Source organism: Mytilus californianus, unplaced genomic scaffold (genome assembly GCF_021869535.1).
Source record: "Mytilus californianus isolate M0D057914Y unplaced genomic scaffold, xbMytCali1.0.p SCAF_8, whole genome shotgun sequence".
NCBI classification, from domain to species: domain Eukaryota; kingdom Metazoa; phylum Mollusca; class Bivalvia; order Mytilida; family Mytilidae; genus Mytilus; species Mytilus californianus.
This window is the reverse complement of record NW_026262734.1, coordinates 10,340,896-10,452,827: the sequence shown is the minus strand read 5'-3', so window position 1 is coordinate 10,452,827 and position 111,932 is coordinate 10,340,896. Positions and strand designations below refer to the sequence as shown.

General features: G+C 31.9%; 2 protein-coding genes and 2 long non-coding RNA genes across 8 annotated transcripts; 3 read left to right on the top strand and 1 right to left on the bottom strand.

Annotated features, from left to right (window-relative positions):
* Positions 1-20,657: 20,657 nt before the first annotated feature.
* On the top strand, positions 20,658-23,121 carry LOC127710778 (toll-like receptor 4). The gene has a single exon (XM_052216739.1). The coding sequence runs from the start codon at positions 21,053-21,055 to the stop codon at positions 22,757-22,759; it is 1,707 nt and encodes a 568-aa protein (XP_052072699.1). The 5' UTR covers positions 20,658-21,052; the 3' UTR covers positions 22,760-23,121.
* Positions 23,122-28,485: 5,364 nt separating this feature from the next.
* On the bottom strand, positions 28,486-109,864 carry LOC127710775 (phosphatidylinositol 4-kinase alpha-like). Of its 4 annotated transcripts, none has more exons than XM_052216731.1 (49): positions 109,749-109,864; positions 107,540-107,656; positions 106,574-106,667; positions 105,754-105,839; positions 105,168-105,243; positions 103,751-103,780; positions 100,640-101,121; positions 98,051-98,125; positions 97,748-97,847; positions 97,164-97,355; positions 96,204-96,304; positions 93,460-93,713; positions 92,747-92,842; positions 90,717-90,821; positions 88,367-88,550; positions 87,044-87,147; positions 86,400-86,610; positions 84,953-85,061; positions 83,746-83,876; positions 83,187-83,320; positions 82,522-82,604; positions 82,033-82,103; positions 75,955-76,079; positions 74,735-74,816; positions 70,891-70,974; positions 70,051-70,260; positions 68,690-68,782; positions 67,456-67,540; positions 66,949-67,008; positions 66,275-66,402; positions 65,580-65,738; positions 64,769-64,920; positions 64,051-64,158; positions 63,629-63,756; positions 62,531-62,665; positions 58,096-58,161; positions 51,029-51,293; positions 43,938-44,070; positions 43,168-43,293; positions 40,920-40,973; positions 39,469-39,589; positions 37,685-37,814; positions 36,016-36,086; positions 35,025-35,097; positions 33,957-34,110; positions 32,386-32,490; positions 31,562-31,687; positions 30,543-30,823; positions 28,486-29,308 (listed from the first exon to the last, which is right to left on the bottom strand). In XM_052216731.1, exons 1-49 carry the CDS (start codon positions 109,839-109,841, stop codon positions 29,083-29,085), a joined length of 6,408 nt encoding a protein of 2,135 aa, XP_052072691.1. In that variant the 5' UTR covers positions 109,842-109,864; the 3' UTR covers positions 28,486-29,082. The 4 variants fall into 4 exon arrangements, with proteins under 4 accessions (XP_052072691.1, XP_052072692.1, XP_052072694.1 ...); XM_052216732.1 differs by lacking the exon at positions 58,096-58,161 and adding an exon at positions 53,246-53,284 and having other exon boundaries at positions 109,749-109,857; XM_052216734.1 differs by lacking the exon at positions 58,096-58,161 and having other exon boundaries at positions 109,749-109,857.
* On the top strand, positions 42,188-43,295 carry LOC127710785 (uncharacterized). Of its 2 annotated transcripts, XR_007986327.1 has the most exons (5): positions 42,188-42,319; positions 42,650-42,714; positions 42,780-42,844; positions 42,910-42,960; positions 43,221-43,295. It is a non-coding gene; the product is annotated as an uncharacterized LOC127710785 (long non-coding RNA). The 2 variants fall into 2 exon arrangements; XR_007986328.1 differs by lacking the exon at positions 42,910-42,960 and having other exon boundaries at positions 42,780-42,830.
* LOC127710787 (uncharacterized) lies at positions 56,848-57,179 on the top strand. The gene is made up of 4 exons (XR_007986330.1): positions 56,848-56,890; positions 56,935-56,978; positions 57,023-57,066; positions 57,111-57,179. It is a non-coding gene; the product is annotated as an uncharacterized LOC127710787 (long non-coding RNA).
* Positions 109,865-111,932: the final 2,068 nt, after the last annotated feature.

Below are 111,932 nucleotides of genomic sequence, written 5' to 3'. Positions count from 1 at the left end.
TCATCTAAGGCTTCTGAATTTTGATATTTACCCTAAGGATAGAATAATAGTGGAAAACCAATTTCGTGATGACCAGTAAATCAGTGGAATTCTACCAAACTATATAGAAATTTGAAGCTTAAATCAGGAGTTCCATTATGCAATGTATATGCAAACTTGACCAATGATAACAAATAATTTTTATACGCCCTTTTATGGGACGTAATGGTATACTGTTGTCCATACGTCCGTCGTCAACATGTCGGACAATAACTCGAAAACATTTCAACCAATTTGCATGAAACTTTGGTGAATTGTTTATTTATTTATATCTATTGACGTAAGCTCCCTTTCGATTTTTATAAATTTTAAATTTTACATTTCCGAGTTATGGGGTTTTATTCATTAAAAAGGGGGATTTTCCAGTTTTTGGACAATAACTCAAAAATGCTTTGAGCAGTTTTCATTGAAACTTTGGTGAATTGTTAATATCTATTGACTTAAGCTCCCTTTTGATTTTTATAAATTTTAAATTTTACGTTTCTGAGTTATGGGATTTTATTCATTAAAAAGGGGGGATTTTCCAGTTTTCGGACAATAACTCAATTTTTTTGTAGCAGTTTTTGTAAAACTTTGGTGACTGGCTTATATCTATTAAAGTAACCTCCCTTTCGTTTTTTTTTTTTATAAATTTCTGATATGACATTGAGGAGTTATGGAACTTTATTCGTTGAAAAAAACGACGCGTGTATCATGCGCTCATAGCGCAGCTCTTTATTAAGTAACCCATAGGGGGCCAAAAAAACAAAAATTAGTTGACTCCAAACTCATCATACTCCATGTATGTCTATAACTTGGATAGTGATGTTGTCTGTGCCACAGGTGTCTGAATTTGGTAGATATAGATTCAATAATATTTTTATAGTCTCACCACAAACAAATTATAATAAGAATCACAAAAACACATAAAACAATTCAAAACTTTTGTATGCATGCACCAATTTAAAAAGATTTATAAGAGATTTTATAAGAAATACACGTAGTATGTACACATCTACATACATTGTATATTTTTTTTTTTTTTTTTTTCATTTTCAAATAAAATGGTTCTGTTTCTTTAAAAGATAATGATATAAAATACTTTCCCAATTAAATAAAATCGAGGCGAAAACGACGGTTCTCGTCCGATTACGGAAGTTTAACAATTTCGAGCTCCGTTAGTGCTTGAATGGGAATGCTGGGTGTTACTAGTATTCTTTTTTAACTGGAAGTATAGAAACTTAGTCGTGTCTTGGTCTTCTTCCGACTGGCAGTAAAACCCTTGCGAAAGTGGGGCGTCCACTTGGATGTATGAATTCGCAGCAATGTCCAATCAGAATGGGGACGTTTAATATGATGCCTCATCTAGAGAGGTTTTGGACTTTCAAATATTTTAACCTCAATCATTACTGAAGATACATATCGTGTTTAAATGCGCATCTGGTACAGTAAAATTTGTATAGTTAGTGTTATTCCATAAGTTAACTCTTCACAATTAACAGTCCTACCTAATGTCCTACTTGCTGTTTTGGTTACTACTTTATATGCCATTTACTGATGCTCGAAAATTTTAATCAATAGTAAACCTTATTATTGATAATTTTTGACACGAAAATATTTTCCCCCGAGGTCAGAATTTATTGAAAAGGTATTTTGGGTTCCTATTACTTAGTAATTAGTAAATATTTTGGAACTGTTAAGCATTGCAAATAAACAATGATGTGCCTTCTTCAGGTATGTTTAACTGCTCTGAGATGATTTGACATATATTTAAGGGAAACATAATCTGTCATGACAAATTTACCACAGATAAAATGGCCTAACCTATATTTCTGTGGGAATTGCGATAGGTTACAGTATCTTCAGTATATTTTAAGAGTAACTGTTTTATGACAGATGTAACAAAGAGAGAACAACTTCCTGTTAGAAAGATTAGTATCTTTAGTATAGTTTAAATGTATATTTAAAAGTTCTCTTCAAAAAACAATTATTGTTCAAAAGTATTCTCCTTCCTTCTGTCTATTCGTAATAAATAAAAACAAATCATTTTTAAAAAGTTTAGAACAATACATTAGGCATAAAAAAAAAATCCAATGAAAACCTCAATAGTAATTGGGATTTACCCTGAGTTTAACTTTCTTAACTTTCGGAAACTCTCATGAAGTTTCATACTTTAGAATTTTACTTCTAGGTATTCTTTATAATGTAATGGTGAATTGCGTGCATAGGACATACGGATCGAATGCCGTAGATTAAAAAAATATTTTACTTTTTATGCTGTTAAGACTTTGTTTGCAGTTCTCTAGTGAATCGGTTAATCATACTTTTTATTCTTCCGCACAAAAAAGTGATGTAATGATATTTCTAATACTATTCTTACAATCTCCGTTGATACATTTAGAAATTATTAAGGCCCAACTCCGACAGGCAAAGCTGAACTAAGGTGAATTTGGCTATTCTTTTTGAACATATAGCTCCTGAAATATCCAAGCATTTATACGGCAATCAGTGGCGTAGCAACTTGAAAATAGATTGTAAGCAAGGGGTTTGAGGGCAGCAGCCACCCAGAAGGGGAAATTTTCCAGTAAAATTTTTATTGGGAAAAATGTTTTATAAAATTATTTAATTCTACACTGGTGCTACGCCACTGGCTTTTTATCGTTGTAGGTAAATCAAGAAAAGCTGTTCGTATGCACCAAATTGAAAGTTTTTTTTTTTATTCATTACAATGTTTTTTGGCATATTTATACATACCAGGTACTCGATTCATTTATGTCAATCTAATCAGATACATATTGCAGTAGTAAGAGTTCTTTAAACCATCAGTATATTAACAAACCTAAGGATGTAAAGTAGTACATAATTCATTTTCATATGTACAGACACACAAGCAGACACATGCATAGATATATCATACGTGCCAAATTTAAAAACTGTCGTCAAGATTGTACATACATGTATAAATTAATTTCGTTCAATGTTTCCTCAAAGGTAATTAATCTTCTTGCTTTTTTTTAAATTGATTTTTTAAGTTTAATTGAATTTTTAAGTTTAAATGCTTTCAAATAATAGGATAACAGTTTTATTTATCGGATGGATGTACGTGATTGATATGTACTGCAGGACTATTATCTTAAAACTGAGTTACTTACAGCTTGAATTATTTATTGAAATTATGGCATTTCATTGTTTTCAGCAGTCGCATCATTGGCATTGATTTTTTATCATACGTGTCGTCATGATTACTTCTGAAATCAGTACATTCCGCTTGCTAGTGTCCTGGTGCAGTGGACTGCAATCGAGTTACTAGTCTTGCTAGTATTAGTAAACTGCATACATTTCGTAGACCCTTGTTGGCTATTTTGTGACACTCGATTGTATGTTTCCCTATGTTACATAAGTCTGTCTACTGTTTGTGAGTACGAATGTTTTCTCTGTGAGTAAATGTAAATAATGCTTATAAATTTCTTACTTGCTTTCATCAGGAATATTCAAACCTATAAATGTGAAAGCCGGGAATGGATAAGTACCTGAACAAATGAAGAGTTATTTGACCAAAATTGACATAAAAAGAAAAGCCAAATCAACATAATGTCAAATTTGCCTCAAGTAGTTTCTTATTAATTTTTAAATTCCTTAACGGAGAATTTTAGAGAGGTATGCTGTAAATCATGTCAGTACTGACGAACTGTCTCCAGCACCTTAGACTTCTCGATACCAGGCTATTTAAAGATATAGCCTGCGGAAGTCAAGTGATGCATGTCCTCGCTGGGTTATATAAAATATTTAATGATGTATTATGACATGAAGATTGTATAACTTGAAAATCAGCGATGTTTTTGTCGGTCGTAAAGGATGATGATACTTAGTATGCAGCTACATATATATTATTGTATAACATACGTCTTAATATATGAAACCTTTACTAGAAACATTCCTCATCGGATTACATATGTTTATACAGAGATAATACCACAATAAAGGCCCCATAAACATGCAGCTTTATTTAAAATAAAATTGAGAATGGAAATGGGGAATGTGTCAAAGAGACAACAACCCGACCATAGAGCAGACAACAGCCGAAGGCCACCAATGGGTCTTCAATGCAGCGAGAAACTCCCGCACCCGGAGGCGTCCTTCAGCTGGCCCCTAAACAAATATGTATACTAGTTCAGTGATAATGGACGTCATACTAAACTCCAAATTATACACAAGAAACTAAAATTAAAAATGATACAAGACTAACAAAGGCCAGAGGATCCTGACTTGGGACAGGCACAAAAATGCGGCGGGGTTAGTTTGATTAATACCTTTCCTTGCAGGCTTATGTCCTGGAATGGAAGTTCAAATCCAAATGGGAAAAAAATTATTCTGGAATAATAGTTCCACTTGAAGAAATCTTATAGTATATGTTTCTTATGGAATAAAAGGTGTATGATATTCGTTAGATCAGGAAAAGACATTATAGGTTTGTTTATAAAACAGCTTCTAGAGAAATATTTGTTAAGATTTACAAATATGCATTGGCAATGTAACACAGTGCAAGATTTATAGTGGCATGTGGATAGTATAACTTACAGATCATTATTATTATATGTGTAGTAGAAGATGAACATACTAACCATTCAGTCACATCCATACTATTTGACCTAGTATAGACAAAGGATGTAGATATACATCTTTTTTTCTCATATTTAGTTCTGTAATGTAAAATCTGAGATGAGTTTTGTCCTTCCCTTTACGAGATTTGAAATCTTGCTTCTGTTCGTTATTCGTCAGTAACGGTTGCCTCACAGTTCATAATGTATTGTGCATGTAGATGTAATGCCTTGCAGATTTGAACCTCTTTTAGAAAAAGGCCTCGATTAAACTGATTTTAAGTTGCACTGAAATGGTCATGAGATATGATTCTTTTTGTTTCCTGTTAGATTCTATCTGACAAGTTTTACCCTGTCGACGCACCATGTCTCGCTACTTTTAGAGTTCATACGATTCCCTCAGTTTTTGTTTTCGAATCCTTTGATGTGTATGTGCTAAATGGATTTATGACCGACATTATCCATTCGGATGCCTAGGGTTAAGCCTCCCAAATTGCATATACTTCTGAAAATGTGATACTGTAAATTTTGAAATGAATTATAAGACTTATGATGCATTATCCTAGACTTGGTGTGTCTTTTTTGCTACTTGTATTTTCATTTAGCCAGTACATTTCTATCTTGAATATCTACTCTTAACCTATGTACTATCATCTTGTAAATTGTATTTGTTTATTTGGTATATATAAAAACAAATTAGATGTGGTAAGATTGCCTATGCGACAACCATCCACAACGTAACTCTAAGCAACTATTGGTCACCTTAAAAAAATATCAAAACCCGTACTATATAGAAAGCTAGAATAGGTTCCGGCATGACAAAAATGTAAAAAAAATTCAAACGAGAAAAACCAAAGGCTTAATTTATGTTAAAACAATTAACGAAAAAAATATATGACAGACAGCATATATATATATATTGAATATGTGAAATGATATATGCACATCACGATTTAAACAAAAATGTATTTGCTATTTAAAACAAAAATATTAAGCCAGTAAAAAGACAGAACGTACTGCAAATCATTCAGGAAGTTAGTACATTCTTTAAAGAAAAAGTTTTTCTTTGTCTTAGTTTTCCCTTGTTTTGTTTAAAAGCATGTACATAGAATTGCTCAAGACAGTACACTATCATATAGATGATGGCAAAGTATACATTTTGTCAGGCAATCTGTCATTTTATACTACTACTAGGCAAGTATCTTTACCAGAACATTTAATCAATCAATTATAATTGTATTATAATCAATATTTGATAAGATTATAGTTACTAAAAATTACTGATATACTTATTACCCTTGATGGTAACTTTCTTCGCGTCTGCTAACATAGACGGCACCAATTTTAATGTAACAGATGAGAATTTCGAAAAATTCTCTACTATGATGGGAATGGCCAAAATGTTTTAATTCAAAACATAATAATTACGTAAAAAAAAATGAATCCACCAATGAACAAAATTAAGGCCAAACCTGAACAAGGAAAAAGAGCTATGCATGAGGGAGATAATTCCTCGTTTTGATGATTCGAAATTTATAACAGCAAAATTGATTAAAACAGCATAAGCATTTTTTTGTGCAATTATCGAATTACTTGCTCCTGGGCTGATATCACCAAGAGAGGTATCGACTTAGTTAGTGATAATACGTTTAAACATGGTCGCTGTATAATCATTCATGATCCAAATATATGGTACTAACAGAAGGGCAAATTAGTTTGGTCAATTTCCCGTGTATTCAGGAGAGGTAGTGATGTAAGTTTTTATTGGTTTGTAAATATATATCCAAAAAGTATTTAAATAATATCAGAATGTAATTAAATGTAAAGCGTAGTTGTTGGACTCAATTTTTTTACTTACAATATTGCAAATGTTGCATGGTTTTTTTAAAGAATTAAACATCCAAGGGCACCAGCAACAATACACATGATACAATGATCCCATGATGTGTTGTTTTTTGTGTACTGTTGTTTGTCTGTTTGTCTGTTTGTCTGTTGGTATTTTTCTTGTTTTATCATGGTGTTGTCAGTTTATTCTCGACTTATGAGTTTGAATGTTCCTTTAGTATCTTTCGCCTCTCGAAAATAAGGCAAGCTAAGAGTATATTGAAGAATCTGTGGAACTGTAAATAAACTCATCATAGCTACCAGGATTAAAATTTTGTACGGCAGACTACGAAAGACTCACCAGTGACGATCGAACCAAAAAAGTTAAAAATGCCAAATAAAATACGAAGTTAAGAGCACTGATGGCCAAAAACTCCGAAAGGTTTCGCCAAATACAGCTAGGGTAATCTGTTCCTTGGGTAAAACATCATTAGTAGTTTGAAAAATATTGTCGCAGCTTTCGAAATAAATGTTTATGGTTCAAAATGATACCGCGGCATTATAGAAACAAATGAAAACCAGCTTTTATTTCGTTCTAAGCGAAATTCAAATGATAACAATCAAGAAAAATAAAACAATGTTAGTGTAAATTGAAGGCAGATTTACGGTGCGTCTTGGTTTTGAGTGATGATTTTTAACAACGAGATGCACTGCACAAAACATCAAAAAATAAATAGATGTCTAAAAGATTTTCAATACCCCCACCCAAGACAAAAAAAGATACAATCATCATTAATTTTGGATAATAAATGTAAGTATTTGATTAAATCATTAACTATTAATTTTCGTTCTGATTTTTTTGTGTTTTAAGGATTTGCTGACACTTTTGGGCAATCTAAGAACACCCAAGTTTTTTAGGGATTCGTTTTTCTCAGTCTTGAGATTTCTTTGGAGTGTTTTGTAAACTATTGTTGTTTTTTCATTTTTTGGTTCTTTTTTTTTTTACATTGTATTATTGGCTATCGACATTTTGACTTTTGGTCGCCCCTTTGATATCTTCTTCCTCTTTATTATCGCAAAGTTAAAAAAAGATTATAAAAGACCAGACCGTTCGAGTAACATGTAGTAAAGTTGGAGAAACTTTAAAGTTAAGTGTTGAAGTTATTGAAACGCCAATACATTTCCTCCACGAATCAAAATATTAATCACACTATACTCAATACATTCGTAAATATTTTATTTTTATGATGTTAGAATTGAGCAAAGGTAAACAAATTATTTGACGCAATGTTATTCTTGACCACCACACCGCACTTTAAGGATGTTCGCTTCTCTTGTTTTTGACTTTCTGTCAGCTATTCGGTATCCTCTAGTTTCATGCATGTAGTGCGCAAAAAAATTTTGCCCGCTAATCCCTACTTTTCTTTTCATAATTTTATTACATATATAGTTTAAAAAGCCATTTTTGAAATTCTTACAAAATACTAGTGATCTTTTCATAGTTTATGAAAGAAAAAGGTGCCAATGTTAAATGACATGGACCTTTCGTTATTTTTTGCTTTTAAGCTCCTTTGTTTATATGCTAACAATTTATTGCAGTCTTTTAAATAGCTTATTATCTTGAAACAGAGGAGCGAACATACTTATTCACGTATATTGTTTTAAATATATTCAAACTACTCGATCATGACACAGATTGGTCTTAATTGAATTATGTCTCGTAATATATTGTTAATGTGTAAGATACTTTTGTTTTATCATACAGGATCAATGGAGGCGATTAACATTAAAAAAACTGAAAAGAATATTAATTTGATAGATTTTTCTTGGAGAAATTTAAAGGCTATGCCCGTTTTTCTGCACAATTTGACAACAGATTTAAACCTTCAAGGAAATTTCATACAAGCAGTTCCAGTGTGGTCTTTCAAGAAATCCAGAAAATTAAAACGCATCGATTTGTCTCAGAATTCTCTGACGATGATAGAACGGGATGCATTCGGTGGACTGGTCGAGCTCACCCATCTTGACCTAAGCACCAATAGGCTCACAACAGATTCACTTCCAGTAGACATTTTCAAAGGTTTGATTTCTCTTCAGGAACTAGCAATTAATTATAATTATGACTACAATGAAAATTCCAATTTTCAGTCCGAAATATCTATAATAAAATCATTGGTCAGCTTAAGAATTGATCTGAGTACACGTCAGCATATTGGTACATGTCTTTGCAAGTTGTCAAACTTGCAGGAGATTCAAATTTCGGCACACCATGGACAAATATACTCAGAACATTCATTTCAAAACTTGAAATGTCAATTGATAGAAGTATTAATTATTGACTCAGTGGCTTCACTAACACCCAATACGTTCATTTCTTTTCCGAACTTAAAGACGTTGAGGGTAAATATTAAGATACTGAGTGCTGCAGAGGACGTTATAGGCAACATATTTAAATCTTTGAAGGTTTTCAATAGAAGAAATATGACAGAATTAACCATCACAGGCAATCCAATGAGAAATGGGTTTGTGATGGATCATCCCCATTTTGAAGTACTTCAAAATATATGTCTTCAAAAGTTAGTTTTGGTAGGCGACAGTATACTTGGGATAAAGTTTAGACCTTTTGAAAAATATGCTTTAAAGGAGAACTGTTTACAAGAATTGATAATGTCTAATAATGTAATGACCGACAGGAAAGATGATTATTTATTTGTATTTTGTTTATTTAAACATTTGAAAATCATCAGAATTCCACATATGATAGTAAGAAAACGGAGAAATAAACGATCTAGATCTGCTGTAGATGATTTATCGTACACTGTTTGCCTTCCAAAAACATTAGAACAATTGGACCTGCACTCGCCAATCAAGTCATGGAATAAGAGAAGAATTACAAATGTAACTGTTATCAACGGGTCACATTTAAAAATTCTAAATCTGGCTAACATTACATTACATGATTGTAATGGTACAGTAACTGGCATTAAAAATTTAGAGTTTTTAGATATGTCAGGATTCAATTGCACAGTTTTGAGTGAAGAGCTTTTGAAGCATTCACCGAAACTTGTAACTCTAGGTGCACAGAATGCTAATCTTGGGATCGGTTTAAATTCCTTACAAAATGCATCAAAATTCTTTGAGATGAACTTAGATCTACAACACGTTGACCTGATAAGAAATAACATAAATTCACTTCCAGATGGATTATTTGATCACCCTTTCAGACATCCGATTTCTATCAGTTTGGACAAAAACAATTTACAATCGCTTTCAAGCTTTCCGTCTAATCCAAATATATTCAAACATATCAGCCTGACGCAAAATAGATTTTCATGTCTAAGCAATGACGATATCACTAAACTCAACATAATGCACCCATCGAGTATATCTCTTCGTGGAAATCCGATAGAATGTTCTTGTAAAACATTATATTTCATGAAATGGGTGCATCATTCGGGTATCATAAGTGATCTTACAGAAACTGAATGTGTCCTCCAGAATGGAACTCTTGCATATTTGTCTCATTTCTTACAAAATCTTAAGATATATGAAATCAGTTGTCAAACGAAATTTTGGGTAGCATTGGCAAGTAGCGTTACCTCTGTTACCATTCTGGTTTTTACCTTAGGACTACTATACTATCGCTATCGATTTGCATTTGAATATTTTTTTCTGAGAATTAAAATGAAACTTCGACATTACCAACCTCTTTCGGATGAGTTCGAGTATGATGCGTTTATATCTTACAGTCATAAAGACGTCACATGGGTTACAGACCTTTATGACAAGTTGAAGCCGAAAGGTTTCGAACTTTGTTTACATCATAAGGATTTCTTGGCTGGAGTGGATATTGCTGAGTGCATTGTTAAAGCTATCAATTCAAGTAGAAGGGTTGTATTTATCATTACGGAGGACTTTCTTGAGAGTAGCTGGGGATCGTATGAAATAGAAATGACAAGAATGCACGCTTTCAGAGAGGGTCGTGAATCTATGGTTATTGTTATACTTATGGATGACATAAGAAAAGATAAACTTCCAAAGGCCTTGAAGGAAATTTGGTATAAGGTCGTCTGCATAGTCTGGCCATCTAACGTCGAGGCTCCGTATAATACTGAAGAAATGTTCTACGATAAATTATGTATTACATTGTCAGACGGTCGTATGAGAATAAGTGATGACAACACTTCTACATGTTCTATGTAATAACGTGAAAAGAGCATCCCAGGATGTATAAGACCAAAACACATGAAGACTTAAAGAGAAGACCTAAGAAAATGGCCAAATTCATATAATATAAAAATAAGTAGATTGGAGATGATTGCAAATGAACTCTCCACCAGAGACCAAAACACATAGAAGTAAACAACTATAGGTCACAGAGTTGGGTTAAATTTGTTTCAGGGATTTGGAAATTTAGTTTCTCAATAATTTATTTATTTATCAACGGAGAATTTAAGTTTGTTGTATGTTAAACTTCTCTGAGAATGTTTGCTTTAATTAAGAGAATCATAAATTGTTATTTGAAAAAAAGTTTTAACACAATACTGAACACCATAGTAAATTAAAAAAGGGGAAGTCCATATAACATGACAAAATCAAACGTTCGACTACATTAACCATACTATTTGTTATTTGTAGATTTGAAAGATTGAAAGTAATTTTGTGCTGACAAATTTTACCGCAAATAATATGGCTTTACTTATATTTCATCGGGAATTGCTTTACAACACTGTAAAATAATTGTATATGACAAATTAAACAAAGAGAAAAAAACTTCCCGTTTAAAAAATTTATTATTAGTATATGTTTTATTATATAAATGTAAACGTTCAAAGAGCAAACCGTGTTTTAAAAGACAATTAAAATTTGTTCAAAAGAAATCTCCTTCCTTCTTCTTGTTTATTATATAAAATAGCATTTAAAACAAATTCAGAACGCCTGTTTACAATACATTCGACATAACAATAGTAATTGGGATTGACTCTAGGTTTAAAGTAAGTTTTAGAAACCTGATAAAGGTTCATGCATTATAATTTTTCTTCTTAATATTCTTCATGTTGCCATTGTGCATTGCGTAATTAGGAAAAGAGAGGCGAAGGATCCCAAAGTCTAAAATAAACTGATTAGAAAACCTAAGACTGAGCAACACGAAAACCAAAAATTGGGGGTGATCACAGATGCATCTGGACCGAATACTGTAGATTTCTAAATAGTTTGTACATTATGCTATTGAAACTTTGTTTGAAATTCTCTAGTAATCGGGTAATCATTATAATTTTTATTCCTGAGCCCAACGAAATGATGACCTGATTTCTAAAATACTATTTTTAAATTCTCCGGTTTTTTAATCTAAAAATGGTCAAAGTTGAACTACATGAACTATTGACTATGTAATTTTGGCTATTCTTTTGGGTTCTTTTTTTGGAGATATAGCTCCACAAGTATTCAAACATTTGTACATCCTCCTTGGCTTTCAATGGGTGGTGATGAGTGTTGTTGTTTTATTTAGTTCTATTTCCATTCATTAATATATTGTGAATGTATAAAACATTTTTAATATGTACCAGTTACCGTTACTTGATTCGTGTATGCTAATTTAAATATCAGATACCTGCTTATATATATATATATAACTCTTCAAACCATCAGTACATTAACAAAGCTCGTGATGTAAAGCAGTACACAATTCATTTTCATATGTACATACACTCTCACACACAACATGAATATATTGTACGTGCTAAATTTGACAACTGTCATCAAGATTGTACAATGTGTTCAATGTTTCCTCAAAGTTAATAAATCTTCTTCCTTTTCTTTTTAAATTGAACTCTTGAATTTAAAAAAGTTCACCAATAGATACAATTTTTACTTATCGGATTGATGTACGTGCTTGTTATTTGCTGCAGATCTATTATCTTGAAACTGAGTGTTACTTAAGAATAAAAAGCAATTTGCAGGTTGATATATTGAACTCAATTACGGTGCTTTATTGTATTCAGTGTCTGCATCATTGGCATATGATTGTTTATCATTCGTGTCGTCATGATAAATTCTGAAATTATCAGCACATTCTGTTTGCAAGTGTTTTGGTCTTTTGGAATGAAAATAAAATAGAGCTAGTAATATTAGGGCACTGTATAAATTTCATTGACCCTTTTATTGACTGTTTTGTGACTTCCTACATTTATTGTATTTTCCCTATGCGTAGCAATTAGTATTATATTTACCTATAGAGATAGTTCTGGGCATGAGAGTTTTAACCTGATAGGGCATAACACAATTCTGCATCCTTTTTGACAATTTGTGAGCACGCATGATTTTGTCCGTGAAGTAAATGAACATAAAACTTTATGCATGTCTTGCTCACCTTCAGCAGGAACACTTAAACCCAAAAGTATGAAAGCCAAGGATACGTATGTTCCATATCAGACGGAGAACTAGTTGACAAACATTGACAAAAACAAAAGGAATGACAGCCAAATCACCCTCAAATCAAATTTGCCCGAAGAATTTTCCACTACATTTTCTTACTCCTTTGAAAATTCATCAAAAACGAATGTTAAAAAGGTATGCCGTAAATCTAATCAATATGGCGGAACTGCATGTCTCCCGCGCTCTAGAATATTTGGTCAACTAAACATAATTTTTGTTATCCAAGTAATTTCTTTCTTCGTTGAATTGATATAAGGTAATGCAAAAACTCATAAAAAAATTCAGGTTTATGTATACCATTTACATGACACAGTACATCATTAATTAAGTTGATATGCCTTGACATGTATAATTTAGTTACATAATATAGTTAATGATGTATTGTGACATGTAGATGATATGCAGATGTTTTGTCTGTCATAGAGTTTGATTATACTTAACATACAATTGCATCTATATTATCTTATTACATGCGTCTTAATATTGACATATTCGCTAACCAAGGGTTACGATCTGGCAACCTCCTTTTCACCCTTGGCGAATTAATTCAGAATTTAGGATCCACCAGATAATGCTTTCCATTGGTCTCAGTTGTAGCTGGCTGCATTCAATCAAAATGCGCCTATAAGAGGAATACGTCTAATTGAAATCAACAATTAGGACGTGCAGATTGAGCCTAGAGTCTTTACCCCATTCTTAACTTGAATCAACTTATTGAAGTTCATGGATATGTTCGTCATGTAAATGATGGAATGTCAACGTGTATATGCGGTTTCTGCTTCACCAAAGTTGTAAACACTGGACTCAACGATATTTTACACCTCCGAAATAAAAATTGTACAAGTGTCCCATCGGTAAAGAATGATGTAGTTGGAGTGGGCGTAACTTCTTTCTGTCGCTAGATGTCGCTGTGCTGTATTTACAAATTCTTTCTTAATCTGTCAAGGGTGATGGGGAGGGGTCGGATTGTAACCCTTGGCTAGCGCACATGAATATTTGAAAACTTTACCAGAAACGTTTTTGGATTACTAGTGCCTAGAGTTATGAGAACTGACACCACAATAAAGGTCCCATAAATATACAGCTTTCATTTGTCGCATAATACCTTGTTTACAGGTTTTTTTTTCGTGGAATAGAAGTTCCTTAATGATATAAGTTCCAAATGAAAAAAAAGTATTCTGGAACAATATTTCCAATAGAGGAAATATTACAGTATGTGTTCTTTATGAAATAAACAGTATATCATATGCGTTTCAACAGAAATACAATTTAGTTAATAACAGTTAACGACCAAGGGAAAGTTTCTAAGGATCAAAAATTATATATACGTTGACAGTGAATCAAAATATATGATTTATTGTTGCATGTAGATGCTTCATATGCGTCGTAAAGGATTCAGTCACATCCATATTATTTAAACATAATATCTATATGTGTGATGATTGTACGACAAACGTTTACATCTGATTACCTATGGTAATACCGGTTAACACCACAATTTATATATACTTCGTCTGACATTAAGTCCAATAATGTACGATATGCGATCAGTTTTATTCTTCCCTTTGCGATATTTGAACTTCTATTTCCGTGCGGCATTCCTCTTTTTCTTCATCTAGATTTGCCACACAGTAGATAATGTAAGGTGAATGTAGATAAAATGCCTTTAGAAAAAACGTTAGATGTTTTCTGATAAGTTTCACTTACGCGATCCCACTACCTTTGTAGTTTATACGATTTCCTTGAATAAGGGTTTGTTTTTGTTTGTATGTTCTAAATAGATTTATAACTAACTGTATTCATTGTAAGGCCTCAGGGTTAAACACTCCAAACTATATTTATAAATGTACTCTGTTTGGAGTTAAGTTAAATAATAGAAACACGTTTTCAATAGCAATTATTTTCCGTCAGAAGTATTTAAACAAATGCGTCATATTTATACCAGGTAAAAATTGTTATGTGGAAAACTATATCATATAGTCAAAGTTAAAAACAGAAAGCACTCAAAAAGTCGGACTAAAGGGGCAATCAACAGTTTACAAAACACCACATAAAAACTTTATACTAATAAGCATGTATTAAGAAGTACAACATATTACCAATATCAAGCAGGATGTAAAGCAGTGTAAACCTCTGGTATACTGAAATTGTTCAGAGACAAAGTAAATGTGTTCCCTGTTGACTACATGTGCAGCTATTAATTAACACAAATGAATACAAAAAAAAGTCTCACGATCTCATTAACATCTTCTTATCACACCATCAAACAGGTATAGACGTTTCCCCTGTTATGGTTTCACTTATGGATTCAAAATGTAAATAATGATTTAAACTTTTTGATTTGAATATAAAAAAAATCTGAATATGAAAACTTTAAAAAAAGATAATCAACTTTACGTATATCAACAAAATATAATTCAGCGTTATGAATATCTCTTTATGATACTATAGTTTAAATTTTACAATTTTACATGGTTTTATTTACATATATCCACAAAACATAATTCAGCGTTACCAAACATGTAGATATGATTTTGGATTCTACTGTTGGCTAATACGGTTCTTGTTTTCCCCTTTTGGAACCATTTTATTGCTTATATATACAGTTATATATAGTTTGATCATGTGTTAAGAAATCATGATTAATGTTGTTTGGACCTTCAAGTACACATAAAGTTATGATACTGTTAACTTTTATATGAATTGTAAGACTTGTGATACAGTTTTATAGTGCGTCTTCATTATAACTAAGCTGATATCAATTTATCTTGCTTATCATTTAAAACATTTATACTATGATCTTGTCAATTTTATTGGTGTATTGATTATGAATATACAATAATGAAATGTTGTAAGATTGCAAGAAAGTCAACTATCTACCAGAGACCAAAGGATTTGAATCTAAGCACTTACTGAACACCGCACGGCTTTTAAAAAATCGACAAAAAAGTGTCGTAAATCATAATAGGCCCCGTCGTTACAAAATGTGGTACAATCAAAACGAGGAAACCAATAGACTAATTTAAGGTAAAACCAATAAACAAAAGGCAGATATGAAATACAGCACATATATTGTATGAGGGAACCGATATATGTGAATGTAGATCAAGAACAAAACAAAAATTCACAATTTTGGAATTCGATTTAGGAAGTTAGTATATTCCTTACAGAAAGGTTTTTCCTTATCTTAAATTATTTAACTGTTCATGTGTCTCATCGAAATGTAAATAGAAGAACGCAAGACAGTCAAATAGTATTTAGATGATGGAAAAGTATAAAGTTTTTCTGGTAATATGTCATTATATACTGCTGTTAGGTAAGTAGTTTTAACAATGTAATCAAATAAAATTGTGCTTTTATCATAACTGTGCTAAGATAAGATTTCGATAAATACTGTTATTCTTATTTCCATCCTTATAACATAAAATGCATGAATTATATTGCAAGCGATCAGTATTTCGCCAATAAATGTATCTTTCCTTCTGCTGGAAGCCAAGATATTTGTTATTTTACTTAGAAAACGTCTAAGAGCTGACAACTTCAGAAATGACCAAAGCAAAAAAATTATAGCGTATGCTACCAGTTTTATAATGAAAATCATTGTGGATTATTTCTTGCAGACGATTTTTCAATTTTAAAACGTTAGTGGTGGTATAAAAGGTGGAAAAAATCAAAGGTTGATACTGTCTATGTGGTGTGAAAATTTGAACAGAAAATTTACGAAAGCTTGATAAACTTTAGAATTATGCGTAATCCGCAGTATCTTTGATTGCTCACCTTATTATCTCGATCTGAGTTTTCAATCATAAGCTTGAATTTCAAATTGTCAGGTGCTGTTCCAAGGTGTCTTCTCTTTCTGTTTCATGAGAAGTATTTGTTAAACCTGTTCAGCTACAAATTAAAACACAACACATAAATAGTAACGTGAGGTACCGTCATCGCATACGAAATGCTGAAACAAATATATAAAATATACACACATTCGATAATATTTTGTTAAATTACCTTATTAGAATAAGGAGATGTGAAATAAATCCTGATGAGATGAATATCCATAGACCAAAAAACAGAGAATAGAATAATGACAGCGTGGGACTTAGGCCTTCAACATTTCCATATTCCTGGTCAGGGTTGAAAAAATGAATATCGTGGTCTTGCAAAAACATGATAGGCCACAAAGTCGAGTTACATGCATTAAACTATTTGAAATAATGACATGATTTCCGAATGACTCATTGCGCAAACCTAAATTAATCATAGTGTCTTTTTACTCATTGCTTTCCTTAAATGAATGTCATTATCTCTAGCATGATTACGGAACTTATACTAAAAAGATAAATTTGATTTGAAACAGATTATCCATCCAACTACAAACAAGTTGGTAAAACTTTTTACAATACTTCTCAAACAATGTCAAATCTACAAAGTGGTGTTTAAAATATAAAGCATGCTGATTCAGACTGTATCATACTATGCTATGTGAAAAAAAATGATAAAGAAATTTGAATTACCGGTATGATAACAATTATTTTGCATTTTGCTTAAGCATGTTCAACGTAGGAATAACAAAACGCATTCAATAATTATTACCAATTTTCATTCTTTGTAAGGGAACGTCAAATTTACTGCACTTTTTTAATGATGTCATGCAGCCTTTAATGTCAGGTGTGATTCGCCGTGATTCGTAGTAATAAAGAAGTTCGTTCATTATTTTCCCTATTTTATGGTAATTTTCTATTTTTTCAAATCACCGATGGATAATGATATTCATAATACCGTAATGTGTTTTTTAAAACAGTTCAAATGCACATACTGGTTTTTTTTTCGGGGCGATTTGTTTTTCTATATATTTTTCAATGTTGATGATGACGGAGATTTCAATAATTTTTTTGTATATGTTCATGTTGTCCCAAACTGTTTTTTATGTCTAAAATCTTTACAGCAGAGGTTAGAACGAAACATCAACTATTTAAACATCGCCATATGTTTATGTGCTAGTCCCAAGTCGGGAACCTTGTCATTTATTGTCTGTTGTCATATTCTGATAGTGGAATGTTGATAAATATATGCAAAAAGTAAAATAACAAAAATATCGAACCCCAAGGGAAATCCAAAACGGAAAGGTTTGTATAAAGTGGAAAAATTAAAAGCTCAAACACATCAAACGAATGGAAAGCAACCGTCATATTCCTGACTTGGTACAGGCATTTCCTTATGTAGAAAATGGTGGATCAAACCTGGTTTTACAGCTAGCTATACCTCTCACTTGTATGACAGTCGTTTTCTATGTCTTTTTATTTTTGTGCTTCTTTTACTGTGACTTGGCTGTTTAGTTCTGACTTGTTAATAAGTTTCCATGGGAGATAACCTAAAACATTATTCTTTTGAATATAGAAGACTTTTCGAAAGAAAAATTGGTTATCTCCCATGGAAACTTACTAAACAGGTATTGTAATTTCACACATATTTTACTGAATATAAAATGTTTTAGTTCAAATGATGTCTGATTCTAATGAATATAGAAGACTTTTCGAAAGAAAAATTGTATGAAAGTTTAGTTTGGACATTTTTATAGCAATTCAAAATTATTACCCATTACCTTTAGAATGACAATAACAATAAAATTTCTATACAAACTGTTAGACTGATTTTTCATTATAACATTGAAATTGAATATAAAGTCTTATAGGATTGTAAGTATGCTTTATTTTATCACCTTGCACTTTCACGACTTGACTGTGGTTTTCTACAGCAGTTTGTTCAAATTTCTGACCAGTTGAACAGTTTGGTTTTATAAAACAAATTGCAATTTGGTCAGAATTTTGAATAAGTTGCAATAGGTTGAGAGCAACACTTACAGTCAAGTCACAGTAAGTTGAAAACATTTCTCTCTATACTCAATTATATATTTAGTCTTAGATGCATGATTTTTTTTATTAGTTGTTAGTGGCTTTGAACTAGCTGTCAGTATCTGCGAGTACTCTCAGATCTGTACTTAGTGTCTTTTTGTTGTTTGGATGTACAAGTACCCGGCCACGTCCACTTGTATTTGTAGTATTTGTATTTTTATCCATCTGATGAGTTAAGCCTCTTTCAACTGATTTTTATAGTTTGTTCTTATGTTGTACTGTTACACCACTGTCCCAGGTTAGGGGGAGGGTTGGGATCCAGCTAACATGTTTAACCCCGCCACATTATTTATGTATGTGCCTGTCCCAAGTCAGGAGCCTGTAATTCAGTGGTTGTCGTTTGTTTATGTGTTACATATTTGTTTTTCGTTAATTTTTTGTACATAAATTAGGCCGTTAGTTTTCTCGTTTGGATTGTTTTACATTGTCATTTCAGGGCCTTTTATAGCTGACTGTGCGGTAAGGGCTTTGCTCATTGTTGAAGGCCGTACGGTGACCTATAGTTGTTAATTTCTGTGTCATTTGGTCTCTTGTGGAGAGTTGTCTCATTAGCAATCATACCGCATATTCTTTTTTATATTAGCTTGGTGTAAAAATGAATGTATTAATTTGTTTAATTTCTCAATAAATTGTTCAAATTGTACGGTAAGAAACGTTAAAAACGTGAAAAATTATTTTTTTATGCCCTATTCTTAAAAGACGGTGACAGACATTTTTAATGCTTAGCCCAAAAAATATGGACTCATAAAAAACTTTTATTTCAGTAAAATGTGCTTGATAAATAAGTGGATTACTGCCATTCTTTTAATGTTTACATGTATGGCATAAGTCCCTTGGGGGACATTTTGAAATTTAACAGGAATAGGTGAACGTAAGTCGATATTTAGAACGGGGTTAATACGAATGGCAATCGAGGGGGAATTATTTTAAGTTTTGTGATGTTCATAAAAAAATATATTATTTACGTTTACATACGTTTCATCATCATCTAGTCTTCGATGGTTTATTGGTTTGAAGCTGACTCAAATGGCGAGTCAGTTCTGTTAACCAATCATTGTCTCGACTGTTACGATGAAACACTGACCCAGGATATTACCGAACGAAAACATCTTTTAAAAGTAATAAAACAAATATGTGAACTAGGAGTATGAAAAAACCTTAAACTTTTCTACAGTAAGTAAAAAGAAAAGCATTATTTATCCTCTCAATAAATGTATGATGTATTTTATTATTTGTTTGCTTATTTTAAAGTAAGTTTTGATTATTGTTCAACCTCGGATACAATAAATGTATTCCCCCAATCAAGATGTTAATCACGCTATACTGAAATATACACTTGTAGATAGTTTTAGTTATTTGTTACGCTATCTTTAGAACTATTATATGATAAGAAGGAATGGAAAACAAATTATTTGAAGATGTCTTATTCTCTAACACCACACCGTTCTTTCCTCCTGTATATTGTTTAAAATCTAATTGAAATACACCTGTATGTCTTCATGGAATTATGTCTCGTAATATAAGTGTGTACTTTTGTTTTTTTTTCATACAGGATCAATGGAGGTGACAAGCAGTAAAAGTACTGAAACGATTGTCAATTTGATAGATTTATCCTGGGGAAATTTAAAAGCTATGCCCGTTTTCTTGCACAATTCAACAACAGATTTAAATCTTCAGCGAAATTTCATACAAATAGTTCCAGTGTGGTCTTTCAAGAAATCCAGAAAACTAAAACGCATTGATCTGTCCCATAATTATCTGACGATGATAGAACGGGATGCATTCGGTGGACTGGTCGAGCTCACTCATCTTGACCTTAACACCAATAGGTTAACTACAGATTCTCTTCCAGTAGATATTTTTAAAGGTTTGATTTCTCTTCAGGAACTAGCAATTAATCATAATTATGACTACAATGAAAATTCTAATTTTCAGTCCAAAATATCTATCATAAACTCATTGGTCAGGTTAAGAATTGATCTGAGTACAAGACAACAAATAGATAAATGTCTTTGTAAATTGTCAAACTTACAGGAGATTCAAATTTCGGCACACCATGGACAAATATACTCGGAACATTCATTTCATAACTTGAAGTGTCAAGTAATAGAAGTATTATTTCTTGATTCGGTGTCTTCACTTGCATTTAATACGTTTAATTCTTTTCCGAACTTAAAGACGTTGAGGATAAATATTCAGATATTAAGCGCTGTAGATGACGTTATAAGCAACATATTTAATTCTTTGAAGGTTTTCAAAGGAAGAAATATGACAGAATTAACCATCACAGGCAATCCAATTAGGAACGGGTTTGTGATGGATCATCCTCATTTTGAAGTACTTCAAAATATATGTCTTCAAAAGTTAATTTTGGTGGGCGACAGTATACTTGGGATAAGGTTTAGACCTTTTGAAAGATACGCTTTAAAGGAGAACTGTTTAGAAGAATTGATAATGTCTGATAACATAATGGTCGACAGGAAAGCTGGATATTTATTTGTATTTTGTTTCTTTAAGCATCTGAAAATCATAAGAATTCCGCATATGATAGTAAGAAAACGGAGAAATAAACGATTTTCCACAGATGATGTATCGTACACTGTTTGCCTTCCAAAAACATTGAAAGAATTGGACCTGCACTCGCCAGTCAGGTCATGGAATAAGAGAAAAATAGCAAATATAACTGTTATCAACGATTCACATTTGAAAATTCTGAACCTGGCAAACATCACATTACATAAGTGCAATGGGACAATCCATGGCCTTGGACATTTGGAATTTTTCGATATGTCAGGATTCAATTGCACAATTTTGAGTGAACATCTTCTGACGCATTTTCCGAAACTGATAACTCTCGGTGCACAGAATGCTAATCTTGGGATCGGTTTGAATTCCTTACAAAATGCTTCAAAATTTTTTGAGAAGAACTTAGATCTACAACACATTAACCTGATAAGAAATAACATAAATTCACTTCCGCATGGCTTATTTGATCACCCTTTTAGACATCCGATTTCTATCAGTTTTGACAAAAACAATTTACAATCGCTTTCAAACTTTCCGTCCAAACCAAATATATTCAAACATATCAGCCTGACGCAAAATAAATTTTCATGTCTTAGCAATGACGATATCGGTAAACTGAACATAATCCGACCGTCAAGTATATCTCTTCGTGGAAATCCGATCGAATGTTCTTGTAAAACATTACATTTCATGAAATGGGTGCATCATTCGGGTATTATAAGTGATCTTACAGAAACTGAATGTGTACTCCAAAATGGGACTCTTGCCAATTTGTCTCATTTCTTGCAAATCCTAAAAACATATGAAATCAGTTGTCAAACGGAATTTTGGGTAGCATTGGCAAGTAGTGTTACTTCTGTCACCATTCTTGCTATCATCTTAGGAATAGTATACTATCGATATCGATTTGCATTTGAGTATTTCTTTTTGAGAATTAAAATGAAACTTCGACATTACCAACCTCTTTCAGATGAGTTCGAGTTTGATGGGTTTATATCATACAGTCATAAAGACGTCACATGGGTTACAGACCTTTATGACAAGTTGAAGCCGAAAGGTTTCGAGCTCTGTTTACATCATAAGGATTTCTTGGCTGGAGTACCTATTGCTGAGTGCATCGTTAAAGCTATTAATTCGAGCAGAAAAGTTGTATTCATCATTACGAAAGACTTCCTTGAGAGTAGCTGGGGATCGTATGAAATAGAAATGACAAGAATGCACGCTTTCAGAGAGGGTCGTGAATCTATGGTTATTGTAATACTGATGGATGATATAAAAAAAGATAAACTTCCAAAGGCCTTGAAGGAAATTTGGTATAAGGTCGTCTGCATAGTCTGGCCATCTAACACCGAGGCTCCGTATAATACCGAAGAAAAGTTCTACGATAAATTATGCATTACATTATCAGACGGTCGTATGAGGATAAGTGGTGACAATACTTCTATGTGATAACGTAACAAGAAGGATCATTAAACATGGACGTAGATATACACATAAAGAAACATTCTCAAATATGCAATTCAATTGATGAGTTAACTGTAATTTTTTTATGAGTTTAACAAACACATAATATCATCAATTATCGACTGAAGTCAGTAGAGCTGATGGGAAAGTTTTTGGCGAATATATGATGCATGCATGTTACCAATGGAATTTGTGAAAAGAACAGAGAGACAATTAAAAACATCATATGTCAAATGACTTTTTAAGTTTTCTATCTTTTGGGTCTATTGCCATATAATCAGTAGTTTAAATCAGATTGTTTGTTTTAACATCAATGATTTTTTACAATGAAATTTGAAATTTGGAGTAGCGACCAATAAATAAATTCCTTATTTAATTTTAAATATATACTCGGAAGTTTATTGTCAAATTTAAAATTTTTAATTTGATTAAAAGAATTAATAAGGAAGTTCCACAATACGAATACTCTTTACATCAAATATTATAATAGAAATTAAATTGGCTATTCAGTATGGTTTAGGATGATATTATGTTTCAGTGTGTTGCAATCGGATATGAAGTTTTGTTTGTTTATGATGGACGATAAGGAAGTTAAATAGAGATATGACCAAATATCGTGAGAATGGTTCTAATTGTTTTCAATAATTTGAATGAAGTACGATCAACTGTTATATGGTCATCGTGGGAAAATTTAATTAGCAGTATGTTAATCCTTCCTCAAAAATACAGAATAATATCTTATATGATATAGCCAAAAAAAACATAGACTCTAGAGATTCTAGTATCATCTCCTTTTAGAAAGTAAGGTTTTGTCATATAATCATTTGAGCAAAGGAATTTTGAATAATGAAATATTATCATATTATCATACGGCAGCAAAATATAACAAAGTTCCTGTGCAACTCAAGTCTGATTTTAAAAAAATCAGCATTATTCCTGTGTGACTTTTTAACTTTTGATTCTCTAATTGAACAACTTTAGGCTCGATTAACACTTTGATATTTTATTTTGAATAATCCAATAGGCATTTCGTAAAATTATTCAAATTCGATGATTGTAACTATCATATATTAATGATGTTGAGTTTTGACCGACAGAAAAAAGTCATAGTGTTCAGAAAAACGATTTATGTTTGCCATGAGTTACCATTTTCTATTGTTCGTCATAAGTTACTATTTTCTAATATTTGCCATGAATTACTATTTAATTAATGTCGGTATGAACTCAGTTACTCCGAAAGCGTCAGTTGTTCTGCTCAACAAATATCACGTCGTGTTACGCTCTAAAATTACGTTAATCGTCGAAGCCTAATGGAGCATCTGAAATACCCCCGTTTTTGATTTGGTTCGTGTTGCTCAGTCTTCAGTTTTTTGTGTAGTGTTTTGTGTCCTTTCTTTGTTTTTAGTTTTTTTGTCAAGGTGTTGTCAATTTCTTTTCGACATATTATGAGTTTAGAATTTTCCTATTGGCATCCTCCGCCTCTTTTTCTATTGAAAAATATCTGGCCATAAGGATTATGGGCTTTGAATTTTCCCCTTAGAATCATCAGCCTCTTTTTCTAATGAAAAATATCTGCTCATAAGGAAACATACTAAATAGGTTTGAAAAAACTCTGGTCTAACCGTAAGACTACTAGAAATTATTAAACCAGCGGCACTTATATATTTCTAACTCAAATGTATGAACTAATACAGAAATGTAAGTTATATTTAGTACGTTGTTTGACAAAGGATAGACAAGATTGTGGCAGATAGAAATAACCAAGACTTTGAAGGAAACAAAAAGAATACAAATGCAGCATAGATACCTATGACAAAAACATGACGAGTCTCCTAAAAATATGAGGACGATCTCAGATTCTGGGAAAGGGTAAACATGTCCCGTTCTACTGTATTGGCACCTGTATTGTGTTGCTCATGACCATCAAGGTCTGTTGATAATTCGCATTCGCAGATGTCACGATGATAGTAGCTGTACTCCATGTGCTCTCGTTGGGCTGTTATTTCCAGTATATTGCATGCCTTTGTTAAAGCATTAAATTAATTATAAATTATATTTAGGAATTATACCGGTATATGTTTTGTGCGGTAAGAACCAGTCATTTTTTGTATATTCTGAATATATCCGAAATACTAAAATACATTGTATGGCATGCTTACATTATATGAATATTTGAAGAGTTCATCATACATTTCTTCTATCAAACAATAATATACAATCTATTTCAAATATAGAAATAAGAAGATGTGGTATGATTGCCAATGAGACAACTCTCCACAAGAGACCAAATGACATAGAAATTAACAGCAATAGGTCACCGTACGGCCTTCAAAAATGAGTAAAACCCATACCGCATAGTCAGCTATAAAAGGACCCGAAATGACAAATGTAAAACAAAGTCAATTTTCAGACTTCAGAACGAAGAAGTTTAATTGAACTATTAACTCAATTGATCATCAATATTGAGAAAGGATTATCATATATACATGTTTTAACATTTAATGCTTTATGTACAATAGTGTATTTTATTTGACTCATTATATAAATCACACATGTGTTACAAAGACTTAAATTGCAACTGATATGTAAACAATTTCTGCTCCATTAATCGCAGCTGTTCTAGTGAAAATCTTATCATAAGTTGTAATCGTCGATAAAATTCACAGATGACGATGATGAGGAAGAGGAGGCTTTATCTTCTAAAAGTAATACGGATTAGAATAAAATGCTCCGCTGGGCGCAGCTTGATACGACCGCAGAGGTCGAACCCTGAACAGTTGGGGCAGGTATGGACACAACATTCAAGCTTGATACAGCACTGAATTTGGATTGTGATTAAATATTTGACACAGCATAGGTTTCTGACACAGAATGAATGTGGTCTAAGAACTTTAAAAAATTTAATTTACCTATTCAAACCATATCATTATTATTTACTTTTATATATAAATCAGAAATAACCAATTTAAAATGGAAAATTTTAAAGAAAAAAAAAATCCTTCCACAAAATTTTTTGAACCCCCTAATGATTCATCACCCTCAAACTCAATCCAAGCCTTCCCTTTGTGGTATGGTACCTTGCAGTACAATTTCAGAGAGATCCATACACTTGAACACAAGTTATTGTCTGGAAAGTAGAAAAATGCTTGTTTTTAGGCACCTTTTTGGCCCCAAATTCCTAAACGTTTCGGGCAATTACCCCCAAACTCAGCTTTCCCTTTGTGATATGGAACCTTGTAGTACAATTTCAGAAAGATCCATACACTTACACACAAGTTATTATCATGAAACTAGAAAAATGCTTGTTTTTTGCCCCTTATTCCTAAAATTTTGAGTCAATTACCCCCATAATCAATCCCAGCATTCCCTTTGTGATATGGGACCTTGTGGTACAATGTCAGAGACGACGACGACGACGACGACAACGACGACGACGACGACGCCAACATCATACCAATATACGACTGCAAAATTTTTTTGCGGTCGTATAAAAATTTAGTACAATGCTTATATGAGCATGCATATTGTTTTAAATATACAGTACCTTATAAAACTACCATGACAAGTGAAGAAAGGGAAAAAGGGGAACAAGTAAATACTGGCTTTTAAATTTCTAACGTTTCGATGATGATGTGTATTGTGAATGGACTATTCCATAGTATATGACAGGTAATGTCACATACATATAAAATGTTACTATCTGATCAACAGATGAATTGCTCCTCTTGAGATTTTGTATTTTACTCTCTTCAGATATGTTTGCATTGGCTTACTGGAATCTGTATATACAAGGCTGTATCAGATATGTTTTGTCTGATGAGATCTATTCAAATTTTCTCACAATTTAAAAATATACCACTACCCCATGAAAAATGCTAAAAAAAGTTCATTCCATTCTTAACAAATACCAAAACGATGATAAACAATTGATCATTTGATGTATGCTAATAAGAATTAAGGTAGTGGAAATATTTGGTGGTATTTTTGTAGGTTGGAAGCACAATTTGGAGTCAGAATATGATGACATTGGAAATGAATTTTCAGATTTCTAGATTTGTAAAGATTTCACTTTCTTTTGCTTCTGGTGACCTTTTAGCTCATTTATTTATCAAAACACTTTGGATATTATTTCTTTAAATATTGTCAAATGATGTCCATGCTCCTGATTTGATATGGTATTACCAAGATTTATTTAAAGCAATTTTTATAACTGTTTATGTGTACATAAAACTGGTTTAACCCAACCGAAGAGCGTGCTTGTACCAATACCGTACATCTGGATCATTGTTGTTTGATGACACACTTTGACTGTGATGTATCAAGCAAGATTTTGCTTTTACACAAATAAGGCTTATAGATACATTTAATTCTTAATTAAATAGATTGGTATAGAAAAATATAGGCCAAATCATTCTTTATCCCAAAATATAAATTTTCTAGTACATCATGTATATTGAGTGCAAAACGTTTCATTTGCTGTCTTATTGGCAACAAATAACAAGCTTCTTCTACCAAATTTCTAGAAGATTGTTATGATAAAAGTTTCTTTCTAGTGAAAAACATAACCTGTGTCATAGCATGTCAACATCACACCTACTACAGCTATTTCCTTGAGAGAGGTCGGTTAATGTAACGTTTTTTTGTCCAAAATTAGACGTCATTACTCCAGAATGCCTTTAAAATGTGCTATTTTTTTACAAAATGTTATACAATATACATAAGGGTCTTTGAAAATTAATGGGTCAAAGATGGACAGAAAACAAAAAAAACAAAAAGAACAAACACATTCAATCCACAGATAATTATTCAGAAAACCTAAAGATTAAATAACCATAACAAAATCTGGGGTGAACACAGTTGTTTTGGAAGGGCTAGCTGTTCCTTTGACACCCATCATGTGATTCATGTAAATATCCTGTAAGTTATTTAAAAACAGCATAAAAATCAGTGGTTTTATATACATCAGCAAAATGATTGTTTAAAAAAAGATTTTGATTGATCGTTTGTTGGTGTTATGTGCCACTTGGAGCTATATAATTGTGGCAGTTTTATTAGTGAAAAAGCCCACGTTGATCCAGTACCTTTTGACAGGAAAACTGGTGATTCTTGTTAATCAAAAATGAAGTTGAGCACCTTGCCACTAGTGAGGTTCAAACTCACAACCTCAGAGTTGATTACAGGCCAGTGATCACTGTAGATAAAGTATTTAGGAGACTTGGCAACCAATTCCCCTTAATACTATGACATGTCATCCTTCGTAAATTTTACGGACGCCATCACGAGTTGGTTGACCGTTATGGAATAACCGTTTCACAGATGATATCGGATATGTTCCTTATGTCGTAACTACAATACCCTTCCTTTTCACGAATGTGACTTACCGAATTAGACTATTTACCGGATTTGTAATAACATAAGCAACAGGACAGGTGCCACATGTGGAGCAGGATCTGCTTACCCTTCCGGAGCACCTGAGATCACCCCCAGTTTTTGGTGGGGTTCGTGTTGCTTAGTCTTTGGTTTTCTATGTTGTGTCATCTGTACTATTATTTGTCTGTTTGTCTTTTTATTTTTGGCCATGGCGTTGTCAGTTTGTTTTCGATCTATGAGTTTGACTGTCCCTCTGGTATCTTTCGTCCATCTTTTATTGGAGATATTAATTATTTACATGCTTAAATAAACAAGTTTCCGCTAGAAAACGGATTAAAGAATGGATTTCTTATAATTTTAATAAATAAGTTAATACATTACAAATTACATGAAACACATAGATCATAACAACAAAAGAATCAATATAAAATAATTTATGATTTATCCATTAAAAACAAAAATAAAATACAAACTTAAGTCACATGAAATAACAATTTTCCTACACATGTGACAACAAAGAATCATGTAAATTATTAAGTAAGTAAAGCAACAATTCATTATTGAGCTGTTTCAAAAGATTAAGAAAAAAATCATCAGCAATAAATTTATTGGAGATGTAAACAAAAGTAACATAACTTTATCTGGAGAATAAAATTGAAGAAAGAAATAATCTGACCATGCCAAAATCTGTCATATTTCTAACATCAGCTAAAATTGGTCAGTATTCTAGGTAAACAATACTTCTAACATTGGTTAAAATTTCTGTCAATAATCTAGGTAAACAATACATTTCTAAAGGTTTTTAAAATTTCTGTAAAAGTAAACAATATATTTCTAATGTTAGTTAAAATTTCTGTCAAAGTAAACAATATATTCATAACATAAGTTAATATATCTGTCAATATTCTAGGTAAAGAATTTAACATTATCACAGTACATTAATAAGGAATTTGATTCTGTACCCATTGAATCATGTCATATGACTTTGATCTAAAACTTAAATAACATTTCTTTATTATCCCCGTAAGAAAAGCTGCTGCTTCTCGATCACTTTTGTCTATTTGTAGTCTATATTTTAGTTGTTTGATTGTCTGTCCTCTGAAACATGGTAATCCTGTATCTAACATCAGTGAAACAAGGGAGACAATTTCTTCATGGTAGGGCCTGCAATAAATTAATTAAATAACATATGTTTATTTTGAATTTTTTATTGTGCATTTATGAATAATTTTCTATAATCTAAATTAAAATATACACAACTGAACTGAATTTTCAATCTGATTTGGGTAAGCATGCTACACAGTAGGGTATTATCCCATGCTGCTTTGTAACTATGGAATTCGTTAATCTTACAAGTAGACTGCAGAACACAGTTATTCGTTATAAGAATACGAATTAATATTGTTAAAGACAGTGTGTTAACCTCTGAATGTCTTTCAGCTATTGTTGTAGTTCTATTATTGTCTCATTGACTAATACCCCATATCTCCTTTTATTTAGAAAAAAAAAGAAAATTGTCAAATCAAAGTCATTCACAAAGTATTTTATGCAATAATAGTTAAATTATGCAAAAATTTAGCAAAAAATCCTCAATTCAAAATGGTGGTATACTGGTCCAATGGTTAACTTCATATGATGAATTACAACATTTTGTTTTTCTTATTAATGCCACTGGACAAAAAGGGTTGTTATGCTATTATAGGCAAAAAAAGAAGGTGGAAGTCCAATCACACCTGAAAAAAATATCATTCAAAATGCCTCCATAGTTTGAATTACCTGTTATATCTTAAGCCTAAAAAATGTCCAGCAAAAATATAATTTTTCTGACATTGATATTAGAAAACAAAACTCTTGGTCCTTGATAATTGGTGATATAAACAGTTTTTAGGATATTTAACAATTAATGATATGAAGGAGTGGGGCATGACCCCCAGGGCCAATACCTAAACAGGTCTTATCATATCATTTAGGAATATATTTTGTTAAGGCAATAATGTCTCCCTTTAATTATTACAACATGAACAATAACAAACAATGCTGAACATTGTTTAAAAACATGTTTGATTTTTATGTTATATTGTGTAAAATTGAGAATGGAATGGTAAAATTGAGAATGGAAATTGGAAATGTGTCAAAGAGACAACAACCTGACCATAGAGCAGAAAACAGCCAAAGGCCTCCATTGGGTCTTCAACACAGACTTTGTACCTTTCAGACTTGTTACAAAAGTAAATAAATTCTGCATAATCAAGAACATCAATTAAATATTGTGATTCTCTATAAATGCATAAATAATTTATAAAAATAAAGAAATAGATTTTCCAAAAACCATTGAATACGAAAACCTAATTGAAAACCAATTTTAGTGAAACATATAAAGTATAAATAATATACACACCTAACAGCTAAATATCCCTGCACACATAATTCTAAGAAATACTGGAAAGGTGGCGCCTCCATGTTACCTCCCATTATCATAACCATTTCATCTGTTAACTTTAAATCTGGTTCCCAGCCCAGATTTCCTCCAGGAGAACTCTCAAACATAAATCCAAAGTCTATATGTATCATGTGACCCTGCTTGTTCAACATTAGATTTCCATTGTGTCGATCTTTGAATTGAAGTAGGTAAGAGACAATACTATATCCAGCCATACTTACAATAAAATTATGCCTTGCCTGTTCAAAGAAATAATTTTTGTTACATGTTTAATTTATTACATGACATACTCAATTATAAAATTAACAAGAAGTTACACAAAATGCCATGCATACCATACCTCCACTCATAATAAGTCATTCTCAGTAGGTGTACATCCTTATACTTTGATCTTTCATTGATATTTGTTAAATGCAATCATACTGCATCTTCTAATTTTTATATAATAAATATTAAAGGTATAGTCAAACTAGAAATGACTGCCAATGTGATCATGTACACAGATCAACTGAATTTTTTAAAAGTCCAGACATAATATCAAATGAAGCTAAGTAACATAATGAACAAATGGAAGACACTCCATGACCTTTAAGTCTGAAGTAACATTATAAGCTTCAGTCTCTTGTTATGCTAGCAACCATAGTTGACTTTGTAGAATGTACTTTCAGCTCATTCGTTTGTGTTGTTTTGTTGAAGGGATATTATACTCACATTCACTAATATATGTTATTTCACATGTTCTTGTGCTGAAAGGTCTAAATTCAGTGTATGTTGTGTAAAAGACAGATTTACCATCAAATCTAGAAATTACCTTCAATTTGGTGTTCTCTCCATATATTATTTCACATTCATTCCTGAATCTATGTACTCTTGATGACCCTCTTTGAATTTATACATGTTCAAATATTTTGTATTTGCACTAACCTGAGATGTTACACGTTAATTTCTTTGGTACTCACTGGACTACTGTGACTTACATTTTGGAATTCTAATGAGTATTCTTCGCCATACGTCTGTATAAAATACTGGTGTAAAGTGATATCTGTTTCTTTACCAATCTGATCACGTGACTTACTATCTGGTACCACCTCTATAACACCACACTACAATAAAGTATTATCAACATACAGTCAAATCTGCCTAAACATGCACCTGTATTGAGCGACCCACTGCTGTGTACAATCACTTTTCACTTCCCCGAATTGATTTTGCTACATATTTTAACTGTATTATGATTTTCAGAATCTCAACAATGGATTTCTTATCATGCATGGAATTCAGGAAAAGTACTTTGAAATGCCCCTGTACACACAATATTTTATCATGAAAACAAGTAGTTTTCTGGTGTAGTGACCCTAATAAACAATAACTGTTTTATGTTATACACGATTCAACTCTCCAGATTTTATATTTCTCAAATCTAAATTTTAAATCTTCAGAACAAAGATTTTTTTTTTACACACTATGAACAATGCCAAAGCTGTATAATTCAGGTTTATGCTAATATTGCAAACCATTTTGAAGTATACAAGCTAAAACTTATGTTGCAATTCACTCAACAAAGTTGAGTTTGGATACATTTATTATGTATTTAATCATACTCTTATAGATCAGATTTTTGCAATGAAACATCAATTTGTATAGGTTTCTCAGACAATCTAAATGTTGTCTTAAAATTGTAATAAGGCAATCTAAAAGGATCATACTAGTCATAGGTATTGCCAATCTGGTTAAGAGCAAGTAGAATATACATTTTAGTCAAACTTGTGGTAGGGCATACACTATTAACACATATACTTACCCCAGGAGCTGTAGGCACCACTCTGTATGGTTTCAGGAATATTTCCAGACCAGATTGTTGAAAAACATTCTTAAACATATCTATAAACTGAATAGCTAGAGTGTCCTGAAATACAATATATACATATATTTAGCGACCCAAGCATAACTCTTCCAACACACACACACACACACACACTTAACTTTTATCACCAAATTAAATAATACTAATTATTATCTTCTCATTTTGAAATTAATTTTAAAGATCAAGCCAGATCACCAAAGTCTCTTTCTGATAATACCGGGGCCCTTCCTTACACACACACAGTTTCAGGAATATATACCATGACCAACCATATAATTGCTTAAAGGATCATACATAACTATAAACAAGAATTGAGTAAACCAGTCATTTTCATGGCAAACTTTAGAATCAGCATGTAATTTGGCTGTATAAGAGACATCTTTATACTGTATATCAGGTTTTTTTCATGTCCATACCTGCCAACCTCTGAAACCTTCAAAAAGAGACATCTCCCACCTCAGATATGACAGCTGAGGGGGAGATTTTGAGCGACGACATCTTCAAGTTAAATATATGACCTGTTTACATATTCATCTACAAAACACCAACAAGAGTTAATATATATACTTTATTTCTTCAATTCATGGCTATAATCTATACAAGGTGGGTTTTTTTAAGCCTTTTTCAATACCTCCGAGTCTCGTAACTCATAACATTCCATATTTTGATTTTGTTGTGATTCTCACACTAAGCATGCTTTCAAACATTGTACAGACCACCAGAAGAAATCGAAAAGTTGATTGAACATGATGTGCAAAAAGATTCATTGCCAAGTGAACTTGGTCGTAAAAATTGAAAATCTTTCATTCAAATCTGCTTGACATTTGGATTTGCAGTTATATTTTTTTTCTTTTTTACACTGCCGCTGGGTCCAGACAAAGACCTCTATCTTGTTCGAGTTGACATAGCAGAACTGAATATCGATTACTTATATATCGAACATAAAAACTACTGACCAAAGTTTTCAAATGATCGCCGGTTGTTTATTTATTTCTATTAAAAATAATGAAAAAGCCAGAGAATTACGAACGCGGGTTATTCCAGGTCAAAATATCCGAAAGGCGGGAGCTAACCGGCAAGCGAGAGATTTTCGGAATTTCGTCGTTTGCGCGAGAGACTCACGCTTAAAACGTGAGTGTTGGCAGGTATGCATGTCTGGTGTTGCTAGCAGTTTGGACATAATATGAGGCAGTTTGGGCATTAGATGAGGCAGAAATATTCATCTTCTATGTGTTCAATTTTAGAACTCATGGCCTTGTAAAATGAATTTAGATAAAATGTTGGCATAGATTAAATTTGAAGGTAAATTGTTGACTGTGAAACATATTACACACAGGAAAATTTCCTGAAATAAGGTACGATGTGACTTGTTATATTTTAATGCTGTCCAGTATTTTTGATGTTCAATAAAATTACCATCATTTACATATAGCATGTATACTTTAAATATGCAAGCCTACCAATGCTGATATATCTGTCATGACATAACCTTAACTATCCAAACTCACCTGTCTTATATCATCTCCCACTTTGAATATACAAGCCTGCCAATATTCACTTCCCATACTAACATTGATGTTGTGACCTAACCCAAGTTCCTCTAATTTATTTACACCACATCTTTGAACTTTGAAATTTGCCAGGAAAGGTGCTTTAGCAGCACTGAAAAAGAATTTCATGCAAAACATTTAGAAATAATAACATGTTATTTTTGTCTTATGGTATGTAATCATGGTATTAGCATAAAAACCAAATCAGAGTTAAATGAAAAACACAAAAGTGTCTCTTTCAATTAAAATTACTGTAACTTCAGAAATATTTGCGATCTTTTTATTGTTGTGTAAATTGCGACTGGATAGAATTCACACAAAAAAAACTCTGATTTTAATTTTGATAGTATTGTTTGCATGCACCATTTCCTGAAATTGCAAAAATGAATCTTGCATTTTTGTCCATGGTTCAAAAATAGAAATATTTAAAGCGCACAAAAATTTCTGAATTTACAGCAAATAAAATTCTTTCAAATAAATGAAAGCAAAACTTTATACAAGATACAAAATCTATATAAAATATATAAGACTATACATCTAACATATACAAACAAGACTTTAAACTAAGCATGATATCAAAGTATAATAGTTTCTGTTAAGTTTCCAAAAATCCTGTTCTTTATTTCCCTATATTGCTTGTTTGATAGTTTTGCCATGACTTGGTTGGTACTTATACCACCTCTTTTGGCCATGGAGAACACATCAAGGAAACCTTTCTGTAAACATGAAATTTCTCACATTTTATTTGTGTTATCTGATCATTTGTTCTCAGTGTTCTCTACTATTTATGTGTGTATGTTATTCACATGTCAGTATGTTGTTATGGTTATTGTAATTGGGTGTTGGTGTTGGTCTTTTATTCCCTTTGAAAAGGAGAAGGAGTGTGGTGTTGCCATCATATATTGTTCTTCAGGCTGTCGTTAGACTGTTAGACACAGTCACCTTGTTATCTTCTGGTAGATGTAGACTGAAAAAAATGGAATTAAAAAATATGTCCACAAACTTTGTGATGTTAAGTGTAATCACCTTTGCATGGGTGTTCCAGAATTATAGTCAATTTCTGTTACAATAGCTTCAGGATTAGATGGTAAATAACACCCTGAAACAAAACAAAATGTATACAATATCAAAAAGATGTAGTATGATTGCAGTTAAATTCTCCAACTTTTGTCTACAATTTTGGTATTAGCTGAAACTGTTCAAAATGGTGACATTCAATCTGATCCTTTGTGTAGGAAGAGTCCCAGGCTCGCTATACATTAAAAGACATACAAAACAACTCTTTGATGGTTTTGCAGTGTTCATGTTGAAAGGCAAAATCAATGCCACTATTGAATGAAACTCTTTTTCCAGTGGCTGTCCATTTCTCAACCTTCTTTCTTGTTAGCTCATTTGCAGAACCAACCAATTGGTTTTATTGTCAATTTGTTCTCGTCTTTATATATTCATGAAGTATAAGTAACTGGATAATGAACAAACAACAATCAATCAATCTTAAAGTATGTAGTAACTTACAACTGTTGAGAGATCATATAGAAACTAATATTGCTTTTTACAAAAATGTTGCTTCTACAATTATAATTAATATTTGTTGCAAAACTTTTTTAATCAGTATAGTATATGGGACATTTTGCATGGGTCAAAAACCATCATTTCATAAAGCTGTGATGTCTGACTATTGCAACATCTTGTTACCTTAGGAATAAATTAACAAACGTTTGTTTTGCAGTATCAGTTATATAATTAAATGCTGGCATTAAATTCAGAATTATCAATTCATTAAGGATACTTAATTCAGCCTTTGTATAAAAGTTTATATTGAATAATCTTAAAAGGACAATGTTAATAATAGATGTATCCTGTCACTTCCTGAGAACCAGAGAATACCAATTTTAAAGTGTTTGCTTAGACACAATTGGGCATTGAACCCATGACCTCTTGGATTCACGCGAGCATGCTACAACAAGATTACCAAAAAGCAGTTGCCAGTTAAAGGAATTTATAGTAATCTTTGTACCATGTCTCAGTTTTACTTTCTTCAATTCATCTAAACAAGCCTTCTTCCTCTCTGGGCCTTTTGGAAAGGGTCTAAAATAAACAAAACATTGTTTATGTGTATAAGTTACAATGCCTATTATCTTAACCTCGAGTTATGCACATTTCTAATTGACAAGTAATCTATTTTAACTACAAACTCCAAATCTGTATTTCCCTTATGCTATGATATAATCATTTTTTTTTGTAGTATTAAAAAGTAAATAGATATTTTCAAGAGTTATTTAAATGAGTTTAATAGTTCAAGGCATTGTCATTAGGAAACTAAATAGATGAAAAATTTTGACATGAAAATCAAAAAATCAAACAGCTAGTAGTTATATTTAGTATATTCTAATGTAAAAGAGCTTTTATTTTCAAATCCATTAGCAATATTGTCATCTATTAAATCCAAGCTTATCAGAAGCTATACAATGAACAACTCAAACGTTTTGAAGTCGCTCAGGCTGTTGGTTTTCATATTTGATTTATTTCATATTTTTCATGTCAGGGACTTCAAAAGCTGACCATATGGTATGGATTTTACTCATTGTTGAATATAAAAAAAGGAGATGTGATGTGATTGCTAATAAGACAACTATCCACCAAAGTTTAAATGAATTGGATTTAAGCAATTATAGGCAACCCTACAGCCTTCAACAATGGGATAAACCCATACCGTATAATCGGCTAAAGAAGGCCCTGACATGAAAAAATGTGAACTCAATTCAACTGAGAAAACTAATGGCCAAATTTTTACCAAAATTTACAAAAAACAAATAAGACAAACATGAACCAACAGCAACCACTGAACTACAGGCTCCTGATTTGGGACAGGCACATAAAGAATGTGGCGGGGGTTAGATATGATTGAAGGCACCAATCCTCTAGGCTGTATGGTGACTTATAGTTGCTTAAATCCATGTCACCTGGAATCAGGTGGATATTTGACCCATTTGCAATCATACCAAGTCTCCTTATATTTATATTGAAAAAAGAATGTGGCTTATTTTCAATTGCAGAAGAGAATCCTACATTCTAATCAAAGAAAAAGTCAAATTTCAAAACAAAAAGAACTACAGTCAAACCTGCTTAAGAGACCACCTGTATTAAGCAAACACCTGTGTTATACGACCATTAATTTTAAGTCCCTATGTAGTGTATTTCATAATGATTGACCTACCTACTTACCTACAGTATCCTCTTTGTCACAGGTGTGACATAAGACCATTATATAGATTGAACCTGTATTAAAAGATCACCTGTCTTATGAGATCACTGTTTTGCTCTCCCTTAAGTCTCTTTAAACAGGTTTCACTGTGTATATCAAAACATTCCTAATTACTTATCCATAAAATTACTTAAATAATAATTAGAAGTCAATGGTAAGGTCAGAAACATAACCCAATATATATCTTTCCACTAAATCACAGGTGTGAATCAAGGATACAAATGTAGAGGAGCACCACACTAATAGATATGTGTGTAGGAGAGAGATGAATAAAATTTTGACATGTTTTAAGGCAAAAAATTTTTTTTTTCCATTTAAGGGGAGGAGGCACATACCCCTTAATCAGATACAGGAAAACAACAATTAATCTGCAAAAATTACTTAAATTTAAATGGTGTCAAACAAGCTTATTCATTCTTACCTGATTCTACCCGATATGGAGGTAATTTCATCAAAGAATTCAAACTCTCTCTCATAAAACTCTAATGCTGGTCCTGACAGAGATTTCTTTATATCATTCATCAGTGTGTCTAACAAATCACCAATATCCTCTGTAAAAAGTGTCACACATTAAACATGTGAAATTTACACATGATTTATCAACATACTCATACTCAAATAAGCATATGCAATTTAAACTTTTGACTTCTGAAATCTTAACTGTATTTTTACACAGAGTAAGAAAAGGTTTTGATCGTACAGTGGATGTAAATTGAAAAATTAACAATTCGCCAAACAATGACAAATGCACAAGAGGTACTGTCAATCTGTTTATTTTCAGCTTTACCAATTTTCGTGGACTGAGGAAAACTTTTATTTTCCTGGATATTTGATTTCGTGGATTTGTCTGTATATACACTCTTTAGAAAATATGCACTTTATTGAACATTTAAATTCTTCGTTTATTTGTACACACCAAATCCACAAAAATTGGTATCCCACGAATTATAATGAATCCAAAGTAAGTAATATTAAGGATGTACTTAGGTGAAATTAACAAAATCTAGAATTTAAAATTGATACTATAAGTCAGAAGAGCATTAGTTAAGGAACAAAATAAGCTAAACATATTGATAGGTTATGGAGCTACTTTTCGAGATATATAATCTTTAAACTAGATATGGACAATGACCCCCCCCCCCCCCTTTTCTGCTCTGCCATATGCATGAGTATAGTTCCACATATTTTAGATTTGACAAATATTGATGTTGGCATACAACTTGAAATTGTTACGCTGTCTGTAAGACACAAATGATGCCCCCCCCTGACCATAGGAAATTATAAATTAAACACTATGTATGATGATGTAACTGTAGGAGGAGATAGCTGGACAAACCATGATCTCTTTATGCAGCTTGTACCAAAAAAATGACCAAGTCCAACTACCGGTCATTTTCAGATTATTTGAAAAAAATCAAAATCCTGAGGCCATGCACACCTCCATTATGTGTTTGAACATCCTACAAAATATTTAAAAATGTATCTCCAAAAACTGTAGGAGGAGATAGCCGGACAAACCATGATCTCTTTATGCAGCTTGTACCAAAAAAATGACCAAGTCCAACTACCGGTCATTTTCAGATTATTTGAAAAAAAATCAAAATCCTGAGGCCATGCACACCTCCATTATGTGTTTTAACATCCTACAAAATAATAAAGCTGTACCTCCAAAACTGTAGGAGGAGATAGCTGGACCGACGAACGGACAGACGGACGAACGGGGGTAAATTAATATGCCCCTCAACATTTTGTCGAGGGAGCATAAAAATGGCAGGAAAAGGCCGACTCGGACTTTTATCTCACATTTGCATTGGTATTATTTGGGTCTCAAATCAAATGAAATCTAGAATTTGCTTAAATTTTGGTAAATGACCTTTATGAGCTACTGAAGTCTTATATGAAAAGAAAAATGGGTGTTATGGGGCAAAATATGGTGGAAAAAAACCAAGGAGTCTGAACATCTGACAAAAATTCCTAAACCTGACCTAAGTACATCCTTAAGGAAATCTGTTGCAATTTTTCTATCTAAAAGTCTTAAATTAGACAAAAAAGAATGCAAAAACAAAACTTGAGGTGAATGAAATCAACAAAAAATCATTGGATTTGTACAAATGCTGCTATGGACCAACTGTGAGAAATAAGAATAAGGATCAATACAGTCAAAGAGATTACCATAGATCAAGTTACCTAATACTAAGGACTTACCATCTTTTATTGTAGCTTCTTCATCAGTAAATTTGTTAGTTTGCATGTTCCATAACAACTGATGAGCCAGTAACTGAGACTTCTTTGATACCCATAAAATAAAATCTGTCACATAGCCCATCTGTTAAACAGTAAACAAACATAAACTTAATTATTCTCAACATTTGTATTAATAAGTTCCTGTCATCAACAAGGTTGATTAAGACAATGTAAAGAAAGAATTACACATTGAGTCAAAAAAGTGAGGGAACTACAACTACCTTCAATGAGCTTACGGTACAGTGTACACAGTATTAGCAACAAGTTATTTTCATACAAATGCTCTTAAAACATAGTAGTTTGGTTGAACTTTTTTTATGACTACATTTTTTCAAATTGTATACCCACATGTGTTTATTTCATAATATTCCTTTTTTTACTGAAAATATTTCTTTATACAGAGAAAACAAAAACTACATTTGTTGAGAAAACACAATGCCATAGCCTATTGAAAATAAAATATGAACAATAGCATTTTTCTTTCAACAGGAACAAAGTACACACCTTGATTTTTCAACCAATCATAAAAAAAATTATTCAAATGTTAAAGGCACAGCAATAATAATAAATTTCAATATTCTTAAATCAGTTTTTAAAAACAGCCTTGGAGGTTTGTGTGCGTATAAAACTAGTTTAACCCCACCAAATTTTGTTCCTGTACCAAAAGTCATGCTATCTGCATAATGTGCTGTTTTTTTTTATTTTCTTTGAGTGTCTATTTTTTTCTGAAGAATAGGATGTTGGAGGTCGGTGTGGTCTGTTGTACAGTCCAATATTTTTGGTATTTCCTGTTATCATTTTTATATACTACAGACATCAAATTTTAATGGGAGTGACTTCATCGCTCCCTTTTTATTAAAACTATCTGAACCATGTGTTGATTATTGTTATTCAATAGATAATAGAAAAGTAAGGATATGGGGTATCCATCCATCACACAAAATCAGTACATGTACAGCAAAAAACATATATAGCAAAGGAATAGCGCTTTTATTGCTGTTCTTCATCTCAAAGTCACAGTGAGGCCTTCAACAGGGATTTGTCTTCGTTTGTACATATCTATTTTTACTGTGGAATTGATGTTAGTGGATGGTGTGGCCAAATGCCTGAAAATGCCTGTACTAAGTGAGGAATATGACATGTTGTTTTACATTCGTTCCATATTGGTTGATAAAGTGTAACATTTGATTTTGTCAGTTTTTATTTACTTTCCTTTTTTGAATTTACCTTGGAGTTCCTTATTTTTGTCATACTTTATTTCTGTTGTACAGTCCAATATTTTTAGTGATTCCTGTCATCGTATTTATGTACAACAACCATGATATTTTATTAAGAGTGACTTTCAACTCTCCCTCTTTTATGAAGTATTTATTGTTTCAGTCACAATTTTAAGTAATATCTGCTATACTTACAGTATCAAACCTTAATGCCTGAACAAGTTGTGGAATGTAAAACAATAAAGCTTCCTGAAAAATATAGAAATAATCACACAGCATTATTAAACAGACAGAAACAACATAATAAAATTATTTAGAGACAAATTGTTTTTGTTGTTCTAGATAGTATACTAATAACATCAACAAGCAACTTTTCACAACCTCAAATTGGAGGGAGATTTGTCAATATAAATCTTTATCTTTATTCTCAACAATAATGCACACGTGTAGCTCTAGGCATAATCCCACTTGTAAAATGAAAGTATCGTGAAACAGGAAGTAGGTGTCTGACAGATCCAAAAGCACTCCACATTACAACTCATCAACCTGCTCACAAAATATAAAGTTAGCTTATATATATAAATTCTGTTCAGTAGTATGTGAGTAAAGTGTGACAATTTTTTTCATTTCATTTAGCATATTGAAAAATAGGTACACAGGAATCCCGTGTCTGACAGATCTGAAAGTGGTCACATTTTATAACTCAATGCTGACAAGCTACCAATTAAAGTTAATCTGTTCAGTAGTATCTGAGAAATATGTGACAAACATATTGGCTGGACAAAAAATTGACGGACGAACGGACAAACAGATGGACAAGGTGTATTCAATATAGCACCCACTCGAAGACTTGGGGTATAATAAACCATCATTTGACAAAGACCAAATTTCACATTGTTTTAAATTATATTATCTGACCTTTTAAAGTTATAAGTAATTTTTACAACTAACATTGAAATGAATCATTGATGAATTAACAAATGAACTGTGAGCTACTGCTCACTAATGATATGCGCTCTATAGAATTCTGAAAACAGGTAGTTGACAGGCATTGGATGTGAAAATTTATAGTCTTGTATGTTTTGTGTAAGAATATATAAGTATTTGGTAAATAGGAAGATGATGAATGTGAAAATGCATTTCACAGTATAGCATGCCCACATGAACCCTGAGACCAAAATAAATTCCCGAAGCTGGGATTTGTAGAACCTAAAAAAAATGGGACAAAAAATCTATGGAAACTGACACACAAACGGAAGGATGGAAGGACAGACAAGACAAGGGTGAACCAGTATACCCCTCCTTTGGTAGAGGAGGTATAATTAGTAAAACAATAATATGTCAGATAACACGGGTACACTAAGTTGTGTTCACAAACAATGTTGTGACAACTTTTTATCAATCTTTACCTGACCAGCAATTACATGCAAGTAATTAACTCCATTTATTGAAAGGTCACTTACAGGTTCATGTGTTCTTAGTACTCTAACAGCATACTGAGCAGTCAGTGGATGTGGAGGATACTTACAGGTTTATGTGTTCTTAGTACTCTAACAGCATACTGAGCAGTCAGTGGATGTGGAGGATACTTACAGGTTCATGTGTTCTCAGTACTCTAACACCATACTGGGCAGTCAGTGGATGTGGAGGATACTTACAGGTTCATGTGTTCTCAGTACATGTACTCTAACAGCATACTGGGCAGTCAGTGGATGTGGAGGATACTTACAGGTTCATGTGTTCTCAGTACTCTAACAGCATACTGGGCAGTCAGTGGATGTGGAGGATACTTACAGGTTCATGTGTTCTCAGTACTCTAACAGCATACTGGGCAGTCAGTGAATGTGGAGGATACTTACAGGTTCATGTGTTCTCAGTACTCTAACAGCATACTGAGCAGTCGTGGATGTGGGGGATACTTACAGGTTCATGTGTTCTCAGTACTCTAACAGCATACTGAGCAGTCAGTGGATGTGGTGGATACTTACAGGTTCATGTGTTCTCAGTACTCTAACAGCATACAGGGCAGTCAGTGAATGTGGAGGATACTTACAGGTTCATGTGTTCTCAGTACTCTAACAGCATACTGAGCAGTCAGTGGATGTGGTGGATACTTACAGGTTCATGTGTTCTCAGTACTCTAACAGCATACAGGGCAGTCAGTGAATGTGGAGGATACTTACAGGTTCATGTGTTCTCAGTACTCTAACAGCATACTGAGCAGTCAGTGGATGTGGTGGATACTTACAGGTTCATGTGTTCTCAGTACTCTAACAGCATACTGAGCAGTCAGTGGATGTGGAGGATACTTACAGGTTCGTGTGTTCTAAGTACTCTAACAGCATACTGAGCAGTCAGTGGATGTGGAGGATACTTACAGGTTCGTGTGTTCTAAGTACTCTAACAGCATACTGGGCAGTCAGTGGATGTGGAGGATACTTACAGGTTCGTGTGTTCTAAGTACTCTAACAGCATACTGAGCAGTCAGTGGATGAGGTGGATACTGTCTGGAGAAGTAAGACAAGGCATTAACTGGAGAAATTTTACACCAGGTCAATATGTGGGTTATCTAAAATAAAAAAAAGAACAAATAAGCTTTGATTGTTGACACAATAGAAAACAGCACAAAGTAGATGCTTTTTAAGATGTTCCTCAATATGCAATACAAGCCTTTGAAATTGCCCACTATTAAGAGGTGTATTTCTGGTGAAGGTATGATTTTGATTTGTTGTACCTTTTAATAATTTCCTTCTTTTCATGTCTATCTTAATGACAATCAGGACACTATGGCATAAGGTTTTGGATTTTTCAAATATTTTGGCTTCAAGCATAACTGAAGAAACATATATTGTATGCATATCTGATGCAGTAAAATTGGTACTGTTAATGTTGATGTTTTCATCATATCAATATATCCATTATTTAGAGGAAAAAACTACATGTATATCTATATAAAACTTTAGGGAAACTCTGTTGAAATTCAAGTTAATGATTGTGTATTATACCCAGCTGATACCATAAACATTGTCAACAATTGTTACAATTTTTGTAAACATCCTGGAAATATATTTTTCATGTACTGCCCGCACAAAATAAGAAGGGGAACTGGTAGAAATGTAGAAGAAATATACATATAATTAAAGATTCCATGTTTTAAGAGATGTGGAATAACATTGAAGACACCTAAGAGTCAAAAGAGTTTGATATACTGACCTCCTTTGCCTCTGCCTCTAAACTCTGAGGTGTAACTAGGAAATGTACAGCTTCTGGAATGTGACTAACAGCACCAGGATTTAAACGAACTAACCTCCGTACTTCTCGTCTCACCATATCAGAATTGGTAAATCTTCAATTTAAAACAATATAAATTTTTATTATACTTTATGCAAAATTCTTATACTATCCATTCATTTCATTGGACACGCCGCATTTGTTAATTTTCACTAACCTTTCATAAGCCCCGCCCACCCATAGCAACATGTGATAAAAAATAACAATGGGTGCTATAGCCTAAAATTAACACCCGCTGAGCCCGAAGTTTGCCAATCCAAAACAATTAACACCTCTTCGGCCGAGGTTTACCAATTCTTATTTCTACATCATTTCGGTCGTTTTGTTGTTGTTATTAGTAAAGTTCAGTAAACTATCTTAATTTATGACTTTATTTTTTTACAATCGTCCTTCTAATAACATAGTACACACTTGAATCATAAGGTTCAGTATAATATAAAACATACTGCCCCTGGATGAAGGTGTTAGAGTGATTAACACACTTCGTCTTGGATGATGATTTTTTCCCTCGTGTGTTAATCTACTCTAACACCTTCATCCAAGGGCAGTATGTTTATAATAATGATGTGGTATGATTGCCAATGAGACTCTTCACCAGAGAACAACTCAGGTAGAAGTCAACAACTATATATCACAGTACGGCCAGGGGCGGATCCAGGATTTTGGAAAGGGGGGTGTAGTATTAAAGGTGGCTGAGCGGAGCGAGGCGAAAATTTTTTTGGGACCTTTTTTTGGCTAAAAAACATAAAATAAGTGTAAAATGCATTTTATAGTTAAAGTGTAGGGGTTGGACATTTCTGGTGCCGTATTCTTTCCATCAATTGTCTATTATGAAATGATTGGATGGATCCAAAGCTATGTACTAATTAATATATTTGATGTGGGATTTGTCAGTAAAAAATGGACCGATGGAAAATTCTCGTTTATTGTATGGTTAGTTAGCATAACCTCACAGATTTCTTGTTGTAAACAAGATATACAGCTATTCAATGAAATTTACAATACGACCGACCGACACGAAGAAAGACAAACAAGCAATTTTCATCCAAATGTTTGGTTGAAATGTTTTACCCAACAAAGGAAGTGAGGGGTTCCAAATCAACAAAAGGCTACGAATTAGTCGGAAATGACAATGAAGTTGTGAATGGCGGTCGACACATGGAGACATATAGGCCACACCCAGCAGGCAGGTTGCAGTCCGGTCAGATATGGGATTCACATGCAACCCCCCCCCCCCCCCCCCCCAAAAAAAAAAAAATTACGCCCGTTTTTTATTCATCATTTTCATTTAATGCTAAATAATTCTGTTGAAAATATTTTTTTCTAATAGCAAAAAAGTGGACAAGATTATTGTTTTCAATCCAGATACGGCCAGAATTTTTGTTTAAGGCAAAAATCAAGGTCAGAATTGTTTCTCTAAAATATCTCAGACTGCCCCCTCAGATCAAATGATCCGTACCTTAGACTTTAAATCTATATCTAGGGCTTACTGACTGGGGATCACTATTCAGCAATGTTATTAATGGGCTGGGGCGTGTGGGGTTAAACATGTTTTCGTAGGTAAATAATATTGCTGTGGAACTTTTTTTTTCATGAGAGTGTAATAGACTATTACTTTCTGTTGGGTGGAATTGTGAAATAGAAGTCAATACGTTCTTGCTCAATACTTTGTCGCTTTGAAGGCGTCATGCTTTTCATCCTCAGCCTAAGCAATGTGTTACTGTAATTTGAATTTCAAAATGACTGAGTGACGTTTTTTTCGACGAACTGGTCAACTCCACCGTAGAGAATAACATGACTTGGACATAATCAATAATATATTACAGTAAATACGAGCGAAAAAATATCTTTATCAGTAAAGAATTGTTGCATAAAAATTAAATACACGGGAAATGGAAAAGTTTATGAAGTCTAGTCTGATTAATCATTTTACAAAAAAAAAAAAAAAAAAAAAAAAAAAAGCAACGTACGCCCTCTACGCCCCCCTCTGGATCCGCCACTGAGGGCCTTCAACAATCAGAAAAACCCATACTGCATAGTAAGCTATAAAAGGCCTTGAAATGACAAATGTAAAACAATTCTAATGAGAAAACTAACAGCCTGCTTTATGTACAAAGTTTCATGTATGTTTTTTTCCATTTTGTACTTGTAACAACTTACAAAACATATATATCCAACATCTATAATACTGAATGTGGAGACCTGTTTGTGGGTGTAACTTCTACATCTGCCAGAGCAAATAAATCAACATGGCTCTCTACCCTATAGGTAGTATGCCAATTACAATTTGCTACCCCCCCTGATGACTTTTCATTTTATGTTAGTTGGGGAATAATAATAATTAAAAATATATTCTGAATGTCCTGAATGTTAAAAAATTACTACCTTTCACCTTTCCAATGACAATCACAATAAAATTATGTATAGAAATTCTGCAATTCATTTTCATAATATCAATATAGTGGGGTTAATTAAAGGTTAATATGATTGTAAGTATGCTTTTTTATATCACCTTGCAATTTAACCACTTGACTGGTGTTTTCTACAGCAGTTCGTTTAAATTTCTGACCAGTCAAACAGTTTGGTTTGATAAAACAAATTGCAATTTGGTCAGAATTTTAATAAAGTGCAATAGGTAGAGAGCAACACTTGCAGTCAAGTCACAGTAAGCGTCCTTGAGATTTACTTCTAGTACAGGTTGATATAATCAAAGCACTGTAAGCGCTGTAGGCAGTTAACCAAAAACCAAGGCAAACGTAATTATGAAAACTGTGGCAGTGTTGCTTCAATTTTTTTTTAAGATTTGAAAGAACAAACATTAAACATTCGTATATTGTACATTTATGTTCATTAAATAAATTGATTATTAAGGCAAATTAATTAATATTTCATCAAGGTTTTCAAAAGCAACTCATATATCAATGTAAATGACCCCCATCTTCACCCCCAAGTGCATGATGTTACTCCATACCAAGTTTGGAATAAAATGACAGGTGATTATAAAACAGTTGGTCAAACATTCTCGGGCTTTACACTGCTTGAAAGATTTATATGTTTTCTTTAAAATGAGCCATAAATGAAAATTATTATAGGCCCAGAAATAATTTAATAAATAATTAAAGTAAATTCAATTAACCTAGACTCATTTTTTGCATCAATAAAATTTTATAATAAACAATGTATGTCATTCAAACTTTTTGAAATGATGAACAGGAATAAATATGGTTTAGGTGTGGGTATCTCGACCGTTTACAAGTTCTCAAACAGGAAGGGGTGGTGTAACCCAAGGGGACTCCCCCTATATTTCATTTGATTTGTTATATTGTCCCATACATGAATACGTATGGTTTAGGGGTGGGGATCTCGACCATTTCCAAATTCTCAAACAGGAGGGGATGGGTGACCTCAGGGACTCCCCAAATATTTCATTTGATTTGTTATATTGTCCCATACATGAATATATATGGTTTAGGGGTGGGGATCTTGACCGTTTATAAGTTCTCAAACAAGAGGGGGTGGGGTGTCCCCATGGACTCCCTATATTTCATTTGATTTGTTTTATTGTCCCATACATGAATATGTATGGTTTAGGGGTGGGGATCGCGCCCATTTCCAAGTTCTCAAACAGGAGGTGGCTGGGGTGACCCGAGGAACTCCCCATATATTTCATTTGATTTGTTATATTGTCCCATACATGAATATATATGGTTTAGGAGTGGGGATCTTGACTGTTTACAAGTTCTCAAACAGGAGGGGGTGGGGTGTCCCCAGGGACTCCCCCTATATTTCATTTGATTTGTTTTATTGTCCCATACATGAATGTATATGGTTTAGGGGTGGGGATCTCAACCATTTCCAAGTTCTCAAACATGAGGGGTTGGGGTGACCCTAGGGACTCCCCATACATTTCATTTGATTTGTTATATTGTCCCATACATGAATATATATGGTTAAGGGGTGGGGATCTCGACCATTTACAAGTTAACAAACAGGAGGGGGTGGGGTGACCCCAGGGACTCCCCTATATTTCATTTGATTTGTTTTATTGTCCCATACATGAATATATATGGTTTAGGGGTGGGGATCTCGACCATTTCCAAGTTCTCAAACAGGAGGGGGTGGGACGACACCGGGGACTCCCCCAAATTATTTTCATTTTATTTCTTTTATTGTCCCATACAAGTATATATATTGTTTAGGGGTGGGGATCGTGACGGTTTACAAGATAAAAGTACATTTTCAAATTGAAGGGGGTTGGGATGACCCCCAGGAACTCACCCTATATTTTGGTTGATTTTTTTTTATCCTGTTCTCATTACTGAAGACTGCATGTGTCTATCACTTACTGTTTTCAAGAAATAGTCATTTGAAAATTTAAAAAAATAAAATCCCATAGGGTTCTATAGTAAACCCCTCCCTTCTTCAGGCCCCTCCAAATACCCCTAAATAGACCCCAATGCACAAACAAAAGATTAATGGCTCAGCTAGACATGTTAGTCTAATATTTTATGAAACCCTAAGTAAATCTGATAAACGGTCAAAGTTGTCTTCTTGGACGGTTTGAGTGGATTCGGTCTGACTTGTCTCGGGGACGAGTTGTTCACATTACTTAAAACATCCCATCAACGTCGATTTCCGCATCTGTTTCATGACCTCGTTTCATTCATAAAATAACAACAACCTTATTTGGCAAGATAAGTTAATAAATTGCTTCGCTGAGCGCAGCTGGATACGACCGCAGATGTCCAACCGTGAAAAGTTGGGGCCAAAATGGACACAATATTCATGCTTGATACAGGTCTGAATTTGGATTGTAACTAAATTTTTGACACATAATAGGTTTCTGACACAGAATAACTTCAAATTGGTAATATGATTTGAATTTATATTCAATTTTTTTCCTTTTGTGCAATACACTATGCTGTTGAATATTAACCCCAAAAAAAAAATATTTTAAGAAATTTTCTTTTAATTTCTGAAATCTGAAATGAGAAAAATTGTCCCCCCTCCAATTTTTTCCCCCCTTTCCCTTATACCCCAAAAAAAAAATTTCCCTCACGAGATATGGTCAGTATCTCAATTCAAATTTCTAATGGAGTTTGCAACCATAATTACCCATTTAAATACATCATAAAAATTTTAAAATATAAAATGACATACATAGTCATGGCTAAAGTTAATACTAATTACTAATTACTAATAACTGCTAAAAATAAATTGACAGCTAATCACCTCAAGACAATCATCATTGCTTAATACATAATTTACAAGCAGTGTTAGGGAGGTAATCAAACAGTGTTCTTTTAATTGATTTGGATTACCTCCCTTACACTGCTTTTAAATTGTCTCAATTGTCCTTAAACCAGAAAAACCCTTGTTTTTCCACTTTTCAGCCATAACCCCCCCCCCCCCCACCCCAAGTCAATCCTTACCATCCCTTTGTAGTATGGAAACTTGTGGTATAATTTCAGAGATATTCATACACTTTAACACAAGTTATTGTCTGGAAACTACAAAAATGCTTATTTGGGCCCCTTTTTGGCCCCTAATTCCTAAAAAGTTGGGATCATAACCCCCAAAATTAATCCCAACCTTCCTTTAGTGGTTATAAACCTTGTGTTAAAATTTTATTGATTTCTATTCACTTATACTAAAGTTATTATCCGGAAACCATCTGTCTTGGGACGACGCTGACTACAACTACAACGTGATACCAATATACGACCAAAAATTTTTTAATTTTTGCGGTCGTAAAAAAAATTACCGCCCACATGTTATCTACGTTCATATCCGTAGATATGGATATTTTAACACCCTGAAGTATCCAAGTACAGGGTACTGAAGGGTGTTAAATATCAATATCTACGGATATGAACGTAGATAACGAATTTATCCCCGGTCTTAGTCCAAATCTGTCGATTTTTAGAGAAATTCGACCACAAAGTGTAACGTGAAAGCAACGTTTATTTCATTTTCTAAAAATCTTTTATTGAAATTTGGGAATTTGACATATCTTTTACCGGGTGTAGGGTACTACTACCTTTGGTAGAACCCTACAGGTAATCAAATACAAGACGTTTTTAATACGGACACAGAGAAACTGGAGTGGGTCGAATTTGGTGCTCAATGTTGTGAGAGTTACATCATAGACGGTGTGACGTCAACGTGGGTCATTTGCATAGCTAGATCAGTAGTCGCATTCATAGACAATGTGGCAGCCAAGTGATGCATTTACTAAAATGAGTGCAAATGATCGACAAAATAAGATAACATCGTTAGTGGATTACATATTTAATTACAGACATCATGAATAATCTACAGAATTCTATATTTCACAAGGAACAACCGTGGAACTAAGGAAAACGCGTGTGACGTCCCCCGGAGTAATGGATAGCAACGTCCGGGTATATGGGTTAGCAACACCCAGGGGCTATGGGTTTTGTAACGACGTGCGTTATCCAATCAAAATCCTAGAAATATACTAAGCCGGGGACAAATAACTATATTTCCTCTATCATAAAGATTTGTTGTACATGAACAATATTCCTGCGCATTTTGCCATTTGGGAAATATAAACGACTTGTAATTACCGATTTTCGGCGATGAAATATTTTATACAATTGTTCTTTGAAATCGTAGCCAAAAGCACAGGGGATAATAAACTAAGTACGGATTTCTATTGAGCACTACTTCCTATGTGCAACTTCAAAAGTTTTGGGTAGGTCGACGATCATTTAAGGTTTTTCTGGTCATATTTTTTGTATTCCAGAAATAAAAGTATTAAAAAAATGTCCAAATAGTTATAAATAACATAATAGCCAGCTAGATAATAACAATGGCACGTATTTCAGCATTTATTGGGTAGAACACAAATCTAGGGTGCTCGCATAAGGCAGCTTAACTGCCTAAAAATTGAAAACAAGTGTGTTACACTTACAGATGATAAAATTTTATAGTTGCACTATCATTAATGTCTTTCTGGTAAAAAAATTATAACAAAGTAAAATTCTTACCTCAGAGGTAGATAAACAGCTAAGAGAGGAGAAATATCCCATGATAGCCTAACATGCTCTCTCCATGTCTTCTCAGTGATTGGCTGATTTAACCACAATGTCACTTTGTCATCATCAGGGAATTTCCTTTCTGGATTGTCTAATGGATTATGCCATGTGATCATAGACTCTATCAATGAGGCAACACATGTCAGAATGAGGTTTCTTTTTTTAATGTATTCCTTCACATAGCCTGAACTGGTATTCTGTGACTTCCTGGTTCCACCTAAAAATATACAACAGCCAATTTTTTTTATTTAGAAATTTCATTTTTCAATAAATATGCAATGAATATCAGAATATGATTTCTATTCAATAATATCTTAAACAAGAATGCTTAGTACAACTCAATGTGAAAAAGAGAAATTCTGCTATTATACAAAGTATTCATTGTTAACATATATAAATGTGACTATCATTAAATTATATGTTTTTTACATCACTGTTAACTTGAAGAAATAAGTAAAAAAATGATAACATCAGAATTGTTTCAATCTCTATTTTTTTGGAGAGTAAGCAGGATGAATTACAGTTACTTACTACAACTTAATTCTTTTGAAATAAACTATAAGAAAATTGCTTATTTTTCCTTTTTTTTAAAAGAAAGGTTCATGTTCATTTCACATGAAAAACTCCCAAAGCAATGGCATCCTTCAAAACAAATAATAATCCAAAACAAAACTCATGCGACTCCATTTCCCATGCACTTTCACCACTGTCATCTTGATCAAGAAAATTTATAAAAGTAATATGCTTATAAAAAATCTCCATTCTTAGAAAGAAATATTAAAATATTTTTTTTTAAGAAATAAAATTCAAAATAGAATTACAATAACTTTATAAAAAATAATTAATGTAAGAATATGTTAAGTTTAAAGTTGATGTAGAAAACTACCGTACCAAAGAACTTTAACCTGAGAATGTTCTTGTGTCACACTATCATTATTTCTATGACCAGCAAACCTTAATGGGGGTCATAATAGTAAACTAGCATATAATTTAAAATGTTTATATCATAATGAACCTGTGTACTAAGTTTCTAGTTGATGAGTACTCAGCTTCCAGGTCACATATCTTAACCAAAAACTTTAACATAATTCTGCACAGACAAACAGAATATTAAAGACCAGAAAACTTATGCCTTCTTCTATTTATTGGAGGCTGGGCATAACAATGTGTTGTAGGGCGCCAGCCAATGAAAAAGCAAACCAACAAACAAAAATCAAAAGACATCTAGATCTCAACATACAGTTTTCAATAGAGGAGAGATAAATGTCAATACTGCATATCAAGCTAACAATAGCACAAACAAGAGAGAACTTTGATAACTAACACACACCAGCAAAACAACATGCAATATTTCACTCTCTACTTAAAGAATTTCTAGGTCATCCATCATATACTATTCACAACCCAATATCTTGTTATGTACCATAAACTGATAAGTGATAAGCAAAATTCCAGGCCTTATCTACATTCCTTCTTAAGGTTTCATGTCTCTTTCTGTATTTGTGAATGGGAAAGCTGCAAGATGAGCTCTCATGGTGCAAATAGGACTTATGTGATAAATTCATAGAATTTGACATGTGTAGAGAATCCATCTCAGGTTTAAATAGAATACATGTATCTAAAAAACTGAAAAATGATTTAACTTTGAACTCTGCATAAATATAGTCATATAATTTAATTTTGGATGTAACACATCTTCTTATTGGCTGAAAGATTTTAGTCTATCAGCTCATAGACATAATTTTGTCATGTGACCTTTACGTCATCAATGTTTTTTTCATGATTTACTCCTTAAAAATAGAATTAAATTATAAGGAATGACTGTAACATTTTTTCTGTCTATTCGAAATAACCTAATAAATATGGTGCACACCTTTAAATAACCTGCTACACAGGTTATTCAGTGTGCACCATATTTTCGATGTTATTTCTTCATAGACAGAAAAAAATATTACAAATATTTTTTTCAGGTAAATAACTTAAGAAAAATAACAAATACAAAGGGAACCTATGTTCCTAACATGTTTTACAATAATAAGTATATGAATTCAATAAACTTTGAAATAATAATTTACAGGGTAAAATTATTTGGCCTGGAATTTTTAAAATAAAATATATAAGAGTAAAATCAATCCTTGGTGCCGATATACTGATGCATCTGTTACTCACTAGCATCTGACCTTGTGTCAGGTACATGTAATAGGTTAGCTGTAAACATAGGTATACTGATGTACATGTAATAGGATAGTTATAATGATGTACTTGTAATAGGATAGTTATACTGATGTACTTGTAATAGGATAGTTATACTATTGTACTTGTAAGCATAAAAGTTGTACTCATGTACTATAGCTAGATGTAATAGGTTGGTTGTAATCATAAGTATACTGATGTACTTGTAATAGGATAGTTATAATGATGTACTTGTGATAGGATAGTTATAATGATGTACTTGTAATAGGATAGTTATAATGATGTACTTGTAATAGGATAGTTATAATGATGTACATGTAATAGGATAGTTATACTGATGTACATGTAATAGGATAGTTATACTGATGTACTTGTGATAGGATAGTTATAATGATGTACTTGTAATAGGATAGTTATAATGATGTACTTGTAATAGGATAGTTATAATGATGTACTTGTAATAGGATAGTTATAATGATGTACTTGTAATAGGATAGTTATAATGATGTACTTGTAATAGGATAGTTATAATGATGTACTTGTAATAGGATAGTTATAATGATGTACTTGTAATAGGATAGTTATAATGATGTACTTGTAATAGGATAGTTATAATGATGTACTTGTAATAGGATAGTTGTACTAATGTACTTGTAAGCATAAAAGTTGTACTCATGTACTATAGCTAGATGTAATAGGTTGGTTGTAATCATAAGTATACTGATGTACTTGTAATAGGATAGTTATAATGATGTACTTGTGATAGGATAGTTATACTGATGTACTTGTAATAGGATAGTTATACTGATGTACTTGTAATAGGATAGTTATAATGATGTACTTGTAATAGGATAGTTATAATGATGTGCATGTAGTAGGATAGTTATAAGGATGTACTTGTGATAGGATAGTTATAAGGATGTACTTGTAATAGGATAGTTATACTGATGTACTTGTAATAGGATAGTTATACTGATGTACTTGTAATAGGATAGTTATAATGATGTACTTGTAATAGGATAGTTATAATGATGTACTTGTAATATGATAGTTATAATGATGTACTTGTAATATGATAGTTATAATGATGTACTTGTAATAGGATAGTTATAATGATGTACTTGTAATAGGATAGTTATACTGATGTACTTGTAATAGGATAGTTATACTGATGTACTTGTAATAGGATAGTTATAAGGATGTACTTGTAGTAGGATAGTAATAAGGATGTATTTGTTATAGGATAGTTATAAGGATGTATTTGTTATAGGATAGTTATAATGATGTACTTGTAATAGGATAGTTATACTGATGTACTTGTAATAGGATAGTTATAATGATGTACTTGTAATAGGATAGTTATACTGATGTACTTGTAATAGGATAGTTATAATGATGTACTTGTAATAGGATAGTTATAATGATGTACTTGTAAGCATAAAAGTTGTACTCATGTACTATAGCTAGATGTTATAGGTTGGTTGTAATCATAATTATACTGATGTACAAGCTATCACATCAATAACTAATAAATATATCTTATACTCCTTAATAAATCCCTCTCTGTAAAAAATACCTTAAAGTCATTCTGAAATTGAAGGTTCATGAAAATGTTCTGACAATGGTCACAGTAGTACAATTATCTTTAATGAACCGAATGTTGTCTCGAAAATAATTTTAGTTTCTTATAATCATTTTGATGAATATGAACAAAGCATCATAATGTAACGTTCAAAGAAATTTTCAACAAACTTTCTAATGCTCAATTCCCTGATGCACCCATGCAATGAAAGACAATGAATTCAAATTCAACTTCAACAGACACCTCAATGAACTACCCATCTCAATTCATATGCAATTAGAAAAGTATTATACATTTACAAGACAAAGCAGTCAGAAAATATGATCACATGCATACAATTTCATAAAATTGGATGAATATCACTATGGTTACCCTCCTTGGTAGTCTCATTATAAGCATATGTAAAAGATAACATACTTTTCATTTTAGGCCATTTGAACTAATTCTTAAATTTTCATCATCTCCTAACCAAATTCTGCCATTCTCCCATTTTTTAATTTATCTCAAACTACTAACTATTTGATAACTTACTTTTCAAGATGCTAGTTCCTTACTTGAGAATAATTCTACTATTCAAGTTATCTTTCATAATGGTAGTTGATCTCCCCTCAAAAAAATTTGATAATCAGTGTAGTAATTCAAAAGCTTTCAAATGTCTATGGGAGTTCTGTTTTTTTACAATTTTGAGTAACTTTGACATGTTTTATTATAAATTCATTCTAATGAACCTATAAAATTATATCAATTTTGATGGAAAATTGTGACAAAATAATGGATTAGCATCACAACAATAGCATTTATTTTCAAATACATGTCGTACATGTAGTAACTAAATTGTAATGACCAGTTATAAAATATACACTTGATTGACATGTATTCATTGTAATGCAAGGAAATATCTAAGTACAGATATATATATATATATATATATCTACAATGTATATAATATATACATTACATGCATTTTAGTAGTAATTAGCAGATATAGTCTGATTTTATAATATTTCACTGAATTTATAATGAAATTAATGGACTATTCAGTTCAAAATGAGGATTTCATAAAATAAAGTAAAAAAATTCAATTATTTCCATATCAACAACTTCCAATTTATTATTTCTATATCAACAACTTCAATTTTACACAAAACCAAAATCTAAACATATCTAAGAGACCACAGAACTGTTTTAGAGGACTAAAATACTTGTCTCACATTCATCTATAGAAGCCAAGGAAAGGCTAAAATCTATGGTGCGCTAGAAAGGTCTTATATATAAAAATAAGGAGATGTAGTATGATTGCCAATGAGACAACTATCTACCAAAGTTCAAATAAAGTGGATGTAAGCAATTATAGGCAACAGTACAGCCTTCAACAATGAGAAAAACCCATACAGTATAGTGGGCTATAAAAGACCCTGACATGAAAAATATGAAACAATTCAATTGAGAAAAGAAACAGCCTAATTTATAACACAACAATTCACGAAAAACAAATATGACAGACATGAACCAACTACAACCACTGAACTACAATGACCACAGGCTCCTGACTTAGGATAGACACATAAAGAATGTGGCTGGGTTAAACATGTTTGTAAGCGCTCAACCCTCCCCTAACCTGGGACAGTGGTGTTACAGCACAATATAAGTGGAAAATTTACTCTCATGCAGAACCCCATAAAATACAGGCCAGTGGAACATTTACTCTCATCTAGAACCAAAAAAATACAGGCGAGTGGAACATTTACTCTCATCCAGAACCCAATAAAATACAGGCGAGTGGAACATTTACTCTCATCCAGAACCCAATAAATTACAGGCAAGTGGAACATTTACTCTCATCCAGAACCCAATGAAATACAGGCGAGTGGAACATTTACTCTCATCCAGAACCCAATAAAATACAGGCGAGTGGAACATTTACTCTCATCTAGAACCTAATAAAATACAGGTGATTGGAACATTTACTCTCATCCAGAACCTAATAAATTACAGGCAAGTGGAACATTTACTCTCATCCAGAACCCAATAAATTACAGGTGATTGGAACATTTACTCTCATCCAGAACCTAATAAATTACAGGCAAGTGGAACATTTACTCTCATCTAGAACCCAATAAAATACAGGTGAGTGGAACATTTACTCTCATCTAGAACCCAATGAAATACAGGCAAGTGGAACATTTACTCTCATCTAGAACCCAATAAAATACAGGTAAGTGGAACATTTACTCTCATCCAGAACCCCATAAAATACAGGCGAGTGGAACATTTACTCTCATCTAGAACCCAATAAAATACAGGCAAGTGGAACATTTACTCTCATCTAGAACCCAATAAATTACAGGCAAGTGGAACATTTACTCTCATCTAGAACCCAATAAAATACAGGCGAGTGGAACATTTACTCTCATCCAGAACCCAATAAAATACAGGCGAGTGGAACATTTACTCTCATCCAGAACCCAATAAAATACAGGTGAGTGGAACATTTACTCTCATCCAGAACCCTATAAAATACAGGCAAGTGGAACATTCATTATCCACTAGGGAAATTTTATTTGAAAGACAAATAAGGGACAGACGATCATGCAGTAAATGTCAAAACTGAATTTTGACCTATATCTTATGGTCCATGGTGTTGTGTTCAAATTTCAAAAGATTTGATCAACCAATAGTTAAATTATCATCCAATAACCAGATGGAAAGATGGACTGAAAGAGGGATGGACTGTGAATCATTTCAAACCCCCTGTATTCATACATTACTGAGGATTTAATATTATTTGAGAATACTTGTTTTTTTTTTTTTATAGATTTCAGGGAACAAGGTAAACCAAAAATTTCCTATAGGTATAATGTATATGTAGAATTTGCCAAAACCATGAAAACAAGAACTCACTAAAATACAACTTCTCTGCATAAATAGATGAATGCACACAAATTAAACTTATAATTAACAGTGAAATTTCAGTGAAATACAATAAATCTAGAGTGTCATAAAATGATAGTAAATATGAGTAAACCATTGTTGTTTTACATACATAGAGCTGTACCATGAATATGTATGTAATGTTTGCCACTGGATGTAAAGCAACCAACAGATATTTAGAAATGAATTAAAAATTTAATATTGACCAAATTGAGACACAGATTGCAGAATATGGAAATGCATTCAAAAAATTTAATGGACCTATTCTATTGTTAGAGGGGTATACATTCCCAAATAATTTGAATTAACATACGATTATATGGTTTGTTTACTGAGCAATCAGCGATCCTATTTAAGGTATGGTAAAGATCAGGTCGACCTACAAGTGAAACAATTGTACATGATTTATGTAATGAAAACTATGAATGTAAATGATGACCTCAATTGTTCAATATTTTTTTATTGAAATATTTCTATCATGAACCACAAAAAGTTCATCAACATCTTGAACAACTCCGCCCTTCTATAAATTGAAGATGCATGAAAATTAAACAATAACGTGGAAAGTTCCAACAACAAAAATCTGCAATAAACAAATTCAAAGTAGGAAAATCGGAGCATTTTTTTTCAGTCAAAACACAAAATATTTGTGAACAAAATCATGCATATAAGCAAATATTTATAAATCACAAAAAAAAAACACAATGTAGATTAAAACAAAAAATTAACAAATATATGATAACAAATACCTGCTAATCTATGATGATATTTGTGATCAAATGACATATAGACTGTAGGACAGAAAGAAACACATTAAAATGAATCACTTTTGACAATAAAATTTGTTTCTTCCAAGTTCATTAAATGTCTGCATAATCAGAACTTTCTCTTCTTAAATATTCAGGTGTAAGGTTATACTGAATAAGCCCTAATCCTAAAACCAACCCTTACCCATACTTAATCATAAAACCAACCCTTAAACCTACCCTTAACCCTAAACTGAACCCTAACTCTAAAGTAAATGAAGGCAAACAAATTATATATCATTTATTAATTTAAAGCAATGTCTGACAGGATGAAGATCCACATCCTTTAAAATGTTTGCAAAAATGTCTACATACTAGTTAAAAATTTCTTATCTTTGAGTGATGTAAAAATGTTTGTGGACTTTGCCAATAGCTTGAGCAAGGTATCTACTAAATGTTATTACTGTAACTCCATTTTTAGCTTTCATTTATTCAGTCCATTACATAGTCATATCTAATCCTTCAACAATATTTCAGGACATATACTTCCTCTTTTAGACCCTCATTCAGTATCCCAAAGTAAGAGTTTAATTTATTCAAGCTTTCACTTTCTTTTATATTTCATCTCTTTTGAAAAAGTTTTAATGAGCCGGTTTTTTAATTACCTAACATTAAAATTTGTTATGCATACTCAATTAAGCCATGCTTTACCTTTGTAATGGAACCATTTTTAAATAGCCTGGGTACCATACTTTTTTGGGGTCATGTGTAATTGCAAATTTGCTCATTTTTCATACTCTTGCTATATTTAATAATTTCATGTTTCAAAAGTGCTTTTGTAATCAAATGCACTAATACATGGCTACAAAAATATTATCATAAAGCATGATCATTTATTACATAAATACACAAACTATTCAAGGCATATGCAATTATATTTTTATTATTTATAAAATGAAATGCAAAGTTATAAATATTTCCCTTTATATATTTAATTGTAATGATATCAATCAACTTATATATTTACTGCATAAAATTTTATTAAAAAAAATGCCTTTTCATGCATTCTAACAAAAAGCCACATGCAGAACAGCTACCGATAATCTTTCTGTTATCCCCTCATCCTCATTCAATTTTTTAAAGTGAATTTTCATGGATTTTATGAAAATATCTTTTTTTATTTATTTGGTTATTTTTTTCCCAATATGATAAGAATTTTCATGGATTTTATTATCAATAAAAACCAAAGATTTTAATACAAAAGAAAAAGCTTATTTCTTCATTGATATATAAACTGCAAAGTCTAAAATCATAAAATAAAAACCTACAAACCACAAATTCAAAGCCCACAACCCAATGATTTTGTGTGTTTTCTTTTTTATAAAACTTAACTAGTTTTACTGGCTATTTAAATAGCACAATACTTGATATTAAACTAGGGGTTTTACTCCTTTGAACACATAGATATAAGAAGATGTGGTATGAGTGCCAATGATATATATTTCAAATTTATTAGTATTTTAGAATAGTTTGATTTTTTTTTAGTTCAAACGTGTACTTTGAATACTTCTATAATGTAAGTCTTTGATCATAAATGTAGAATTGTATCACAATTATGACTCACAATTCCTTGGCCATGAGGTCATAAAGAGCTATGTATGAGAATGCATATTGACCTCTAAACTTGTATTTATAAACAGGACCCTGTGGTTGAGTGGTCTAAGTAGTCGAACTACTGTATCACTAGCCTGTCAACACTGAGGTTGTGAGTTTGAATCCCGCACATGGCAGGTGTACTCGACTCCAATCTTAATTGACTAGGATTGTCAGTTTTCCTACCGAAGGTCGGTGGTTCTCTCAAGGGCACACCGGCTTCCTCCACCAATAAAAACTGACCACCAGGAAATAGCACAATAGTGCTGAAAGTGGCGTTAAACACCAACTAATCAATCAATCAATGTATTTATAAACACTGTTAATGGTAAAGTTGTCGCATTGATGTTTACTGAATGTTTTACAAATGGTCAGTAAAAGATACATCAACTAAGATCATAAGCCCTATGGGGTTTATCTAGTTTACACCGAGACATAAAAGTTAATGCAAAAGGATAGTTTTCAATTATTCAGGAGGTGTCTTTCAGAAGTTTGATCTTAATTTTATGGTGAAGCATGATAAATGCAGGATATCCAATAACATTTAACGTCTTTTGGTGTAAGTATGTATATTATAACAAATTTATGTTCATGTGTTCTATGTTCCCTACGACTAAATAGATACATGTTACATACAAACATACACTGTCTAATCATTCAAACTATCTTAACAACATGTAAAAAAAAATGCAGCCAATATAGGATACACAACTAACTGAATCTCGTACAGTGATATTACAAACAAATAAAATACTCTGGTTTAATTATATTTAATTAAGCAAAACAAGGAACAAAAGATACTTCAAAAAGAAAATGAAAATTTCAGTTCATAAAAGAAATTACAGTTTTTCCCATAAGGTTACAAGTAAAACAGTGTTTGACTGTGGGAGCCAAAATTGAAACTAGGTGAATTTTAAGTGTTCTCCACAGGAATTTTGGATGGCATCATAGAAAATGTATATGTAATAAGTTCTTGCTGTTGTTTGAATGTGTTTGCTTTACACCGCCTTAGCACAAAAGGTCATATCAAAGGCATGCTCACTGTTGAACTATTAAATTTATCTCTATCTTTTATTTCTATAAAATGACCAGGAACACGGTTAACTAAATTACAAAAGAAGTGTATAGGTACATTTTAAACTTTTTTTCAAGGATTTTAAAAATGGAACCTCTATACAAATTAAATCAATCTAAATACAACTTTTCATTTGTTTTATGGACATAAATAAGATAAATTAGTCCAATTTATTTCTTTTGGGAGTAAACATGAAACTTTATAAGTGATTTTTATGAGTATGTTTACAAAAAAAATCTTGAAGTAGCATTAATTTAAGCTCTATGTTTAAGTATGACAACATGGTTATATTGTCTGTAGGAGCATCAGATATTACTTTAGAAACTAAACACAATAAAAATGAATATTGCCACATTTGGTTTTAATTTGCTAAATGGTTTTTGAAAAAAAACTTTGTTCAAAAATAGGTTAATAGGTTAGCACATGTGTGCCAGATGACATGGATGAGCTAAAAATCAAAATAAGCAAACTAAAGAAACAAACAAAACCAGAGCTTTTACTTGTTTTCTATTTTATGAAGATTTTCATTGTAATTGTTACATATTTTCATACAAGAAGTTAAAACAAACATCAAGGGATGCAGCCTATACTTGCCATGATAAACATCTGATGGGGCAAGCCCAAAACTATGACGAGGACTGCTACCAAAGCTTAGCCTTGGACCACTGCTTATGCTTTGACGATGAAGGCTATTTATGCCTGAGAAAATCACAGGAATATCATGTTCACATAATCTATTACCTTTTGTAATTGCAAAGCATGCATAGTTTGCAGATTATTTTAGACCTATCACAAGGTTAAACTTACTGTGTTAGGTCTTGTTGGTTTAGAAAATTGAATTCTTATCAACTGATGCATGTAGTTTTTCAAATGGACTTTATACACTCTTTTTCATAAAAAATAAACACTAGTCAATAAGAAAATAATGTGCCTTTTATGAAACAACAAAAGTGGTGAAGTCTACTAAAACTGAGAAATATGTGATTCAAACAAAATTGCTGAATTCAAAACAACACTGGCTAAAAAAAGTTATAGCCATCCAAAACATTTTCATTATTCATGATAGCTATAAATTTCAAAGACTTACTGACAATTATACTTTTCTTAAGCTAAGGTTCTTTTAAAAAAAATGTATCTTTTCAACACATGGTTGTAGAATTCAACAACTTGTCAAATTTTTAAGTGCAAAACACACAGCAGGGACATGAAAATGTGGTGTTATATTTAAGTGAGACAAAGTCACTACAATAAATGTTTGTAAGAAATATACATACTTGCTGATCGCTTTGAATATCCACTGATACTTGCATTAAGTGGAACCATCCATTTAGACTTAGCAATGTTCTCTGGAGTTATCCCTGCAGACCATGATAAACCTAAAGAATGCTGGGCATCAGGCTCTGCGGTAGCTGTTAATCAGAATGTACTCATGCATTAAAATCAAAGTACAAATTATGACAAAAACATTTAATTATGAAAATTGACCATGTAATGGAAAATTAACAAAAAATTAAATTTCAAGTTTTTTAGTGAAATTAAGGACATATCTAATCACTTTAAAATTAAATGGTCGACTTGATTTCTTATTATTATTATCCACAAAAACATTTAACTTTCTTTTCTTTTATGGACATTTCCTTTTCTTTTTCAAATAAAATAAGATAAATGTTGCTGTTTTCTTGTCTTTATATTGCACCTTCTCCTTATTTTATAGCCAATGGGTTACGATATACGCCCCCCTTTCTTCATCCTTGGCAGATAAAAACATCATTTGTGTAAACAGCATTGTGCCATCTCTATGGCACTATGAGTAAGGTATTTCTGAGAAAGTTACAACACTATGAGTAAGGTATTTCTGTAACATTTACCTGAGAAAGGAACAACAGTTTGCTGTGACATTTACCTGAGAAAGGAACAAATCTTTGAGTAAGGTATTTCTGTAACATTTACCTGAGAAAGGTACAACACTATGTGTAAGGTATTTCTGTAACATTTACCTGAGAAAGGAACAACAGTTTGCTGTAACATTTACCTGAGAAAGGTACAACACTATGAGCAAGGTATTTCTGTAACATTTACCTGAGAAAGGAACAACAGTTTGCTGTGACATTTACCTGAGAAAGGTACAACACTATGAGCAAGGTATTTCTGTAACATTTACCTGAGAAAGGAACAACAGTTTGCTGTAACATTTACCTGAGAAAGGTACAACACTATGAGCAAGATATTTCTGTAACATTTACCTGAGAAAGGAACAACAGTTTGCTGTAACATTTACCTGAGAAAGGTACAACACTTTGAGTAAAGTATTTCTGTGACATTTACCTGAGAAAGGAACAAAACTTTGAGTTAGGTATTTCTGTGACATTTACCTGAGAAAGGTACTACGCTGTGAGCAAGGTACTTCTTGTCCTGATGCATCAAGTTGAAGAATTTAATTAACGTGTTGATGTCTTCTCTCAAATCTGATCCTTTATGAGTGGGAAATAATGGTCTTCTTCTGTAAATCAATAAATTAGATATACAGCATTGCTATAAGATGTTATAGAATCACTTCCTGTTACTTGAGATGTTACATTCTAGTCTAAATAAAATTTGCTGAAGTTTTAATCTTCTATGTAAAAATACAGTCAAACCTGCCCTAACATTCACCTGAAATCATCTGTCACCTTTGTTTAACAGTCATTTTGAAACATGTCCAAACATTTCCCCGTATTCTTTAACTTGTTTTAGCAGTCATCTCTCTAACGAAGTCAAATACTTCACTGATTAGAAAAACAATTGTACAACTTACGCAAAGTAATCCAGTGCTGATGCATAAACCCTTTCTCTAAGTACAGTTTTACTGGTTGTGTTTGGCAGTGTATCTCCTTGTAGAATGGATAAACCCATACATAACATCCTGCAAATATATCCACAATTTAGCAAGTGTTAACAATGTGCATCCGATTTGAAAATTGCAACTTTATCATTTTTACAATGTATCTATAATTAGAAATTTTAAAAACAAATTTAAAAACAATTGGAGAGTAATCCCTTCCTGAGCACCTGAGATCACCCCCGTTTTTTTGGTTGAGTCTGTTTTGCTCAGTCTTAAGTTTTTTATGTAATGTTTTGTACATTCTTGTTAGTTTTTCGTTGTTCTCCCTTTTGGCATCTTCCGCTTCTTTTTTTTATTGCTAGACAAACAAGATTTATTGACATCAATAAATCAACTTTGACCTTATTTTGCTTTAAACGTAATATTTTGATATGAAATTACAAGAAACAAAATATTTGTGGAAAAATCCATCCATACCAATAAATAATCAATCTTAGACTAGTTTGTATAAAGTCTGCCGTTGTAACAGAATTTATATTTTGCCTCTAAATATTGAATAATATTGTTTTGTAAAATGTGGACAAACAAATGCTAATTTATTTATGTTTTTAACTTTGAGCTTTCAATAAAGATTTTGGTTATAACTGTACTCCAATTTCAGTGTTAAAGTCAAAGATTTGTATATACTTACCTCATCCTAGGACCAACAGCTGACAGATGTCTAGAGATCGATGGTGGATTTCTGCCAACAGTTATAGACAATGATTTATTGAGAAGACCTGTCAGGATGCTTACTTGGTCATTACTACAATACTTAGCTATCTCAATCCTCTCAAACAGAAACTGAAATGTCAATAAAAACAATATACAAATTTTGTCTGCATAATAAGTCAATTACTATAATTGGTAATCCAAGAAGAATTTGCTTTCAATTTTAACTCTTACCATGCTGAATTGTTTGTGGAAAATGTTTGAATTTCCTTTATTTGTAAAGATATTCAAATTATCAGCAAATGAGCTATACCTTGCTGCTGATGTTCACTGAATACAATGAAGCTAGCAATAGCAGCAAGGTATAGCTCATTTGCTGATAATTTGAATATAGGTGATGACAGGGCATGGTAGGTGGGCTAGTGATAAGGGGTAGGTGGATAGGTGGCTGCCCCAAAGTTGGCTATCACTTGCAAAATGTCAATTTTGATGATTTTCCCTCCTAGTCTTTGTTCTCTTCCAATCACCCCCAGTTTTAGTGGGGTTTATGTTGCTCAGTCTTTAGTTTTCTATGTTGTGTTTTGTATACTGTTGTTTGTCTTTTGGTCTTTTTTCGTTTTTTGCCATGGGGTTTTCAGTTTGTTTTGGACTTGTGAGTTTGAATGTCCCTTTGGTAGCCTCTCTTTTTCTAGCTCCCACATAGAGATGATTCCTTTCCTTCCTCTTGGTTGTATCTATTTCTGGTTTGTCTGTTCTGTATGAATATGTCCTTCAATGTGCAATTAACAAACCTGAGTCCATAACTGATGAGGTCCAACAACAGGTGGATGAGGACCAACAATATCATTCTCTGTCTTAGCTAATGGGTCCACCTCTGGTCGGTCTTCTCTGAATATACCCAACTTCTTATCAATGGTCACCTGCCAGGCGGCTGCCATCTCACAGAAAAACTATAATGAACATAAAAAGGGTAATTTTGTTAAATAAATGGAATCTCACTTGTGCAACATTTCCATCAGGATATTTAATATTTCCAAGTATGTCTCATTTAATTATACCTAATAACCTTTTGACCAAAGACAATCATTATCATATTCTAAATTAGCTTTTCCATGTAGGAAAACAGGAATTGTTTTGAACATTAATTCTTTCAATGTTTAAAATTTTGCACAAATTTTATTTGATTTTGAAATCTATCTCCCAAACAATGTTTAAGACCAAAAAAAACAATGAACAACATATGGTCCAGAAAGCCAGACTTGGTACAGGCACAAAATGTTGTGGGGTTAATTGTTTTACATGTGCACAAACCTCCTCCTTACCCCATCTAGAACAGATGTTTAAACTACAAACATACAAAAAAATCCTGCACAGTGCAGCTTGTAAAATTATTATATTTTTTTCCCAGTCTTAGTTGTTTGGTTCGTGAATTTCATGGATTGTATCTAGTTGTTAAGTATTCACTCTGGTTATACATTGTTTATACCTCTATATTAAGGTCCCTCCTAGCAGCTAGTAACCACTCCCAGCATGAGACAGCAGCTTCCATGGCCTTAGTTGTAAATTGTCTTACTGGGGTCCAACAAAGGGAATGTAGTAAATGTCTGTGACAATCTATTCAAATACATAAATATTTAAATTTTCAACAATACATGTATATAATATAAATATAACTCTGACAATATCTATTTATCTTTATTTTGCTAAAAATATTTTTAAACGGAAAAGTAATTCAGAAATGGTAAGTTATAAACTAACAGCCATGTCAGAGACATTTTATCCTCACATTTCAAAACACTGAAAATCATATTTCCTGAGTTTAAAATGTCTGGAAAAAGGTTTATCCTATTATGACTAAGTTTTCCATTAATGTTGCTATCACGGCTGTGTATTAGTCAAAACATGTACTATTTAATTATATAGAAAAAAATGTAGAGGACACTAAAGTATTTCTTTCATTAATTTTGAAAAGTTTAGAAATCAGAAATTCTAGTTTTACATGACTTTTGAACATTTCCTTTCCAATATTGACACAAGGACATGAAATAGGATGAATTCTGATTATTATAAAACAGTATAATTTTATTTGTGGGTCAAACATCAAATTATTTGTCAATCTTATAATGCAAATGTAAAAAATATCAATAAAATATGAAATACCTTTAATATTGACTAAGAAAGCACATATCCTAAACAATCCTTGTATAATTGCTTCATCCTCTGAAATTAAATAAATACTACATTTTAATGGGATGTCAACATTTAATGATATACATGCACTGGTACTTACAACACATTACTTGCTGTAATCATTGTCTATCATATAATCATACCTTCCTTCAACTATTAAGATTGAGAACAATAATAAAAGCTTTTTCTTTGGTATGTATTATTATTACCTAGTGTGACTTGGGGATGTTGTCTCACCTATATCCACCTCATAATTATATCCTACTAAAATGTAGAAATTTTCATCAAAAATTATTCCTCTGTACATAAAGTAGTTTTTTAAAAGAATGTATACATATGTCTTTTGGATATTGGTGTCAATGGGTTGCTGTCTCCTTGATGTATAACCAATATCTCCACTCATTCATATTACTAAACCCTTCAAATAAAATATTTTATAAATGAAACTGTTTTGTTTGACATGTCTAAGTTACTTACCCTGTTTCTTTATAGCCTTCTCTAACTCTCCATACAATAACTGAGCAAGCTGATCATCCTTACATATGGCTTTCATTCCAGCAACCTAAAGGTTAAAATATTAGTCAGTCATTATATTTTATAACTTTTACATGAGAAAATTCCAATGACAGAATGAAACTAGAGGCTCTAAAGAGCATGTGTTGCTCACCTAGGTCTATTGGCATATTCAACAAAGGACACTCTCCAACATTGTAAACGAAAATAGAATTCATAACAAAATTCTCTTTTTTGCAGATCTTGTATTGCTGATCATTTTATCTGTTAATTCTCTCTATCTACTTTAGTTTTTGCTCCAAACACAAAAGAGGGAAAAAAAATACTCATTTAAGGTTAATCACTCCTATAAAGAGTGACAGTCTAATAACTATATCGGCAAAATTTGACTTGTATGTAGATCTTGCCTTGCTGATCATTTTTGTTATTTAAAGTTTCTATTTATCTATTATAATTTTTTTCATAGAAGGCAAAAGGCAAAATAATTGGTAAAAATCGTCAATGAAGGGCAATAACTTCATTTTTAATTGTAGATCTTGTCTTAATGATCATTTTCCCTTATTTAAGTTTCTATCTGTCTATCATAATTTTTAAGATATAAGACAAAAACACCAAAAAATAGTAAAAATCGTCAACAAAGGGCAATAACTCTAATAAGGAGTCAACTGACGATTTCAATCATGGAGACTTACTTGTAGATCTCGTCTTGCTGATTATTTTTGAATTTAAAGTTTCTCTGTATCTATTATAGTTTTCAAGATAATAGACAAAAATGTAAAAAAAAATGGTAAAAGTTGTCATTTGAGGGCAATAACTCCTATAAGTTAACAGTTTTGACTTAAACTGCCAATTAGTAGAGCTCAACATTCTGAACATTTTTGACTATCAGATTTTTCTCTATTTATAACGGTTTTCAAAATAATAGACAAAACTTGCATTTTACCCCAATGTTCTATTTTTAGCCATCTTGGTTGGCAGGTGGGGTCATCAGACACATGTTTTAAACTACATACCCCAATGATGAATGTGGCCATGTTTGGTTAAATTTTGGTCCAGTGGTTTCAGAGGAGAAGAGCTAACATTACTTCAGAACTTGCATCCCACAGATAATATAACTTTTCAATATGAAAAAATGCATTTAACACCAAAGCAACTATATATGAAGCATTTCTGTTTTTTTTTTTGGCAATAACCATACCTCTCCAGTGTATCTACTTCTCAGATTAAGATTGGCCATAAAACTAGAACTGTCCTTCGTCACACTATTTGGCCTTCTTTCTAGAGTTGAAGACTGCAAAAAACAAAAAAAAACATGAATATATGGCATAATGTGGATTCATTTATTTTCGTGGGTATCAATTTTCGTGGATTGAGGAAAACTTGCATTTTTTGTGGATATTTGATTTTGTGGTTTTTCCAATCTCTGCAAACAAAGCCTATAGAACATTTGTAATTCCTTGAAATTTTGAATTCGTGGTTCACTTATACCCACGAAACCAACGAAAATTGGTATCGTACAAATAATAATAAATCAACAGTATTTGGTAAAGAAAATAAAATAAGTTAACTGATATAGTTATTACATATTTCCGTATTATACCCTTTAAATCAGACTTCATAAACTATTTGTAATTGGATTTGTTCAAAACTCATACTCATATTTGAGAATACATTTAAATAAATTTACTCAAGCTAAGACTGTTCTAATCTTTAAAATAAAAGGTAATGTTCACCTATTTATTTTACAACACAATCTTTTGATTTTCTTGGAAGTTGTCAACACTATCATGACTATACATGCATTCAATATTACAAGATACATGTGATAGTGGAAATGAAATGATTGGAAAACAGTTCAAGTGTGGACAAAAGAAATTTTTCCAGTTATAAAGTGGCATAACTAAAAAAAAGTAAAACTGATAGAGCGCGCAAAACAGCAAATTTGGCAATTTTCCATTTCGAAAGGGGCATTACACAAAAACAGTGAAATTCGAACTTGATCTGTGTTTGGTGGTAATAAACATTGTATATAAGTTTCATGACAATTGGCTGAGGCAAAGTAAAGTTTACCAAGTTTTCCATTTACAAAGGGACATAACTCGAGAACAGTGAAAGTGATGCCACCCAAATTCAAACTTGATCTGTGCTGTGTTTATATGGTAATGAGCATTGTGTATAAGTTTCATAACATTTGCTTGAGACAAACTGAAGTTAAAGAACAGAAACCAATTTCGAGACTTATTGATGGACGGAGGGACTATGTACAGATGGACAAGAATAAAACTTAATGCCCCTCCGCCTAGCAGTTGGGGGTGAAAAAGCTGTTCAACTTCAACAATCTAAATATCAAGTATTAACAAATTTTTAAAAAAAATTTGGAATAAAGTTTCTAGAAATGGCAAATAAATTGGTTTACACACGTCTTTTATGTTGTGACTTGATAACTTTCGGCTAAAGGTGAAGCAGTCCTGTTGTATCCAGCATAAGTATGTACACTTTCCATGGCTAGTGCCACACCTGTGTGTTGTTTTAGATCTATACTATGACTTGATTACTTACGGCTAAAGGTGAAGCAGTCCTGTTGTATCCAGCATAAGTATGTACACTTTCCATGGCTAGTGCCACACCTGTGTGTTGTTTTAGACCCTCTGTGGACTTTTCTACTTCATGTAAGTATTGTGCCAGGTGAGACTTTGTAGTGTTTGGAGCCCACTTCATTGACTCCTTCAATAACTCCTTACTGTAAGCAGCAAAGTCCTTTACCGTGCTCTGTAAAATAACAAGTACAGTATTCAGGTATAAAAGGCATTATTTTACAGAAAATATACATGAATGCTTCAGGGGAGGTCTGATGATTTTAAGTTTGGCTGTATTAAAGAAAATAAATTTGGTCTTCTGGAATAATAAAGGTCACAACCATTCTATACAATATTTTCAAGTATTACAATCAACTAAAAGTATATATTTAGTTTTATTTCCCAACTCTTCTAAACCTAGTTTAATACTGAAAACAGGATACAGGCAAGACTGCTAGTAGTTTAAAAAAGTACCAAATATAAAAATAAAAAGATGTGGTATGATTGCCAATGAGACAGCTATAACAATTTTTTCATAATTTCCAAGCCTGGAAACAATTTTACATATTTTTTTAGCAATAGCCATTGTTATAAATTTTAATGCTATATATACTGAATCTATTCAATTATAATTGAGAATGGAAACAAGGAATGTGTCAAAGAGACAACAACCCGACCAAAGAGCAGAAAACAGCCCAAGGCCACCAATTGGTCAAAATCATGCGAGATTGTTTCTTCGTGTATTGGTTCCTACAAAAGAATTTTTATAATTCTTTTCTAATTACTCAAATCACTTCCTAGAATTCTTTATAAAAAATATTACCTCTCTATCTGCAAGGTTATCTCGGACTCGAAAGTTGAAAGGAGTTCCAGGGACATCAAACTCTGGTGCTTCTTCATTTGGATCCTAGAAAAATAGGAAATCACTGCTAATATCTGACATTATATATCCCATACCTTTTCATTGACAAGAAAATAGGTAAGCTTTACAAAATATGTAAGCTGGTATCATTAACATGAGAATCAAGTAACAATAGCTTGTTCAAGGGAGTTTACCCTGTGACATCTTTATAACTCTACAGTCACATGCATCATTTTTTTTTTTCAGATAAAGATTTCTCATTTGCTTGGTTTTCACTTGAAAATTTCTATTTATTAGTTTAAGTAATGAAATTTAATGAGCTTGCAATAGAAACCATACTGATAATGTCCATCATCTTAATTTTCTAAATTATTGAAGTCTTCAATTTACTTGGGAACTAAAACTCATTTAAAACTTGAACAATAAGCTTTCATTTCTCTTTGTAAAAGCAATGTATAGAAAATTTCAACAGTGGCAATCATATCATTATTACTACAGTGTTACTTCATGAAAAGTTCAAACCAGTTAAACAAACGTTAAATACTAATAATAAATCACCCTTCAACAAACTATAATGTATATAATGAACAGGATTTTAGGATATCCAGGACTTGATCTTGGAATTTAGGTCACTGACTTCTGATGAACGAAAACAATTTCATCATTCAGTTTTGCATTCATTGAAGTACATTTTTAAGATCAATCCTGAATTTAAAACAAACCAAAACAGAAAATAAAAAAAAAAAACTTAAAATAAAATTGCAAACTAAGTAAAGTTTTATATACCACATGATAATCCTGAAAACAAAATAAAAAATGCAGATTCATTTTGGTCAGAGTGTTTTGACACAGAATTTCTCAAAATACAAAGATATCATGTAAAGATATTTAGTATTTTCCTTGTTGAATGGGCTCAGTTATTTCAAAGATATATTTATAGATTAGAGGCTATATATATTTTGAGAATAAAAGATAGAATATAAACTATCACAATGAGATGAATTATCCTAATATCATATATGTATGTCATTGTTCTATTTATATTCACTACACTGCTACTTAGAATCTAACAAAGTTGTTATCACACTGAAAAAATTGTCTTTGCAAATTAATGGCTGTCATTGACATGGAAAGTTGCTGAACATTTATAACTGTGCTGTGTAGGAAAATGTGCATAAAATAACTGGGGTTAAACAAAATAATAATCATAATTGCTATAGTTACTCTTATCTTTTGTTTTTGCTATTTTCACATTAATTGTAATAATCCCTAAGACAACATACTTTCCATTTACAAGTGTTTCATACAATGTTACAACATCAAACTCAAATTTCATCAAATTTATTTTTTTTGTCAAATATGAATAAAAAGTTATACTGTCACTGTGTTATTTGGGCAATCACAATGATTTGAACCTATACATTTTGGTAATAATAATACAGTCATTGACCATATAACACCTTGCTTTTGACGTATAATATGTGTTTTCATAAAGTTTTATCTATGGCACCATGAAAGAATGCAAGGTCACAGAATTCTTATGTTGTCCATTTCAAATATATAATTGTTCATATTTTTAATAAAGCCAGAAAATGTTTCTTACTTCATAGTGTTTTTAATTATTGGAATCTTGTTGATGAAAGATGCTGAAATAGTCATTGCTAAAACTAACTTAATGAAAATGTAATGAAAAAATGTGACTGAATAATTTACTATGACATGATCCTAAAAAATCAAGATAAATTCAGGGCTTTTTGGGACTGAAAATATGTTTTATATTTTTAAAATCAAAAATGGAAAATCAAACAGCTTTTATCATAAAGTTGAAACAAAGAGAAAATTAGGGCAATAACTCAAGTCATCATGAAAGCAAAGGATCATAAAAAAATTATTATTTGAAGAAGTTCCATAAACTTTAGTATTTTTTTTCCCTTATACAAATATATTTTGATGTTTCCCCAATGATAATTCAATTTTTTATCCCCAAAATTGGTAAAAAAAAAACACAACAAAAAGTTTAACATTTTGGTAATTTCCCCAAAAAACTCAATTTTAATGAGGTTTTTGCTATCATGGAAATGCAAGTATTGTGACTATATTGTGACTATATTTGATTATTTTCTGAAAAGAAGATGTTCAAAAAACAGTGTATTATTTTCAAAGGAGTAAGTTCGCGGGATCAGTAAGTGCCCTTTTTCGCCCTGAATATTAGGTCCATTGTTTCCTGATAAAAAAAATATTTCAAGTTGATGAATAGACATGTAAGAAAGTGGAACAGAAATATTTTTGTCAATCTTTTCTTATTGACATTTATACCACAAATAGGCCAACAAAATAGATTTTGGTTAAGGTTGACAAAATTTTCCAGATTTCAACCACATTTAGGCGTAGGAAACATAGGGTGCAGGGTTTGACAAACTGAATATTTAAGTATGAAGATTAGTAATTAAATTGTTATAACACACATAATGTTAAAAGATCTCATTTTTCAACATCTGCGCTGTACGTTTCCCACAGAAATTGAAATAACCGAAATTATTGAATTTGAGGAAAACCCTAATTTGTGCTACTTATTACATCATCAAAAGAACACTCATGTGTAATTCTTTAACAAAGGGAACTATTTCCTAGCTAGTCATTATTTAAGCTTTGATTTATTTTGATAACGGTCAATGAATCCTTATTTGAAATTTTAGCTAAAAATAGGGCCCATATTGGGGGCCTTATCAAACCTACTCCTTTGATATATAAAATCTAGCTTTACAAGAGCTAAATAAATCCCTTAATACCTCTTACCCTTTTCACACAATTATCATGATTATTAATAGCAAAAACAACAGAAGAAAACAACTATTGGTGATAAATTAGATTTGTCAGAGGAAAAACAAAATAACTAAACAATAGAATTCTTACATTGTACCATTCCTGAAAAGATTGACACAATACACATGCATATCATAATAAAACTGATCTAAAACAAAATGTAAGTGATTATCTATAATAGTACTAACTGAATACATGTACATTTATTTGTGATACCAAGTTAATGTAGGCATTACAGTTAAGTTTGTTACAATAAGTAGTGCATAGCAAAAATATGTTCAATTCTTGTCATGTATGAACATTGTCTTAACAAACGTTTATGCAGAAATAATTAAAAATGTCATGCAATGTAATAAGTTTTAATAATATATTGTATTGCAATCTGGCAAAACAAATGTAATTGTATACCACAGTAAGAAAATAACATCAGATAAACTTCCTAACTGAGAGCAAGTAGCAGATCATATTAGATAAGATGTACAATTAAATCATTAAATTTCATAATGGTCTCCCATTTCAGATTTTCCTGATAATATGATTATTCATCCAAATTTGAAGAGGATCCGACAAAGGTGAAGGTGCTTACCTACTACAAGAAATTTATGACATACAGACGGAAAAAAAAATTCAAGATCCATAACTTTGTTGCTTGCAGTACAAAAATGTCATTGATTTCATCCAAAAATATTATATGAAATTTAAGGGGGTGAGCTAAGAAGTTGCTATTGAGATTTGTCATTTCACTGAGGTTGAACAGCATTTAAAGATTTCCATTCCTGTGCATTATATTAAAAGAAAATCATATTGATTCTGTTTTTAATATATTGACAATTTTTGTTTCTCAAAACTAAAAGTTACTCTCCATTCATTTTGAAAAAAAAGGTAAACTATTCTCAACAGTAATTTATATAAAAAGCTTCAAGACACTGTCCAGTTTTAGAAGTTACTTAATATATAGGTACGAATCATGTACATATCTTACCACTTCTAATGAGTTTGACAGTAACTGTAGTATATCAAACATGGTCTTCAATACAGTGCCACTCCATAACAAATGTGGAAACCTGAAATTATTATGTATTAATGATGTATTACTCTTTTGGACAAAGCATTATTAAATTATGTGTGAGATACATCTTACTAATACTTATCAGTACAATAATTTCATTGAATAAGTCTAAACAATAAGTTGCACATGCATACCCCAACTTGCAACCTATACTTGCTAACATCAACGTTATTTGGACCTGGTGAATATTTATCTCATTGGCAATCATATCACATCTCCGTATTTTATACTGGCAGACCAGACACGAAGTCATTCTATTCAGTAGTATTGGAGAAATGTGTAATGAGAATATTTAGTTCATTCAACATATTCAAAATTCAGTCTTGGCAAATAAGAATGTCTGACTGATCTTAAAAGTGCTCTAACAAGTTACAACTCATCACTGGCAAGCTTCTAATCAAATATTTAGTCATTCAGTTCAGTAGTATTGAACAAAAAAATGACAAAAATATTTGTTGGATGAGTGAACAGAAGAACAACCAAACTAATGGAGGAACAAACACACAAGGTGATTACACTAAAACCCAAACTCCTATAGTGGGGGTTTAAAAAATCAAAATACATCAAAGATACTAGTCTATTATTGAGGACTATATGTTTAAATCTAAATCTCGTTTTTCTTTTCTTATATCATAAGGTTGTTGTCTCGTTGAAATATACCCCATTATGACATATGTTGATTTACTCGTCTTAAAATATTACAAAAGAATAGATCCAGTACACAGGTTATAAAAAAGTCACTGATGATATCACTACAATAGTTAAATAATTTTTTCTCTATTTTAACAGTTCATCCAGATATTCTGTGTGAAGTCTGATAACTCAAAATTTAAAACTCCATTAAAGACTAATTTTCCACAAACTACAGTCAAACCTGCTATAACGGTCACCCCTAATAAGCGAAAACCTGTCTTGCCAGGTTATCCTCTACTTGTCCTACAGTAGTAGTACTTATGCATTTTAAACCTCAATTTAAATGTCACCTCTTTAATGAGGTCAGTTTTATTTTTTGTCCCAAGGATGACCTTTATATATACAGGTTTGACTGTACATCCCTGACTACAATGTAAGTACAGTATACTACATCTGCATTCATTGTATATAATTCTAAATAACTCAATATATATACTTACTTTTCTACCAGTCTAGAGAGGTGAATGTCAGCTACCGTCCTTATCCTTTTGTAGATGTGATTAAACTTTACCAGTAAGAACTGTGCTAGTAGATCTAATTCATGTTCCTTAGCCTCTGTCTTTGGCTAAACAAAAAGATACAATCATGATACTATACTCTTGTACAGTTGACTGCTTTGTAGACTGCATTCTACCACCAAAATGTAGCACATATCTATCCATTTAACAGACATTGTAAGTATTTGTACCTTTGAATTTTCTTTGGTTTTTTGGCACTATACAGATCTGACTGAAATTAATCTTTGTTCAAATAAAAGAAATTATGTTTATCAAATGACAACAATGGGAATACAATGAACTAGTAAATTTTTGAAAAGAAAGCTGACTTTATTTGAAGTTTTATAGATTATCTATGGTTCTGTAAATAAGAAATGTATTTATAAAGGTTACTCGGGAACACGTGTATTTGTTTACTTTTTAACACGTGTGTTTAAATCAAAACATGTTTATGTTTAATTTGATTGGACCATCAGTAAGTTATTACCGGTTTAAGTTATATCAATCATGATAACTTCATGCTAGAATTTTAGCGCTAAAATTATAATAAGATATCTAGAATTGTCATTCGAGGTTCGCCTATCCGACAGAAAGGTTCGTTTTTTCTTAAATCGCCACTTGGTAAAATGTCCGAATCTTCTCCACGTCTGGAATTGAATGAAGACATACTACTCGAAGGAGATAATAGTTTACCGCCACCTAATATTCATAAAGCAGCTGATAAGTCGTCTGATTTGGTAGATACTGTAGAGCTTTTTAAGACAATTTTAGACAGCAAGTTAGGTGAGTTGAAATCTGAACTCATACAAGAACAAGATTGCCTTAAGAGAAAAATTAAGGAGGACGTCACTCTAAAATTTAAGGGGGAAGGAAACAGAATTCAGTACACCTTTAACGAGGAATTATTAGACACTGTTAATAAACTTTCAAAATTCATCCCTAACTCCAATACTCAAGCCTATAGATTAGTTCTTGACATAACTGATAAGATCAAAAGCCGTAATAAGAAAATACGCATAGCTGATGCTTCCCCTGCTGGTTGGGGAACCGTTAGGGAATACGAATCCAATGCCGTGGCTTCAGATTCTGAAGATGAGAGAAAGATACGACAAGCTGAGACCAGAGCTATCCGTACCTCCAAGGAGAAGTCAAAATCTCGCCAGCAACCTTACCCAAAAAATCCGCCTCGTCAACAACCTGCGGAATCTTATGGTAACCCTGCTTACGCTCAGCATTATCAACGTAATCAGCAACAGCCCTTTCGTGGGAGCTTCGCAAGGCGTAAGCCTTGCTCAATCGACACGTGCCACTACTGCAAGCAACAAGGCCACTGGAGAAAAAACTGTCCTCTTCTCGCCAGTCTCAGGTCATCCAACAGCAACTCCACAACCTACCAGAAGTAGTAAAGTAGGGCCTGAACGTCACTCTCCAGTCATTGTGAATGATAAGTATTTAGACACTATTAATGACCAATTTTCTACATGTTTTGTTGATAACGATTATATAGAATCTTTTTTAGATCAAGTTCAATATTTTGAAAATTGTCAGTCATATGATAAATTTAAAGGGGTGAAAGGTAGATTAGCTTGTCATGTAAAGTATTGGGAAAATATAGGTGCTTGTCCTTTTGTGCTTGATACAATAAAAAATGGTTATGTTATTCCATTTATAGATACACCTTTTAAAATGTACCACAGAAATAATAGATCAGCACGGCAGAATACTGAATTTGTCACAAAGTCAATTGAAGATTTAGTTCAAATAGGTTGCGTAATTAAAGTGCCTTTTCAACCATATGTGGTAAATCCATTGAGTGTTGCTACTCAAAAGTCCGGTAAGAAACGACTTATTTTAGATATGAGTCAATTGAATAAACACATAAAGCGCGAAAAAATAAAATTTGAGGATTGGAAGTTAGCTATACAATATTTTGACAAAGATATGTATCTGTTTAAGTTTGATTTAAAATCTGGTTATTTTCACTTAGACATATGCTCACAGCAACAGACTTTCTTAGGTTTTCAGTGGGAAGGTCAATTTTATTGCTATACTGTTTTAGCTTTCGGAATTACTACCGGTCCGTACATTTTTACTAAATGTTTGAGGCCACTAGTAAAATTTTGGCGTGGAAACGGTATAAAAGTTGTTTTGTATTTAGATGATGGATTTGGCATGAGTCCAGATGAAAATACATGTAATGAGCAATCGTCCTTCGTAAAAAGGTCTTTGATTGATGCTGGTTTCCTTATTAACGAGGAGAAGTCTGTTTTTAAACCTGTTACCGAGTTAGAATGGTTGGGAATAGTTTGGAACTCGAAAGAATACAAATTATCTATTACTCAACGTCGAGTTGACGATTTGATTTTCTCATTGAATGTAATTTTGGCTAAATTTCCCTATGTTACAGCTAGATCTTTAGCTCAGGTTGTAGGTAGAATTATTTCTATGACTCCCGTAATCGGAAATGTGGCTAGAATTATGTCAAAGTTCTGTTACATGGAAATTGAAAGTAGAATTGGGTGGGATATTCCCATTACAGGGTACAAACCCGTCGAGGTTTTATCAGAGTTAAAGTTCTGGTTAGAAAATGTCACCATGATTAACTATCGTAATTTATGTCATTACAGTAAATCTTCTGTTGTCATATACTCAGATGCTAGTAATATTGCCGCTGGTGCATACACCGTTGAATTAGAAAATAAGATTTTCCATAAGATGTGGACATGTAGTGAAACGGTACAAAGCTCCACATGGAGAGAGCTGAAAGCTATAGAGTTGGCCCTTTTTTCTTTTAAGAATAGTTTCACAGGAAAAACTATAAAGTGGTTTACTGACAATCAAAATTGTGTCAAAATTGTTAATTCGGGAAGTATGAAAGAAAATCTTCATGTTATAGCAAAATCTATTTTTTCATTTTGCATTCAAAAAGGAATATCAATTGACATTCAATGGATTCCCAGAAAAGAAAATGAAAAGGCTGATTATATCAGCAAAATGGTTGATTTCGAGGACTGGGGAGTCACACATATATTTTTCAATTTTTTAAATGATATGTGGGGTCCTTATTCGATTGACAGGTTTGCAAGTGTCGAAAATAGAAAAGTTATGAGATTTAACTCCTTATTTTGGCAACCTGATTCTGAAGCAGTTGATGCATTTTCTCAAGTTTGGACCAATGAAAATAATTGGCTAGTTCCACCAATTAATCTTGTGATACGATCGATTAAACACATTATAGCTTGTAAAGCTCGAGGCACGTTAGTTGTGCCTAAGTGGATTTCTGCTGCATTCTGGCCTTTGATATTCGATAAACATCTGATTTATCAAGATTACGTAAAAGATGTTATTGTGTTTAAAAATACTGATGGTATTTATAAGCAAGGTTCGAATAAGAATACGATATTCGGAATTGAACCGTTTGGTTCGCCAGTTTTGGCTGTTTTGCTAGATGCATCTTAGACATGGCCCTAATATATATAGATATATTTTAGCAGGCATGGTCTGTTTGTGACATGGCCCTAATATATATATAGATATATTGTAGCAGTCATGGTCTGTTTGTGACATGGCCCTAGTATATGTATATTGTAGCAGGCATGGGTGTTTATGTTGACATGGCCCTAGTATCGGTAATGATATTGTAGCAGGCTTGGTTTTTTATTTGACATGGCCCTAGTATCTATAATGATATTTTAGCAGGCATGGTAATTTGTTTTACAGTTTATGGCCCTAGTATCTATAAAGATATTGTAGCTGGCGTTGAAATATTTGAATATATATTATATTTTACTGTGTATAGAAATCTGAAATATGCTAATAATTCGTCCTCTGTATATGTATATAAAATGTTATTGCAATTTTACGTTTTTCAGATATTTTTTCAGTAGGACATTGGTCAGACTTTAATTCACAAGTTGCCTCTAATAATGATCTCAGCAGTTTGTTCAAACAGTTACCAGAATTCCTTCTTTCGTCCAAGGCTGCGAGTACTCAGAAGAAATATAGATATGCCTTCAATTCATGGTGTAAGTGGACTAGTCAATATTCTTTTTCACCATTGCCAGCATCTCATTTACATATTTCTTTATATTTAATTCATTTGTCTGAAACTGCAAAATCGGTTTCAAAATTGAATGATGCTTTTTACGCCATAAAATGGGCACATAAATTAGCTGGCGTTGCTGATCCCAGTGAAAATAATCTAGTTGCATCTGTTCTTGAAGGGGCTCATAGAAAAATAGGTCATTCAGTTGTCAAAAAAGAACCTATCACACCGCATATTTTGAAAAATATTGTATGTAAATATGCTAATAATACTTGTAATTTAAAAGATGTAAGAATAGCATGTATGTGTTTATTAGCCTATGCTGGCTTTTTAAGATTCTCCGAGTTAGCTAACTTGAGAAGGTCTGATATACAGTTTTCCCCTACTTACCTTACACTTCATTTAGTCAAGAGTAAAACTGATGTATATAGGGAAGGGAAAGATGTTGTCATTTCAAAAACAGGGAATATTACATGCCCGGTAGATGTACTTCAGCGTTATCTAAAGTTAGCTAACATTCCTGAAGAATCGAATGATTTTATTTTTAGATCTATTTGTTATTGTAAATCTTTGAATATATACAAACTTAGAAAGAGTAGTCATATTTCTTACACCAGAGCCAGAGAGTTATTGTTATCTGCACTTGACAGTTTAGGTCTTGATAAAAAACAGTTTGGCTTACATAGTTTGAGGTCAGGAGGAGCTACTGCCGCGGCAGAAGCTGGAATAGATGACCGGTTGTTTAAGAAACACGGGAGATGGAAAAGTGATAAAGCCAAAGATGGTTATGTTAAAGAGAGTATACTCAACAGATTGTCAGTATCTAAGAATTTAGGATTGTAATTTATATTGTTTGTCCCCCCTTTTTCTTTATGTCCCTTTCTTTATCAATCGAAGCTTTCTGTGCTGTCGGGGCGAGCTGATAACCAAAAACTGTGTTGAGTTTTTTACTTTGTAAATGCTTTATGTTCGTTTGAAGTATTGAATAAGAACATAAATGTATTTATAAAGGTTACTCGGGAACACGTGTATTTGTTTACTTTTTAACACGTGTGTTTAAATCAAAACATGTTTATGTTTAATTTGATTGGACCATCAGTAAGTTATTACCGGTTTAAGTTATATCAATCATGATAACTTCATGCTAGAATTTTAGCGCTAAAATTATAATAAGATATCTAGAATTGTCATTCGAGGTTCGCCTATCCGACAGAAAGGTTCGTTTTCCCACCCACCCACCCCTTTTATTAAGACTTCATAGGAATGTGAATCAGTATGTTATGTAGAAAATAGTTGATAAAATACATGTATGTAAATCGAAATGATTTTTTCTTCAACTTATAGAACATTTTTCTATTGTAGATTGTGTTTATATGTGATGGCAGCGGTCGATGACAGCAAATTGGACATTTGTTTATTGTTTATAATAAAAATAAGCTTTCTGTGCTGTCGGGGCGAGCTGATAACCAAAAACTGTGTTGAGTTTTTTACTTTGTAAATGCTTTATGTTCGTTTGAAGTATTGAATAAGAACATAAGGTGTTTCTCAGCTACAATCTAATCCAAGGGCAATAACTCTGACATGAGATGTAGCTGAGAAACTTCCTAAGAGTTGAAAGACCATAGTTAATCTGTTTATCCCTATTTTACTAGGCAGCGCCAAAGACGTTGGCTTCTGATGTCATTGCAATCTCACTCTAAAAACTGAGTAGGGTGATCTCATTTGAAAAGTGATAGAAGGAAAATTCCTGCTTAGTCTAGTTCATCTATGAATATAAACTTTGGTATATGTTTGCAATGCATGTACTGCAATCACTATATGACCTCAAGAAACAAAGAAAAGGTAGTCTGACATGGGAACTTTATCTTGGAGATTCTAATATAGTAGAGGAGTGATTAACACCTAATTTTTAGATTTGATGACATATGAACAATCGTTCTAATCTTTCTAAAACTCTAATACTGCTATGTTCTTACCTTTTCACTCATAGCTTCTAGAAATTTATCAAATGCTTTGTCTACAACTGCTCTAATGCAATTCCACATACCTGCATAATTATATATTTTACTGTACAGGTTTGGATAAAAGCATATCACAAATAACTGTTAACTATTGAGCATGTAATATATATTAGTAGTAACATCAATTAAAATTAACACATTTTTCTAAAAATATATAGCTATGTACAAATCAAACCACACTACAAAACAATGAATTTTCTTCAATCAATTGTTTATTTTCCATACAAAAGTGATATAATCTTAAAAAGAATTTGTTTTTGTTGTCATTAAGAATCTGAAAATAATCAGATCTTAATAAAGTATTTTGATGACCTGCTTCTTCTCTATTTCAATAATTCTGTGGCTATGTAATTTCAAATATAATAACAAAGATATCTGTTTTCATTGGCATAAAAAGGCCATATGAAAAATCATATATCAATAACTGTTAACTATTATAATTACCAGCTTTATCTTTGAATATCGTGCTTTCTTCTAGATACATGTAAAGTCCTTGGACTGATTCAACATCATTAGAAAACTCTACTCTGCAACAGTAATATATCAATATTGTTAAATTCAAAACAATCCTTGTTTTTCTACCCAATACTTCATCAGTCTATGTACAAAATATCATGTATCAATGTATATTGTCACCATTAAAAAATAACAAATCAAGCTTCTTTGTAGTCACAGATAGTTTAAAAACTATATTGTACTTCATCTACTTGTACTTTTTTAAACTCAATGCTCTATGTAAATTCCCGTTCAATAACACATTGCAAATGTGGAAGCTTTGGCAAGGTGTTATTTTTACAGAAAATGCATGACTTGAAAAGTGGTATATATTTTGGCATGAGTTGCTGGATTTTCCATTACTTGTTTGCTACTAGTTGGTGTCAGATGTTAAGTTGGTTTTGTTTAATATAGTAAAACTTGTCAAGATTTGAGATTTCTAGAGCTTGTTAGATGGTGTGGCCAATTGTACATTGTGAAAGAGAGTATATCTATTTTGATTATGCATTGTTGCTTGATTGCTGTCTTTATGATGCCTATCCCATGTCTGTTTATTTTTAAAAGTGAACAAGAAATTCTAGGAGATCTGACAGAGTTTCTACATAATTCAATACCTGAGTGTTTCCAGTCGATAAACTGACAACAAATAAATACACTGGGTAAACTGCAGCTTCTGTACTAAGTAATAAATCTCAGCATTGTTATCCAGTAACTGACAAATATTGTTCCTTAAATCTACCAGCTCTGCCTGTGAAGAAAAACAAACTGTTATACAAAGATATGTCTTGTATGTGTGATTTAATCAAAAATGTTCCTTAAATCTACCAGCTGTGCCTGTTGAGAAAAATAAACTGTTAATACAGACGCATTTCTCATTTTTCGTGTCATTTTTAAAGGCTACAAGTTCAGACCTCTCAGGCAATTTCAACAACATATCTACATAATTGGTAACTGTGTCATTACAGCCACAAGTTCAATCTAAAATGAGAGTTATACAATATATTTAGTCATATATGTGTTGCCATATCATTTTTTTCATGAAGACATAATACAGGAGTCCAAATCTCAGTTTTGCATATTTTTACATTATTATGCAACCTTATTTTTCATGTCCAAATTCAAATACAGGAGTATAGATCTGTGATGAGATTTATACACTATACTTGTGCATACCTGTGTAACTGTATCATTCTTCATGGCCACATTATACAGTAGTTCAGATCTCAGGTGAGATTTAGAGATCAGGAAAGGAGAAGTAACAGCAATCTCACAGACACCTTCAAACCATTCAGGTGGCCATAGTGCTGAAAATATCATTTTAAATACTTGCAATCTCAGGCTAAATAATGTAATTAAAATGCAATCTCATTTTCAAAATACATAAACACTGTTCAGTAATTTAAAACGAGTATTTATTATGACTTTATCACACTCCCTAAAATCAATTAAATTCATTGATTCCTTATAAAATACCAATTCAAACTCACAGATTTTGCTTAATTTCTGCAAAGAACCTTTCATGACAAGATTATTTTGTTTGAAACAGACAATTGTAAAACCTAAAATCTGAACAAATATTGGCATGCTACCTTAACTTATAAAAGTATGCTAAATTTAAAATATGCTAGCAGTGGTCTAAGCATAGGTCACAAAGATATACCTACAATTCCCATAAAAGGTCTGAAAAGAAGCATCACAGTAAAAAGTTTCACTTAAGGATGTTTGCTACTCTGTTTCAAAATATATTAAGCTTTTAAAAGACTGATATTGATTGATAGTATATAAATAACAGAACTAAAAAAGCAGAAAAAAAATGAAAGGTCCGTGAATTTGTTTTCGAAATATAAGCCATAGAAAAATTGGCGGGAAGTGATTCTCTCTAGATTTTTCATACATTTAACATTGGCACCTTTTTTCTTTCTGAAAAAATAACAAGGATTTTATAAGATTTTCAAATATGGCTTTTTAAACTATATGTAATAGAATAATGAAAAGAAAAGTAGTGGTTAGCGGGCAAAATATTTATTAGCACTACATGGATAAAACCAGAGGATTCCGAATATCTGACAAAAATTTAAAAACAAGAGGAGTGAACATCCTTAAATCAATTAAACCATCCAAGAGGAGTAGCATTTACAAGGTATATCCTTGTCTCATCGTAAAATAGATATACTTTCAAAAAAAAAAAAATATTTTAATACATTGAAACTTGTTAGTTCAGAATCATATTTATGAATGTTCATTTAAATATGGTACATTTCCATGAATTTTCCAAGTTATGTAGGAGGAGTTGTGGTTAAAATATTTTTGGACACAACAAACAAAAGGTAATCTCTACATGCACTAAAAAAATTATTCTGAAGGTTTAATAAATACATACGTGAATCATCAGAAGCAAAGGCAAATACCACACAATACTGCCAGAAATCTATAAATAGTTTATGTAGACGAGGCTTGGGGTCTGTTATTCTAGGCATTCTTCTGATTAACTGTAAAAATACAAATAGTTATATGCTACAATAAATGAAAGCTCTCTTCATATATGAAGTGACAAATAAAAAAATATCATTTGGGTCCTTATCATTTTAATAGGTGTTTAAGTTATAATAAACTATATATAATTTGCAGGACATAATGCAATGAGTAATCTGATTAAAATTCAGATCCTGTGCCCACTATTTTCTTATAAGGATCTGACAACACTCTGTTCTACTTTTTGTTCTGGTAATTATTATATCAGCCAATGAAATTTCTGCCTCAAATTTGTTAAGGTGTGTATCATTACGACAAAACCAGAGGATCCTGAAAGGTCTTTAAAACAGAAAATAGAAAGAAGCATTGTCAGATCCTTGTAAGCAAGGGGTGGAGACAAAAATGTGTATTTCAATCAGATTGTGGAATAAGTAACATAACAATGTATGATCAATTTGCTTGAAGTTGATATAAATGCCCTTTAAACAAGTTCTTGCACATCTACAGATCTATATTTCTCCAACGCTTATTATTTTAATAAATTTGACCTGATTTTATGTATCTAAGTAATGTTCTATTTAATGAAAGTCAATTCTCATATATTTTCTAATACATGAACATACCTTGGTAGTAAGATACCAATTTGATGATCAGAAAAATCTTTTTCATTATTGACTACAACTACTGATATTCTATCAAACAGAATACCATATTTTATCATATGACTATAAATTTTCTGTTTTCTAATTGCCTCAAAGCAATTACATTAATAAACATTAAATTCACCACGTCTAAAATCACGAGAGGTTAATATAAGATTTGGAACAGCGTCTGTGTACCTAAATATAGATATTCCAAGTGAACGTCAACGACGTAGGTTTATGACGTCAAGTAAATTCCTGTTGTTTTCTTTTTCTTTTTGTTTTCGGTGTATTTTTTCTTTTGTTCATTTTTTTGGTGTATTTTTTTTAGCAAACTTTATTTCAAATTATGAAAATTAGCAACTGCAAAAGCAGATAATATATTTATTTAAAAAAAAGGAGCAGTTTTAAAAGAATCTTGAGCTAATACTAGAAAATTGGAGAAGGATCAAAAGTCATATGATAAAACAATTGTTGACTTTTGATGTCAGTTGATAGAATGATTTATCAACGCCAGAGATATGACATTCAACCACAGCTGTTGGCCTCGATGAATATCATATCTCAGGGGTTGATAAATCATTGTATCAACCTCATCAAAAGTCAATAATTGTATAATGTAATACTAATGTAGCGATAGAATTCTATAGCTGTTATCAAAACATACAGGCTCCCTGCACTACTTGATGATTTTATCACAGCTTACATACTCACCACTGCTATGACTGGAATCAATACACCCAGGTTCCCTGCACTACTGGAAGCCTTCATCACACCAGAAACTTTCTCGCTGGTTCTCTTAGCCTCTAACCCCATCTGTACAAACAGCTCTAAGAGCCTAACAAGTAGTTCTAACTGATCATTCTCACCCTGAATGTTAGCTGCTATGTTAGCAAATGCATTGATTACATGTGGTGATACTTGTCTGAAAGAGAAAAATGTTTACATTCAACTAACATACTGGCAATATCAGTGACCATTTTGATGGCTTTATTTGCTAAAGCTTAATTTAGGACATTTAAATGAAAATGTAATGCTGTCCTAATTAGGATATTTGCATATTAAGCTATTGGATGCTAAATCTGGCATATTAACTAAATAACAGTCAATAAAAGAAAATTTAAATTGTGTAAATACCCGTTTTGATGGTACAAAAACAACAAGGTCTGAATCATGAAATTATAAAACACATAAAAAGAACTTGCAGCAGAGTTTACTCATCATTTCCAATGAACTATTTCTTTTATTTCTGGACATACATACCTATAGCATTTATTTTACATCTAAGTTTTCTGACCTACACAGAAGACATGTACATAAAGAATCTAATTTTACAGACCAACACATAAGATACTGACCTATAGCCTTTAATTTTCTCATCAGTAACATGTTCATTGTATGGTGCACTACTTTCCAGACTAACAGTGGTAAACATCTGCATAATCTCATGGTACAATGTTGTCTGAAATAAAGGGTTGGATTTAAAAATAACAGAAACATTCAAAAGTTGTTACACAGCAAAATACTTATTTAGTGCCAGTCTTTATAAGAATCAGGCAATTTAGAAAAAAATCAAAACATGGCCAAAAAAAAACCCACTGACCTAATCACCCTATTTTGAAGGTGCCCTCATCCTGAGTTAGAAATGGTAGGTCTTTTGTTTCTACGTGTCTTGTATTTCGAGATATATCTAGATAAATTTTGGTTAGAATGATAGCAAATTACGGAGTTATCTCCCCTTAATTGTTGATTTCTAGAGCATTTCAACCAAATTATATCTTGAATTACCAGAACTGGGAAAGGAAATGAATGTTATATTCATGCACCATTATACATTCTGAACTCAAATTAATGTAAAGCTGAGTGGGTTTTTGTTTGTCATGTTTTCACCACTGCCTGATTCTTAGGCAGATTGGCACTTAATACTTTAATTACTGGTACATTTAAGCTATTTAAGTAGTGCATTTTTGTTCCTTTCTCCATCTTAATCAACCTGTTTATTTTAGTGTTGTTTCTGTTACTCAATCTTTAGTTTTCCATGTTGTGTTTTGTATACTGTTGTTTGTCTTTTGATCGTTTTTTGTTATTTGTCATGGCGTTGTCAGTTTGTTTTCGACCAATGAGTTTGAATATCCCTTTTGTATCTTTTGCCTCTCATATACAGGACATGGGGGGACCACTTCCTATATACAAGGTGATAGGATGTGCCACTGGAATAGGTCACATTTTCTAACTTGAAAATATGTGAATAGGTGGGGAAAACTATCAGAAATATATGATAAGGGCAATAAAGTTCCCTTTACTTGTTATATGAAAAGCCCTGTAATTTTTTCACAGCCAAAAGTCATCTCTCTTGGTGTTACCAGCTGTGGTTTTATCCACAAAGTTTCCCTCTTTTGACACTTTGGTATTCCACTTTTCCAACACACCACACCAAACCCAACCAATATGGGAAAAAGTTAATTTTTTACCTACGCAATATATGAAAGGGTATACATTTTTAAAATCTATAAATTATATGAAAAGGGTGGGGTAACAGAACCCCAGCAGCACCCCCTATCAATTCAGTATTAAACCTAAACATGCAATCATTGGTTGGCCTCATTGAAACATACCCCAAATTTCCTTTTCTTTAAATACACTAGGAAATGTGCTGTATTTAAGTGGACTAGAATACTCACACAGCCTGCCATGATCATACAACCCATTTGATCCACAATTAGTTTATCTAATGATGATGGAGGAGAACAAAATCTCTGCTGAAATATTTGCATCACAGAATCAGATGTCTTTGGTGTGTCCTTCAGCGCCACAGCGATGTGTCCTAAGGTTAAGATCGTGTTGGTAGATATAAGGTTTGATTCCCTATAGATGATAAAATGTTCTTTTTTAATTCATTGTTATCAATTATTTGTTTTTGTTTTTTACAATAAAAAGAAGTAATTATTCATCAGCATACAGAAAGATTTTCAAGATGGTAAAGTAAAGCTTGCAAAACATCATTCCAATATTATTTACTATCGTAAAGCTTGAACTTAAAATTGCTCTATTGTCATAAAAAGCTTAAGAAAGATTGCATTCTTAAAACATGCATATATGTTAAAAATATAAAATAAAAAGTTTCTGGTATTGGAAAATGATTACATGTAAGAGGGGTGATTAATCAGTAACTTAAAAGGCACACAATTATACTGCTTAGATGGCTAAGAATAAGATAATAGTTTTTGTTTTTCTATGCTAACATTTTTTAACTTTATGCATGAACATTTTTAATATAAATTGGGAGAAAATTCATTGATTGGCTAATTGATTGTTACTTAATGTCAAGTGGCAAATATTACATTAGGACAAGAATAAATTAAACAATAAATCAATAAGAAAGGTCTGAAAAGTTGTTGGATTGACAAAAGGTAGACAATTTTGGCTGCAACTAGACAATAAAGGCATGTTTGGGATAGTCAGAAACTTTATCATGCAAGAGGTTACCTTTGAACACCTTATGAAAAGCTGCGCCAAGGTTTTGTAACTTGCAGAGAGTATGACAGTCTCCTAACCTACAGAATCAGATATAACTCCCTATTCCAATCATACATGGCTGTGTATGTATATACGGTACATGTTATACAAAAAGATTTCTCCTGTCTGCATTTTATACCCTACTAACACATTGGTGATAAGTCAAAGTCATTGAAAAAGTACACTTAACAGCTAACAAGGCTTATCACTTTCCTATACACTTAAAAAATGGTATCAAATGAAATGTAATGAATCCAGAACAGATAAAAAAAGTATTCATATTTTATGTAGATATAAATTTGATATTACCATATACTGGTATTGTATTAGTTGATTTACAGTGGATCAAGGATAGATGTGAGTCACAATTAAAAATGTTCACTAAAATATGTTTTCTATGGGCTTGTATGCAGAATTTGTCAAAACCAGGAAATCAAGTATCCATGACAATACAATTTTTACATGGATAACCGAAAAATTGTCTCCAAAAATTAAATGTACGAAGAGTATTCCTTAAAATTAAGGGAAAATATGAACGGAATCATACAAAGAATTAAACTATGAGGGGTTGAGTAAAGATGGGGATAAGCTTCACAATTAATTCCATCTAAACAGTACAAAATATTCACACTGTTAATGAAAGGCTGAAAATATACTAACGAAAACTCATTCCAAAATAATATTATACAACATTCAAAAAACTGTATACACACCAGCAAACTTAAATAAATAATTAAATAATAAATAGGATATGAAGGCAAAGCAAGGTTCAAGCAATAGCAAGAAAGATAAAATATCACCTATAAATGCATCAGAAAATTGACAAAGAGAAGTGATTTTCAGGTCTAAATATAAAATAAATATGGTGGTTCAGTTATAGTGTATGTATGATCCTACCAGAAATGATTGCTTTACAACTTATATTATAACACTCTGTTCACTTTGAGAAGCAAGATTTTAAGTAATAAAATTTTAAGGGAGGAGGTCTATCTTATTTACTCCTCAGATCAAGGGCATGTCCATTGAAAAAAATATAACTGTATTCAATTAAACAAAAATTTACTGATACATTTTATTAAGTAGGAGTTACTGAAGGCTTAAGCTTAAATGAAAAAGTTTTCTTCATGATACCACATTAAATTTTCACTATCTTATTTTGATTATGCGATTTTTCCCCTTTTTTGGTTTAATAAGACACTCCCTCTTTACTGTATTAGAACACTAACATATAAAATCTAATTCATTTTCTTCCAAATAATATATTGCCCTGTTTAAGTATTGTTCCGTGATATTGCACACAAAAAAAACAAAGCCTGAAAATCAATCTCATTACAGGTGTGAAAGAAAAACAACAGTGAAAATACATAAAATGGTGATATACTGGCAATAGCTCAGCAAATTCTGCAAGACTACTGTGTAACTTGTTCAAAACAACTAAAATGCTATGAGTGATATGTTATTATGAAAGCTTGTGTTAAGATAAGCAATTAGTCGTGATTATCAAATGAGATTTGCCTCTCGACATCGCTGGGTTGAAAGTCTTGCGATGTGGGACGGATAAATTTCATGACAAGCTTCAACTGGTTCCACCTTTCTTCTGGTGACTTTCCATTCTTCCTACTGAAGTAATTATACATGTTATTAAGGTAAAATCATGCAAAGCTTAGAACCTGACACATGCATGCAATCAACACCTTTAAACTATGTTAAAAATTTAGGTAAAATTGGTCTGTTGTTTAAACTAAGTAATTAATAAAGCAACGACTTAAATCAGATACTTCATAAATACTGTGTAGCATATTGTATTAGCTTTTTTTTAACAGACTTCTACAAGAGAGTCTCAACTGACAACAAGTGATTTACCACAAAGATCCAAATCAATAATCTGGTTGTATGACATCAAACAATATATTAAATATTCAACCTCCTACTTGTTACCTTTACACAGTAGACTAGTTTGATTTAGAATTTCCCAGGACGGCTAAGCAAGCTTTTTAGGCACTTTTTACTCCATATTTTAAAAGACATTCATCAAATAAATTATTACCTACATATTCTGTAACAAGAAAGATAATTGACTAGACAATTAATTTGCGAGACAACATTTATATATATAACTGTGAAAAGTAATATAATATCTATATCTAGTAAAGAAGAACAAATTGAAGATTTTTCTTAATATGTGAAAAATGTTCATACAGAAAACAAAGTGTTCATAAATGGACATGGACAACAATAACAGACCCCTATCATTAATACAGATAATAAATGATGTGTAAACTGACTCAATTTTCTATGAGTTTATAAGTGAATTGCTCCTGTTTATCAACCAATAAACTCTGGAATAATCAATCAAGTTTATTAATATAATTCTTTGAATTGTCTTTTTCATCAATCATCGATTGAACATTGTTTACATCTTTTGTGAGTAATATGATTTCCAGCTGCAATGTTGCTTACATTGTTTACAAAAGTAGTCCTGTGAACACCATCAATCCAGAATACCAAAATGTGTCTATCGTTAAAGAGCCTTTACAAATTATTACAATGTCTCCTTGATATAATTTCCTTGATATACTCCATGCTATGTTTTCCTACCTGAACTTGATTTTACAGAAGGCTTGTCAAGTTGGTGTTTATCAAAGGTAAATAACAGGGAAAAGTGTTTTTGGAAAAGGTTCATTGCAGCTAAGTATGTAGGTAGATATAATGCTGGAAAAAGCCACCATGTTTTGTTCAGTGTATCAAGTTATCATCTTACCCAACAATGTACCTAAATAGCCTACAGATTATATATCAAGTGGAAAAATAAATAATATTGACTGTTAAATCTAAGAAAAAATATCAGTGTATTCACATACTGTTGAGTAGTTTATTTTCATAAAATTTTAATTTTGGACCAAACCTGCTCGTGACATTATGTTTTCATTTTGTGTTTTTCGTGAAAGCAAAAATTTCCCACTTCACCTGCATTTGAAATTGTGTTCTCTGTTCTGCTCACTCTTTCTAAGTTTTGATTCTTAAGCATCATGCGAAAAAATTTAATTATATGTCACTTATATAACACTTTCAACAAAATAAGACTAAGTATTCAATTCAGTGTTCTTAATGTTCTGATATTGAAGAACAAATAGATGTGTTTTATTCATTTCAAATACAACCACACAAATACTACATATTTCCAATAAACCATTTGTGTGTTAACAAAATTCTTGCATCTGGTCAATTCAATTTCAATTTTATAAGAACTAATTATAGAAATGTTAAATGTTTGAGATCCATAACTCATGTAGATATATGGTTAGTCACCTGAAGCTAACCACATAAATATTATTAAGGCTCTCCATAGATTTCAAGTTGAATTGACTAGCTACAAGAAAAATGTCTAACAGTTACAAGGGTTCAGTTAAAAGCATTGTGTTTGTAAGGTAAAAGCCCTTCCTCTCACAACTAAAAGGGGAATAAGCAATGGTCACCCCAGACTTATAGACTTGATTGTTCAAATTAAATATGACACAACACAAAATTGTATATTGTAATAATACCTGTCTGACAGTTCTGCTCTATACAGCCTGTTGGATACTGATGCTAGGAAAGCCTGGACACATTCAGGGTCCTGTCTAAGTCCAGCTTTCAAACATCTGCAATTCATAATAAAATTTATAAAGGGATCATCTTACAATTTTGACAAAGAGTAATTAAAGTTTACATAAATTGTTTTATGCATGGCTTTTCAGCTATTTGCCTTTACTTTATATATTTAGGATATTGTCACATATCTGCTGTAAATTTAGAAAGTTTTGCAATTTTTTTATAATTACGAAATTGCAATGGGATAGGTTTGGTAAAAATAAAAACTAACATTTTACATTTTGATAGCATTATTTGTATCCAGCATTTCCTGAGACCATAAAAATTGATATCACATTTTTGTACATTGCTCAATAATAGCAATAATAAATGCTTGCAAATTAATATAATTACATACAGGGAGGCAATTCCCATGGCAACAGCTTTTTGTGTATATTTACACAGGTAATAGTGTGACATGTGAATAAATGAATGACTCGTATCCAAGTAGGTTTAATTGCTGTAGAAGTGTATATATTTGTTAATTAATCACCAGTCTTATTCATGTAATTACTGTAGATACAGATTTTTTTATTCACACTTCATATAATTCTGTCATTATCCTAAAATTATTTTTCACAAGTTTGTTTTCTTACTAATGCAAATACTTAAAATGTCAAACACTTACTTGCAGATATTCATAATTGCACAGTCCCGTAAGTTTTCCAATGACTTGAGTAATTTATTTGAAGGTTTGTTCTTGCCAGATAGTGGTGAGTTGGTGCTGTCTGTAACAGTTATTTTGATACTGCTGCGGCCATGTGATGTGGCATATTTGTTCAGTTTACTTAGTATTGGTGACGGTGTTACCAGAAATTCTCGTAGAGATGTACACATACTGGATGCCAATACTGGAAACTTTACTGCTAGCTTTCCTAGTGCCTGTCATATATACAACAAAACAAAAGTGAAAAGGAAGTTTGAATAAAGGTACCTAACGGTATATATTTCATTGTTGCTAAGCTTTGTGGTTTTACATTTCCGTTTACTCCACAATAACAGCCTGCACCGTAAGGCACTAGTCCAATGCCCCAGACTAGTAAAATTTTATTCAGACTAGTAAATTTTTGCAAAATTTGTTAAAGACACATAGGGAAAATGTCTGAATATTGGTCTTCAAACAAGTAGTTGGAAAAGATTTTGGTGTAGACTGCAATAACTAGGATCCAACCAAAAATAGTACCTTCCTCTTACAAACTTTATCACCGACAAGCGTGGATTGATAACGGTACTCTTTATCCTCAGTATTTTATCGTTAAAAAAAAGAATATATTTACATACTATATTTATTAAAGAATCGAGATTACTATTTTGAACTTTTAATTTAGACATACCTGTGAATAGCTCATAATCATATTTTAAATCAATATTAGAACTGGTAATTTCCTAACCAGGAAGACATTTCAAAACAATACTAGTAAATTGATAACGGAAAGTTAAAACTTTTTTCGGAATCTATTTTTACCAAACAAGCTAGATAATACATATCGATAAATAAGAATTTTCATATATACTTGTTTATTTCATGATTGAAATTGATATATTATGATTTAGTTTAGATGTTATGTAATATAATAATGAATACCAGAGATTAACCCTAGATTTCTAGTAAAAAAATAAAGGGATCCTTAACTAGAATGCTGAACTATTGAAGTAAATTGTTAACAGCATGCAACATATTGTTGAATAAAAAAAAAAAAAACAAACTTTAATTTAATTGTTTTGTCCAGGGTTACCGATATTTATTTTTTTTGCCAATGTACCAGCAGAATAAAGTTTTGAAACTTACCAAAAGTATTTTATTTCTGTGAACAGTAACCATATCATATAGAATAGAATATTTATTGTTTCAATTAAAGGCCCTTGATTTATACACATAAAACAATACACTATGATTTTGAAATTTTTAAAATATTAAATAAAATTGAGAATGGAAATGGGGGAATATGTCAAAGAGACAACAACCCGACCAAAGAGCAGACAACATCCGAAGGCCACCAATAGGTCTTCAATGCAGCGAGAAAATCCCGCACCCAGAGGTGGTCCTCAGTTGGCCGATAACTAAAATTGTGTGCTAGTTCAGTGAAAATGGACGTCACACTAAACTCCAAAACATATAAATGAATTAAATTAAAAAACATACTAGACTAACAAAGGCCAGAGGCTCCTGACTTGGGACAGGCGCAAAAATGTGGCGGGGTAAAACATGTTTTGTGAGATCTCAACCCTCCCCCTATACCTCTAGCCAATGTAGAATAAAGAAACACATAGCAATACGCACAGTAAAACTCGGTTTAAAAGAAGTCTGAGTCCGATGTCAGAATAGGTAACAAAAGAAACTAAGCAAAATGACAATGATACATAAATGAACAAAGGACTACTAGCAGTTACTGACATGCCAGTTCCAGATCTCAATTAAACTGATTGAAAGATTATGTCTTCATCATATGAAAATCAAGTACAATCCCTCCCGCTAGGGGTTTAGTATCATACCATCATAAAATATATGAGAAGAACATAACCCGTATCATGCCAACAACTGGTTTTAGAATAAATGTGTTTATTTCCGATGCAAAGACCCTATGAGTGAATCAATATTAATACCAAAATATGTAATCTTTAATGACTTGACAACAGTATCGTAACTATATCCTTTCCGAATAAGTCTGTTTAAAGGTTTGGTTAGCTTTTGAGGTGAATGCTGATATTTTTGTGCTTTGTAAAGAATATTACCATAACATATTGGATGTGAAATACCTGAACGTATAAGATGTCTGCATGTTGATTTATATTTACGAATGATGTCCTTGTACCGATGATAAATTTAGTAAATGTTTTGACTAGTTTGTGATATCGAAAACCCCGGTGTAATAATTTTTCATTATTAAATGTTCATATGTTATAAACCTACATACATTTCTTCATCTTATGTAAATCATGTACATTTTATTCCAGGCAGGCCAAGAACCATAAAATCGTTACAATATTCATCGTTATTAAGTACGTTAATTCACATTTTTTTCATGAAGTTTTTCCTTAACCGACTTGAAAAAAAACTGAATTTTGAATATTCATAATGTATGGATGAATAACAGCAGTCGATATTATCAGTAGACATGTTTTTGTTAAACATTTTGGTATCATATAGTAAAACATGTTCCATATTTTTTTCTTCTATACCAATATTTCACCATTGATAATTGATAACTGATATATGCACACAATCATTCTTGATCATCTCAGAAATATTTAATAATAAAGCTGGTTGCACTGTGTGATGATCTAGCAAGGGACCAACTGAAACTGTCATGTAAGTCCTTCATGGTAGTCATTTTCCATGTGGATTTTTTGACTATTTGATTTTTAACATACCTCCAAAGCTACAAGCAGTAATGGTGTATGAGCCAGCAGAAACTTCCTATCTGTGTTGGTACTGATCTTCTCTGTTAGTTTTATACATAGGTTTTCTGCCTCTGATATTCAAAACAAATGATTAAATCAAAAACTATTTTACTTTCTACTGTGGATTCACCATTAAAGTTAGATATCAATTTCAGTCAGTTTCGTGTGTACAGATGAACCACAAATTAAAATGTTCACTGAAATTACAAATTTCCTATAGATATTGGCAAAACCACAAAATCAAAAATCCAAAAAAAACTGAGTTGCATGTTACAGCTTCATTTTTCAGTGTTGTTTCTGTGTTGGTGAAAAAATCCTTTAAATCAAGGTTAAAAAAATGCAACTTATCCCATATAATCTAAGAAAAGAGTTGCATATAATAGTCATATATCCAATAATGAACCATGCAAAAGTCCTAATTTTGCTTTGGAAACTCACAAAAACCAACATCTTTGAAAACAACGAAGGTACAACACTACATTTAATATTATCTTAATTAAGTCAGCTACTTTTGTGTAGTTTATGAGATGTTGCAGATAAGAGAAAGTATGAAATCTTGCCATTTTGTATTACCTATTGATGAAACCTGTAAATTGTCCTCTAGATGTCTTTTTGCTTTTTTTCTGTCATTGGGTTGCTGTCTCATTGATGCATACAATGAGTCTATTAATTTTTCATATTTAAATTGTTGGGTAGCTGTCTCTTTGACCTTACCAAAATCTCCTTTAATTCAATGCCTGTATACTATTAAGTGGTTTATTTTTGCAGCAACTAATTGTCATGATTTAAAAGGCCAAACATGTTCGTAAGGTTACATTCTTGCATTTTCTAGTCTTTGATTCTTATATTTAATCCTTAAATATCAAATTTACCAATGGGAATATTTTCATGATTTTTTTCCTATTTAATATCTTTACAATATGTTAATACCTGATTCGCCTCTGACAGCCCAGAACAGAATATCTACACAAGCTGCTGAACAAGAGACCGTTAGTTCATATGGATTGAAATCTTTGTCTAAATCTCTATGACTATAGTGTTTCTTTGTCATCTCTATCTGGCCACTACTATATAAATCTTTGACAAAGTCTTGTACTTCTGTTGTAAAACTCACTGGCAAATCTGAAATTATAAACATTTAATGTTTCTTATATGTAAAATTTGTTTCTTTTTCTGAACACACATTTTATCTTTATTATGGTGAAGTACAGGCATGAACGAAGACTAACAACAATGGCAAGCAAAAGCTGTCAAATTTCCAATCTACATTTAATTTTATGATTGTTCTTTTGAAAGAATCTTGAGCAGAAAGTGCCTTTTTTAAGGGATTGACTCAATAAAAAAAAAATCACAAATCATCAATTTAGGGAATTTCAATTTGTCAAGGGGCATAATCCCTGAAAAGCTAAAATTACTGTACTGAAAACTTACTACTGAACAAATTGATTGAGATGAAGTTTTATAACTCAATCATTGCTCTACCATGAAATTAAAATATAACCATAGTAACTTACCCATTTCCTGCTCTAAAACGTCTCTCAACATGGTAACAATCACCAAGGTAACACTCTCACTGAATGATTTATATGGAAACCAACTGTAACCATTGTCATGCTGCAAGAACAAGATTTCAATTATTTTTTAAAACATTTTTTGTTGTAACAGAATATCTTTTGCATTCTGAATAAAATCTCTGTTATCAGCAATTCAATTTTAGTTATAAAAAAAATATGCTATTTTTCTATCATACAAAAAAAATTCACATTTCCTGAGGTACAAGAAAATCTCAAATGCTAGAAAACCGTTACTATACCTACCGAATATTCTGCAAATAAATCTGTTAATAATGAGTCAAGTCGACCTAGAATATCTTTTGTCAGAATACCCTTTGTCTGAAATAAATAAATAAAAATGTAATGAGAATGTATGTAAAAAGTAAAATAACAAAAATACCAAACTCCAAGGAAAATTCAAAACGGATAGTCCCTTATCAAAAGGCAAAATCAAAAGCTCAAACACATCAAACAAATGGAAAACAAATGCCATATTCCTGACTTGGTACAGGCATTTCCTCATGTAGAAAATGGTAGATTAAACCTGGTTTTATAGCTAGTTCAACCCCTCACATGTATGACAGTAGCACATAATTCCATCATATTGACAACAATGTGTGAGCACAACAAACAGACATAATAGGTAAAAATGTCAAAAATTGGGTGCAGCAGTCAACATTGTAATATAATCTTCATCACTTTAAAAACAAATAACTTTTTCAACAAAGAAAAACAAATAGACATAAAGACACTCTATAGACATTTAAGTACATAAGGAAAAATGAAAGACAAGAATACAAAATTTACCACAGCACAATAACACAATGGCGGGATGTATAAGTACCAGCCGAGCCAAAAGGATATTACTAAACATGGACTTAACAGTAAAGGTTAAAAAATATACAAGAACAAATAAAGACACCACTATAACACGTAAATAAGATGATAAATTATGTCACTATACTCCAAGACCATCATGTATTTTTGTGAAGTTGATACGGAATATTTATCAACAAGGTCTTGGTATCTTCCGATAAACTTTTTTAGAAAAAGGACAAGACCGTTTTATAAAGTCTGAGTAGCAGCGGCAAGCTCTTGAATACCGAATGAGTTGGGAAATGTATATCCCATATGCAGGTGAAGTTGGTATATATTGCTGCTAAGGTGGGGGAAATTTATAATTTCAAAATTAAAATCGTCTCGTTTGTCATAGATTCTGGTGCTGAGATGACCGCTTATGTCAAATTCAAGGTATAAGTCTAAAAATGAGGCACAGGAAGCCATGTCTGTTGTTTCTTTAATTTCTAGTTCTGGGGGATATACCGGAACCCAATCAGAAAAGTTTGGATTTGTTAATGGAAAGAACATCATCAATATGTGATTTTATTATCTGAATGTGAAATTAAATGATCTGGCTTCTTTGATCTTCTTGTTTTTGACAAGTGTTTGAAGGAACTCCTACTCATATGAAAATAAGAAGAGGTCGGCAAGGAGAGGCGCACAGTTCGTCCCCATAGGAATGCCGACAATTTGTAATGTTCTTTTAGCATACAATTATTACAGTAAATAATCAAAATCCAATAATAATTTGAATGTTATAAAATTTTTCGAATCAACAGGATTATCATTTTTATAAATTGAATATATGTACTAAGTCTTGACACAGCTTTTACAAACTCAGGAACTAACATAATAGTGAATATATTTTTACACATTTACCTTCTATATGGAAAATGGGGTAGATCTTTAACATTCAGTCTCAAATATTAGCAGCTTGCAACAATGAAATTTATCATTTCTGTAAATTTTGTCCATCTTTCCTTTTTTTATATAAATCTCCATCTGGGAAATATATATGTTCCGGACCATATGAGCATTTGGACCGTATGCCTATTGTAATGAGTATGTACTTGTTTGGTTATTAATGGGCCAGACCATATGAGAATTTAGATCATATAGGTATTTTCCGAATAAATTCATACTTCCTTAACAGGCACAGCTAGTTCTCTGAATCAAAATCGGCACAAGTTATTAACTGAAATCCTTTATCTTTGTTACATATTGTTGGAATCTTGGTATATTTGTTGTCCTGCCCTCGCTATCTAGAGTCAATTTTAAGCACCTTTATGCTGTCGACAGGTTCGTCCGTACGTGAAACCACAGGTGTTTGGGGCATGAACAATTTTTTTTTTCTTTTCCCCTGCATTTAGATTAGATTTTCTTTAATTTTTTCTAATTTCCACTTATTTTCACTTAACTGATGTGTTCATACTCTTATTCATATGATCTTACAACAACAGTTGTTTCTACATAATAATAGAGGGACATTGCATATAAACTATTGTTCTTGTAAATCGTATAAAGAGTAGCATGAACAAATTAAATAACTTCTTAATTTGAAATGTTTAAGAAATCCAAAATAAGGAAAATAGGGGGTTCAATGCTCCAATTGCTAACGTGTAAAACAGTTGACTTCTTGCATAAAATGTTTCGGAAAAAAAACTAATTAATAATGACCATGCAAAAATGCTTCTACTATAATTTTAACTTGTGAGTAAAATTCATTTTATTTCATTAATCATGTTACAATGATTACCGAATAATTATCCAAGTCAAAATTTCATTTTTCAAAATTCTTAATCTATGACACCTTGAAGGGTTATGTCTTACCCAATTACTGTTCAACGCTCATCGTATTAATTACCCGGACCATATGAGTATATATGCATATGGTCATGATCATACGCATGTGGTCCAAATACTCATATGGTCCAGAACATATATATATGCAAGATAAAAAAACATACTTTTAAATCTATAATATTTTTTTTGTCATATCACCAACACACTTACAATAGCTACAAGTCTTTGTACGTGGCCACTGGAAAACTTTAAATGTTCCTCCTCAGGTTGTTCAAGTATAATTTCAAATCCCCATGGTTTTGTTCTTGTAAAATTTGATCCTATTTTATTAAAATAATGGACAGTGTCATCGACAGTGTTTTCTTTTTTCTCTTGTTTCTGTGGCAACATAGGGGTAGGTGACCTTTCTCTTGACCTTGAACACAAAGCTTCAAAACTCTGATGCATTGTAGGACTTGATGGACCTGAAGAGTCCAGATTAAGGACATGAGAAGATAAAGTACGAGGCAGGATAGGTCTAAAGCTACTAAATGTCTTTTCTTTAGGAGTTTCATCTTGTACTGAAGTTGGGGCTTTGACAATGTTTTCTGGTGGAAACAATTTGGAAATCAGGTAGGTTTCATCATCTGAGGATCTTCCAATTGCACGAGCCATGCCAATGAGAATAGGAACAGTTGCTGTACATAAAACATCTGTAAAAACAAAAAATACAAATCAAATTTATTTCAAAATACCGGTAATAAACAATAACAAAAAATGTCAGCAGTGCTAAAAACATTTTAAAAAATCTAAACAAGGATTGTACATTTTTTAAAATTTCCAACACAAAGATATGTTGTTCTATTTCCATGTTTATACCATCTAACTTTAGCAACAACATGAACAAGGTAACCTGTGAGGAATGTAACCAGATATACCGGTAATTAAAAATATTAATGATATCTTAATATAAGCTTAATAAATCACTATTTTAGAAATTTGAAAATTTTGGTACATGAAATTTATAAAAGAGATGTCCAGACTTTCGATGTCAGTCAAAATAACATGCAGTTCAGTCTAAATGATTTCAGATCTTGATTTCTATACAGTTTCAATATCTGGGCAAAAATGGCAGACTGGCATTAATTTATAAACATTTATGAATTATCTTGTAAGCTATATCTTTCATCAAACATGATTTGAATCCGACTGTTTACTGACAGATGTCATGAGATGAGCTTAATAACATTGTTACGCTTAAAGTTCTGTCAGTTTGACATTAAATATAGTTAACTTTCTGAATACAACAAAAGAAAGGACATGCAACAAAAGTTCAGCCACATACATGCATATATCAACTGAAGTATAATGTTTAAAAGTAGACACATTAATTTATTTTGAGATAAAGGTTTTGATCAGTTGTATGCTAGCAAAACTGTCCTAAACTTTTCTCTAAACGCAGTTCAGAGAATTGTTTTCTATTATTACTGTTGCTTTCAAGCATGACTGGTTTGCCATTTTAATGTCATTTTGCTATTTGAAAAAGTTTCATGAACAATTATGTCACTGTTATAGTTTTAAGCAGAGGATTGTACAAGAAAATAGACTGACATTTCTTGAAAGAAACTAGTGCTTGCTCCATTGCTTGTGAGTTACTATATTTCTGCACTTGTGATAGTTCAGCATAAAAGTTTTGTTATTCACTATTTAAGAAATATTGTATATGTATTACAATGGAAACAAATTTTCTGTGAAATTTTTCATGTTTTAAAGGGGCATTGGCTATGAGATATTAAAAACAAGAATGTGTCCATAGTACACGGATGCCCCCCTCGCACTATCATTTTCTATGTTCAGTGGACCATGGAATTGGGGTCAAAACTCTAATTTAGCATTAAAATAAGAAAGATCATATCATAGGGAACATGTGTACTAAGTTTAAAGTTGATTGGACTTCAACTTCATCAAAAACTACCTTGACCAAAAACTTTAACCTGAAGCGGGACAGATGGACGAACAGACGGACGGACAGACGAAAGGATGCAGAGACCGAAAAACATAATGCCCCTAAGTGGGGCATAAAAATAAATTTGATTTTTTTTTTGTTCAATCATTAATTAAAGTGAAATAATGAAATAATAATTCGCTTTTAGCAGCCAGTTTAGTTCAATTTTGTTAAAACAAGCTAAGAAACATTGCTGATGAATTATTCACTTGCAAGTGAATAATTCGACCTCATTGAATCCGTAATCATGTGACCTTCAATTAAACCCCTTAGCTAGAGATTGGTTAAGCATTTATTATGTGTGTTCAGCCATTAAATGGAAAAGAATGTCAACATTGAAAGTGTGAAACAAAGGTGAACCATTTCGTTGACTGATTAGATCAACAAAAAATCATTCTTATACAGGTAAAACCAATGATTAACTTATTTTTCTAACCTATAACATGAAATCAAACAGTCCTAGAAAAATCCAATTGCATGTGGATTTCAATCTATTTATATTTATGTTTATGTTTATATCAGGTTACGTGACCATCGGCAGTCTTTGGAGGTGATCTTGATGGCGTCTAGACTAAAATACACACGAAATGCTGATATATATTATCAAGTCTATGCATTGTTAATTGTTTATTTCAGACTTATTATAATTTGGGTATACGTTTTAGTATGTTATAAATCAAATATGAGAATTTGAGTCAAATCGGTGAACATGAATTTGACAGCTTAAGCCCCTTTAAGTAATGGAGTGATAAGACAACTGCTGACAACCTGGTCATTAAATTGTTTAAACTAGATATAAATGTACAGGCAGACCAGTAAAAAATAATTAGTTATTTCAAATCTAAATTTTAGGAATACTTCCAGTCAAGACTTTTTTAAACAAAAAAGTTAATAAGGTACATGTATCTATTGATTGATTATTTTTTGCTTTACATCCTGTGACAAATAAATGCATTCATGCATATTCATGAAAATATTGCCATGGATAAAAGGATCATCTTGGTTTAGGTAAATATCCAGTCAGTTGAATATCTAGCTTCTATTCTATATAGGGTAAAATGAATAAAAAGCAGCCCTTCAACAAAAGCTACCATAAGAAAGCTTTCTATTAAAACTAAAAAGTAAGTTGGTCATGTGCTAATCATTAGAAAATGTTTATTCAAATCTATTTTAATCTCTCTCTTCCATTATAAACATCATTTTACGTTTTCCCCATATATATTTGCCACATTATTTCATTTCTATGCTTTGTTGTAAAGTTTACCTTGTAACAACACAAATTTTGAACTGATTTCTATGATATAGCACAACAAAGATAAGGATGCACAGTATATTACCTGTTGGGTCATTATAATACCCCTGCTGCCCTACAAATTGTGTGACAAAGTATATTATTATATGACTATAACATTTCTCTTTTCTCATTGGCTAAAAGAATAAAGAATCTTCCTTGATAAAACATTATATTCACCACAGGAAAAATCATGAGAAATCAATAAAAGATTTGGAACAGCTAACGTGAACCTAAATAGTTATTTTCCTAGGCAACGTCAATGACCTAGGTTTAAATGTCATGCAAATTCTCAATTTTCTTTTTCTTCTTTTTCGGTGATTATCTTTTTAGTGAATTTTATCAAATATTTCAACTTATTTAAAGTTAACAACTGCCAAAGCAGATAATATATTTAGTATAAAAACAAGGAGCGGTTAAATATCTTGAAAAAAATACTAGAAAATTGGGGATGGATAAAAAAAAAGTCATATAATAAAACAATTGTTTTACTTTTGATATCAGTTGATACAATGATTTACCAACCCCAGTGATATGACATTTACCCTCTGCCATTGGCCTCTGTGAATATCATATCTCTGGGGTTGATAAATCATTGTATCAACCTCATCAAAAGTCAATAACTGTATAATATTCCTTGTTGTCCTCTTTAGTGTGTACCACAAAAGAATATTTGGGATCATGGTAAGTTAAAAATATTATCTTATTCTGAGAGGCTTGAATTTTATTATCTGATATACCAAGAAGATGTAAATATTAAAACTGTAAACGGTACCGATTACTTAAATGAAGGTCCTGACCTCTTTTGGATATATTCACTGAAATGCCAACATTATAAATAAAAGGTTTTGTAAATAGAGGTATGGAGGACCCTGCACCCCTCTATTGGCTAGTAATTGATAAATCAGAGACATCGACTTAAGCAGTGATATTTCTTCAGCCTACACATAGGAGCAAAATGACAAAATTCAACAAAGGTCCAACAAAATATAATTCCAGCAAATTTGCTAGAATGGCATAAGGGTAAGAGAAGATAGGCAATATCTGATTCCAAATTTCATGCATTTACAAACACTTTGGTTTTTACACTATACTAATTTTCTAATCTAGGTTCACTTTGCAAGAAACAACATTAAAGCATATTTCATACTTTTCAAATGTAAATTGTAGATTTAGAAGCACATTTATTAGCTATCTTCAGATAAACAATCTGTTATGACAACATATGAAGCAGAAATTCCTTAAAGAAGCTTGTGTGCTATGTTTATCTAATATTTTAATAAAATGATTGTGAGATTTTTGTTTGTTTCATAATTGAAATATATCTTATTTTTAACAGAATTGTATGAAGGTCAGTTTGAGCAGAACATGGCTCATACAGATCCATACAGAATGTTAATCATACATTCATTTCAATTCTTTTAAGTGCCAACAAAATTGCAACGTAATGCTTTCATAGTTACCTTTTGGAATATCATATTTGCTACCTTCACAAAGTTTTGTAATAACTTCTAACACCTCAAGCTGACATGATATGATCTAAAATAAAAGATATAAATACATACAACAAAATGACTATATCTTTTCAATACTTTAACCAAGAATTAAATCAAATCACAAGTAAAGAATGAGATGTAAAAATGATTGAGATGAGAGTTTGAAATAATAAATAAACACCTATCTATTGTTGTAGCTTCAGAACTGTAGCTCTTATGGTCCTTTAGATGTTTTTTGACAATTTACTGACTATGCTGTGTGCTGACATATGCATTGATATGGGTGTCTTGTTTTTCTATGTCATTGAGTAAAATTGCTGTCTCATTGACATATACCCATTATCTCCATTTATTAATTCAATTCACATGCTAATTTACACTGAATAGTTTTAGGTAATCACACCATAATTGATCATGTGATCACTTAAAAGACCAGGATGTTAGTACAAATGTCACATGATAACTTCAGTAAACTTCGGCTCTAATTTTAGAAAACAGTATTTACTAATTAATGACTGACTAAATGATTAGCTTTAGATGAAACATCTGTTACCTGCTCCCTGGCATCTGTATCTTCATATGCAACATCACTCAGTATTGTGTTGAGACAGAAACTAAAACATTCTGAGGATGGTAAAACTAAAAAAACAATAATATTGTTAGCAGAGAAATACTATGAATTTATAAAGAAATAAAGTAAGACTCAAACAGTTATCATTTTGTTAGTAGAAGAATACATGTACATTGAATTAACATTGATATTAATCCTGTATTCTAATAAAATTACATCACTGAGAAGAAAAATCGGTACTAGGTCAAATCTGAATCGTTATTTGTCATGTTTGTTTCACATATTTTTTCACTAAAATTAATGCATGTAATGTAATACACAAAACACTATTCTGGAATCAATGTGGATTATATACAACTCGTGGGAAAACAGCACATGCTTTTCAGAATCTTGTAAAACAATGTATTGTTCATATTCCACTTTTCAAAATTTGCAAGTACTGTTTATATCTTAGCTTGTTTGCTATATACTCTGTGAGAATATCCTCTTAAACATGTTAAATGCTATATTCTAGAACAAATACACACATTTACACATGCTAATCAAATTTTCATTGTAGTGTTCAGCTTTAATAAAATAATCATTTTATTTATGAAGTAAGATTTGACTGGATTTTCAATAAACATTAAGACTCCCTGGATTCCCATTTAATGAATAACTAAAAGTTTTTTGCTGGATTTCCATTTAGTGGTTACTTAAAATGTTTTTTTGATGGATTTCAAGTAATTTTCAAGGTATTTGCTGGATTTTCAATTAGTGGATAACTTAAAACGGATTTTGGAAAACCCTGTTTTGTACTTACTCCTCCCATGTACAGGTTTTTCTATGCCAACCCACTTTGCTTTAGTTAGACCTTGCAAAACATTTAGTAAATATGGTAAAATCTTCTCTTTATACTGAAATAAATTTTAAATATCAAATAATTAGAGAAAGAACTATAAATCAATTAATAAAATGTTAACCAAAAAAAGACTGCTGCATAAACAAGGTGTTGAAAATAAAAGTATGTCATAGTTTGTAAATAAATCAGCTCAGCTCTCCTATGACACCATTTTGCATACCATAATTGATGTGGGTCATTGGCATATCTTCATACTGGATTACAGTAAAAGTACTACAATTTGCTCGATTTACATGATTAACATCAAGATTCAACAAAACACCAATTGTGATATTATGTTTTCAAGAAATACAATTTTCAATTGGTTTACTCTGTAGCCACAAATTTAAGCACGTTATCAATTCTCTATAGTTAAATTTTCTTTCAAAGGCTTGGTAGGCTTAGTATTTTGATTTTTTTAAAGTATAACTATCCCATGATGATGAAACTTGTCCTTGTCCTATGTGCCATAAGGCATAGCAAGGACTAAGTAAATAAAAAGTAAAATCACAAAAATACTGAACTCCGAGGAAAATTCAAAAAGGAAAGTCCCCAATCAAATGGCAAAATCAAAAAAACAAACACATCAAACGAATGGATAACAACTGTCATATTCCTGACTTGGTACAGGCATTTTCTTATGTAGAAAATAAGTAAGTATCACATGATGATAAATATCCTTATCAACAGGATATTGTTAAAAGATATACAGTTATAACTGAAGAAATTTTAAAATATGGCATAAATGCTGCTTCATGCATTTGTACCTGGTTTTCTGTAAATGTAATGTACATGTAAATTGCTAATTAATTGAAACAATTTTTTCTCTTTTAAAAACACCAAGATGTAGTGAATTTTGTAGTGTAAGTATAATGTACATTTCCATACCTGCAATCCAGACTCTAGATAGAATATACCTAGAGCTATTACTGCATCTTGTCCACGCTTGTCAAAACGAAATCCTTTTGTTGTCTCCCTTGGACACAGATCTAAAAGTCTTGCTACCTGAAAAGACAATTTTCATTCTAGGTTTTATGAATTTTAACCAGAAAAGATTCAAAAACTACAACTTGAATCTTCTAGGAGGACAATTTGGATCATCTATAAAGGTCAAATTGACTCTTATGACTTGTTGACAGTATATTAGGTAAACTGAAAAGCAGGTCTCACATACCAAATAATAAGTCTGGTATCTTTCACAAGTTTTTTTTTGTTCAAAGTGTAAAAAAAAGTTTGGATGGTTGAGATATGTCATAAACTAGTTTAATCTCATCACATTTTCATGCTGCTTTCTTAATTAAGGAAACATCTGTTTAGGTTGAATTTATTTACAAATTTTAGACTGGGATGATTTCTCTGTTTATTGTTTATTGTTGTTGAAGACTGTAAGTTGCCATCTAATTTTTTTTGTTTCTTTCTGTCTTTCATGTCTTTTAAATGCTCTCTTTTTATTCATTGTCTGAAATACAGTATAGATGGTCAGAGTTAACTTTATAGACAGTTCAGGCTGACTTATTGACTTACTTCAAGTCTGTAAAAATAAAAAAATAATGCTGCATTAATGATTAATATTGAATTATAAAATAATAACAAGTAAAAAAACAAATTCAGCACAATCTTCCCTTTTTTTTGTGTATAAATTAAGTTTGTATAATAAATTAATAAAGATTTTATTTGAAATATAAAATCAGCAAGATGAAGCAGAAATTTGAATTCACAATTAACACATTATTTTGACGGCTCATTTCATTTGCAAATGCAGCAAGCATAGTAATAATAATATTTATTCAGGTACAGCCAATATATACAAATTCATAATACAACCTTAAAATATAGCAACGGTTGTGACATAGGCACCTCTAATGCCTTAACCCAAGGATGACCCATGAAAGCAAACAAGCTTATTTCCAATGGGGTCCTTATAGTCTTGATAATAAAATAAATAATTTATCATTCAATTTTATAGCATTAAATACATTTTGTAGTATCCATGAATTACAGCTTAAAACATTCGTATAAAAAGTAATCTAATAAAATATAAAATCTGCATCTGACATTTTTAGGTGAAATATAACATTGAATAATTTAAATACATGAAGTCCCAGGGTTTTCCATTCATTTTGGCCTTACAGGTTAAGTAGGCGGTCACAGAAAATTTTCCCCCTGAAAAAGTTTTGACATCTAGACTCATAGTCGTGGCATCTGGTGAATTCTAAGACAAGATTTCATGCTTGTCAAATGAACATATTATTAGAAGTACTTTTTTCTAAAAATTATGTCTGCACTTATTTAAAAGTTTGAAGTTTTCAGGCCTTGGTGAATCTATTCGAAATGTCAAGCAAGTCAATTATCATGCCACTGATTCATACGCGAATTAAACTGAACACAACAAAACAAATTGAAAAACAATCAAACTCATGCATGCAAATGTTATCAATATATTATCGTAAAATTGCACACTTTGTGTCGCTCAGTGGGGGAAAAATATGTAATTGAAAGTTTCATCATTCATCACATGGCTCACTCTCAAAATAATCCAATAAATAAAATATGCACCCATATTTATTTTTGCTGATGACGATTGAACCGACCAAAAAACTGTTTGAAACGGTCAATTTGGCCGGCGGCTGGTTCATATGGAAAACACTGAAGTCCTAAATTCTCTTTTTAAACTTTGTCTGTGTTGACATTTTAGACAGTGGGAGTTGACTTATTAACAGTTCAAGTTGATGTATAAATCTATAAATCTATACAAGTTGTCCCGATTCATTCAGATCATGACAGATGATCTTATATTATAATTCATCCTAACATTGTATCATGATTAACAATTTAAGGGGATAATTACTATGCATTATGCATTATTATAATATTCAGCTGTATTTCTAAATTATGTCTGCATTAAAATTGCAAGTCCAAATTCAGAAAAGGGATTTTGATTATTTTTTGTTTTAGAGGAAATAATACGTTTCAACAAGTGCCTGTGGTTTCAGATCAAACAGGATTTACAGACACAGTTACTATTTTTTCAAAGTAAATTATATCAACAAGAAAAATATAGTAAGAGAACCAATTTGCTTTACATAAATGTGCATACCTTTTCAATTGGAGCTGGATTTGAAGCTGCAGTTGCTCGGGCAAACTGTCGCAAAGCTTTCGAAAAGAAATTTTCGGCATCTGTCATTTTCATTTTGGGCCGTCAGTTATCCCCCATGGCCCACTTAATAACAAACCATTTTAGGTACACGTTCCGGAAAATTATAAAAATATGAAATGATTATGAGAAATTTTCCCAGAGCTAATAACTTCTTCTTCTTTCTGTAACTTACTCCTGTGGTTAGGAGCACATCAATTGCTTGATTATTCACAGTGGGCCTATGTTACACGGTCGAAAATAGTTAAAATCACTTACTTGCATGATATTTAAAAGACGATGGGCTTATAGTACACGGAAGATAATAAAAGTTATTCACTTTGTTTCTTCGTTTTACTCCGAAGTTTCTAATAGTATAAAATCTAAAATGTTCCTGATTCACTTTTAGATTACGATAGTAAAACCGTGGTCTGACACTATCAAATATCTGTAATTTTCTATGAGGCGCCGTTTTACTATTTATTTCTTATTTTCTGATATCAAAAAATATTTCTTGATATCAGGAATTCGATTTCTTGATATCAGAAAATAATCTTTATTTCTTGATATCAGAAATTCGATTTTTTTATATCAAAAAATCATTTTTTGATATCAAGAAATCCATTTTCTGAGATCAAAAAATAGATTTTCTAATATCAAATATTACTGACGATATTTTGATATCAAGAAATAAATTTTCTGATATCAAAAAATGATTTTTTGATATCAAAAATTCGAATTCCTGATATCAAAAAATGATATCAGAAAATAAGAAAAATATCAACGATTGCTCCCTGTGTGTCAATAAAAGCATCAACGTTCACCAATGCCTGAGCCCTTACATTAAGTCTGGTGTTTCGATCGTGTAATATATACGAAAGCATATATCAGAGTTCGGCTTCATTAGTCTTAATATAAGAAGTTTTGTGTTTTTTGTGTTTCACATATTTATTATTTTAAGGTTTATAGTCAACAATTGTAAGTTCTCGCTTCTTTTATAAGCAATTATTGGTTTCCTCTGAAACAGATTTGTGCAGTCAGGTTTTTTGCAAATATCAAGCCCCAGTGTTTTGTTCATCCTGTTTTTATATTTTTTTCCCGTTGTTTATGTTGAGGATTTAGTAAGTAAGTTAGTTCTGTTAAGTTTAAAAATAAGGAGATGTGATATGTTAGCCCATGAGACAACTAGCCACCAAAGTTCAAATGAAGTTGATGTAAGCAATTATAAGCAACCGTACGGCCTTCAACAATGAGAAAACCCCATACCATATAGTCGCCTATAAAAGGCCCCAATATGAAAAAGAAATAAACAACTCAATTTAGAAAGCTAAAGGCCTAATGATTTATAACAAAACAATTTACGTAAAACAAATATGGCAGACATCATTCGTAAATATAAATCAACATGCAGACTTCTTACACGTTCAGGTATTTCACATCCAATATTTTATGGAAATATTCTTTACAAAGCACAAAAATGTCGGCATTCACCTCAAAATCTAACCAAACCTTTAAACAGACTTATTCGGAAAAGATATACCGGTAGTTACGATACTGTTGTCAATTAGTCATTAATGATTGCATATTTTGGTATTAATATTGATTCACTCATAGGGTCTTTGCATCGGAAATAAACACATTTATTCTAAAAACAGTTGTTGGCATGATACGGTTTATGTTCTTCTCGTATATTTTATGATGGTATGATACTAAACTCCTAACGGGAGGGATTGTACTTGATTTTCTTATGATGAAGACATAATCTTTCAATCAGTTTAATTGAGTTCTGGAGCTGGCATGTCAGTAACTGCTAGTAGTCCTTTGTTCATTTATGTATCATTGTCATTTTGCTTAGTTTATCATTTTGCTTAGTTTATTTTGTTACCTATTCTGACATCGGACTCGGACTTCTTTTAAACTGAGTTTTACTGTGCGTATTGCTATGTTTTTCTTCATTCTACATTGGCTAGAGGTATAGGGGGGATTGAGATCTCACAAAACATGTCTAACCCCGCCGCATTTTTTCGCCTGTCCCAAGTCAGGAGCCTCTTGCCTTTGTTAGTCTTGTATGTTTTTTAATTTTAGTTCATTGATATGTTTTGGAGTTTAGTGTGACGTCCATTTTCACTGAACTAGTACACAATTTTA

Bases quoted from the DNA above. Each gene is read 5' to 3' on its own strand.
- LOC127710775 (XM_052216731.1), bottom strand. From the start codon at position 109,841: ATGAAAATGACAGATGCCGAAAATTTCTTTTCGAAAGCTTTGCGACAG. The intron at 85,062-86,399 runs GTGAGTATGTAA...GTATTTTTACAG, and splicing joins TGATTCCAGTCATAGCAGTG to TTAATCAGAAGAATGCCTAG. The intron at 70,975-74,734 runs GTAAGATATGTA...CTATTTTTCTAG, and splicing joins TGTCAAACTCATTAGAAGTG to GATCCAAATGAAGAAGCACC.
- LOC127710778 (XM_052216739.1), top strand. From the start codon at position 21,053: ATGACAGAATTAACCATCACAGGCAATCCAATTAGGAACGGGTTTGTG.